The sequence below is a fragment of the Miniopterus natalensis genome, chromosome 1 (assembly GCF_054644295.1).
Source record: "Miniopterus natalensis isolate mMinNat1 chromosome 1, mMinNat1.hap1, whole genome shotgun sequence".
Classification (NCBI taxonomy): domain Eukaryota; kingdom Metazoa; phylum Chordata; class Mammalia; order Chiroptera; family Miniopteridae; genus Miniopterus; species Miniopterus natalensis.
The window spans coordinates 151483448-151627626 of record NC_142081.1 but is presented as its reverse complement, the minus strand read 5'-3'; the positions used below and the strand labels follow the sequence as shown (position 1 = coordinate 151627626).

The 144179-nt window shown below is 37.1% G+C and overlaps 1 protein-coding gene and 1 pseudogene across 1 annotated transcript; both read right to left on the bottom strand.

Annotated features, from left to right (window-relative positions):
- Positions 1 to 20662: 20662 nt before the first annotated feature.
- On the bottom strand, positions 20663 to 20778 carry LOC148094440 (U2 spliceosomal RNA; annotated as a pseudogene).
- A 16932-nt stretch (positions 20779 to 37710) lies between these two features.
- SNCA (synuclein alpha) lies at positions 37711 to 133431 on the bottom strand. The gene is made up of 5 exons (XM_087816183.1): positions 133308 to 133431; positions 124339 to 124380; positions 120437 to 120579; positions 40516 to 40599; positions 37711 to 38288 (listed from the first exon to the last, which is right to left on the bottom strand). Exons 1-5 carry the CDS (start codon positions 133426 to 133428, stop codon positions 38256 to 38258), a joined length of 423 nt encoding a protein of 140 aa, XP_087672309.1. The 5' UTR covers positions 133429 to 133431; the 3' UTR covers positions 37711 to 38255.
- Positions 133432 to 144179: the final 10748 nt, after the last annotated feature.

The following is a 144179-nucleotide window of genomic DNA, read 5'->3' as shown; positions in this document are numbered from 1 at the left end:
GATGAAAATGAGTAAAAGGTTATCCCAATTGCCAGCAATTCTTCAACAGGAAATGTGGTAGAGCTTGCTCTTCTGGAAGCAGGAAGGAGAGGAAGGGATTTTCTATGAATCCAGGTCCTGGAGGCTAAAGATATGGAAAAGTCTGTAGCTGAAAGAATATCAGTGTTGGGCATGAGGTGCTTGTGACATTGAAGACAAGCCGGGAGAGAGCAATAATGTCGCTGAATCTCTGGGATGCTCCTTGCCTCCCTCTCTCCCCATGATGACCATCCTAGACTTAAGGTCATGTCTAATTTCCAGCATCACAAAGAAGTAAGACTGAATCTTTGGACTTTAGAAGAGCAGGACCCTCTCAATGAGGCAGCAGGAAAGGAATGTTTCTGAGAACAGCATGTGGATGTCACAGATCATTCAACTTCCCCATCACCATCCATGTGCATGGAAAAATGGATGTTTGTGTAGAAGAGGAAAATGAAAAAGACTGCACCTGTGAAATGCTCTAACACAGGGGGTTCAGGGCTTGAGTGGCATGGGGTGACCACAGCTTAATGTAACTCTCGGGGGAGAGGCATTTCCATCCTCACTCTAAACACTGAGAAACTACTGCCAGACCAGAAGTGGTAGTTTACACCTCACTCTACTACTGTGGTTAATTGGTCAACCATCTTTTCCTCACAGCTGCACAACAGGAACACGGCCTTGAAACACAGAAATAAGCAAGAAATCCCCTCCAGACAAAGGGCTGGTCACATTACCTGCTGTTCTGTGAGCAGGATGATGCTAACCAAGGGAAAATACGTTAGGCAAAGAAAGTGCTGGATTCTGTTATTTATCAGGAAATTGTAGACAAGATGGATAAGACATCATTATTGTTGATTGGCACTTCAGAGTCATTTAGTTTTTATATATCAAAATCAACAGTTTACATCCAAGCTGGTGGCAGAAACAAATTAGTTATAGTCAGTTATAGTCACTACCTTTCTCTAGCATATCTTTCTATTCAAATACTATAGAAACCTGACTAGAATAGTAGCTTGCAAATATTTCTTGCCTTGAACTTAAAATAAGAAATATACCTCATGTATTGAAGCAGGAAACAATCCATATATATGAAATGAAAAGAAAAACTTCACAAAGCAATATTTTCCTTGATCACATGCAGTGTACTTTAATATTTTCTCTTGTTTTGTTTTTTAAAAATATTTGTTAAATAGATTGAAACAGTCCATCAAAGAGAAACTAAAACTGGCTGGATGTGCTTTGACTAAAGGAATGAACATGTACTGGTGCTACGGAATCACCCCATTTTCAAGGTGCTCTAAAGCACCTTTATAATACACTGTTTTAGGATTTGTTTGGGACAATTTTAATTACACTTAAAATAAAATTAATATTTTCTTTCTTTAAACATCCAATGTCTAGCCCATCTCTACCCTTTTATATATTTTATATTTATATATTTCTTCAAATTTTACTAACTCTGGTTCTATAATAAAGTCTCAGGCTTCATTAATGCCCTATTTTATCTATGTATCTAGACTTGATCTCAAAGAAGTGAGGTGTTCATCTAAAGTTTATTTATTTTCCAACAGACATATTTTTTAGAGAAGTTTTAGGTCCCTTGCCCTCACATGTGAGATGTGTGAGGCTACTGCTGAATAACAGACCATAATAATTGATTCAAATTTTTAATACATATAGGCCTATTCAGAATGTTCGTTTTGTGTGTGTGTGTGTTCACAGTATTCACAGATGTGTCTTTTAAGGAATAGACGATTTCATCTAGGTTATCAAATTTGTTCGGCATAGAGTTGTTCATAGTATTCCTTTAATATCCTTTTAATATTCATAGGATCTGCAGTGATGGTTCCTCTTTCAACTCTGATATTGGTAGCTTGTGTTCTTTTTCTTTTTTTTCTTAGTTAGCCCATCTAGAAGCTTATCAATTTAACTGATCTTTTCAAAGAACCAGCTTTTGGTTTCACTGAGTTTCTCTATTAATTTCATGTTTTCAATGTCATTGATTCCTGCTATAATTTTTATTATTTCTTTTCTTCTGCCTACTTTAAATTGAATTTGTTCCTCTTTTTCTAGTTTTCTAAGATGGAAACTTAGGTGATTGATTCTTTTATCTTTCTTCTTTTCTAATATATGCATTAAATGCTATACATTTTCTAATCACTGATTTTGCTGCTAGGGTTTTGATTGGGAATGCATTCAATCTACAGATGGAGTTGGGAAGAATGAACATCTTGACAATAGAGTCTTCCTATCCATAAACAAAAAATATCCCTCCATGTATTTAGTTCTAAGTTGGTGTGTTTTTTTCTGTCAACACTTTAAATATTTTAGTCTCTTCTTGCTTGCATAGTTTCTAGGAAGTGTAATATTATTCCTGTCTCTGCTCCCTTATGTGTAGGATGCTTTTTCTTTATTTCTTCTGTTTTTTTCAGGATTTTTTCTTTACCTTTGACCTGACGTTTCAGAATAATATGCCTAAGTGTATCATTTAGCTCTTTTTTCTTTTGCATTAATCCTGCATGGTATTTTCTAAGCTTCCTACATCTGTGGTTTGGTATTTCATATTAATTTGGGGAATTCTCAGTCATCATTGTTTAAATAATTCTTCTGTTATTTCCTTTCTTCTCTGTCTGGTATTCCCATTACACATAAGTTACTCCCTTTTTAGTTGTTTCAGAATTATTTGATAGTCTGTTCTTTTTTTAAAGTATTCTTTTTTCTTTTTGTTTTTCAGTTTTGGATTTTTCTATTGAGATATCCTTAACCTCAGGGATTCTCTCCTTAGGCATATTTAGTCTACTAATAATCCCATAAAAGACACTCTTCATTTTTGTTATGGTGCTTTTGATCTCTAGCATTTCTTATTGGTTTTTTCTTAGACTATTCACCTCTCTGTTTTTATTGCCTCTCTTGTCCTGTATGCTGTCTATTTCATCCATTAGAGCCCTTAGTATATTAATCATAGTTGTTTTAAATTTCCGGTCAGGTAATTTCAACCAACCTGCCATATCTGAGTCTGGTTCTGCTTTCTCTGTCTCTTTCACCTGTGTTTTTGCCTTTTAGTATTCCTTGTATTTTTTATTGATAGATTGCCATTGATATGAGTGAAAGGAAGTGTTGTAAAAAGGCCTTTGCCAGTGTGGTTGTAAGGTGTGGGGAGACAGGAAGCATTTTAAGTCAATAGTCTGTGACCCAGAAGAGTGTCATCACCAGAAGCCAACCATGGGCATCCTGATCTCAGACTTCCGTTCTCCTGAATAAGACAGATTGGTTTGATGTTTACCAATCGAAGTTTCATTCTCTGATTTAACTTCTTAATTTAAACTATATTGATTTAAAAGGCAAAAGTCCAATTTAGCATCTTATAAAATTAGACAGGCATATGTGAGAGATGACATTATGGTTTTATGAGAAAAGTTTTTGTACTTTACACATTAATATAAAGGTGGTATTAAGTGTCTAAGGTTAACAACCCCTGATAAGACCTAAGCTGAGGTGACCTTCATCTCAGAAAGATAACTTCTAGAGAGCTAGAAGTTAGGGTGATTCAACTGAGTGAATCTATAATTGTGCTTAGAAAAAAGGCATTTGTTTCATAACACTTGGCTTTGCAATAATTTTTCTCCAATTTTAGATTATTTTTTTTAAACCAGGTTTCTAAAGAAGTAAAAGTGACATACAGAATGGTAAGTCACAAAGTCAAGGATAAGTCCATTTCTGAAAATTAGGTATGCTTTGAAAAAAGACTCTAAGGCAGAGTGAATGAGCAAGCCTCCAAGTTTATATTGGTTTAGTCAACTCTTAGCTGAACTTTAAAAGTTGAGGCAGTAAAGACAAAGATTCTGCATCTTCTTTCATTAAGCTTAAGGCTTTTTTTTTTTTTTTTTTTTTGGTAAGTGTTGACCAGCATAATAGGCAATAAGAACTAAGAGAGCTTGTAGAAAACTTACAGGATAAATCATTTTTACACTAGAAATAGAAAATACTAGGTAGATAGAGGAGATGTGGGCAGACTTGAAACAAGGGATAAATTAATGGGCTGCATTTGTGGTGGTTAGGCTTGCACAACTGATTAAGAGATTACTTTAAAGTTGTATTATTTTAAATATAATTTACTGTCTATATGAATGTAATAACTTCCCTTCCCCTTTTGGAATTTTTTTCAAGAAATTAATTTCACATTTCAATTCAATTGCTGTCAATTGTACTTTTTGATAACAGATAGACTACAGGGTGCCCAAATTTGGGGCAGGGCATTTATTATACATAGATATTTATATGTATGTATATCTGTACTGTATTTTATTTTTTGTAGTTTAGTAATCAATTTTGCTATTTTATATTACAAAGTGAGTTTTCACCTTGGTAGAGAAAGTCAATTGTCTTTTACGCCAAGATTGGTCAGGTAACAGAGTCCAAGGATACGTATGTGGGAGTCAGTAGGTAGGGCTTTCTTGGAACTTTTTAAAGGGATCTGATATAGCTGGTTTGTTAAAATGGAATTATAATCAGATAAATAATTTTATCATCAGAAATTAATTAAATAAGGCTATAAGGTTCTCCTTATGGAAAAAAGGTCAGCATTTAAAATGAAAATCTAACAATAAATAAACAAGAAACAGAAAAGAGCCAGGGGGCAAAATGCCAAGTGTTGAATTTGTAGGCATTTACTGAGGCAGAGGATGATCCATTAGACTTGAGGAAGTATGTAGTAAACAGTTTTCCACACAGAAATTCTTTCAGATGAAGATTGTTAATTCTATTTTCCAAATCTTATTTCATTATTTCATTTTGTGTGCTTTATACTAGCTCTTCTTGCTGAGTTTTGAATTCTCACAGTCCATTTGTTCTTGAATGTTTCAGGAGAGTATCTCCTACCCTCCCAAAGCTGTAGCCACAGAAGCAAATATATTCCAGTTACATGCCTACTCAGTATTGCCAAAATAGCTGCTCTTAGCTCTAGTGTTTGATTTATGAATTCTTTCTTCAGTTTGGGTGGGAAATTGTGTCTAAGAATGTTAGTCGCCTATTTCACAAAAGAGGTAAGTCAATCAAGTGAAAGTTAGAAACCAAAGCAATAGAGTAGTGTAATGATGATTGTGTAGAGTTTTTCTGCTGGCGTCTTAAGCAGCTTTGGCAATGCAGTTTATTTCTGATAGGAACCGTGCTCCAAGGGGTTGGACTCCCTGTGCTGCTACTTGGTGCCCTGGTGTCAGCCACCTGCATCTAGTATTGTGCCCTAGTGAGGAGAATCTGGAGGGAACTAACAAGTCAGTACTTTAATCTATTGAACCCAAAAGAGAACTGCCGCTTTTGCAGTTAAAACCCACACTGTAATTTAAGATGAAATCAATAACTTTTTTTTTTCATTTGTCAGCAAGAAAGACGCTAACTAACAATTGCCTTATAACAATCCCAAAATATAGTGGCTTAAAACAAATATTCGTTTAGCTCACGTGTCTACAAATTAGCAATGTGGACTGGGCTCAGCTGGGCGATTTTCTGGGTTAATCACATGTGAATGGTCTGCTGCTGGCTTGGCTGGGGGCTGGTGGGTTCAGGATTGCCTCAGCTGGGACAGCTCTTCTCTTCACGTGGCCTTCTCTCATTCCTCGGCTAGCCTGGCCTGTTCTCATGATGATGGCAGAGTTCTGAAAGGCAGTGTTGTTACATGCAAGGCCTCTTGAGATCTAGGTTTGGAAATGGCACAGTGTCTCTCCTTTCACATTTTCTGCACAGGCCACCTCAGATACAGACATACCTTGGATATATTGCAGTTTCAGTTCCAGACCACCACAATAAAGCAAGTATTGCAATTAAATAGTCATAATCTTTTCGCTGGCAGAAGGTCTTGCCTTCAATTTGTAAAAAAACCCCACAACATCTGTGAAGCGCAATAAAGTGAAACTCAATAAAACTAGGTATGCCTATACAGAGATAGGGAAAGGGTCTCCACCCTTTAACAGGAGGAGCTGAAAATCACATGAAAAGGGCATGGACACAGAAAAGAGTGAGGATTGTGGTCACTTTTGCTAACTACCACATTTGCTGTTGGCCAGGAAGATTGCACGTCAATACTGGAAAAACTGATCTTGGTTGAGGGGAGCAACTTAGCTAATATCGCCTTCAGGTAAGAAACTATGTGGTGTGGGGCAGATACGAGGCAGAAAAGTACTACTTACTTGTTGACTTTTGATTTGTCATCAGATTTTACTTTTAAATCACAGGTTGTTTTGTTTGTTGCCGTTTTATTGAGGGAAAATAATATTTCTGAAATGTAGAGCATGCAACTCTATGCTTGTCAGCATTTAATAAAAATTTTCTTTAAAAGAGAAAAAGATGAGAGATATAGAGACAATCAAGAGTGTTCTACTAGATTAGCTTCATGTTGAAGATCTGTCAAGTCTGTGATTGATTCAGACAGCACTTGATTTTGGTGTAATAATGAAATTGTTGCTTTAGTCTACTGCATTCTCTCTACTGCATTCTCCTCTATTATTTTGTTCAAGCAGGATACTGTGCTGAACTGAACCATGAAATAAATTATATTGAACAACATTAATAACAATAATGTTCCGAAGTGTCTTTATTTTTATTTGTTTGTTAAATTCTTTTTACAGTTATAACTTTGATAATATAATGTTTTTATGAAATATAAAATCATACAAGACAACACAGATGAGTCAAATTAGCATAGTTTAATATAATCAAGCAATCAACAACATCAGTAAAAGCAGTGGGTACTACATAGGCCTCCCAGTTCCATTCTTTTATAATGCAGTATTTAACTGTTCTCACATATTGTTATGATGCCCAAGGGTCATCCTTTAGCCTGAAAACATGACATTTGAGCATGACCTGAAGTAGGTATAGGAGTTGGCCAAGGTGATAGCAGGGGAAGAGAAACTCAGCATCTGGAAAGATCAAATTAGGCAGGTTATTGGCGTCCTTTGGAACAGCAGGCTGATCGCTGTAGCTGAAGAAAATTTTGTTACAGGAAAAAGGAGAGATTAGATCAAAGAGGGAAGGGGAGGCAATCATGTAGATGTTTTAGGCTGCTATAATGAGTTTGACTTTTACTCTGAGATATGGGAAGACAATTATAGGATTTTGAGCAAAAGACCGAAATGGTTTGTTTCATTTATAAAAGGATCACTTTGCCTGCTCTATTGGAACAGAACATGAGTATGCTGGGAGTCATAGTGAATAAACAGCTGTATCATGGAAGCTGGGGGACAAATTAGGAATTGTGCTCTTTTCTCCCCAATTCATTCCCTCTCCTTTCTCTAATCAAATCTATATCTTAGAGATCTAATCCTTGCAAAGCATATTTTCCAGGATCCTTTGCTAACATGTTTCAAGCTGAGTTTGATTGAGGAGATACCCTGTTTTGAAGGAAAAGGCACAGAAAAAGGAGAATGAGGGTATCTCTCCCTCTCCCATTTGCTTTGGGTTGTGCCTCTAGTGGCTGCTGCACATGCTCCGTGGCCAATCCCTGCTGGGCAGATCACTCTGTTTGCCACTTTGGTTGAGTGACCTTCGCTCTTAGGTTCCAGAAATACTACCTCTAGGGGTAGGGTAGCAGCTCCCTGTAGTCACTAATGTCTGGATTATTGTGACTCTTCTGTTTGTTCTTTCAGATGAACATTTTTGGGGGTAACTAATTGGTCTCTATTAATTACCCAGAGTAGATTCTGTCATTCCACTGCACCTTGACTAATAGAGTGAACTATTACAATAGTCTAGACTAAAGGTATAGTGGCTTAGAACAGGTTGGTAGCAGTGGTAGTGATGAGAAGTCATTAGATTCAAGAAATATTTTGTAGATAGAGTTAACAAGATTTATACAGATTCTGTGATTGTTGCTAGAGAAACAAGGAGTCAGAAATGACTAGTGTTTTCCATGTGAAATTAAAAACAGTATAATTTCCATTAACTAAGGTGATACATAGGTGAAGAGAACAGTGAAGGAAATCTGGTATTCATTTTTGGATATGATATGTTTGAGATGTTTATTCCACACCTCATTGGAGATGTCAAATCTTGTTGTATATTTATACTTATATATCTGGTGTTCAGAAGGGGGATCAAAACTGGAGATATACATTTGGAAATCAACAGTTGTATAGTTTCCCTTTAAAGTTGTTAGATTAGAAAAGATCACCCAGAAAATGAGCACATATAAAAAAAGAGAAAGCTATGAAATGTGAATGAAAGTTCTACTTACCAAGCCTTCAATTGTTTAATCTTATAAGTCAGTGCTGTCCAATACAACTTCCTGAAATGATGACAATGTTCTATATCTGCACTATCTGATAGAGTAGCTGGATTAGTTTTATATTTCTACTGTAACAAATTATCTCAAACTTGGTGACTTAAATAATACAAATTTAATATCTTGGAGTTCTGTAGGTCAGAAGTCCAACATGGTCTCACTAGGCTAAAATCAAAATGTCAGCAGAGTTATATTTCTTTCTGGAACTTGTAAAGGAGGATCCACCTCTTGTAGCTTCCAAAGGCCATCTACATTCCTCCCCTTGGCTACCTTTCTGCAATTTCAAAGACAGTAAGGCTTGTTGAGTTCTCACATCTCTTTACTCTGCTCATCTTTTACTTCTTCAACTTCTAATGACCCTTTTGATTACATTGACCCACCTGAGTAATTTATCCCTATAGATTCTTTTCCTATCTCAGTGTCCTTAATCTTAATCACATTTGCAAGACTCCTTTTGCTTTTTCAGGTAACACATTCACAGGTCCTATGGATTAATTAGGGTGTGGACATAACTTTGTGGGGTCATTAGCCATCCCAGCAGCATGGCCACTATCACCATATGGCAAATGAGCACTTGAAACGTGGCTAGTGCAGCTGAGAAAGAGATTTTCTTAATTTAGTTTGTTAATTTAAATTTAAATACTCACATGTGGATAGTAGCTGCCTTCTTGCATTAAACAAATCTGGAGGAACAGGACAGTGAATAGAATAGGGAAGTAGTATAATCACAGACCAGCATTAAGAGCCCAGGTATGACTTAGAGTCATGAATTTTAGGTAAGAGTAGCATGGTTGTATTTTTATAGGCCTTGTTTAGCTAGTAATGGCAGCCATATACTTGCCTTGAGGATATTTTATCAGAAAAAGATAACTACAAACCAAAGAAGATGAAAATTTTGGATTCAAGATACAGTGATGAACAAAGGTGCCAGAAAAATGTTCTCTCAACTCTAAATAATTATTGAGGCTGCAACTTCAAAATATAATTCTTAAAGGAGGATTCATAAAACAGAAGACCCATGATATAATAAACAATTATAATAACTACTCAAAATTCAAATTATAAATGACATTCAAAAACATAAACAAAGGAAATGCAACACAAGATGGCAGCAAAAAGCTTAAGCATTGATTAGATAAATTCCCCTATCTCACATAAGAACGTAAGACAAAGAACAGAACTAGCTGTTTTTAAGAACCACACTTAAAAGACACACAAAAGTAAAAAATGAGCAAAGAAATAAGAAGCCAGACAATACACAGAGTTGAGTGGAAGTGGGGGCCCGCCTTCTCAGTAGAGTTTTGGATTCACAATAGTTGTGGGGCTCAAAAAATCCTGTATCAAAATTAGCCAAAGAATATATATGCATACCCCACAGACAACAGTGTGGTGATGGCCAGAGGGAAGGGAGGGGGGGCTGGGTGGAGGTGGGGAAAGGGGGAGAAAATGGGAGTATCTGTAGTGTCAACAATAAAAATAATTAATTACAAAAAATAGAGAAAGTGGACCCCAATTAATAGTTTCCCAAGATGTCTGCAGAAGCAAACACAAATTTATTATTATTTAGTTTTATTTTTGTGGTGAGGGGCAATATGTCTTACTGCTACCCATTGGTCTTCTAAAATAAAGCCTATAAATTATGTCTTTCTCATGCACCCAGAAATTGCATTTTTTTTTCCCCTTTCAAGAAAAAAAGCCTACAGAAAGACAGTAGAATATGATAGTAGCAACGATATTAACCAAATTAATTATCTGTTTATAATAAAGAAAATGACCACCAAACATTTGCAAAAACTCAATGGCATGTAGCCAAATTACAAATTTTAGTAAAAGGTCTATATGTCTAAACACCTAGATAGTTTTGAGGGTGTGTTGCAAATATATATATAATTTTGCTAATAACAACAACAAAAATAAAAAATGTCAGGTAAAAACTAAAATATGCACAAAGAATGGTCCTGATATTGAGCAGAGTAAAATGTGACCCGATCTTGAGTTGTCAAAAGAATTTAAGAATAGAGAATCCATTTGAACTTGATGTTTCCACGGTCACAGTGGTCATGATATTAGATTCATTGAGAAGGAAAGGTAAATTCTAGTACACGATTTGGCTCAGGAGTGAACAAAGGCATAATAATAAAATTACAGTTTGTTGTTTTTGAACATTTTGGTTAAACTTTTGACTAAGCACAGATGAATTAAAAGTAATGTTACTGTCCTTTTGAAATAATGAAAGTATCTATGTAGAAGTTTGAGAAGAAAATGAAATGGTAGGGTCAATCATACTTTTCCATTGCACAGTGGGTAGTTTAGGTCCTTGTCTAAAGTTATTGTTATAAGAAAGAATGGCTTAGGAATTTTATTTAAAGTTACTAAGGTAACCACAGAGGAGTTAAAAATAAAATGTCATGTGTAAAAAATGAGACAGGCAAGAAGAGAGAGTAATGTGATCAAATCCTGATCTTTCAAAGGGAGGAGACAATAGATAATGTCAAAAATTATTAGTTAAAAAAGAAATAATTATTTTATTCAGCGTTAGGGAGATATCTGCCAGAATAGCACAAAATAGAATTGGAAAAAGTAGTTGCTTCTGGGAAATGTAATTATGGATGTTATAATATTTTATACTGTCAAAATCCGCTTATGAGAAAGAGATATAAAGAGAACAATATTTTATTTGTAAGTTGTAGTCTCAGAGAATGTTGAGAAACCAATGTATCCAGAGAATAATAGCTATTATTTGAAAAGATAGCTTTCTTGAAAGTAAAAGATGTCATAGGCTTCTAAATTTTTTTTTTCCAGTTTTTATTTTCTCTTTTAAACTAAGAGTTTTTTAGAAAAGTGCTGATTTCAAATTAGGTAGGTTTATTTTATTACATTTTTGTCATTCCCTATTAAACTAGAATTTTATTGTGCTCAGAAAATGTAATGAATTGAAATTCTACTTTTGTGAATTTTTAGAAATTTTCTTTGTAGAAAATTGTAGAGAGTTTTGTAATACCCATGAGATTTTAAAAAGAATGAAAGTTATCCTTTTTATCAGGTAGAATGATTTCTGAAACCTAGCTTTATTATAATGCTATATAATAGTTTAATACTATTATTTTAGGCTATGTATAATTATTATTCTAGGCTATGTACAACTATTTCTGAGAGTGGTATGTTAATGCATTGACCCTTGTGGCTTTGTCTATTTCTCCCTGTATATCATTATATTTCAAAGACATGAGCACTTGGTTGTTGCTTTGCAGAGCAAACAAAACTGCCAACAAAACAAAAAGGCAACCAACCCAAGGGAAGAGATATTTGCAAACAGCTCTGACAAGAGGCTAATATCCAAAATATATAAAGAACTCATACAACTCAACACCAAACAAATAATCCAATTTTAAAAACTGTGCAGACTACCTGAAGAGATACTTCTCCCAAGGAGACATACAAATGGCTAACAGATACATGAAAAGATGCTCAACTTCACTAGCTATTAGGGAAATGCAAATCAAAACTACAATGAGATAGCACCTCACACCTGTTAGAATGGTTAATATCAACAAGACAGTGGAGGTTCCTCAAAAAGTTAAGAATAGAGTTACCATATGGCTCAGCAACCCCTCTTCTGGTTAACTACCTGAAAATTTTGAAAACATTCATTCAAAAAGATACACTCACTCCTATGTTCATTGCAGCATTATTCATGGTGGCCAAGACATGGAAGCAACCAAAGTGTCCTTTGATAGATGACTGGATAAAGATGTGGTACGTAAATACAATGAAATACTACTCAGCCATGAGAAAAGGTAAAATGTTGCCATTTACAACAACGTGGGTGGATCTTAAGAATATCATGCTAAGCAAAGAAGCCAGACAAAGTCAAAAACCATATATTTCACTCATCTGTGGGATATAAAACCGAAAGCAATGAATGAACAAACAAGAAAAACAAGCAAACATAAATTCAGAGACATAGACAACCATATGGTGGTTACCAGAGGGAAGGGGATGGGAGTAGTAAAGGATGAAAGGGGTCAAATATATGGTGACAAAAGAGGATTTGACTTTGGGTGGTGGGCTCACAATGCAACATATAGATGATGTGTCATCGAATTATATACTTGAAACCTATGTAATTTTATTAACCATACCCAAATAAAATTTCAAAAAAGGCAATTTAATTGATTCTGAGGGTTCAGAGGAAACCTCTATGAGGAAGTAACATTTAACCTGAGAACTAAAAGATGAAAGGATAGGTTTTCTGCTCAGAAAGAAACCTTGTGACCTGGGGAATGGTATCATCTGAATATTTGCCCATTCACTTACCACAATGTCCTGCTGTACCTGAGTCCTTCACTGGGGTCACCAGCTAGAGCACTTACACGTGGCCTCTCCTTGTGGCCTGGGCTTCCTCACAACATGGTGACTGGGTTTTAAGGATGATAAAGAGGGAGAGGAAGTTAATATATGATAAAATCTACTTGTAAATCTGCATACTTTTCACTTAATTCCTAGAGGTCTAAATATAATTGATGTTTTACACATAGCTAAAAAGTAAATGAAGATTAACATATGAAAGAATACATATATGTGATTAATATTCCTTTTTTTTTTTTTTTTTTTTACTGAAAAGAATATCTAGAATTCTTAACTTAGGTTTTGCATCTATGGTACCAAAATGTAATTACAGCTTTTTACAACTTGGCTATAAGCATTCAAGGTGGCAGCTGAAATGTGCTCTATTTCATGGGTTTAAACTATGAGAGTTCACTATCTTCCACTTTTTGCCACTCTGAACAAAATGTATTTGCCTTCTAAATGAATTGGCTCCATTCATGTTTACCAATATAATCTTTTTTCTTTTTTGGTTACCACTATCTTGCCACTTTTCTTACTCCTGGTTGAACAAGCATAATATTATGACTACAACAAATATATTCAGCTGTCTTAACAGAGAGATTCTCAAAGAAAAATAGGACAAAGCAACGTGAAAGGAGAGACAGAACAACATAGTCAGTGGTTGGGCATACCGGCTCTGAAGCCAACCATCTGAGTTTGAAATCAAGTTCCACAATTTACCATTTGTGTGATTTATTTACTTAACCTCTTTGTACCTTGCTTTCCTGTCTGTGATATAGGTTAGTAACAGGACCAAACAGATCAAGTTAAGTATAAAACAAGATAAAGCTTATAGAACACCAGCTCAGTGCTTGCCATAAGCCCTCAGGAAATATTAGCTCTTATGCCATAATTATTTTTATTAATTAAAAAAATGGCACTCAGTTTGTCTTTTCAGTGAGGATAAGCACATAGGGACATGGGATATGTGAGTGCTACCCTATGGTGGATTCTTAGGATCTAGGATTCTAGTACAACAGGCTTCAGGTTGACCTGGGAAAAAACCTTAGTATCCTGGGGAGCACAGCATGAGTTCAAATGAAATTGGCCTCTCTGTGTACCTTAACCTCTCAGGCTTCCCCAAGAACCTGACTGGGTTAGCTTTATTATCATCGACAATGGCCTCTGCATTTTCACCTAGACACAGTTACTTTAGCTCTGTCTAACTAGTTGGGGTTTGTTTGCTTTTGCCACACTGGCTCGACAGAATCATTTGTGCTTAAGGAGGAACTGTGTGCCAGGCAGGCTTCTAGTTTCATAAATTCTCTCTGAAGATAGGCATATTTGGGCAAAAATAATACACAGCTGAGTTCCTATCCATCACAAGAAGATAAAGAGCCCTCCTTCCACTGTCCTTGTCACCATGGTCAGTCACTGGCCATTTAAAAGTTACCACACTCTATTGTGGTCAGCATCCTATCCTACTGATGGCAAAGTCCTGAGTTGACTGTATTAGTCCATGTTCTCCAGAGAAACAGAATGAGCGGATATATAGAAATACCTGAAGAGGAGACTTATAAGAATTTGGCTATGTAGTTATGGAGGCTGAGCAGTCCCACAGTCTGCTGCCTACGAGCTGAAGGACCAGGAAAACCAATAGTGCAGTTCAGCCTGGGCTGAGAACCAGGGTATCCCACAGTGTAACTCCCAGTTCTGTCCAAGGCTGGAGGCCTGAGAACTAGGAGGCCACTCGTATAAGTCCTGGGGTTTGAAGGCCCACCAACCTCACACCCGAGTGCCGGAGAAGATGGATCTCCCCGCTCAAGAAGAGGGGGTAAGAATTTGCCCTTCCTTTGCCTTTTTATTCTGTTCAGGCCCTCAGGGCTTGAATAATTTTTTGCCCACTTTGGTGAGGGTGGATTTATTTACTCAGCCTAGTCTCTCCCAGAACCACCTCCAGCAATAATGTTTTTACCAGCTAGCTGGGCATCCCTTAGCTCAGTCAAATTCACACACAAAATTAACCATCACACTGACCAAAAGGCCTGTTATTCACCAAGATGCACATATCTTCGGGACCCCAGGTCAACCTGCCTCATATCCTTATTTTATTCAGCCATTCCTCAAATGTAGACTCTTGGACTAAGTGGGGTTTTGTCTTATTCTCACATCAAAACCACTGTATATTTCTGTTTTCTGACCCATCCTCTCTTCTATTCTTCCTAAACTGTCTTGAGTCCACTGTCTCGTTACTAAAGGACTCCAGAGATCTCAAAACTCTTTACAAAATATTTTCTACACCTAGGGTTTAAATGAAAACCTGTTTTCTTTAGAAGACCTTGCTTCACCTTTTCTGGAAACAAAGCTGCATACTCTCTTCTTATCAGGCTGCAAGGGAGGCAGCCTCGGCAATCTCTCTGCTCTTCACTGTCACTTTCAGCCTCTTACTAGTCTTCTGCCTTCTTGTAAAAAATGTCATGCTCCTCCATGGCGCTTGTCAAGCAGCCCTAGAATCTTCATCTCTGTTAGGACTAAGGAACAACTCAGAATTTAGCCTTTAAATGGTGTTTCATTCTCTACTGTAGATGACATGGTCTTGCTCCAGAACCCCTGGGACTTAACGCTGTGAAGTTCCTACTGGGGATTGCCAGAAACCCCACACTTTTTTTTTTTCCCATCACAAATGCTGGGTCACATTTAAAGTTTAAAACTGTGAAGAATCTGAGACATTACTTTACGTGCAAATAAACAAATTATTTGGCTTTTAAAAAATCGTTATTGTTGAAAGTATTACAGATGTTCCCTCCCCCCATTAAAAAATATATATATATCTCTGTATATCTATCTACCTATCTACCTACCTATCTACTATCTATGCATCTTTTAACTGAAACTGCAGATCCGATGAGAGAACAACTTATTCACAGAGCATCTTAGCAGTAGCCTAACTCCTCTTGAGGCAACACGAGGGCCAAACATCACTTGTGCATGCAGAGGTTACGCTGTAAAAGAGGAACGCTGAAATTATAACAGCTAGAGCTTATACAGCAGTGAACACATCTGCTCTCTCCTCTCCAGAGAGAAACCTTTGCTCTGGAATATAAACAAATTTTCTCCAGAGAGAAGAAGGAAAAACCTCTAGCTTCCCCCCCTCTCCACTGTTTTGGAATATAAACAAATGGCTCCAGGGGAGATCTATCTGCAGGGTGGTTATTCAGTCATTCTTTACTCAGAAAGCCTGGATCTTGCAGAAATGTGAAGATAGTAGTAGTTTCATAAAACTATGGCCCAAGTGATAGAACTACTTTCACAGCAGCCTGGACCTGCTGCAGGGTACTTTCCTATCCTGGATCCCACTCAAATTTGGCAGCTTTTCATGCCATCCATTAAAGGTCAGAGCACTATTTCCACCAGCAGTATATTCTGCCACAGACCCAAAGATACTTCCTTTATACCCAAGTCCTCTTAGGTGTGAGATGCAATAATTTTGTAGGGGACATTTCAGCATGGACCAGACCATTGGGGCCCTCAAAACTTGACCAATGTAGTGGTTCCTGATTCTTCATAAAGTTTATCTCCCTGTGGAGTTCATGCATTTAACCAAAATCTCTAACATATTTATGACTTCTTGCTCATCTGACTTCATTAACATGATGTTATCCATAGAGTGTATAAATGCATTCTGTAAATATTCAGCTAGTCCAGATCTCTTAAGATATATTATGAAGGATGGTAGGGGAGTTAACATTGCCCTTGGGCAACCCATAAAAGTATTCTGCTGTCTGTTCCAAATGACTGCAACTTTTTAAAATTCTCCTTCTTAATAGGAATAGAAATGAAAACATTTGTTAGATCAATGGGCACACACGATGTATCTGAGCCCATGTTACTTATCTTCATACAGCAAACAGAACTCACTTGCATGATTAGTGAATTAATTTGGGATACAGTGGGAACCATCACTGTTGTATCCTTTAAGTCTCTAAACCTGGCACTAATCTCTGTCATTCCCTCCAAGAGGCAATATTGGTTTTGATTTACTAACTTGCCCAGTATGGGGTGGATGGGATGGTGACAGTTTCAGAGGCTTCCATGTGGCCCTCCTCCATTGTAATACAATCTGCTACTCAGGAGACGAACTTCATTGGGAGTTCTCAGAACAACCAAATATATCTGTACCATGTACATTCAGGGCCCGATACCAGAGATATGACCACTGGGTAGTTCTGGGCACCCAGAGAGCACATTGTAAGCCAATCTAGGACAGTATTACATTAATATACACAGTACTTCACATTCCCGAGCATCAGGCTAACTCAGATCCTGTGTCCAACATTCTTTGAAATATTTTTGTATTCCCCTCTTCTGAGTGTATGGTTACTTGAGTAAGTGGCTATAAGTCCCTTTGAGGAGAGACTGTGGAGATCATTTTTCTAAATACTTGTCCATTTTCATGGTCTTGCAGGGCCTTTCCTCTTGAAGACTTCAGCCAATGTTTCAGATCTGCAAAATAGCTCAGGTCTGGAATATGGGCAAACAATTGAAACATTTTATTGGGCCTGATGCCCTCAGCCTGTTTTCTTGGTTTCTTTTGATTATATGAAATTAGTAATACCCTTGCTGGTTACGCATCTAGGTTACCTAGTGAAACTATGTTTTATTAACCATTTCTGCGGTGCCCTGTTGTTCAAGCCCCCCATCTACCACTCCAATCTTGCAGCTCGTAGGGTTCATGGTAGTAACATGATATTGAGTTTATTGTAACTTCTGACAGTTAAGTGCCAACAGTTGGCCTCAATTATTTTGGGACTCTTTCGTTTCCAATTCTATTATTGAGCCCAGTTGTAACAGAATCTCCTACTGTTTCCCCTCACAGAGAAAACTCACCACTGAGTTGTTCCTTTGTTTCTAAATGATGCTGGTGACCCTCTCACATTCTGGAGCATAATTTATCACTTTGGCAGAAGTGTCCTCCAACTCCATCCATGTTACATCATCACTTGGTAGATTTTCTAACTTTACAGAGATACCCATTCTAGTATGCCTACCTCCACTACTACAGCAGTTATTCCATTTCTGTTTTACTTACTATGGGTCAATCCTCTATTCAAACTTCTAAATGCCATCCAAATTAGATTTAGAACCATCTAATTAGCATATTAAGAATTAGTACATTAGCATCATCTTCTGATGTCCTTGCCAGATTATTAGATCCTATATTATGGGAGAAAACCCCCATGTCAATCAGGTCTTCATTATCCAGCCTTCTGTTACATTCACCCACCCACCAACTCCATAGTCTAGCACCCTCAGAATTCAGTCCCATACATTTCCAGGCTCCTGCTGTCTAAATCATACAGCTCTTTTGAGATATAGCACATTTCTTTTCTTCCAGCTCCAGCACCTCACTGGCTATGCTCTGCTGTGACTTAATGCTACTTCTTGGCCTGATGGCTAGGAGAAGATTAGAGCTAGTTTCTACAGTTTTACAGGAATACAATCTAGAGGCCGCAGCCCTATATTCAGGAAAGGAAAAAGTGGGACCTTTTGATTCCTCCTCTAACAGAGAGGTATGGAATCTTCCTGTCAATCCAGAGGCTTCAATGGGATCTGAGTCTTCAATACTATTTTCTAACCACATGGCCCTATCCCATGTCCCGGAGTCCCAATGCTATCCATCCAGAGCCTTGACTTGATGTAGTTGAGATTTCAACCTTTTTTAGAGGTCTGCTACTGGCCCAGATCCTCTGCTTTTTTTTGTACTGCACTGTAAAATTAAGAGTTAGTTTATATGCAGCCTAGAAGAATCTCTGGCTTACATTTTGCCTTTGATTTGTAAAATTACCCTCAGCCTTTCAGTGTCTTTCTCCAGTGCATCTATTATACTCAGCAAGAGCCATCTGACTCCATTGTCTTTAAAATTATTGCTTCCACTGAACCTTCCAAAAGCCTAATATGTCGTATCAGCCTGTGCAGTTCCCTTTTCTGGTGTTTCATCCATTTCAACTGGAGAAAGTTTAATAATGATCACTTGCATCAAAGTACATCCTACCTTTTAGTTTGATGCTTTTCTTTCCTCCTAAGCAAAATCCAAAATGAAGTGGAAGCCCCTACTTTAGTGTCTGGTGTAGCATCATTAGTTGATTTATTAAACATGTAAATATTAGATTTCTTTTAGGGCCTATGTGATGATTTTCACTAAGTCCAATAATTTATTTCTTTGTAATAGAATAAAAATAGAACAAGGCTAATTTTAATTGCTTATATATTGGAATCAAGTTCTGTATACTGGAATGGGTCTGGTTCACAACAAGAAATAGATTGCAGCGAAGCCAGTGGTTACCACTGATCTGAAACTGGCCTCGTTAGGTCAACCTGATGCGTTAGAGTCTGATCTAGACAGTTCTAAACCCTAGCTTTAGCTCAAGCTTGTTGGAAGTAGACCCTAGGATTCTTGACGGAGTCCTCTTTGCATATAGTGAAATAAGCTATAGTCACACATAGTTCTAGGTTCATTTTAGAATCCACTGCATCAGTGTTAGTTGTATCAATCATACTACTTACATGGAGAATTTATCACCACACACACACACACACACACACACACACACACACACACACACACACTTCCTATTAAAATTGAATTGATGTGACTCACAATAGATACCAGCAAAATTCTGGTAATGTTGCCTTAACCTGTGTAACGTAATAGAATCCGTTTTCTCAGCTTCCCTTATCTGTACTCACCGAACCTCTGCCTTTCATTCTCAGTGCAGTTTCTTTCAAGGCAACATAGCATGCTATCCCAGAGGGGATACCATTCTAGTTAGTTTGAGTCCTTGAGGGTGAAGGTCAAGGGCTTCAAGTTTAATTGATTTTCTTCCAAAGAAAGAAAGGACAGAAAAGATGGAGCCTTGTGGAAAATCCCTGGTGTTCCCAAGCATGTCACTTGCCAGTGTGGAAAACAGCAAGGCTTTCATCTCTCACAGACATCCATGCTTGTTTCCTGTCTTCCGTCCACTGCTGGTATCTGGCCCTGAATCTGACACGCTGCTGAATGTACAAAGGAATCCGTTGTATTTTTTGTCATTTCTGTTCTTGTTTGAGCCCCACTGATGTTGCTGCAGCTCAGCAGTCACCTGCCAGACAATGAGAGCCTGTCTGTTCATCTTGCAATTTCCTGCTTTCCAGTCTCCACTCCCATGATCCAACAAAAAGAATTCATTAAATGAGTTAAGTGCTTGGTTATTATCAGAGGCAGAAAAACAAATTTAGCCATTTTTGACCACAGAGATCATTCACAACGGCCACTGAAGTCAGTTCTTCCCTCACAGTGATCATAAAGAACTATCTACAATGTCTATTGCTCGGTTCATAATGCCACCATAGAATAGGCAGAAGAGTAATTATCATTTGCGGTGTTTAATATCAAGGGCAGATTATGTAATTATTTGAAGAACTCACTCTTTTGTTCTTTGCTTATTTATGTGCCACTTCTATAGTCAGTGAATTCCTTGATAAGTTCTGAATGTTAAAGCAAGTAAGGCTGAGACAAGATTATTAACTTTCCTGGAGGGCAAGTTAAGAAAAACTTTACCAGCTTCATGAAGTATGGTCAGTAACAGAGTAAAATCCTTTGATCTAGGAGTAGTCAGAAGCTCTAAGGTCTTGTAATACGCAAAAGGAAACCCTGGCTTATTCCTAAAAAGGTATCAGACCCATATATTCCTGACATATGCATTAGTCTGTAGGAAAGTTAATTTATTCTTTTATCATACCATTAAGTTTTTAACTTTATAAAATTTAACAGTTGAATGATGACATTTCGCATCAAGACTGCAAAAGCACAAAGAAGGGAAAAAAGAAACATTAAAGCCTATAAGGTGAAGTTTGCCTCCCCACCCCAGTGTTTACTTATATAAATAAAATTGAATGCATTCTCTAATATTTTTCTCTTGTGTACTACAAAGGAAGACTGAGCACATATTTAAGTTATGTTGCTGAACTGAGAAATAACCTGCCCCTAAACAAATATTCTTTTATTTCCCCCCCAAACCCATTTAATATATTGTTCTCACATAGAGAACATACCAGATATTAAACTGATAAGAACAGATACTATACTCGATCTTAGCCAAAAGGCAAGAAGCAATAACAACAACAACAACAAATATTCTTAAAGTTAGAATCATCAACTTTGATAATCATTAAAATTTAATTTGGGAAACTATCACACTTCCTTTTTGGCTGTAGACAGTGAAATAGCTCTTGGGTTGGTGACAACCATTCACTCTCCAGATATTGCCTCTGATTCAGAAGAGAGGTGGGGGTTTCTCCATCAGATGGCTGTGCCATCTGCCCCACTTGCTCTACTGTGGCTGACTGAGCCAGAGGTGAACAGCTCTAAGCAGTGGCCATCACATAATCCTAGGAATTTAAGAAGTTGAACTGAAAGGGTGCAGAGGCTGGGAGCTTCTGGTAGTTGAGTTTTATTGATGGCAGCACCCCTGAGGCCTGTGAACTCCGGTAGCTGAAACCTGCTGTGATACTTGCTTTACCTGAGAGCCAGTTGCTCAGCTCTAGCTAAGCTTCTCTGAGATGTGCCAGTATCTTCCTAAAAGTATGCTTATTTGTTTAATCTAACACCAGCTGGTATCTGTTCTTGTGACCCAGTGAAATTCAACTAATATATTAAAGTCTGTTTCTATCATACATATACATTTTTCCATTGTAAATATTAATGTCATTTTACATATCTCCTGCCTACTATTAATGTATGACAAATAATTTTTTCTGAAACTTGTACTCAAATTAGAATGTTTGCATTAACCACAATGAAACAAAATATCAAGACTATCCATACTAGAAAATCCACATTTAATATTGTAGTTTACTGAAATAACATTGTTGATAGTATTAATTTAACTATGCAGAAGATATTCAGTCAAAATCTAATTAATTTAAATAAATTCAGTTATTATATTTTTGGAACAACTATATCCTTAGCTCATTTCTACTGTTCAGTATACTACATTAATTTTGGATAATTCAATGTTCTAATGACAGCAGTGTAAAAGATCATTGTTAAAGGAGACTGTATAGTAAAACTCAGCTCAGCATTTTAAATATTGTTACATATCTAACACAGAGCTTTTTAACAATATAGATTCTCTAAGAATATTCATAGTTCTTTTTTATATGTACAAACTCTTGCCATTTTACAAATAAGGAGTAATAGCTTCCAGAGCAACCTTTAGATGGTATCAAAATAGCATTTTACAAACCAGGAATTAAGTGATTCCCTATCTCATTTATTACACTTGTAAAAAGCCACTTATCAAAAAAAATTCATCTTATTGTTGATGGATAAAGTAGCAGCTATTTTTGTCCTTTGCTCCCTTGAGAGATTGTTGGCTTCTTCTGATCTTGAAACAGATCTTCCCAAATGCATATATTCAGCCTCATGCTATCATGGGTACTCCATAAATATTGTTGAATGAAAACTTATCTCTCTGGGAGGCTAATGAAGAACAGATGCAGGCAAAAACAAGACAGTGCAGCTAGGGGAGACCAAGGAAGCTAGAAAACATTAGTGTGAGCTGAGGGAATAAAAGAGAAATAATCATTTGTTAGCTTAAATGGAGTCCTTGGATATAATTGAACAGCTGATAAAGTAGGTAGGAAGGAGAAGATGACCTGCAATCTTATTTTCTCTGTGTAAGTTACAGCCGTGATTCTTGTAGAAATAAAATGTTTCTGATTCATTCATAAAGAACATCTATCCTATATCCCTTTATGACATTAGAAGCAGTTACATAAGCTGTTTGAGTCTTAGGAAGTATGACAATGGAGATCTACGATCGTGCAAGTTTAATTAGAAAAGTGTTTGATTCTTTCTTTTTGGTTTTGCTTGTTTGTTTTGACATAGATTTAGAATGGATTAAATTTCAAATCCTGGTAATCCTACATATAAAATATAGCTCTTGGCTATACTTATTACATTTTCCACAATTTCATCAGTAACTGTATCCTGGAGCTTGCAGGTAAAACATCTTTTTTTCTTCTTCCCTTTTACTGTTCTGATCTCTATTTTTTTCTGTATACCTGCTGACTAGAGAGGGAGGAAGTAGTAAGGATGCTGGGACAACAGAGCCAAGCAATATATATTTTTTCCCAAAGGTAATTTGCCCAGATGATTAAAAAAAAAGAATTATTCATCCAAACGAGACCCACCAGTTAACTTACCTAGTTGTATAAACCTGTGGTTATTGCTCATTGGAAAATAACATGGTGTCAAAGGCTCAGTCACTGTGTTGCTCACTATAAATTAATTGATTTGAGTTGAATTATAAAATTCTCCTTTGTTATCTATCACTGAATGTCTACCCAGGAAGTTCAGTCTTAAATTATCATTTCTCCCAGTATTTTCCATAAAATATTGGAGCTGCAGTTGGGCAATACTCCTAGATAAAGTTTTCCTGGATAGGCGAGTTTTTGAAGCTCTGCCTTTTACATCACACTCTTGGAGATGAACAACATTCATTAAAATGTTAGTGACTCTGAAAAATACTGTAGTATATAAGTTTCATTTATCCATTAAATACTTTTATATTTATTTAATTCCCTAGGAACTAGTGTTTTATAGAATGGATTTTCTGGAAATAAGGTTTTAATTAGTGATTCTGATTATCTCTAGAAATTATATATTTTTCTTTCATCTTTTCACCTGTTCTGAGTCATATGCATTTTAAAAGTGGATGAAGACTATACATGTTTTTTAGTTTAGTTTTGTTTTTAAATATATCTTTATTGATTTCAGAGAGAGGAAAGGAGAGGGAGAGAGAGAGAAACATCCATGATGAGAGAGTCATTGATCGGCTGCCTCCTGCATGCCCCCTGCCAGGGATCGAGCCCGCAACCCGGGCATGTGCCCTGACCGGGAGCCGAACCCCGATCTCCCAGACCCTAGGCCAATGCTCAACCGCTGAGCCGCGCCTGGCCAGGCCTATACATGTTTTTGGCTAGGAAAAGTTATATAGACATTAATTTTTACATACATTGTTAAAAATTGCATATTATTTAAGAGTGATACTTAAAATCCATCACTGGCAGCATGTTAAGGACACCTGCACCTTTTGGCTTACTCAAAATTAAACTTTCTTTTTGGTGCTGCTACCATGGGGAATACTCCTCTGTTCATAACTTCACTTTTGCAGAGTTTTACTACCGTCTCTTACAGAATGTAATATGTGCCTTTTGCCTTTGTTGTGATTCTTTTGACCCACCTGTAAGTGGAAAGATAATAAATATTATCAGAGAACCAAGAACAAGATAGCCAAGATCGGTATCCCCCCTCTTATGTATTTTAAAATACAAAATTAGAATACAAAATTTTAAATGCGTTTCTTTAGTGGATAAAGTTCAAAGACATATTAAAATTTTCTCTGTTTATATTACCAATGTTTGGAAACATAATATTGTCAGTTCAGCCTGTAAACTCATTTCTGTTCTGTGCTGTAGCCAAAAGCATAAAAAATACATACTGTATTTAGCTGAACTGCAGCCTACTTCAAATATATGTCTAAGGATGGTGTGTACATAGTCTTTCTATTATTTTCCTTTTATCTCTATGTACTTTAGGATAGTATAAGTAAACAAATAGATTTTGCTTTATAATTTAAACTACTTTGTCTAAGTACTTCTTACTGAATAAAAAAGCACTTTTGGAAATTATCAAATTCTCTCCAACATAATGTGCAGGAAGGTCTTTCTGCATTGGTAATAAAGTTGGAATCTTTATTTAAAATATTTTCCTCCAGTTTCTTTTTGCCCTTTTTACCCCTTTCCTTTTTCTAATATTCACCATAATAATATAAGGAATTACTGCACTTTCAACCCAAACAGACATATTTATTTGGACTGCATATTTATTTAAATCATACTTATATCATTTTAATTTTATTACACTTTATTCTTAAATTTCTGACTTTTTGGAAACCATGAAGATGAGAAAATGGAAATGAAGAATTAATCAATGTTAATGGTAATTTAATTATAGCAGAGTTCATTTAATTTTACAGTAAAGTATATAAATACCATTATTTCCAATTTACATTTAATACTTAGAGAGACTAAGATATTCCCTGGGGTCACATGGCTGAGATGTGGGAGAGGTAAGACTTGAATCCAGGGATCCTGATTTTGGAAATAATACAGTTTTGGGTTTTTTTTAATGATTTCAAAATAAGACAAGTATTTAGAATGAGGTTGTCAGAATAAATAAGATTTTGCCTTTAGAGAAGGATATTGCTGAGGTTAATAGCATAGGGACCACTGAGTTAGTTTGCACGGTGACAAGGATCTGTTTCCTCTTTTTACTGTGGTGTCTAACTCTTTCCTCTGTTTTCCTGTGCTTATTGTTGCTGTCCTAGGATCTAGATTCATGGCATGTTATATATAAAACACTCATGATTTTTCAATGCATTACACACACACACACACACACACACTTTTATATCTTTTCTAAGGTATTTCCATTCCCTCACCTCAGTTGTGAAAGTCCTAAGTGGTTGGCCTAGTTTAGAATCTTGTCTCTTGTATATTTGCCGAGTTCACACTTGCCTGCTTCTCCATCTGCTACAATTTTAGATCAGTAAAACCTTGAAATATGTGGAAAATGTCAACCACACTCCCCAAAAAAGTGCTATTTTCTTTCTAACTGATGGTGTCCTGAGATGACTGAGGTTTTTGCTTTTACTTAAAGATTAATACTAATTTTTCCCCCCCAATGACCTAGAATTTATTTAAAGGATCAAGACAATTTGGTCATGGTTTAAAGAACAGAGAAATAACATTTCAAAAGTAAATGTCATTCTACTTGATGGTAGGTTATCTATGCTATATTTATAAGATATTAATTATACACCTGAATGACATAAGTTTTAGTCATGTTTCCCTATTTAGCCAGTGTACAAATGAGTTTCATTTCACCTCAATTTTAAAATATCTGGTAGAAGATATTTTATGTTTAGGAATAACGTCTAATAGCTTGATTCAATCATTCAGGTATATATTCTGAGCAAAATTCTACCTGGAACTGCACTCTGAGGGCCCAAAATATGTTCAGTAAGGAACTTGGTAAAATTATATTTGTGCAGGTATATGGGTCATCCTTAACTTAAATATTCTTTTTTGTGTATGCTTAAAATTTAGGCAGGGAATTTATGTCTCTTTTCTTGTACACTTATATGTAAATGTATTGTTCTTTTCTTAGCTTACTTAAAATCACAACTTTTTCCCCCTCACAAGCAATACGAAAGGCGTGGCAGTAAGAGTGAATATAGTGGCTCACAGGAGCAGACATTACTGAATCTTCAGTCTGTTGTGCAGAATTGTCAACATTTTTAGCAATATATGCTTTCAGCGTATGTTGGATTTTAGTGTTAATATTTTTTTATTCCTTCTAGAGAGATTTACTGGAATATTGCCATGAGGTAGGGTGGAATTCACCTGTAATAGTTTTTGTAACAATAAAGTACTATTGATTCGCCCAGCCATCGTGGCTCAGCGGTTGAGCATCAACCTATGATCCAGGAGATTGCGGCTTGATTCCGGGTCAGGGCATAGGCCTCCAGTGGGGGCATGCAGGAGGCACCTGATCAATGACTCTCTCATCCTTGATGTTTCTCTCTCTCTCTCTCTCCTTTTCCCTTCCTCTCTCTGAAATCAATAAAGATATATACATATTTTTTTTAAAGATAGATATATATTTTTCAGATATGATCTGAAATCAATAAAGATATATATATATATATATATATATATATATATATATATATATATATTTTTTTTTTTTTTTTTTTTTTTAAAGTATTATTGGTTGAAAGCTTAATTCTTTCCAAAATGTCAAGACCATGCAATCTTGGGTGTTTGCTTGTTTCTAAACTGAAGGCATTGGACAGTTACAAAGATGGGTGATTTCTGATCCTCAGCCAGTCTGCAGCTCTGTGATCACACGGGGGCAGGGCTGCTTTACCCCTGGAAGGGCTCATGGGAGAGGAAGTTGGAGTCAATCTTCTGGGAGAGCTGTCAGCACTAATGGTTTGCTAGACTCTGAGGTATGGAACTGCTGAGATTGATTTTTCTTCCTACATCTACGTTAGATCCTACACCGTGACCTGGTCTCACAACTAAATTTTTTGTACCATTTGACAATTTCAACTCTTTTGAACTGTTCTCTCTTCGCTGTCACTTGGGGAATATCACCACAGCAATCCCCCTCACAGCTCCTGTCTGAACTTAATAGGGTGAAGGCGTCCACCAAAAAGAAAACTAACTAGATAACCACATAAATTTAATTATGTGCCTAGGAATTTGAACTTTTTCTAATATGTGCTTGAGGATTTTCAGAAAGCACAATGCCCATCCCTCAGTTTCCTGGAATTCATACATAAGGGGGTTTTGATGTTTCCCTGAAAGAAAACAAAGAGTGAACAAAAGCATGCATTGTATCTCAGAGACCATGAGGCCCAAATAGCATTTTTAATATTTCTGCTTCACCTTGGCCTAAGATTTTCATGATATCATGTTGTTCTGAACAAAATTCTCAACACAATCCTTAAAAACTTTGAATTTCTCAAAGTATCAAGAATATGGTAAGAACTTTGCTTCTTATTTTGCCAAAGGCCTCTGAGTCCAGGCTGACATTTCAGGCTGCCTACTTGAAATGGTGATGAGGCATTTTAAATAGAGTTTACTGTTAATCTCTTCAGAACTCTGGTCCTTTGGTCTGTGGCCTGACCTTGACCTTGCCAGTTCACCAAAGGCTCCAGAACCCCACTGCTGCCCCCTGGCTTGAGGCAGGGCTATGATGCCGCCTGCTGTCAGACTTCCCTGATACTGCTGAATAAAGAGTGCTTTTTCCTATGGTCTTAGTGCTGCATTTTACCTACATGCTTCTGGCTACTTCTTAATGGGCATTTAGTGTGCTGTCTGTCATTTGTTGGATGGTTTTCTCTGTTGCCTATATATTTAGACTTCTTCCCAGTATTTCCTTCTTTCCATAGATGAGGAAATTTCACAATGTTTTGCCTTCCATTATATGCTGTACTACTATACTAGTATCCTAGCCTTCTATGCCTAAATGTTATGAGATACCTTCCTTATTTGTACAGACTACTCCATTGGGCCTTTTCCTTAAGGGAAAGTAGTGCTTCTATTTCTGTCACTGGGTAGGCAGCACTTGGGACGTTGGCTCACTGCTTCTAGAAACCTAGAAAAGATGACAAACTAAAACACCTATCCCTGTCTGTTTGGGCCAAAATGTGGGCCTGCATTAATGGAGAAGACAGTGTACTTTGTCTAGTCTTCCATCCTTAGGATGGCCTGGGACTTCTGTTTCTTCCTCAGCGAAGAGCCTAGCTAAGAATATGTCTTTGATTATAGGAAGTTATGGTTTGTAAGACTTCCATTGACTGTGTTATGTTTTTAAAAAAGTTGTTTGAGCCCTGGCCGGCATGGCTCAGTTGGCTGAGCATCATTCCAGCACTGAGAGGTCCCTAGTTCGATTCCCAGTCAGGGCACATGCCTGTGTTTCGGCTCAGTTCCCAGTAGTAAGTAGATATTTCTCTCATAAATGTTTCTTTCTCTCTCCCTCTCCCTTCCTCTCTCTCTTAAAAATCAATAACAACAATTAAAAAATAACATAAAGGAGTTTTTTGATTAGTTTCTACCAGACACAAAAATAAGAAAGATTAGAATGGCTCTTCTGCTCCTCTGCAAAATAATAATAATAAAAATAATCACAAACAAGAACAATGGCAAGATATCTTTTTCCTTCAGACATTGAAAAGTATATCCTATTCATGTTACCCATTCAGATTTGGCTTCTAAAAAATGTACATCCAGATGTAGGGTTTAAATGTATCATTCCACACATATTCTCAGTAGAGTTACTTTTTCATTCTCTACAAATGATTTCTCACTTTAAAAGTTTCAGCTTTATTTTATAGTCCAGTGTGATTTTTGGTTTATTTGTTTGGTGGTTTGCTTGTTTGTTGTAAATCAGGTCTGAATTTTGGGGTGTAAGTTGGATATAAATAAAAAAATGCATTCAGAAGTCAGAAACACACAGACATTAAGTGTTAAATATTAGAACATCAACACCTTCATATTTGAGGCAGTTAAACATTCAAGGTTACAAGATCGGTCTGTCTTAGGCTTTTAACGAGTGTGGGGGAGAGTAGAAATGGACAGATTTGTTGGTAAAGAAACTGTTCAAGGAAGTCAGGTCAGTTACAAGCTGTCAATATGAGTTATCATCTATAAAAAGGTGCCTATTATGTGGAAATTGTTGTTATTCTAGAAAGAATTGCTTTTAGCAAACTTTCTAGTACATCCAAGAATTGTTGGCATGAAAACTGTGACTAAAAGCTGTCTGATGGCCTGGAACTAGGTCTGATAGTGAAAACAACGACAGTGTGTAGAATTTAAATGTCTATTCTCAGCATGGGTAGTGACAAAACAGCTAGATCAAAAATTCTTACTATTAATTTGAATGGCTGCTCCTAGACATGACTGAGTTGTGCTGGACTCCTTTTCCGAATGGCACCACGTGCCCACCAATATTCCATCTCCAGACATTGCTGTGATAATCAACGCTCAGCATCAGTTATTAACAACATATAATTTACAGTTGCTCCAAATCATGTATTGTCTTTGGATTTAGACAAGATGAAGAAAATTGAGGAAAAGGTCTTTATCTTATCTTCACCCTTTTGCTCATCCCTCTTAAGCAAACGACTTAGCCAAAGGCTTGGTGCAAGCCGCCAAGGGTGCCTGCCCATGACTGATTGCCAGGGAACTTTGCCAAGAAGTTTTGCCAGATTTCTCATCGTTCAACGTGCACTCCATCTTCAGCAGCGGGAGTCAGTCCTGCTGAATTACAAATACTTGGCAGCCTCTCAAGACGTATCCTGACCATGTATATAAAGATTTGGACAAGGTTTTATGTGACAAATGATATGTTCTAGATGCCCATGGGTCTGGATTTAGTTTTTGGTTATTTTCACTACAGAGCTGATCTTTGTTAGGAAAAGTGTTGAATAATAATTTTATGCTACTCTAGGCTGTTTCTAACAGTCCAGAAGGTAAAAGGGTGAATCTGTATTGTCCTCCTCCTGCTTGACTTTCAATGCCTACTGCGCAGGATGATCAGATAGAGCAGAACCATGGCAAGTGTCTTATCAGCTCATTCACTCTTTCTTGGCAATGATTTCCAGGGACTCTCCAAACATATAAAGGGAAAAGAAACAGCATTTTCCCTTGAACCATTTTAATTGCTGATATTTCTGTTGTCTCTAGTATAATGCAGAAGTTGTCAGGTAAAATATTTCCTTCTTTTAGATCAAAATGAGATTTACCAAATGGCAGGAATATGGGGGAAGACAGTGGGAAATTAATGGATATTCAAGTAGCTGGTTTTTCTCCCCTTCTGGTTGATAATAATCTGTTTCAGACCAGTGAGTTTTACTTCTATTATGTATTTCCTTTTTCTCTAGTGGCCAGAACCAAATTCAGTGTATAAATAGAAATATCAGAGATGTCTCACTTGGATGCAGGTACATGACTTGATGAGTATAGCTAAGGCTAAAAAAGATAGTGTTTATGGATTTGATGCACATTCATCTCAATAAATTACACTGTTACATTTTTTTGGTATGTGATATTATAGTAATATCTATATTGGTTATTAAACCATTAAAATGCTCACATAGATATTAGTAAATAGCCTTTGCTTAAGTCTCCAAAGTGTCACTATCATTACCCTGATTTTGAATACAGTTATATATATATGTATGTGTGTGTATATGTATATAAATGTATGTGTATATATATAATATTTGAGATATAATTGATGTACATTATATTAGTTTTAGGTATACAACATAATGATTTGTTATTTGTATATACTGAAAAATGATTACCACAATAAATCTGCTTAACATGATCTACTCTTTCAACAACTTTCAAATATGCAATACAGTATTATTAACTGTAGTAACCATGTTGTACATTACATCCCCAGGACTTATTTTATAACTAGTAGTTGGTACCTTTTGATCCCCTTTACCCATTTTGACCACCTCCCATTCCCCACCTCTGACAACCACTTATCTATTCTATGCACTTATGAGTTCCATTGTTTTTTTAGATTTCACGTAAGTGATATACAGTATTTGTCTTTCTCTGTCTGATTTATTTCATTTAGCATAATATCCTCAAGGTCCACCCATGTTGTAGTAAATGGCAAGGTTCCTTTATTAAGACTAGTATTCCATTGTGCCTCTGTATGTGTGTGTGTGTGTGTGTGTGTGTGTGTGTGTGTGTGTGTGCATGTATGTGTAACATTTTCTTATCAATTCATCCATTGATGGGTACTTAGATTGTTTCCAATGTATTGGCTATTGTAAATAATGCTGCAACAAACACGGGGGTGCATATAGTACTTCAAGTTAGTGTTCTTATCTTATTTTAATAAATACCCAGCCCGGCCGGGGTGGCTCAGCGGTTGAGCATCGACCTAGGATCCAGGCAATTGGGGTTCGATTCCCGGTCAGGGCACATGCCCCGGTTGTGGGCTCGATCAATGACTCTCTCATCATTGATGTTTCTATTTCCCTCTCTCCCTCTCCTTTCCTCTCTCTGAAATCAATAAAGATATATTTTAAATAAATAAATAAATAAATAAATAAATAAATAAATAAATAAATACCCAAAAGCAAAATTTCTTGATCATATGGTAGTTATTTTTAATGTTTTGAGGGACCTTCACACTGTTTTCCATAGGGCTACAACAATTTACATTCCCAGCTTACATTTCCAAGGTTCCCTTTTCTCCACATCCTTGCCAACAGTTGTTATTTCTTGTCTTTTTTATAATAGCCATTCTAACAGGTGTGAGGTGATGTCTCATTGTGGTTTTGATTTGCATTTCTCTGACGATTACTGATGCTGAGCATTTTTTCATTTGTCTGTTGGCTATCAATTAGTATGTCCTCTTGGGACAAGCATCTATTCAGATCCTCTGTCCATTTTCAATTTTTTTTTTTTTTTTTTTGCTGTCTAATTGTATGAGCTCTTTATATATTTTGGATATTAACCTCTTATCAGATAAAGAATCTGCAAATATTTTCTCCCATTCAGTAGGTTACTTTTCTATTTTGTTGATGGTTTCCCTTTGCTCTCAAGTTTTTATTTTATTTTTTTAGAAACTTTTTACTTTACAAGTCTTTTTATTTTTTCTTTTGTTGTTCAGAGCCAAAAAAAATTATTACAAAGATTATTGTCATCGAGTTTAATGCTCATTTTCTTCTAAGAGCTTTATGTTTTCAGGTCTTACATTCAAGTCTTTTATCTATTTTGAGTCAATTCCTGTGTATAGTACAAGATAGTTGTCCAGTTTCATTCTTTTGCATGTGGCTGTCCAGTTTTTCCAACACCATTTATTGAAGAGACTGTTTTTTCTCCATTTTAAATTCTGGTTTCTCTGTCATAAATTAATTGACCATATATATGTGGGTTTATTTATGGACTGTCTGCTGTTTCATGGATCTATGTGTGTTTTTGTGCCCATGTCATACTGTTTTGATTACTATAGCTTTGTAATATAATTTGAAATCAGGGATTATGATGCCTCCAGCTTTGTCCTTCTTTCTCAAGGATGCTTTGGATATTAGTATTGTTTTATATTAAGAGAAGATATAAATGAATACTTCTAAACATTGTAATGTTTGTTATTTCTTATTTATTTTTACAGATACAGTGTGATCTATGACTACTACTACCATTACTAGTACTACTACTACAGTAACATCTTTGATTCCTTACTATGGGCCAGGTATAGTCCTAAATATTATACTTATATTAACTCATTTAATCCATACAAAAATGCAGTGAGGTACTATTATTATCACCTGCATTTTTACAGACAAGAAAACAGAGGCACTGTGAGATCAAAATAAAAATAGTAGTAAATGACACAATTGGGAGTCAAGCCTGCATAGTCTAGTTTTAGAATTCAGGATCCTCACTACTACTGCTGCCAGCCTAATTAAGCAAGCATCCCTGACTACTGTAGGTAAAGAGTATTGTATTCTCTTTTAAGATACACATATAAACTTGCTACTATATTTATTTAGGTTCGACTTTACTGGAGCCCAGCTTAGCTTTGACCTTTGCAGACTGGGTAAGCTTTCATCTTACTGTGAGTTATAAGGCAACCTGGTATTTAGTTTACCTGCAAAAGGCAGTTAGGAAGCCCTAGAGGGACCTAATTAAAATGCAGCACATTTCCAAGGCACCATATCTTGCTGTGTTGCCATAGAAACGATGGGAATTTCTGGTCACTGACCTTTAAGGGAATCTGAGGATACATTTTCATAAGGTTCATAAGAGAAGCTATCCGAGTACAATAATCTATAGTTGCAGGACAAACTTTGGAAATCTCCTATGCAGTCCTACCTAACTTTAGAAATATATCAGTAAAATTACTAAAAGCTCAAACTCAGATTTTTCAAAGGATTTTTTGAAAATGCTTCCAATATACCACCTGTGCTACTGGATTTTTAAAAATCAAAAATACTACTGTAGCAGCAAAAAACATGAAAGGAAATCTTAGATAATTATACAGTAGATATTAGAACTAAAATTATATTTTGAAGTAGATTGTGTTATATCTGTTCTATTGCATTTGGATTCTTCAAATCCAAACTTATGAAAGGATTAAAATATAACATTACTATATCCAAAAAATACACCTAGAAAATCAGAGCTTATTAAAAAATGTTAAGGTATTAACATTATTTAAAATATAGTTAGTTAATTTATGCCTTTTCTGGTGTATTCATTTATAAATTCAGTCATTAAATTATTAAGTTAATGAAAATCATAGTTAAAATTTATTTAACATATATATTATATATATATAATATATATATATATTATATATATATACCACTTGACAGGAGCCTAGTACCCATCATTCAACAGAAAAAATGACAAAATCTGCCTTACTATAGACTGCTGTTATTATATTAACATTTTTATCTTCTGAAAATAAATAAGTCCTATGGTCAGTATATGTACAGTTTAGTCATAAGGAAATATTAATCAATGGAATCAATGGAAATATTTCTTATTTCTCCTAGAATAGGAAATATATCTTTATATATATGAGAATCACTTATTCCAGAATAGTCATCTGAAGAAAAATAGAAATATACTAATAATTATATGTAGACAAGTGAGTCTACTACCCTTTTCCTAGACTTATGGAAGATTCTCTTACATATTTGTGTGTCCTCACTCTGAGAGACAATGTCACCTCAGGACTGAGAGCACAGGCTCTGTCCCTATGTTGATTGGGACTGTTGGCCCTGCCACTTACTAGCTGTGTGACTATGAGAAAGCTACTTAGCCTGTAGGTGCCTCAGTTTGCTCATGTATAAAATGCGGACTGTACAGCATAGGGAATAGAGTCAGTAATATTGTAATAACTATGTATGGTGCCAGGTGAAAATATGGGGGGACCACTTTGTAAAGTATATGATTGTCTAACACCTGAAACTAATACAAATTAATATTGTAAACTGTAACTGAAAAATAAAAATTTAAAAAGTCAGTGTTTAAAATACACTGCAATGTATATCTTTACAACTATTTAATCTTAGAAAACGTTTGGTTATCAATCTAACAATGCGTGTGAGAGGCAGAGGATGGTAGAAGGATGCACATATTTCTAAAATTGTTTCGGGGGTACTTGAGCAAACATTTTTGGCAACACCCACTGTGGGATTTGGAAGCTCAAGTGGCAGAGTCGAACCTCCCCCCCTCCAACTGCACTGTGCAGTCCAGTAGCCACAGGCTACATGTGCCTCCTGGGCACCCGAAATCTGGTTAGTTAGTCTGAATAAGATATAAACCCTATACATGTAAACTAAATACTGGGTTTCAAACCTTAGTACTAAAAAAAAATTAAAATACGTCAGCAGTAATTTTTGTATTGATTACATGTAAAAATAATATTTTTGATATATTGAGTTAAATAAAAGGGGTTATTAAAATTAAAAAAGGAAATGAGAATAATAGCACTTTTTAGGGTTATTTTGAGAATAATGAGTTGATATTGATAAATCAGACCAATATTTGATACACATTTTTAAAAAAACATCTCCAATTCCAGGGACAGAGCAAACAGGGAAACACAATCCCTGTTACATTTCTGTCCAAGGCAGAAAGAACACAGTGGGATGGAGTCAGCCCAGAAAAAACAGACCGGCGTCCGCGTGTGGACAGAGGTGTCTGTCAAGCTGGCAGTTAGGAAATGCTTTCTTCCTCCTCAGTGTAGGTGCAGACAGTGCTCTCTCAGAGTTAATGGTCACCCTTGAGGGGGTGTGTGTGTGTGTGTGTGTGGGTGTGTGTGTGTGTGTGTGTGTGTGTGTGTGTGTGTGTGTTTTTAATCTAATAGCTACCTACTGGATGAGCCGGAAGGATGAAGAAGCAACTCGCACGCCACGCTGGGGGGAGATTTTGAAAAAGATCCAAGTTGCAGCGCCAAACCAGGCACTAGGTCCCTGTGCTGCCGATTTTGCGCCAAAGCCCACCCTGACCTGTTCTGCTAGCGCCCTCCCTGAGTCAGCTGAGGCTGAATAACTCAGATTTGGGGGAAGGAAGTCTCAGAATAAACCTGGGACTAGGCCGCCCCTCGGGGCGCTTGTCAGGTTAATGTCTCAGCAGCGGATGTGAGCCGAGCTTCCCGAAGAGGCTCGCGCCTGACACAACCTTTCGCTTAGGCGACGGGCACAGAACCAGTCCTGGTGAACACCTTCCCATGGAATTTCTAGGCACACATTAGGACTAGAATGCTTTTTGTGCCAAGATATTTTAACTTCCCATGTTGTTTTCCTAACTAGGAACACTCGTGAATGAATGTACATGAAACGAGAGCCTTTCCGGTTCTCTCCAGGCTGAGGCTACACAGGCAGCTTAAGGCTGGTGGTCGCCTCTTTCCAATTAGGCAAAAATAGGAAGTTTCTACCGCGGGCGCTCTTATTTACAGCCATGACAAGCACTCCTCCTTCCTTCCTTGCCAGTGCCCAACCTACATCCAATTACTCACAGTTACGTATAATCTGCCTAGAACTTTAGAATATTTTTTCATAAAATTAGACTTTCTGCTAGTGAGTTTTTATTCCCATGCTCCCACCCCCTCCTCTTGGGCAGCCATCAGCTTGTTCTCTGTATCTATGAGTCTGTTTCAGTCTTGTTTTTATTATTATTTTTGATTGTACATATGAGAACATATGTTATTTATATTTCTCTGACTTATTTCACTTACATGGGCTTAGAGGGTATTATGCTGTGTTGTCACAAATGACAAGATGTCTTTCATTTTTGTGTCTGAGTAACATTTCGTTGTATAAATGTACCCCATCTTCTTTATCCATTTGCCTATCAATGGACACTTAAGTTGCTCCCATATCTTGGCTATTAGTAGTAACACTGCAAGGAACATAGGGGTGCATATGTATTTTCAAATTAGTGGTTTTGTTTTTTTCAGATAAATACCCAAAAGTGTTATTACTGGATTATATGGCAGCTGTATTTTTAATTTTTTGAGTAATCTTCATACTGTTCTCCATAGGGCCGCACTAATTTATCATCTCACCAACAGTGTGCAGTTCCCTTTGCTCCACATCTCACCAGCCTGTTGCTTGTTGATTTATTGATGACAGCCATTCTGCAGGTATGAGGTGATACTTCATTGTGGTTTTGTGTTTCTCTGATGATTAGTGATGCTGAGCATCTTTTCATATATCTGTTGGTCGTCTGTATGTCCTCTTGGGAGAAAAGCCTATTCAGGTCCTCTACCTATTTTGTAATTGGAATTTTTTTGGAGGGAGCAGTTAAATCACATGAGTTCTTTATATATTTTGCATATTAACTTTTATTGAATTTATCATTTAAAAGTATCTTCACCCATTCAGTAGGCTGTCTTTTCGTTTTGTTGATGGTTTTCTTTGCTGTGCAAAATCTTTTTAGTCTTACATAATCCCATTTGTTTATTTTTTCTTTTGTTTTCCTTGCTCAAGGAGATATATCCAAGAGGCTATTGCTAAGAGCAATGTCAAAGTTTACTACCTATGTTCTCTTCTAGGAGTTTTATGATTTCTGATAAAACATTTACATTTTTAATCGATTTTGAGCTTATTTTTGTATATGGTATAAGAAAGTGATCCAGTTTTATATTTTTTTGCATGTATCTGTCTAGTTTTGCCAACATCACCTATTGAAGAGACTGCCTTTTTCCTATTGTATATTCTTTCTTCCTTTGTCATAGATTAATTATAGCAAGGGTTTCTCTGTGGGCTCTATTCTATTCCATTGATCTAACTACTTTTAAAAGTGAGCATGCCATTTTTCTCCTGAAAAATTAAAATGAACAACCAAATAAGTTTTTAGTTAATTTATATACTGTTTTCACTGTCAAGTTTACTGTCAGCGCCCATGAGGACTTCATGGATCTTTCCTACATAGAAAAATATTTCCTAAAGAAATATTCTGGAATTCAAGAATTTAGTAGAATTGAAAGGGTTCTAAGAGATTTTTATAAATCTGGAGAATTAACATTTCTTAAGGTAGTTCCCAGAGATCTTTATTTTTTTTTTTTTTAAAAAAAAGGGTTAAACAAAATTAGGTTGCTTCCCTCAGAGCCTTTAATGTGTCTTATGAATATCTAAAGGAGATGTAGTAAAAATCCAATTTTACACTCATCCTTCCATGGAACCACTTTTTCAGACTAGTCTGTTAAGGCACCTGTGCACGTCAGGACATGCTTTGGGCTGCTTCAGGTAATTTTCAGAGTAAAGGGTTAGTGGTCCATCCCAGCTGTTCAACTCCTCTAAAATTTCCCCAGATCTTTCAAATGGCTGTCGACAACTACATATTTAAGTTAATTGTGTCAGTTCTCATTTCATGTTGTTTACAAGCATGATTTTATTAAAGTGAGATGGGATAAAAAAATAAGATTTTTTTAATTGGATAACATTTTATTTCAATTTTCACCATTTATATATAAACACAAATTAATAAAACACACCACAAAACAGTAACATTTTAGTTAATATGTATAGGTGCATAGTTTCATGCTCACATGTTTTTAAGTTTCACAATACATCATTATTCTTAGACAGAATCATTAAAAGACACCTAAAAATCTTATAATATATGATAATAAGTCACAACTTCTCAACAAAAGCAACAGAAAAATAGTGAAGATTTAGGAATAAGTGGTAGTCACTTAGGTGTTTTTAATATGTTTTAACATTTTATATTTGAAGCCACAATATCCACACAGCACACAAGGACCTGCTATCATATATTCACTTCAGTGAGAGGGAAGCACCGAAATGCTGAGTGGGGGCAGGTACAGATACTCAATCACTGCTGATGGAAGACTCCAAAATACGCTGTAAAAACTTTGGGGAAATGACTGGGCATGTTGGAACGGAGCACTTGTACAGGATGGAACATCTGTCAGCAGACCTCGAGACACTGGGAGCAAAGATATTTCTTAGGCTTCAGGTTCGTAGTCTTGATACCCTCCCTAATATTAGGAAAATCAGAAAGACAACAGGCAGAGTTAGTGTAAGTGATCAGTACTCAAGGACTTAGGGGGAATGATATAGGAAATGGCTTGCCACTTTGAGTAAAGGTCATATTCATAGCAGTTCTGGAACTATTCTGCTACACACAATATAATTGTTGACATTTTTGTCTTCCCATAAAATAGAAAAGTGAATCATGCTGGTGGTCAGGGTATCTGAACTATACTTGTGCATGTTCCATTGAATGAGCATATGACCTCACCCTGCAGGACAAATTAGCTGGCCTATCTGGCTCTCAGTTTCCTAAAGTGTAAAATGTGAGAATCAAATCAAGTGGCCTATAATGCTTCTCTCAAGGCTAAAATGCTCTAATTCTTAGAAGGAAACTAAGACATTTAAAGGCAAATTATGTTTTCTCTCCTTTTACTCTCCCATTTGAAATTCCATCTCATCCATGGCTTCATTTATTACTTCTATTCCAAAGAACGCTCTCCCAAACCAGCCCAGCTATGCAGTATATGGATAACATCCACAATAAAAATATTAATGGTCTTAACTAAAATGGTCAGATTAGTCCATCTAAAGAACAACTCTAATGGTATCAGGATTCTGCTCAAAATCAAACAATCACACCTTCAATACTCAAGCACAAATTTAAATGAAAAGGTTGTTCTGCAATCTGTCTTTGACCGTCGCTGAAGCTGTAATCTGTCACTATTCTCCGTGTTCCCTAAGTGTGACTCATATTTAAGTACTCACTGTTCCTCAGACACAGCTTTACGCATTCTCAGGCTTGTATGCCTTCACTTCTGATATTCCCTTGTGCTAGAATGTCCTCTCTTCAGTTTGGCCCATCATATGTCCCACCTCCTGCCAGATCAACATCACCTCCTCTATAGAACTTCTCCCAATTGATTTCAACAGACCCTTTAAACTGTTAGACCTTTTTTGTTTAGCTTGTATATGTTTGCTTCTGTGATACCTGGTACAAAGAAGACAAATCAATAATGTTTGTTAAAAGGAATCATGATAAACAAATGAAGGAATGAATATGTATTTGTTTTTAGCAAACCTACTGGAGTGTGTATACTTCTGTGTCCTGGTGCTATCAAGTGCTCTTATTTGTATTTCTGTAGTGTTTAGCATTGTTCCATGCATAAAAAGACCCCAAAATATTGGTGAAATCTAATTAGGCAGAGAGGCAATGGAATCTCAATTTCTGTAAATGGGATTACTATCAATAGGCCTTTTAATGATGACTTGAAGAATAATGTATAACATAACTACGACACACTTAAATTCAATTTTTAGTGAAACAATCAGACATTTTCTTTTTTTACATCTGGTTTCAGTATCAGGGTAATATTTTCCTCATAGAATTAGTTGGGGCATGCCCCTCTTCTATCTTTTGAAAGAAGATTTTATTAGTATTAATTGTAATTAATTGGTGTTACTGTAATTATTCTTTAAAAGTTTAGCAGAATTCACAGTGAAGCCATCTGGTGCTGGGATCTTCTTTGTGGGTAGGTTTTTAATAATAATTCAGTCTCTTTGTTATACATCTTTTCAGATTCTCTGTTTTCTTCTGAGTCAGTTTCACTCATCTGAAACTATTTTATAATTTCACTTGTGATACACTTTCTATTAAAGAAACTTATTTTCCAATTAAATACAATTAATCAAATTATGCTTTTTAAAATGCTATACTGAATCATATCAGTTGTTGCTAATCATTTATCATTTTTTTTACTGTATAATTTTTTGGTTAACTCTTTTACTATGCAAAGATCCCACTGAAAATATATGACAAGTAATAATTTCTTTTGGCATTTAGTTGATTTCTCTAGCTTTCCATTTTGAAATTTACTTTAGAATGCAGGACTTCTAATAAAATAATTCTCCAAAGCAAGTTGGCAAACTTTTTCTGTAAAGGGCCAGTTAGTAGATATTTTAGGGTGTGGGCCACATATGGTTTTCGTTGTTGCTGCTTTTATTTCTTAACAACCCTTCACAAGTGTAAAAACCATTTTTATCCTGCAAGTTGTCCTCATAAAACATATCCTGGATTTGGCCGACTTGTTCATCTAGACTAGAGAGTAAGTGGTTCTCACTAAGGAGAAACGTAAGAGAAATCTGAGACTGACAGATTTGGGTACTGCTTATTATAAAGACCTCACTTAAACTCCTAAACTTTACTTTTGGAGTTTTATGCATATAAACTTTTACCTCAGAAGGCATTTCATAAGTCTCAGTGTCAGGATCCCCAGGCGTATCTTCCAGAATCCCTTCCTGTGCAGTTCCTTCTTCACCCTAGTATTTAAATGGAAGCACAAAAAGAATATGATAAGGTACCACTTTTCCATTTTTAAAGTCACAAACATTTTTCAAAACATCTTATATACATTAAAATAAAAGTACATTAATCTTTTATTAATAAATTATCATTAACAGTTGTAAAGATCTTGAGTTACATGAAGTGGAGACAGCTTACAGGTCTAAGGGACAGACTACCTCGGGCACATCTTCCTGGGGAAGCCTGGTCTCAAAAGGGTTTAGTGATTTACTCTGTCAAATTGTCACAGGTGACTTCAGACATTGTGCTCTTAACCACTATCCTGAGAGTTTTGGCATTCAAAACTGTTTTCTTTAATTGAATTAAATTTAATTGAATTGAATCTATAGATTTCAGTAACTGAGAAAAAAAAGACATTCTCTTGTGTCCCTGATTATGCTTGGTCTGTGCCGTTAAGACCCAGTGAAGAGTCTATCCCTCCACTCTATGTTATCAGGTCCTCTAACCCTAGGAGTCCATTTTCCTGCCCCTGGTTAGCAGCCCCGCATCAGGGAAATTTTGCTCCCAGGCTCTGTACAGGGGAAAGGACACAAGGCGAGGATCATCAGAGTAAAACCACCTGCACTGTCTGCAGAAACTTACGTTTTACTGGCCTCTAAGGCTGTCACCTTTCCAGTCCTGATCCACAGACTCAACAGAGAATTACCAAGAGGCATTCATAATTCAAAATTGGTTTACTTTGGCAGATCCCTACTCCCCTGGCTAGAAGTCAGTGCAATCAGGCTATGATCAGGACTTTCTCATTAGTTCTTGAAAATATTGCAGAATCTGCTGCTAAAGCAGTAGCTTCCCAACAAAAATCCCTGGACTCTCTGGAAAAGTTGTTCTAGATAATAGGATAGCCCCTCATTATCTTTCAGCTGAAAGAAAGAGGTGTCTTCGCTGTGGTCAACACCACTGGCTGCCTTTAGATGAACACTTCTGGGAAAGTTGAGACTCAGCTACATAAAGTCACAGAAAAAGCCCATTGGCCTGAGAAAGTGCCTCCTTCACTGGAGTCTTTCTCTGTCTTTGATTCTCATTAGTTTGGCTCCCGGGAACCATGGCTCCAACATGCACTCCACACATTGAGAACGATCCTGCTTATAATAACCAGAGCAGTCTCTCCGAGGCACTGTATTTTCTCAAAGCCTTCAAACTCATGTTTGCAGCTGCGAACTGCCAAGCAGTGATCTCACTAAGAACAGAACATAAGGTGCAAAGAGAATGACCAGCTTAAGGAATGTGAACCTGAATTCATGATCTCAAAATACCACACAGATTTAAAAAATACAAGAACTCCAAAACAGTAACAGAGTAGTGCCAATGCCTTAAATCTTTGATCAGATCTCTCATTTAGGCTGAGAGGCTGTCAAAAGAGGGAAATTCTTAAAAGAAAGAAAAGGGAGAGGGAGAGGGGAGAGGGGAGAGGGTTTTTTGTTTTTTTTTTAACAAATATAGATCAATACTCTGTGTAACAAAACTATTTTTGGACAACTAAATAACTTTTATTTTATTATATATTTAATGTAACTCACAATGGAGATAAAAATTGCTTCCCCAAACCACCTTCTTATCCAAAGCCTACAATCGTCTGTGGTCCTTGTTAAAAATGCATCCTGGGGTCCTATGAATGTGTGACATGTTCCTTGGGAAACACTGCCCAGTATCACCTTATGTTTGTAAACGCTGTGGCATCATTTGGTACAGAATATAGTAACGCACTTGCTGTCGGTATGAATAGGTTAAAGACATTTTTTTAAAAGTCTCCCATTTTGAAGTTGGTAAGGGACTCTTACCAAATGGTCAGGGTCCTAAAGACTCTGAGACACAATACATGGTGATATTTGTAATAGCGGGGTTTCATTCACTACCAGGCATCTAGGCCTTAGACCTTCACAGCGGCAGAAGCGCTCTCTTCCCCATGGCTTTCACACTGAGATATTTTGCGTGGAACCGCTATTTTGCTGCATTGTGGAACAATGAACATCAACCCAAAAGAACACAAGAGCTAAAACCATGGGGGTGGAGCAGAGAGACAGTAACACTAAAAATAAATGAAGAAGCTAAACAAAGAACTCTAACTTAAGAGGGGGGAAAGGTTCCATATAGCACTCGTCTTAAGGAATCCAGCATTTCTGACATGAAATCAAGCACAGAACGCCTGTTAAGTGAAAATAGTACAGACTTTCCAAAAATGTCCAGAACCCTTTTTAAGATGGAGAGTGTGTGATGGGTGTAGATCATGTGTCACACTAAGAGCAGTAGCCTTTATTTTACTGAATACTAAGAAATGAAGTAGGCGGGTATGAGAATCTTGTTTAAAGTAAGGCAGGGATGGGTGGGTGGGGAGAGACTAACCTAAGAACTTATATGCATATGTGCAAACCCATGGACACGGACAATAGTGGGGAAGGCCTGGGGGGGTGCAGGGTGGAAGGGATCAATGGGAGAAGAAAGGGGACATTTGTAATACTTTCAACAATAAAGTTAAATTTAAGAAAAGAAAGTGCCCGGCCAGGTGTGGCTCAGCAATTTAGCATCAACCTAGGACACAGGAGGTTGTGGTTCAATTCCCGGTCAGGGCACATGCCCGGGTTGCGGGCTCGATCCCTAGTAGGGGCCGTGCAGGAGGCAGCTGATCAGTGACTCTCTCATCATTAATGTTTCTATCTCTCTCCTCTCCCTTCCTCTCTCTGAAATCAATAAAAAAGAAAGAATGAAAAAAATAAAAGGTTGAATATTTAAAACAGCTAAGTAATTTTATAAAGAAATTAAAATTTTTAAAAAACTTGGGGCAAGTACTTAATCTTTAAAACCAAAACAACATAGGTAGTTAAGAAATGCCACTATATTTTAAGTCTTAGTGTTATATGTAGATATAAATATATATAAAGATAGTAATGTAATGACTACATTTACTGTTAATATATCATAAAGAGTGTTTAAATGCATCCTAGTAATTAACTGCTATGAAGTGAAAAACCATGAAAATTGGCATGTTCTGCTATAACCAACACCCAAAGAATAATCATCATACTAAAGAGGCATTGAATAACCCCCCACCTCATTTTCCAGTTATGTATGGTTTAATTAAAATTTAATTTTCATTGTTGAGTGAAATGCAATTATGGTTTAGATGTAGGGCAGAATTAAAGCAACCAATGGAATTGGTCCACTCACTGCTTTGTACCTTTAGAAATGCATCAAATATGGCAGACCCAGCATTACTGGGTAGGGGACTTGTGGTTGGTGTCCACTGAACTAATGTGTTCCTTCTGAACCAATAATGTAGACAAGGGGCAAAGAGTTGCAACCTCTAATTGTGTAGTGAAATAGATGTAAAAGAGAATGGGGAAGGAGAAGGGCAAGGCATCAGCAGGAATTAAAGAGTGATAAGCCTGGTATAGTCACAGAGACAAGTCTGTAATTACGGTATATTGAGTGTTTTTGCACTGCTATTTCAGTGTAGCAATATTTAAGATTATGTTAACTTTCAACCAAACATTTCAAGTTTTGATAATGTAGTGTCTTCTGTGCTTTAGCTATCCTATTCATAATTTTCTACCAACACTGACTACTCACTTGTACAAGACATGCTCTAAGATGAGAGAAAACACGTACACACACACACACACACACTTATTACACTAGCCCACTGATTATCTCTGGGGCTACCTCCTGCGACTATCTTGAATCTCCTAATTAAGATGTTAACTATACCATATGATTTTCATCATAAATTACATATGCAACCACAAGCAAAACCTACCAACAAGGCTGACGGAAGAAGAATATGGCTCCTGGTCACACGCTGGGCTTTCTCATTGGTAAAGTGACCTACTCCCTTCATCAGCTGTGTCATATATCTATTCAGATTGTGTCTCAGCAAGTTTACAAATTACTATGTCATCAACCATCCGGATCACTTGAGAACAGTCAAATTGATGAACATAGCAAGTCATACAATAAGCAGATGACACTATATACATAGTTCATACATACAAGGAAAGCTTCTTGGAATAAAAATGCAAATCTATTTTAATTAAATGCTTTTAGAGAAACCAGTCTTACATAGCTATTCATGTTCTACTTAGGATAATCTATTAGCATATTAGTTACTTTCTTCCCTTTTGCCTTTCTAACTATTTCTTTGGTCTTGGCCATTGGGGGGGGATGGGGGAGAGAGAGAGAGAGAGAGAGAGAGAGGAAAACAGAGAGAGGGAGAGGGGAGGGGGGAGAGAAAGGGAGGGTAAAATAAAAACTAGTTTGACTGTTTTTGGAGAAAAGAGTAAAGCTAATACATTAATTCTATTTGGGGGTTATTTTTGTATGCTATTTATCAGTATCATTTATGAACCCAGTTTTAAATACATTCGACAATAAATTACAAAATAATTGGTCTATAAGTCAGAAGTCAGTGTGAAATCATTTTTTTTTTAGAAGAAATGTTCATTATAAAGCGAAGAGGTAGTATTCTATCTTAAATCTTCCTTCTCCTTGGTAAGTATAACCAGCAGCTCAGTGTCTGCAATATTTATGACAGTGCCATGCAATCAGATGACTCACCTAATTAGAGTTCACAGCACAAAAACATTGTCAACTTCCCCCCGCTTACTTGGATACAGACCTAGTTGCAAATGCTAATACACAATGAGGAGTCTGGAAATAAACTATTTTCAGTTTCACATCTAAAGATTAATGCCCCTCCTCCATTAATAAAAATTATACATGTTCACTATTATACATGTTCACTATTATATCTGCTTCTTATTTTAAATATGTATAGATAGGATTCTTGAAGACCAGCCCCTTGGGTAGTGATTGAGTAAGACATCAAAGTGAGGTGGGTCAACCTGAGAAAGATCCACTCTTGTGTTGAGTTCAGAAGCAGCTAGTCCTGTCATCTTTGCAAATGCACTGGTATATGGAGGTGAGCCTTAAAACTAGAACCAGTGGGGAATGTAGGCTTCGACAAAGAGGAATAAGGAGGCTGCTTCTATATTTTAGGGAACCTAGGGAATGCTAAAAGCCTCCTGGAAAGAGGAAATCTGCTGTCAAGATCTTAGTGAGTCAGGATCCAGGTGTTTGCTTTCAAAAATAGTTGGGAAATTGGTCTTAATATCTGACGGGGGGAGAGAGGGATATCTCAGGCAAAACACAGTACTTTAAAGGTGAATGGCACTTACAGGGCGGTGAAGCAGAGTGAAGACAATAGCTTCAAGACCACTGGCTATAAAATCCAAGTGAAATTTCTCTAAGAGCAAGATAAAGATGTGTTCTCCATCTCAGAGAGTAAAGACTAGGAAAGGCTATGAGAGCCAGAGCAGGAGCACGGTACAGTCAGGGGCATGTGATAACCTGAGGTTCCAGGAGTCTTCTTACCACCGGGAAGAGTCAAGTGTGAAGGGCTTTCAAGATCTGGATCTCAGCCTCCAAGCTGGACTATCGTTGCTTAGCATCCATGACAGACAGGAGGCGAGAAAGGGGTGATGTCCCACAGTAACCAATTTCAATAGTTGCTGCAATTATTCTACTCTGTAAATTCTTTCATCTTTAAGCTTTGTCACACAAGTTGTGGCTGTTACTTTCTTTGGATTGCTTAGAAAAGTTTCCTCTGAAAACTTATTATGAATAGTGCATTATAACAGGAATTGTAGAAGGCATGGTCCCTTCACCTCAAGCAACCTCAAATCTGGATAAATGAAAAAGAGATACATAGAAACTGGTATAACACAAGGTAGTAAATGTGATACAGGGCCTAAGGACGGTAAAAGTAAAATGTTCAGAATGGAGTGGGATGACTTCTGGCTTAAGAACCATCATTAGAACTGGGTCTGAATGATTTTGTGATGACTGGGAATATCAGGGAGAGGACACGTTATGGACAAAAACAGTGTCAGGGAAATTATTTTGTCTGGCTAGAGAATAGGGAAATGCCCTGATGTTCAATGTGGGGTTTGAACATTTAAGAATTGTTCTGTGTTATCAAGTGAAAAAGTGATATGGTACAAATTTTGTTTTAGGAAGAATATTCTGGAAATGATGTGCACAACATTTGGAAGGAAGGGAAGCAGAGATGAATGGATTGTGTAGACAATCAGTCCCAGACAGAGGTGATGAGGTGACTAGAAGAATGAGAGTGGAAATGGAGCAAAGGAATTGGTATTTTAAGATACTGTAAAAGATGAATGGACAGAATATAGCATCTGTTGTTTAAGAACTGTGATAAGTCTAAGATTTTATACTTGCAAACTAAAAAGTTAGCCTGCCAAAGACACAAGAGTCTTGGGTCAGAGACAGATGACTTTATTACTCATAATGATAGCAGTAGCCACAGTATCATCATTTTATTGAGCTGATTCCACAGGCCCGAATTCCCACAGGTAAGTTTAGGTGACACCTACACAGCCAGTGAGTTAGTTGCCTTATAGAAGAAGAATCTAGGGCTTAGGGATCCTGAATCTTTTGTAACAGGTTGTAAACATGTCTTTCCTTTGCTCCAGAGACACTATCTCTAACCAAGGCTTTAAGCACACCTGCCCTTTACTTTAGAGGAAGAAACTATTTGTCTTCCAAGGCTGTTCACTATACAAAAATCTTTGAAATACAGTCTCAACCAAAAGGCAGTTAGTGCCTTGCTTGCAAAATGTGCAGAGATGTGAGAGCCTTGGTCTCCCAACACTGCTTGAATGTGGGCAGAGAACACAGGATGGGTTTACAACAATTAGGTTTTGAGTTTGACTTATTAGGAAGAAGAAAGCTGTTATTTGCAATAGAGAAAAATAGGACAAAGTAGATTTTAGGGACAAAGTCATTTTTAAAGAAATATATCTTTATTGATTTCACAGAGAAGGAGGGAGAGGGAGAAGGAGAGAGAGAAACAGAAACATCAATGATGAGCGCCCCGTACTGGGGATCGAGCCCGCAACCGGCACGTGCCCTGACCGGGAATCAAACCTCGATCTCCTGGATCCTAGGTCCGATGCCCAACCGCTGAGCCATGCCTGCCGGGTACAGTCATTTTTTATGTTGAGCCTGAGGTGCCCCATAAATATGTTGAAAATATGAGATGATAGATGAGACTTCAGAATTATAGATATGTTTTGAATATTTACTCCATAGAGGTATTTGAGGGAGTCATCAGAGTTCACAAAACTAAGAGAAAAGAGGCAAGTGAAGAAAAACAATATGGCATCACACGAACAGCCTTTTCAGTTAGGAGGCAAGGCAGGGAAAAGAGGGAAAAGCAAAGGCGGAGTAAGGGGTGGAAGATGAAAGACAGGAAGCAATAATCTTTCAGAAGCTATATGAAAAAGGCCTTTCATTAATGGCTGATATACTACCGGCAGTTTCCAGAACTGGAAAAAGAAAATGAGGAAGAGAGCCACACATGTTCACTTTCAGCACTAAGTATTTTACGCACGGGGGATACATATATGTTTAATAAATGTTTAAGCTTGTTGAATAGTCCAGAAAAAGATGGAGGAAGAAGTCAGATTTCAGGGGATAAAGGAATAAAAGCAAGACCACTGATGGCTATGATGGTGACATTCTGATAAGTTGTGAGTAGAGAAAGTTATTAATTTTGAGGGTGATGGAATTTGGGATGAGTATAGGCTTTTCGTTCGGGGCCTTTCGTTTGCTTTGCTTTCTTTTTAAAGAAATGAGACTTCTTAATGATGTCAGTGCAAGCAGAGTTTCATGATACAAGGCGGAGAAGGGCTGGCTGGTAGAGCAAGATCTCAAATGAGGGGCTAAGCCATGGAATCAAGCTTGCAGGTGATGTCTACATACGGAGAGGTGGGTGTGTTAACATGCACATACATCTCTAGGTGGAGAGAGGGGACAGAAAGGAGTCTGCAGCAGTCTCTATTTTCAAAGTAAAATAGGTAATGAGATTATAAAGATGAAGGTTTTTGGAGTGGGAAAGGCAGGGGAGAAAACATTTATTGAGTAATTTTGTAGGTAGCTAATCATCCCTTTATATTGATGAGAAACATGAATGTCAGAGGTTGCATTTTTGCTAGTCACAAAGACGGTGAATAGTCAAACTGGGTTCAAATAATATCAGTGTTATGCTAAAGATAAGTTTTTAATTGCTCCAGTAGGGTTGTGGTCTTAAGGGAAGTGGAAAAGTTTTATAATGGACACTCTGAAAAATAAGATAAAATATCAATTAGAAAGAAAGAAAACAACTGCTGAGAAGCAATGAGTGCCAAGTGGAATCTGGGTACCATCAATTTTTAATTGAACCAACCAGCCCAGTATCCTGATTTTAGTTTTAGCAGACAAAGGATTTAGCTTAAGTTTCACATGGAGTGAGTTCATTGTGAATGGTTTTATAGCAACAATGTAATAGTGCTCAATAGATAAAGAAGAAAAAAACACACCTCTGCCTCAGAGAGCCCTACTGTCAGTTTTTCCTCTAGGGCGACTCTAGGCCTCTAGCTAGTTTGTAAGCGAGTAATTTAGGTGGCCCAGCTGTGTTACATTAAAAGCTAACTTTAAAGCATATATACATATTACCATATTTTTATAGAAAAGCTACCTTCTATTCAATCAAACTCCTAAGTCAGAGGAACCTAAAATGAGGGTAAGCAAAACAAGTAAAAGTTTATATAGAAGGAGGGTGCAAAACATATTTATTCAGAATAATTGAATAAATTTATATCAAATTGTTTTTAATTAATAACAAAGATCAAATTTCAATTGTTTATCTCATTTTAAAATGCATTATGCACAGTCTCCTTTATTCATGTCAATCTTATGTCAAAGTTACTTTTTTCTTGTTTGCAAGCACTTGGAATTTTAAGTCCAGGGAACTATTTGGTCTTCTCTAGCCCTAACTTTTCCACTGCTCTCATTTTTTTTGAGCTGTGGCTTTCCTATCCCATTCTTCATATCTCAAACCATAATTTGGTGTGAGGTACCCATGCATCCCATCTCTATGGAAACCAAGATGTAGGCAGCACAAAGATGATTTTATTAGAAAGTCCACTAGAGCAGAAGAGCTCGTGCACACAATTTACTATCCTAGCAGACTCAGCAAATTTAACCTGGGGAACAGCAGCTGACTCTGTTGAATTTTCCTAGGCAAATGGAATATTTGAAAACCACTGAAAGTTCCAAACAAAGCAAAACAAAACAAAAGGCAGGTGGTAGAATTGTGTTGGTGTTCTCATGGGTTTATGCCCAGAAAATTACAGGATGAAGCGTCTCTATGACTGTTATTTCAGCATAATAATTCCTGCCCAGATTTGACAACCCAATTATTTTATAATTATGTATCATCATCATCGTAGCATAATTATTGCAAAGTAAAAATAACTATTGCTTCTTACAAAATTAAAAAGAAATCTCTGTGTAGAGAGATAAAAGTGGTTCTTGCCCATCATTGCCTTTCTCCCTGGGACAAGAGACGTCGGCACATCAAAGGAATTCATAGAGTCCTTGGAGCAAGTATGAAAACCACAATGATCTACTAAATAAATGTTTCCATCAAAAGAAAAATATAAACATGTTAGTTCAGGAAAAGGGCAGCATGCTATAAGAGAGTATCACTAGTTACAAAATGTGAAGCCACTTTCAATCTACTGATAAATTATAATTTGTTAATTACCTACATTTCATCTGCATACCTATAAAACTAGACTTTCAAAACACATATTCCCACCAGCTACACACAGGTGTTGTAAAACAAGTATTCAGTGAGTACCTAAATGTAAAAGTGTAGACCTTTAGTTTTATTTTCTTCACACACTCGCACAACATGTATTGAATAAGTGAATAAATTAATGAACAAGTTTGACACGGGTTAGTTTTAATCATATTCAGAACAGAAATCATTTCCATAAATGACTTAAAGATAAACCTGCATATTCATTAACCCTAAATCTCTCTCTAACTGATGTCCCAATTTCACTATTAGCTATTCAGCCTTGGGTGTTAAGTTCTGCTCTCTCCTCTGGTCCTCTCTTAAATGTCACAGCTATTTCTGGCAGGTAAGACAACTGTTGTGGTTAGTGTGAACACACACCACCATGGAGCGCAAGGCACCGGAGAGGAGGGCTGCCAAAATAGGGAAATAACTCAGAATAAAGGATAGGGAGTTGAAAATATAACATCTATGCACTTGTCTATTTATGATCTTATATATATATCAGTCACTTAAGAAATATAAGGTGTTTAGAAAATATAGTATTGTCTCTGGCTATAGTTAACACTGTGGCCACTTAATATAAAGCAGTGTCCCTGTTGGGTATCAGGGAGGACTATTTTGAGCTCAGTCTCTAAGGACTAAGGATGGTTTATATACTCGATCTTGAGGCACTCCGAGGAGGTACAGTTTATCATTTTCAGAAAACATGGACATTATTCAAGTAAAAGAGAGTTAATGGAAGATTTTTTAAGATTTAGAAAGATCATGAGGGCAAGCTGGCTTTTAACAAAAACAAAATTTTTTATTCAGTTTTATACCTGTTTCTGGTTGACTGAATTTATAAAGTCCAGAAACTCACCAAAAGACTTAAGCTTCTTTTTATTGCAATGGGAGAAAAATGAATGTTATTTGGACTATCAATTATGAAATTAAGCAAACAGGAAGTTTTGCTAAAGGGGGGGTTTGAATATTCATGAACTTGAATATTCATGAATTTGATGGTTCAGAGTTTTCTCCAGTGTTTCCTCTGGCAAGACCGCTAATTAATGATCATTTTTACAAATGGAACATATCCTTGTCAGATACTTTTTCTTTGCCAAGAATTAACACGTCTTATTTCAAATATGTTTTATTATTATTCCACTTCACATTTCTCTTGTTTCTACCCACAAATTTCTTGATTTTTTTTCATTCAATCCTCTTATTCTCATTATGGTATTTCTAAAAGCCTGGGTGAGTACATTGAAACCCTCCAACTGTGACTCAGTAATGTTTTCATTTCTAGGGATCCGTCTGACATTAGGCTGACTTTGTGAACCATAAACATCAACACAAAAGAAAGGTTTTTAAATTAATTTGTCCAAATCAAAATGAGAGGTCAAATTTTGCAGCGTGTTTTGTGTCTGGGAAATCTTCCTGCGGTAATTATCTGAAGCTCTTGGCCGGGTAATTATTAAGGGACTCTTGCAATTGTCTCTTCTCTCTACATAGATCACCACGTTAATTATGAAGCGATCAACTGGAGACGGGCTGCTGTCTGCATCTTTAAGCAGTTCTAGTTCTTCATTGTCAGAAGAGAAAAAAGTGCATGAAGAGTGAGGCTGCTTCTTAGCCAAGTTTTCTGATATACAGATATCCTCAAATAGGTCTCTGGAATGTGCCTTAATCTTATTTCTGAACATTTTTAAAACGGAGATCATTAAAAACTTAGCACATATTTTATAACCTGCAATGTACTTATCCAATTTCAACTGAGCTAGTGAAGAAATATGAATCAGGTGCTTGCAATAAAGATGCTAAAGTTATATTTATACTGTGTGACAGTCAAAGGTGTGAAAGCTTAGTGAGACAAGCAGCAACCCGATAATGGATTAGCCTGAGAGCCCTACAGTCTGCCTAGAGGCGCCTTCCCGGGTTATGTGGTGATGGGAGGGAACCAAGCTCCTGGCTACAGGAACGCCGAACGCAGACCAACATTGTGTGTGTTAAAGTAAATTAAACAGAAGCAAGCAAGCTACGTGGTAAGAACTGCTTGAGTTTTCTCACCATTTCCTTGATTACCATTTCTAATCTCACATGCCCACTAGAAGAGAAGGATTTACGAGGATCCTAACAAGTCAGAGTCACAGGATGACCCAAGGCCTTCATCATCCCTCCACCCTTAGATCCCAGAACAGTGCACACACCTACTCAGTGCTTTGTAAATGCTCATCGAATGACTGCAACTTGTTATGAGTTCTTCCATCAGAGCTAATCTCTTTCCTATGTGCTCCCTAAACACCCCGTGGATCTAGCTGAGCATAAACCACCACGTTTTGGGATCACTGGTGTAGGTGAATGTCCTTTACTGGGTTGTGAGTTTTTAACAGGAGGGGTGACATACCCATCTTTATCTTCTACAGTTCTTTGCCAGGTACCTAGCATAATGCCAAGTTAAAAAAACAACACAAATGTATACAAGACACCAGGGGGAAAAACAGAAAATCAAAAGTTACTAAAACATTGACTTGATTAAGTTGTTTCGAAATAGGAATCCCTCAGTGATTTAAAGCAGAAATTAAGATTCAGAACCAAGTAAAAAGAAATACTGTTGCCCCATAAAGATATCACATTTTGTTATATAATAGGTAAAAATGTCTGATATTAAAATGTTATACCACATTTTAAGTTTTGCTTATTTATATGCCTTTTCTGTATAGCTAATTATAGAGCATTAAGACCAATATGCATGGGCATCACCTGAGGTCCTCACTGTAACGTAGATTCCCAGGCTTGGTCCCTTAACTGCTTATTCAGAATCTTTGGGGGTGAACCAACAGGAATTTGAATTTAAAAAATAAGTTAATTGGGTGATTCGTAGAGATTAAAAGTGATTATTATTTCTCTTATTTGCTATTGTGAAATTTTACATATGCATTGGCTGGTCTTGTTTTTCTGATAAAACAAAACACTTTTCTCTGGGAAATATAAAAAGGTAATCAGCTTCCCAGGCCACACATTCTAGAAAAGCCCTGATCCCTGTGACTTTATCATCCAAGGCAGGCACAGTGATCTCCACCCCCAGCCCTTATTTCCTTTCAAAAGAAGCTCCTAAATCCCATGATACTTGTCCCATGTGCGATTCCTGCTGTTACCTATGGGACTCTCACAGCAGGTTAGAAATCTGGATAAAGAAGGAATGCACAGAACTTAAAGTACTTAATTAAAGAGAGCGATCTTTCAGAATTACAGAAATATGAGTATAAACAATACTTAAACTGAGTGTGTCTTGACTATAAAGTGAAACCACAATCTACACAATGGTAGCTAATATCTTTTGAAGATTTACTACTTTTTAGATACTCACTAGGGGCTTTACCGTAACCTTAGAAGGTAGGTACTAGGGTAAGGTCAACTCTACAGACATAACTAATGTACCCAAACTCTCTCGCTTGCGGGACGTGGAAGCAGGAACCCTGGCTCCAGAAGCTATGCTCTGAACTCGCAGGCGCTGTGGCCTCCTAAAGCGCCTTGAGCGTGTGGGGCCTGTGCAGGCAGCTGGAAATGCCGGCCAGTGTCCATTTTCATGGCTGGAGTTCCAGGTAAATGAGAAAATATTTCTACCTTCTAAAAACATTAAAAAATTTTAGTGGAGTTCCTTAATAGTCTGTATCCCTGTGTTTTTCAGGAGTACATTTAGTAACAGTTATGTGGGAACTTTTATAACTGCATGATTCAAACACAAGCACAAGAAATTTTGAAGAAACACTTTTTCCTTCTAAAATCTATTCATAAGTCTCTAGTTCCCTCTGGGTTTGGTTTTAAATCTTGCCACATTTCCCAGAAACTGGTATCTTCTAACTGACATCCATTAAAGGGTTTTAAAAGAAGAAAAATAATGAATGCAATGCAAGAAATTGTTATAATTCTGTTTCTTCTCCCATTCTCTCTCTCTCTAGGGCATCCCACCTTCTCCAAAATCAATTAATAACAGTCTCTCAGTATGTTTTGTTTGGTTAATGTATATTATATATAAATATATGTATAAATACACACATATGTATATATAGGGTGTCCAAAAAATGTATACACACACTTTGAATAATTATAAAGGCAATGTTTATTAAAATACATTTCATTTTCAAAATTGAGCTATCAGCTGTTAGGGGGTGTATACATTTTTTGGGACACCCTGCATATAATAGACTAGAGTGCTTTCTTGGAGGTAGTTTTGGGGGCCTATGTGATGTCTCCATTGTCATCAATTAAAATTTTGGTAACACCATCTCTTGCTCATGACAAAAATTAAAAACTTGGCAATAAAGAGGATTACCACATGTTACTTTTAACAGACTCACCCAATAGTTATTAAATTATCTAGGATAAAATATTTTTTAATGTTTTATTGATTGATTTACTTCAGAGAGAAAGGAAGGGAGATAAAGGGAGGAAGAAAAGGAGACAGAGAGAGAGAGCAAGCGAGCGAGAGATTTGTTGTCGCACTGACTTACTTAGTTTTGCACTCGTGGTCGGTTCTTGTGCATGCCCTGGCTGGGGATCAAACCTGCAATCTTGGCCTATCGGGAAGGTTAGCCAGTGGAGCTACCCAGCCAGGGCTGAGTTAGATATTTTTTTGATTAGAGCCCAAACAGCTTGAAGTAGTATGTTGACTTGTAAGACTTTTGTCCCATGTTAGAGGTAATGCCAAAGGTTACAGGTTATTGGCCAGTGGAATGTTAACCAGTTTTGTATCTATTAGCCAGTTAATTTCAGAATTCCTTTATTCACTGCTCCTACAAATCTTTATTCCTCAAATTCTCCTTTGAACCAGTCTTACCAGCTTTCTGATTCACATATTAATTAATTTGGTGAATAAAAGCATTTGACCTGTATTCATTTTACTTTTGTGTGAAAGCCATAAGTATTTATTTTTGAAAACTATTTAACACACTGCAGAAAGACCAATTGCTAGGTTCAGCTGAAGCATTGTTGAATTGTATTTCCTCTTTTAGTTTTAACACTCTATACAATTTTAGATTATTTCAAAACCCAGAAAATGCCTTCGGTTCATGTTTCTAGTCTTCCTAAGTAGTATAACCTGTTACCTAAATTCAGGAAGTAAACTGCCTTGAAAACTTTCTTAAAAGTAAATACATTAAAAAGTAAGAACTCTTTTCCATCTCTCTTAGCCATACTTAATATAATGATGCTTAAATAGGACATTCAACAAGATTAGGTGGATTTTTTTAAAACACACATCCCATGGGGTGTTGCTATTAAGTATTTTTATAAATTATATTGTCTCTTCATTTCCCTTCTAATTTGGAATGTATTACATACTTTGGTGGTTTCAGGGAAAGTATGTCTCTGAACACAAGCATCTTTTCTGAAGAGTACGGGATAGCATGCCAAAATATGAACAATAAGCAGCCCCAAAGGACAAAAGCCAGGGGATCTAAAGCAATGAGGGAGTCTGACCACTGAGGAAGCCCTGGGGAAGTGGCTGCTCCATTTCCTTTTTCAAAAGATTTTCATGTAGAGCATCTGTCTGCTCTCCTATGGAGATGAGCTTAACTCCCCAGACAACCACTCACTCTCTCGCTCCTCTCCCCAGTCTACAAGCCCAAAGAGATTAATTAACAATTGTTCCAGGAAAAAACACAGATAACAGCATCTGATATTAGACGAGTCCTTTGTGAATAAATATAAAACCGATGGAAGGGGAGGGAGATATTCTGAGAGAGGAAAAAAATTGGACTTTACTGCTTAAAGTCAAAAGAAATGGGTATATGTGGTAATAGTATGAACAAAACACTTTTAAAAAGTAATGAACAAAACTATGAAATGTACTCAATTATCTACTGTTATTTGTGGAAATGATCTGTTATCTTAAGAAGCTTATACAAAATGAAAATTACACCTAAAACATCTACTATTCTAGTAAGCTCTGGGGATCTGAGGACCTTCGACAAAGGGATGTGCTGCTACAGGCAGACACATGAAGGCACAAATAGAAGATCTTTTTTTACATGTAGTGTGAATCATTTTATATAACAGTTATAAATATACTTTGTTTTTTCAAAACAAAATTCAGTCAGATTTAAAATCTCTTTACTCTGGGATGGATACGGTAATTTAAATACAAAATATCTTACCCTGGCTGGTGTGGCTTAGTGGTTGGAGAAGAGCACATACATTGGTTGTGCTCTTGGAAATAAATACAAAATATCTTTCTTTCTTTTTTTTTTTTTTGCAGAAATCATGAAAGCAAATACTTTTGAGAATTTGGTTGAATGCTAATTTCTGAGTGATGATTCTGGGAGCTATCAAGGCCGACCAATTACAATCTTCCTATTACAGAGTTCTTTTCTTCCAAGAAACTCAAAGTGTTTCATGGACATTTCCTAGCAATTTCTTCTCATAGCATTCTAGGAAAATGAAAAATATGCATTCATTATCTCAAAAGGTATTGAGATGTTTCCCATTAGTGAGTTGCATTCATGCAATAAAGACTGCATGTAGTAGTATTCCCCAATAAACCTTGATATTGATAAGCTCATGCATATTCATTTATATTAAAATTTAAAATAATAAATGGTTTTACATTGAGAAAACGGATACAGACACATTTTGTGACCAAACTCATCACCATGGTTCTACTGTCACTCTTTTATTTTGCAGGGGAGGGGGCTTTGTGATTGTTTCTTACATATTTTTGGTTACTAATCACAAATAACATAAATAGGACAATGTTAATAATTCTTATCATATAAAATTTCAATGCCTTCCTAAAGCTTACACATAAAATGTAAACTTCTCACTATAATTTATAATCTGGGACAGTTTGTCTGCATCTGCGGCCTCGTCTCTCCCTTTCTCTCACACTCACTATGGCCTCTGTCATGCCATCAAAACACCAGATTCTCCCACCCTGAGCACCTTCACATGTGATCTTGTCCTGCCCCTGGATGCCTCTGCTCTGCATTCCAATCACCCTGTTCCCCAACTTCCCTCTCTCGTCACAAGGCTGGCCCCTTCCCACCCTTCTGATCTCAACTTAAATTTGACCTTCCTGTATAAACTTCCATATACTGACAGTCTCACCAAATCTGAATGGCTAATGGGTTTTTGTTCTTATTACATACTCACTATGCAACTATTTTATATGCATTGCTTGGAAATAAAATGAGAGGGAGGTGGTCTCAGGAGAATGAAGTACTGGTGTAAAGGTGTGAGAGGGAAGATAGTATCTGTTCTCCATGGTGGCTCTAGGATCTTAAGGTAGGGAGGGGGAGGGAGGGAGGGAGGGGGGGAGGGAGGGAGGGAGAGGGAGGGAGGGAGGGGGGGAGGGAGGGAGAGAGAGAGAACTGCAACACAACCTGAAGGCACAGTTTTGATTGAGGTAACTGAAGTAACTCAGGGCACAAGAAGGTCACTGGCAAGGGTGGAAGTGGCATGATTCCTCCCTTAGTAATTTGAGAGTAGCGGATTTCAAAAAGAAAGCAGATGAAAGCGAGCAGACTTGTTCCTGAGCACATGTGAGATGCCTGTGGCGACTGCAATACATCACTGGGGAGGCGAGGGGAGGCTTAGGCCCTGCAGATGGAGCTCTGCAGTGGAAGGCAATCATGCTCATGCTCGGGCTGGCAGGTGTGAAGATACTCAGGTTAAGCAATGACCCCTGGGATGGTTACCGGCAGTGATTATCAGACGTTACAGATGCATCTCTATATTAGACCAGAGAACAGCATCCAGGAATTATCAAAAGCCATGAATCCATCCCAGGGTCTTGTCATGCACCTAGGTAGTGCTTTTCTCTGTCCTTGTAGCTACTTAATGGATACTGGCAAGCTGTCAAGTAGACAAAGAAGTGAGGATGAATGTTGTTCCCCAAACTTAAGGTGAGTCATCAGTCAGACTTGGTATCATCAGGGAACTGAATCTTGTTTTCTAACTAGCTTTATTTCAGCACAGCCATTAAATCTAGCTATAATTAGTCTCTAACTCCAATGACGCAATACACTGAAGCATTTCATTTGACTCTCAAGAGTGAGAAATTGCAACTGGATTGACAATACTAATGTGCTCTCACTTGCATGCATACGATGCTGTTAGTACATGTGCTTTCAGTATCTGTTTTCCCCTTGTGATATTGATGGATTAACACAAACCATCTTCTCTCTCTCCTAGTCCTCTATGGATCTTAGGATGCATTTGAGAGGCAAGTGAATATGGTCAAGTTTGTGGCTAGTGATTAATTTTTTTCCAGAATGAAACAAATTAGCTATATGGAAATTGAACAGAGTATGGGAACAATGCTGTTGTTGTTTTAAATATATCTGCCTACTTGAAACAACACCTCAGTCAATGAAGAAACTGTAATTGTTCCTAACTGACAGTACAGGTTATTTTTAACTGAGACATAACAGGCGTATTTCCATTTTAATCACTAGGATCACTATCTAAAACAGATTGGTAAACATTTACTTTTTAATATGGAGACAAGTTAAAGAAAGTAATATTTTATATTCAAATCACATTTAACATGTTTTATAACAATAGTAAATGTTTTTAGACTTTAAAAATCTATTTGATATTTGTGGATATTCCTGCAGATGACCAAGATTTTCATTTCTCCAAGGATTTTTATTAACCCACAGAATCAAAATATCAAGACTTGGTAAGGTTTCCTTAAGTGCTAATTTAACATCTAAGTTCTTATTAATCAACTTGTAAAGGTGAGACTCAAAGGAAGCAGCAGCATCTGTGGACAGCTCTGTTTCCAGATTCCAGCATTCCCAAATTAAAACATTTATAGCCCTGAGAGTGAGTCAGACCAGCGTGTGAACTCCTATTGTGGCCATATTGCACAGCAGTAGGGGATTTAGAGCAGTAAGGCTCACTCATCCATGTCATCATGCTAAAAATTATTCAGTGGAACCAAGAAGTCACCTTTTTATTTTGAAAATAAAAAGACACAGATCTGCACAAATGAAAAAGAAATTAAGTTGGAAGATTCTGAATGCTTGTTTTCAGTATAATTATCATGAAATGTAAATAGGAAATAATCTCAGCATATACTTGTCAACATTATACTTTCATTTCATCAGTGCTACTAAGTAAGGCTAATATATGAATTAACCTCCACAAAGTATACTCTATCTACATGGCCACATTATTAGCATGGGAAAAGTGTGAGCACTTTTCATAATTTTAGATTATTTAATACATTAATAGAAAAGTAAATATTACTTTACCAATAGTTTGAAATCTTAACTATAAATATGACCTTAAGGCATACAATCTAAATTTGTCCTGAAAATAACAGCTTTAAAAGAATTTAAGCTTAAATATTCTCCTAAGTGCTTAAGATAGAATATAGTTCTTCCAATCACCTGGCACAAGGGTATAGAAAAGAAGCAAATATATAGAGTTTAGGGAAAATTGAAAGATGGCTTTTGCCATATATTTCTTATATTTCCAAAAGTAAATGGTAGATAGGTGTCTATGGAGCCTGTAAAATTGCTAAAGTAAATATTTGGACATAAATGTGGAATGCAGGGTTTGCTACTCTATTTTTAATTGAATATTTTCAAAGGCAAGTGAAAAACAACTATATTTTTAAAGTACTCAACTCTAAATGCGTATTATAAGAAACCTAGATGTATAAGAATAATACATTTTAAGAGCCCTAGATGACATGCAATATAAAAATATATATATTTACAAATGATGCATTTTTTTGTTTTGTTTTAAGTATAGTTGTCTGGAATTTTGAATACCCTCCCCCCTTTGACTATTTTATCTTGACATTCAGCAAATGGGTAAGCAAAAACTTAAGAGGAATAATCATTAAATAAATCAGTATCTGATACCCTAAACAACAGTAACGTGGGACAGGAGTTTTATGCATTATTTGTACTTATAAACTGTCTAATGTTCTAATAATTAATAGTTTATTCAAATAATTGTGGCTGTCATCCTTAGAGGCTACTAGCAATTCAAAATAGTGAATTACACCAAATAAAGGGTGTTTTTGTATATGCCAGTGATTTTCAACTGGCGTACAGAATTTTTAAAACATGTAATACCTGACTATTTAGTCAGGGGCACTGATGGGCTGTATATGGCTCGTGAAATCATTTGGTCTGGCCCTGCCAAGGCAACCACAGGCAGGACTCGAAATTCAATAAATGTAGGTGCTTTTTTCATAGCTAAGTTTTAAGTTGATAATTTTGTGTGGCCCATGAATGAAACTACAAATATCCAAATGGCCTTTGGCAGAAAAAAGGTTCCCCACTCCTGCCTTAGATAGTCAAATAAAAAAATGGTAACAGCCAATATAACAATAGCTGTCTTGGTATGAATGAATCAAAATTATACCTATTTTTTTGTCAGATCAGCAATTTTAATTTTTTTTTTTAAATATATCTTTATTGATCTCAGAGAGAGGAAAGGAGAGGGAGAGAGAGATAAAAACATCAATGAGGAGAGAGTCATTGATCAAGCCCACAACCAAGCATGTGCCCTGACCGGGAATTGAACCCCGATCACCTGGATCCTAGGTGAGCCACTGAGCCACGCCCGGCCGGGCAGATCAGCAATTTTAGTAATTAGTTTATGCGTGCCATGAGATAAAAAGGTTGCAAATCACTGGTATAGACATTTGTTCCTTTTGCTAGTCATTTATCTTACAAATATCTTTTAGGCACCATTTACACAGATGACCAAAACTATAAATTCTGTGTATATAATAACGATAGCCAGGTAGTCATTCAATAAATTCAGATGTATAACACCAGAAAAAATACTTTTATCTTGAGACTAAGGCCCTCTGGACTGGAAAAAAAGTTGGCCATCTGTATCCACAGGTCTGCATCCATGGAATCACCCAACAGCAGATAAGACATATTCATAAAGATTGCAATTCTAAACTTCTGTGCTGACGATGTGCGTTGCTTATCTTTTAAAAATGTACATATGTGAAAAATCTTATCTCTTTGTAATGTCAGATAAATCATCCTCACTTCTATTTCTTGGGTATCAGTTGTTCAAGATGTGAGCAAGGCAAAGACTCAGTGAAACAGTACCTCTTATACATTATAAATAATTTGGCAATGTGTAGGTAGATGGATGCTAAGCCTAGCTGAACCTCTAATTAAGAAAATTAAATTAAACATAGTGGATAATTCACTGCTGCACTTACGTTAAAAATGCAAAGAATCCAAATAACTAATAAAAAACAATTAAATATGAAAAAAGTATTCAGAAAGAAAAAAAAGTTATGTTGTTGCTGATGTGGGTTACATCTGCATTGAGCATGAGAATTTTTCTTTTTGTCATTATGCCCTAAATAATAAAATATAACAACTATTTACATACAGCATTTGCATTGTATTGAATACTACAAGTAATCTAGAAATGATTTAAAGTACATAGAAGGGTGTGTGCACAGGCTATATATGCAAATACTAAGCCATTTTCTATAAGGGTCTGTGGGTTTTGGTACCCGCTGGGGTCCTGGAACCAACCTCCCATAGATACCGAGGCACAACTGTATTTCTTGTTGAAACTGTTTCAGTCCATAGTCCTTAAATACTTCACACACATTCACACTGATGGTTTGGTTTATTACTTCTCTTCACCCCTAATCTCTTAAACACAAATATACACACGTGCAGCAATATCTCTACACAGGACATTTTTGAAGGAATGAGAAAGATTAAAATACAGATGTTTATTTTGGAAATGCAGAAATGGTTTGTAAAAATTATATGACTATAAAGAATACATGCATAATGCAATATATCAGGAAAGAAAAATGCTATCTTTGAGTGAAAACATGTGTTTTGAGAGGTTGGCATATACTGTTCTGTCACTTTTTAAGATGTGCTTGACTCACAACTGGCAGTTGGCTTGAAACAGCCTTTAAAACAATGTGGTGGTGTGTGTTTTTTATTTGAACATTGTTTAATTCAATCAACAGCTGTAAAAATTCATGTAAATATAAAAATAATTTTTTAAAGAGGAGATCTATAGCATATATTACCACCAAATTTGATCTAAGAATCTGAATTATCTTTTCTTTTTCTTTTTTTTAAATTCATCAAACAATGTTTTAATGCAATGAATCATGACAGGGAATTTGTTGGAGCTGACCATGGTACTTACAGTAAAGCAGGCTTACGAGAGAAAAGGAAGATTTGAAATTTAGGTATTAGAGTAACTATCACAGCAAACCCCCTGAACAGTTGAGTTCAAAATTGAGTTGGTCAATTCTATTACCAAATACTACAAAACATGAAATAAAAATAAAGTAGATAATATAAAAATTACAATAAAACTTATTTTATAAAACTGCTAATTTTCTAATATATGCACAGTTTTTAGTGTCTTTGCAACTGTAAACTCTGCCAATGTGACAAGCAGAAGATGAGCAGATGGCCTGTGATATTATCAATGTCACAGTCAGAAATCAAAGTCTTCTTTTCACTTTATAAACTGATGGGGAAGAAAGTGTACGTGTGTGTGTGTGTAATGAGGAGCTAGAAGAGATTAACTTGTAAGCCATTATCTGATGCAAAAACACACATTTACTGAGTCACCTATGAAGAGGTGGTTTGACAGTAGCTAAACATTTGTATAAATCTTCAGGGACCCAGATTCTCTCAAGTGTCACAGAACATTCATCTTAACTGCCAGCACTCCCATTTAAAAAGATCTCATTTGGCAAATGGCTGTGGTGTTTTGAGTTCTATGCAGTGGCAGGTTTGTTTTCCATCTGATTAATATCTGAGAACTATAAAATGACCTTCAGTTAGAACCGCTTTTAAGTTTTGTCTATGTGAGTCCTACCATGGAGGATGGTGTTTGGCTATACTTTAAGAATGATCTTGAAAACATTCAGAGAGGATGATGAAAGAGATGTCTGGGAAGCCGTGGAAAATAACCACTGGTCAATGCCATTGAGAAAGAACATTATCCAGCCACGAGAATTCAAGTGGATTCAGCTTCAGTGGACAACGCATGAAAGAGATTTGTGGTGAACAGCAGTGACACTCCAGTGCACAGTCCGAGCTTCTCAATCCCTTCCCGTCATCTAATCTGTGTGACTCGTCTTTTTATGATACAGTATGTTGCAGAATTTAGATATAGGTTACACATTTCTCTAACTGTGCTTGTGTACTCGCAAACCAGTGGGCAAAGACTTCACCAGGCTACATCAGCATCTCCGCCTACAAGTCAACATCGTGAACTGTGGAGTAATTTACACTGAGAACGGCTCCCTCCTTTAAGGGCCCTGGAAATAAATAATGCTGAATTCACCGGGACACTATATATTCTCATACAGTAAGAAAACTTTATCAGTAATCCTTCTTTTGAGGAATCCATTTAGAAACATTTATAGAAAAAAAGCAGGTCATTTACTTCAGCATTCGTTTTATGAGAAAGACAAAGGTTATGTCCACACAGAGGGAACAATCTAAATTACAGTCACATTTATTCATGCTTCCAGACCTCTGACCAAAATCATTCTTTAAAAAAAAATTTTTTTAAATGCTTTCATTTATGATAGAGACCTTCTCTTCGATTAACAAGGTATTTCTATAATATCACTTTCTTAATTTATAGTTGGACACATTTCCCATTTCATTTATCCTTTTAACCCTACTTAATTGCTAATGTTTTGGGAAAGTTATATTTACTGTCCTAAGTAAAACATGTAAATAATAATCTATTTGCATTAGGCAGAAAATATTTGAGATTTTATGCAAAGAAAAATAGTGGTTTGCCAAAAACCACAAACTCTTTAAACTTGACTTTGATCTGTGCCAGCTTCAGGAGAGAGTTAAGAAGAGGGCTATTTGCCTGGCTGGCGTGGCTCAGCGGTTGAGCATCGACCTATGATCCTGGAGATCTCGGTTCAATTCCCGGTCAGGGCACATGCCAGGGTTGCGGGCTCGATCCCTAGTCAGGGGTGTGCAGGAGGCAGCCGATCAATGACTCTCATCACTGATGTTTCTCTCTCTCTCCCCCTCCCTTCATCTCTCTGAAATCAATAAAATATTTAAAAAGAAAAAAGGGTTGTTTGAAGTGAAGAGGGGGCAGATGAACGAGTCAGCAGGTTGTCTGGTGGGTTAGTCTTCCTAGGGACACTTTACCTAGAAGTTTTTCCTTTCCTCATAAAGCCATAATAACTGACAGACACCATGAACATGGGTGGGCACAGCCTGTAAGTACCCTAAGGCCCAGTTGGTATGAGTTATATGAAGAGAGGACGAGAAGTGCTACCTGAACAGTATGGTCGCAGTGGCTGGGAATGAGAGTGGAAAGTAGACCAGATGTGGGTCTAGATATGGTTTGCAGCAAAAGGACAAGTTTTAGAGGCACTCCTAAAATGACATTTACTATTTAGGAACTGGGTCAAGAAAGCCTGTAATTACATGTCTACTATATTTACAATGTGCTCATTCATCAGAGAACTTGTCCAAGAAAATAGATGACAGTGGATAAAAAATAAGTTCCATTCCTTTCTCAACCCCAAAGTATATAAAACTTGGCATGAGATATTTTCCAGCTAAAAAGCAGTTATATAGTCTAACATCAGCTTTAATTTCTCAAGCATCCATTTTTATTTTATTTTTTTGCTACAATAAAGTGACAAAGCCAATTATATTTCATGAACATCTGTTACATTTTATTTTTTGTTTTTTTCTAGTTAGATGAACAGGCCTTTGTACCTAGGTGCTCTAGGAAATCCCAAAGCTCAGAAAATCACTAATGAGAATGGAAGGAATCAACCATCATGAAATGTGAAGCATGCAGCTATGAGGCAACATTGCTCAGGGACCATGGAACAGTCATCAGTGTAGCTAAGAGCCATTCATTGAGCTTTTTTGGATCTTGAGTTTCACATCCTATATCTGAAATATCTATTTTTAATAAAAGTGGTAACTTTATACTTTGCAAAAAAATAATAAGTCCTCAAATATCATTTAAATAAATTAACCCTTGGTCTTTCTTCAGACCCTTTCTCTTCTGTTTCTTCTTAGTATATTCAATAATATTTCAAGGATAAGCCTACATACAGTGCAAACTTTAGACTATGATACCACATACATTGTAGGAACTCAACAAATATTTGTTGAATATATAAAGAAGTAAAATTTGACTGGGAAATTATAGTGTTGAATTTAAAATGGGTTTAGAGTTAATCTATAAGTTAGCTGAATTATGGAGGGTTAACATTGATATTTTCACTATTAAAATTCTATTATTCATTAAGGTAAGATGGTGCTGAAGAGTCATATACTTGATAGATGTATTATCTATAGCTTCTAATATACTCAGAGGACATGAGTTTTCATAATGTAACTTTTTAAATTTTTTTATTGATTTTTAGACAGAGGAAAGGCGGGGAGAGAAAGAGAGAGAGACAGTGAGAAACATAGATGTGAAACATTGACCAGTTGCCTCCCACCCACGCGCCGACTGGGGATCAAACTCAAAATCTGGGTATGTGCCCTGGCTGGGAATGGAAGCCGCCACCCCTTGGTGTATAGAACGATGCTCCAACCAACCGAGCCACACTGGCCAGGGCTGTAACGTAATTTTTTAAATGTAAGTTCTATATTATTTAAAGCTGTAACACTTTTGATGAGTTTTTTAAGAAACTTCAGAACAATACAGGGTGGGGCAAAAGTAGGTTTACAGTTGTTCATATAGCAAATATTACAATAATTAATAAATAATAATACAAGAATAAACTATGTGTTTCATGTAACTCACGACTATAAACCACTTTTGCCCCACCCTCTATTTGCTTTCCATAGGAAAAGCCTATTAATGTACAACATAACCAAATTTAATACAGTATAAATCATATGTGCTACTCTTGCATGAAACCTGTAAGAGTGGTTATAATTATAAAAATCAGCAGACCCAAACAAATGACTGTCTTTTAATACAGCTTATAGGTACCCAAGGAAATTCAACCTTAAAATTCCCACTATGTAAAATCAAATGGAAAATGATAAAAGGACCAAAGCTTTGGCTACTAGCATACTGCTGCCTAACTACAAACTAATTTATTTTAATAGCTATGCTGGAACCAGCATGTCATCTCTTTAACCTTCACTAAAGATTATTTATATGCACCTTACCCTTCAGCACTATCTCAAACAAGAATACCTTGAGGAAAAAGGAAATGCAAGTATATGAAAGTTCTCACTTATTTTTAATCCCAACAGACATCATTTCATTGCTATTCAATTTCTGTATAAATTCATGCAGCATATGAACATTTCCCATGGCTTAGTTTTGCTGACAATCAAATTGCACAAATCATTTTTGGGCTATGTAGTATCCAGAGACATTGTACTGTTAATTGGCATCATTAAGTAACATTTTGAAATGATGAATTTAAATGTACTAGCTGAATGTTTGTTTGGACATTGATAAATCATGTACTTGATCTCTAAAGAGATGGAATTTCATCTTTTAATAGGCTTTATTCTGACGTTATTGGTCACAAGTTTGGAACCCATTTTTTAAAAAATCTGCAAACTATTTTTCCTGCTGGAAACTTAAGCTATAATTTTAATAGTTAAAAGATGATTTGAAATGCAATGCTACCCATGACTGCCTCTTTTCTTGCGGGTTTGTTATAGATTCTTTTTAGGGATAAGAATTCTGTGGAAACCAGATGCTACAATTGCCCTAATTCTTAAGCCCCAACTTTCTCATATCCATTTTGGCAAAGGAGGCCAAAAAAACCTGAGTAGGCTTTTGATCTGCCTTTCCCCTACACTAGTTCCCGCAGCCTTCTTTTATTCTTCCATTACTATCTTTACTCATCCTGTATCCAATTCTTTCCAGGTCATTCTATTAGCCCCTATTTTATAGGTATATATCCATATATCAGAATATATTAAACATGGATGTAAAGTCAATAATCTTCCATTTATAATATATAACCACCACTGAATTTGTAATTGTTATACTAGACACTTATTTAACCCTTAGCAGTGCACTATGCTAAACACTTTATTTAAGCCCTATGAAGTTAGGGGTAATTTTTATCCTCAACTCACACAAGAAGAAATTGAGGCATATCTTGCCCGAGGTCTCACAGCCAGTAAATGGTCTGACAGCAAAGGTTAAGCTGTCAAACACTATACGCTAAGGCTTCCTGTGTTATCTCTAGAATCCTTTCATTCATTACATAGTCTTCACATTTGTGATCTTCAGCTTTAAATTTATTTATCATGCAGTCACGGCTCCAGGTTTCCATTTTATTGAAAATCAATTTCTATGTGTTAATAAGAAGTTTGGACTTTATTTTGCATAGGATGAGAAGTCATTGAAGGGTTATAGCGGGGGATATGCAGAACTGAGCAGCTCTTACTGAAGACTAAGGGAAAGAGGAGGAGGCCCTGAACTACATTAATGTGATAAGGTTGGGAGGAGGGACAGAATCATAAAATATGTGGAAAGTGAAACTTGTAGGCCCTTGTGACTGACTGGGGGGAGGGGAGGGGGGAGGCGGGCTGCTGACCGCTGCATCTCCAACACTTAGCACCGTCACTGTAACTGCCCGGGAGAGGCGGTCTGCTTCTGGCCCTGTTCTCAGTCCCACTCAGCCTGAGCTAAGCCCTCTCTGTGGCTGCTTCCCCAAGCAACAGAGCTCCCTTTTCCCAGTCACCCAACACATCTGGATCATAGAAATAAGAGAGAAAATGATGAAATCTGAGGTTACTGGGCTGTGACTGAACAGGTGGGCTGAGTGTTTGCCAGTGCACTGGTATATATCTCAGTCATTGACAAACTTGTTTCGAATAATGTTCTTTACAACAAAAACCTGGTCAAAAATATGTTTGACCTATTTAAATGGTTCCTTATATTTCCAAGTAAAACTCCACTTTGCACTGAAGCAGCATTCAGAGAACCATGGATGCTGACCCAATTTAGATGACTAATTATCGTGGCTATGCTTCCATAACTTAACGGGTCCATTGCTCAGCACCCTCCCCCCCCCACACAATACTATATTTAATTAAAATCATACAATATGCATGAGGCTACTTGCAAAAATAAAATAGGTGTCATAACTCTTTACCTCTACTAGTTCAGCAGAAAAGCTAATTTTAAAATGTATCTTCCTTAGATTTACTTCTGGAATCCTGTCACAAGCCATGCTTCATACCGGACAGGTTAGCCCAGGTGAGGAGGGCTCTGGAGTCACATAAGGCTCACCTAGGCTAATGCTCAAGGAGGTGAGACAAACTGGTTTTGATGAAAAGACAAAAATATTTTCATTTTTTTACCTCATCTGTTTATAGCTTGAGAAGTGTAGGGAACAGAAGAAGACACTATAAGGAAAGGCAGGTCAAGCAGGGACGAGCACAGAGGGTGGCGCACAGCAGGTGCTTCATGAATAGCTGGCAAGTGAAGACTGAGAGCCAGGGGAGAAGCACTTAGGACTTTTATGCAAGTGACACACAGTTGACTTGGCAAGGTGCTGATCCAAGATGTGGCTTTGACTCTGGTTCCTGGCTTTGAGTATTTTATACCTAGGAAGTGCAGGTGTATGTCATAAAACCCACTATAATACAGAATTCCCTAGACTTAAAAATATATATGGAAGTTATAAGAACTTTGACTGGTTAGAGGGGGCGATTGCTTTCATTTGGCTAGGCACCTGGGCTGGATCAGACTCAACCTCTTCACCAGCGAAGCTTCTTTATCTCACGATGAAGGCAAAAAGCCTGACACCCCGAGGTAGGAACTCAGATCTGCTCTCTCACTGGTAGCTGGAGTTGAGCTGTCTTGTCCTAGAAGCACATGCCAAGACTCCAAAAAGCTCTCTTAAACAGACAGTCATTTTTCCATTTCTGTCACTTAGATGGGTTTTAGGGCCATAACTTCGATAATTCCACTCTCCGTTTCCAGAGAGGTAATAAAATCCAGCATTCACTGAGTGCTCTGTGGTGCTTTTCTAAACACATTCCAGCTTGTTTATTTGAGAGTATTCCTACTGTCCTCCGTTTGAGAGACTGAGGAGAGAGGCACAGTGACTTGGCCCAGATGGTGTAGGCACTAAATGGGACAGCAGAGTCTAATGCTGGCAATCCAACCTGGAGACTGGTGTTTTAATGTTTACTGTGTGTCTCCTAAGAAATCTGAGCAAATGAAAAGTACACCATGTCCTATTAACAAAAAACAAGCAGAATAAATCTCAGGAAAAATATCGAATATTGGACGGTGTTTAAGTAATTATAAAACATAATTGGTTTAAACAAAGAGGTCTTCTTATGAAGTTTTCACGAAGAATTTTCAGTGTCTTTTGGTTTTGGTTTTTCCAAGTCTGAGACTGAATGGCTTTTGTTCACTGGAATATTTCACATGCTTTCTCCTCTATTGTAGGTATGTTTATTTCTATTTAAACACCACAGCCCTATGGGTATCTGCACATTAAGTTTAAGTTTTGGTTATGTTCCACCACTGTGAAGCAGCCCAGGAAGCAGATGTATCTAGAACCACACCCTTGCATATCTATAATCAGTCCTTGTCACATAAGGTGGAAAATGCCATGCTCATTAATCTATGAACTAAGATAAAACTGTCATTTGAAGATAAAGCTTAGTAAGTGGATACATTGGTGATACAAAGTTTGCCTTTAAATGACTGGATTAGAAATAAATTTGAGAGCTAAGATAAGGAACATAGTGTTTAAACGCATTGGCTTTGGAGCCCAACATGTCTATGTATTCTAATTACTAGGTCTTTGATCAAAGGCAAGTTATTTAACTTCTAAAAATACCTACACCCTAGCTTATTGTGAAGATTAAATGAGATGACGCATGTAAAGGCCATAACTCAGTGTCTAGAACATATTCAATACTCCATATATGGCAGTGATTGTAATGATTAGCTTCCAAATTATAGTAAACTCAGTAGTTTAAAATACTGTGGGTTTGCCCAAGCTGGTTTGGCTCAGTGGTTAGAGTATCAGCCCGTGGACTGAAGGGTCCCTGGTTTTATTCCAGCCAAGGGCAGGTATCCTGGTCGCAGGTTCGACCCCCGGCCCCAGTAGGGGCAAGTGCAGGAGGCAATCAATCGACGTGTCTCTCTCGCATCAATGTTTCTCTCTCTCTCTCCCCCACTTCCACTCTCTCTGAAAAGCAGTGGAAAAAAATATCTTCGGGTGATGATTAAACAACAACAAAAAATACTATGGGTTTTAGCCCTACCAGTTTGGCTCAGTGGTTAAGCGTCAACCTATAAACCAGGAGATCCCACTTTGATTCCCGATCAAGGCACATGCCTGGGCTGTGGGCTAGATCCCCAGTAAGGGGGTGTGAAGGAGGCAGCCAATCGACAATTCTCCTCATTGATGTTTCTCTCTCTCCCTCTCCTTCCTCTCTGAAATAAAAAAAAACATATTAAAAAATAATCAAAATAAAATATTGTGGGTTTTTTTTTCATTCAATGATCCACAAGTTTCCATATATTTTTTGGTTTCTAATATTGGGGTAAATTTTTTAAATTAACATATATATTTTCTTCTCTGCCTATCTCTTCAAGCTCTTCCAAAAATATTATTAAATCTGTAGTATATCTTATTATTATGTGTTAGATTCAGGTGCCTATGGAAATAGTATTATGCTGTATGTTTGGTTCGATGGGAGAAATCTAAGCCAACTAACCAAGAGATGAAGAGCTATTACTGGTTGCTCTGAAGATTTACCTCCAAAGCTACACTTTATCTTGTTACGTCTTCTTTAACAACACCAATTCTGTCCCTTGTACATTTTTTATTCAGCTCTTCAGCAAACATCTCCCTGTGACCAGACAGTGAGAAATATTGGAGATTTCTAGGAGAATAAGATGCTATTGCTGACCTACCTAGGATCTCAAAGTTGAGTAGGGACAATACACACATGAAGACATCCTTACAGCATAGCTGTTGTCTGTAGCAACAGACGGGGATCCAAGGAATGAAAATAATATGGAGGAGGGAGGAATTCACTTGAGGAATTTCTGTTGCTTGGTTGAGTATAAAGTGTCTAGCCACTGGCAGACGACAACTTTATAATTTTGCAAGTCATGTGACCCCCTTGGTCCTGAAGATATTGATGGCCTTTCTCACTCTAATGTGGTAATGTTGTGAATTCTTTACAGGAAAGGGGTTCTGCTCCCAATCACAAATGCCCGGCTCCTAGACTCTCCAGGAGCCACAAATGAGCATGTGGAGGAAGGACCTGCTGATCTAAGAACATCCTCAGGGTCAGGGAAGAAGGTGGCCAAGCAGTGGTTGTACTCAGGAGCCCTGTTACCCCTCTGCTGGCAAACATAGAGCCAAAGTGCAAACATTTTACTTAAATAACTTGGATTCTTGCCCACGTGGGTAAGAATCATGACATTTGAAGTGTTTACAGAACTAAATTTTTTTGGCTAGATATTCCTCTCACAAAAACCTGAGGAAACAAAAAATGAGCATGGAGCTATTTTGAAAGCAATGAGAATTTATTGTAATTCTTTGTAGATATCTTCTTTTACGTTATCATTACTTCTCTGTGAGTTGCCATTAGGTATCTAAATTATATTCAAGATGCTTACAATTGATTAAGCAAGAGCAGATTTGAAAGTACAGGATGAAGGAAATTATTTTAAGTACAGAAGATTCTTCTCCTCCTTGAAAAACTGGTATTCTGTTTTATTTTAGTCTGAAACACGCATTTTTGTCCTGACCACTATTTCCACAGGATAAGATTGGGGGTGAATGCTGGGTGGAGGGGGTCAATGGGGGAAAAAAGGGGACATCTGTAATACTTTCAACAATAAAGATAAATTTAAAAAAGAGATTGATGTCACAAATATTTTAATATTTGCTGAGAACTTTCACTATCCAAAATATTAGGTAGTGAGATTAGGAAAGAAATAAGGTAAACAAATAGCTGGTTACAAAACTGACTTTATAAAGTCTCTCAATCTATTGAAAATATACCTGATATTTACATGAAGAAACAATTGTTTTACAAAGTTATCGATCTAAAAGAATAAAAATGTTTAGCAATAAATACATATCTATAAAATGGTAAAAATGGAGAGGTTAGCGATCTTTAGCCCTTCCCTTCTACTTTACATATCTATATTTTGTTGTGTATTGTCAAATCTTCTCTGCCTTAATCAATTGTAAGCCTCAACTCCAAGTTCAGAGGCACAGGAACTCATCTTCAAGATTAAAGATTTGTTTTTATCTGGGTGGAGTTCCAGAGTTGCCTTGGTAACAGCTACTAGCACCAAACTGAGTGTTAACAACAGAACATTTTTTAAAGGCAGACGCTAAAGTAGAGCACTAAAGGAAAATAATATTTTCAGTCCCTTTTTCCCACATCTATTTTACAAGATCTGTAGTACTTTTAAGAAATTTTCAAGTGTTTAAAATATATATTTCAAGTTTATAAAATATATATATATATATATTGCTTCTTATTGAAGTGATCATCTTGAAAATTATGAAATGTAAAGAAAACCTGAATGGTAAATGACTATAAAAGCAAAGGACCCTTATTCTGAAAAATAAGAGGGGTTACATGTAATTGTGATGCTGCTTCTCACTTCCTACTCTTTGAGAACAGAATTCTGCAGCCAGAACCTGAAGATTTTGGGTGTTTGGTTTGGAGTCATTTTGCAAGGTAAGCCTGGTGTGTGATACTAAGCAAATTGACAGACAATATGGCATTTGGTTCCAAAGACATGTTTGAGATTAGTTACTTCTTCCCTCAGCAACAGGCTACCAGCCAAATAATCTTTAAACAAATCTCAGAGCCCAATTTTTCTTCAGCTACTGAGATTCTATTCCATGTTGCTATCGAGAGTAAAATACTGACATTTGTGAAATTCCAAGGCAAACTAAATCCATACAATTTCTGTCTCTACATTAAAAATAAAAAGACAGAGGTAAGAAAGTGTAATATTTTCTACCCACTTAATTGGTTTCTTCAACCTTAAAGTCCAGGTGAATAAAGTATTGTTGTTTGTTTAACCCTACACTTGGTGGAAGACAGAGCATAAACATTTTAAGCAAAAAAACTTCTAGAACAGTGAATCACTTAAAATTGAAATCTTAGATTTTCCTTAGAGTATTTTTTACACATTAAATGGAAGTTGAATTTTATTTCTAAAAGATGCAGGACAAATGAATAAAAAACACTTTGCCTCTTTCATACACTTAATACTGATATTCAATTATTTTAACACTATGTAAAAGTTGTTTTTTCCCCAAATGACAATTAAGCATTTTCCTTTAATGCATAATTAGTAAAGTTTAAGAGTTATGGAGTATGTGCCATCTCATGGTGTAACTATGTAGCTGAATTTCTTTCACCTTTGTTTTTTCCTTACGTATGAAACAGCTGTTCCACACCTTAGCTGATTTTGATTAGAAGTTAGAATCTAGAGCCATCTTTAACTTAGTCTCTACTAAAATTTCAATAATAAATATGGCCTAAAGTTCAAAAGATGTAGCATTTATTGGCCTATAAAAGTTGTATTGCATTTTCATTGAATAAAATATATATTTCCTTTCAAGTTTTGTCTTCTGTTCTTATTTCATAACCTACTTCTGAATCCACGAACACCTACATAAGTAGATATACGGAGACCATTAGACAGACTTTCCATGTGTTATGTTCTTCCAGTTTCCTTTTTAATTATTAGAATTACATTGTAAATTATTAGAATTCATTCTGTTTTCACAAGTCTTCAAGTAATACTCATATTTCTTATGAGATAAAAAGGGTATTCACATAGTTGAAAGAATTATGTTTTAAAAGAAACAATAAATTTTAAATTCCTAGTTTGGTAACAAAATCCTTAAGATCTTTTCTAATTTCTTTTAGTATTGTGCCCACTTAATTTTTTCATGATTTTTAAATTTATTATATTAGTTACCTATGGCTGCTAAAACAATTCGCAAAATGTAGTGGCTAAACCAATAGGAGCATATTATCTTATAGTTCTAGAAGTCAAAAGTTTGAACGGGTCGCAAGAGGCTAATATGAAGGTGTAGGCAGGGCTGCACTTCTTTCTGGAGATTCTAGGGGAAAAACAATTTCTGCGCCTGTCCAGCTTCCTAATTGTGCCCACATTCCCTGGCGTATGACCCTTTCCATCTTGGAGAGCCAGGGATGACCGGTTGAGTCTTTCTTAAGCAGAGGCACTAGAACAGTGACCCTCCTGTGTCCCTCTCTCACTTATAAGGACCCTTGTGATTACACTGGCCCCACCTGGGAAATCCTGGGTACCCTCCCCCCTCCAATCCAGGTAACTAGCAACCTTGCTTTCATCTGTACCTCATTTCCCATTTCCATAACGTAACATATTCACGGGTTCCGGGGATTTGGATGTGGGCATCTTTAAGGGGTGGGAGAGGAGAAGTGGGAGTGGGGGGACTTATCCCACCACATTAATATATCATTCTAAAACAAAACCAAAATCTAGCCCTGGCCAAGTCGCTCAGTTGGTTGGAGTATCGGCCCATACACTAAAGGGTTGTGGGTTCAATTTCCAGTCAGGGCATATGAGAGGAAACCGATCAGTTTCTCTCTCTCTAAAATCAATAAAAAACATATCCTCTGTTGAGGATTTAAAAAAATACAAACAAGAACCAAAAACAGAACAAATAATTCTGATTTTTAAATAACTTTTTTTCAATATTATGTCTTCCATTTCATTCAGAAATTTAGACATTAAAATTAACATAACGCTAATTTAGTAAAAATGTACCAGTACTAACAGGAAAACATCCAAACTAATCCTAATATTTCAATAATACCAAATAATGGTGACATTTGTATTACATCCTACACTGGCTTATTATAGTTTTTTATCCATTAGTAGCAGGCTTATAGCTGACCATCTTTTCCTAATTCCAGGTCTCTCCTACAGTCATCGGAAAGAATCCACTATGACACAAATAAAAAAGTCATCTCAGCATTTCTCTGAATAAATGATTGATTTTTATCAAATTTGATGGCATTTTCTTCTTTGTGCCACTACACAGTGGCCATGCAGATTTCATGTTCAAAAATGTATTTAAAATTTTTCAGGGAGAATTACTTAGAATGGCAATAGTAAACAGTAAAGCACATAATAATAGTAATATTAATGAGAAAGAGAAACACTTTCCAACTAGTACAAATATGAGTCTAGATATGGACATGTGCAAAAAATAGCACACTGCCAGCAAAGAACCAGGTCTCCGCCCCCCTGGAAATTTGTTTCATGCTTTAACATTTTTTCCTAATATTTAAATGTTTGCACATTTATAAACATATAAGGGTCTGTTTGTTTCATCAGAGAGACAAGTCTGAGCGCCCAGCCTCTTCTGGTAGAAGTGTTCATAGAGTTCACCCACATTCAGAAGGAGGGGAGCAAACCAAAGTGAATGACTTTCTGTTCATCCTGCTCCTTTTATACCCAGCCCGCTAAGTCCTCTTCATTACACATGGTAAGCAGCATCCTGCTTTGGATCACGGTGATACTTCTTTTGTATCTGAATCATTAAACATCAAAGTGGTCTTCTTGCCTTTAGTTTTACTGCACGCAAGTCAGACCTCAATATTGGTGGAAAAGTGCCTCTAAAATACAAATCTTAAGACCCTTCAGAAGCTTTTCATCCCTGTGGGATGAGGTTAACTCTCTCCAGAATGAGATCTAGTCCCATCTAATTTCTCACCTCAACTCCTCTCTCACAAGCATGCCCTGTGTGACTCAGACAGAGACATCTTGCCCCTTCCTGAATTTGACTTGAGCTCTTTGCCCCAAGCTTCTGCACATGCTACCCACTTGTCCAGCATGCTTTTGCTCACCTGGACACAGGAAGGACTAGAGGGCAGATTAAAAGGGACATCGGCAGTGCCACTGCTCACGGTCCCCTGCCAATGCCTCAGGTTCCAGCCTGTGCCGGATGCACAGTTTCTTACGGGCTCTGATTCACTGTGTACCAGCGTCTCGCTTTAAAAATGCTGTGTCCTTCATGCTTTCTGCCCAGGGGCTTCTCCAGTGCCAAAGACAGGCCGGGACCCCTGCAGAGCTGCAGGAGCTCGTAGTATCCTCTGGTGGCTCTCCATGAATGGGAGGCACGAACTGATGGACGCTTGTTTCTTCCTCTCGTCATTCGGGGAGGTAATTCAGCCGGGGAAGCTGTCCGTGTGCTTCTTCAGAAGCGGCCCCCAATAACCGACCTCTGGCTTGGCCTTTTCTCCTTCCCTGCCGCACTCTCTCCTGGCCCCTGGGGTCACCCAAAGAGACCGCCTGCCCCCTCCGCTCTCCTCCGGGCTCCGCTGTCAGGGCGCCCCCATCAAGGCGAAGACAAGGCCCGGCTCTCGTTCAACCACACCCTGCTCCTGTGAACCAGGGCCCGCGACCTACTTCACTCCTACTACAGACCTTGTCACAGAAATTTCTTCACTGTGATAAGGTTCTCTGGTTCATCTTTGAATCGCTAGTGTTAGTACAGTCCCTGACAAACTACAGATGTTCAGGAAATGTTTAATGATTAAGTGAACTCATAATTCTCATTTATTATGGACCTTCTCTTAAGCTGTGAGCTTCAGAAAATGGACCCGTGAAAAGCACTTGTAAGTGTTATAGCACCTAGTACTGAGTGACAGTTCAAAAATATTTGTGTAATAAAAATAAATGAAGAAATCTACCTCACCAAAAGAATAGACATAGCCAAGCTCTGAATTAAGGAATATTTCCCCAATGTAAATACTGACAGGTTATGAAAGAGAAAGAGAAGCAGGATGGACACCTTTCCTCAGGCTTCAGATCTACAGATATTAGTCTGGGGAGGGGGAAGTGTGGCCTGAAGAAAAGGGAACTGAAAGCAAGTGCCACTTTCTTTCACCCCCCCGGATAGTCAGCATTGCAAAGTCGTCCCAAGATGGCCCTGCCTGGACTAGGGGCCAGTACCCTGACCATTTCCAATTTTATTCCTCAAGATCCAGAGCTGTAAGTATCTAGTGCTTCCCAAGTTTTCTTCTTTGTCTTTTAAAGTTGCAGGAAAACATTACAAGAGAACACAGATGTTTTACTGGATCGTACATAGTTCGGCATCTCTCTGACCCTCTGGCGGCTACCACCAGCCTCAATTGTTATTCTTAGTCTCTTTATACAATATTCCCTAAGCCACCAATAAAAGATTTGAAATTTGTAATAATCAACCCAGAGTCTTCTGACATTTATCACTGTTCTATAGGTTTGAAAATGAAGTTTATACTTGTGTGATTGCACATAAAATATAAATAAAATTTTTACTTGGAGGTAAAATGTACGCATACTCTTACAACTGTATTAGCAATAACCTCAAACTAATAGTATTTATTCACATGTAAATGTAGATTGCAGGATGGTGGTTAAAGGTGCACAGAAGTATGCCTGAGCAAGGTTTGGAGAAAAGATCAGCAGTAGTGCTATAAAAATGTGAAATTATATAAAAAGCATCATTAGAAGTAGCTAGCAGACAAAGGTGAAGCATTTTTGTAATTCTATCAGTTAATAAAGTGATCTGAAATACTTTACATAACAATTTTTAAAAACATTATCTAATTCTAAAAATATGTATTATAACATTTCTTTTTTTTTTATGGTGAAAATACTTTAGCCAGCTGTAAATTTTTGAGATTAGGAAAATAATTTGTTTACTTGAAGTATTATTTATGATGATCTATGGTTATAGCAAAAGTTTATTAAAACATGGGTAAAAGTTCTACCCACACTTAGTCACGGAATTAGAGAAAAAGGGCAATAAACTTTTCATATAGGATTCTGGGGTTCAGTAGAAGTCACGTGTTTTGCTGGCCTGGGGCTGCTTGGAGTTCGGAGGCAATGGGGTTAGCCGAGCTCCTTAATCAAATCAGGCATATGAAAGAGGCTATGAAGTGAAGATTTATATTTTCAGGCCACAGTTGAAGAGGAAAGTTGCAGGCATTTTGCTTTGTTCAAAAGATTAGACCTGATTAGCTCGCATACTCCAATTTTTATTCACGCCTTAAAAACAGAGCCACACTTAGTCAGTCTTCACACCTCCCTCGCCCCTCTCACACCTAAATTGTTACCCTTTTTCCCGTTCTCACATTCCCAGTCTGGTTCAGACCTTCAGTGATCTCTCACCTATACTTGTGCTTACATTTCTTAATTGGAATTTCAATCTCTACTATCCTCTCTTAATTCTAAGTATACCATTAGAATTTTTCTTCGTAAAATCCAAATGTGATTTCACCACGCCCCTGTTGAAAAATTGTCAGTGTATCCACACTGCTGTTGGCTAGAGTTCAAATTCACGTGGCCCAGCGTGGTGTTGACAACATAAAGGTGCTCTCAGTGACAGCTGAGGGGCTAGACAAGCAGATCAATGTAAAACAGCTGGGCTAGTGCAATGACAGGCGTGCACAGGTGCCACGGAGCAGAGGAAGGGGAAGGGTATGTGAGAAGCAGGCTGGGAGAGGGTGACGGGAGGCTTCCTGGAGGAGGCGACGCCAGCAGGAGTCCTGAAGTTCAGGGAAGCGCTGGCTAAGAGAAGGCACAGGAAAGAGCAGCACCAGGCGCCAAGGTAAGAAAAGCCTGGGTAGAAGCTGCTGGGATTCAAACGACACTTCTGTGACACTTTCTACAGTCTTCTGTCCAGGTTCAATTCTTCATTCTCAGTGTTCCCTATCACTTTGCTCCTAATTCCATCCCTGTACCTATCCCACTGGGTTATAATTCCTTAAGACGTCACAACCTCTGCTCCTCTCTGTATCTCCAACCCATAGTGTGACCACACGAACGTCCTGTGAATGCATGGACTGGGTCACATTGGAGGGTTAAGTGGGTCTGAACATTTTATGACTTTCTATTGTGGAATCACAAAGAAACTGAGAGACAAAAAGCCCCAGGTGTTAAGAAGCTCGTGCTCAGAAACTATCTTTGTGAACTATATTAAATCTTAAAAACTGTGTTTAAAAATTAGAGGGAGCCCAGCCAGGTGTGGCTCAGTGGATGAGCGTGGACCTAGGATCCAGGAGATCGCAGTTTGATTCTTGGTCAGGGCACATGCCCGGGCTGCGGGCTCGATCCCCAGTCAGGAGGCAGCCGATCAATGACTCTCTCATCATTGATGTTTCTATCTCTCTCTCCCCCTCTCCCTTCCTCTCTCGGAAATCAATAAAGATATATTTTTAAAAATAAAATAAAAATAAAAATTAGAAGCAAAAAGACTAAAATCAAAAAATATTCCCAACAATTTAATATCTGGGGCCTCAAACTACTATGAGACTATAATCAAAACCAACAAAATACCCAACAGCATTTCTCTGAAATTGCTCTAACTGCTGGAACACTGACTTCCCACGAGGCTCAGCCACCTCCATATTCCAAAACCAGCCTAAATTAAGCAGCTTAAAATGCTCTAGACACTTAAGCAGCTTAAAATGCCATGTAAGATATCACTGTAATGGGTCTTTTTCCTATTTCTCTCTCCATAATATGTCCTTAATTTACTTCTCTCTGGTAATCAAGATGGGAAACCCAATAGATATCAAGTCCCCTTCCTATTAGGTTCATTGGGGAAGTGCCTGGGAACTGATCACTGGGAGTCGGGTGTCTTCTTTTTTCCTATATCTCCCTTAATATTTATCTGTTTATAGGCTAATGGTAGCAGCCTGGCTCATAGACTCATGTATTTGCCATCTGTGTCCCACAGCACACATACAAACCCCTGGATGAAAAACAAGGCCCTGTCCTGAGAGGGATGTGGTTAAGCCTATATTGCAGAGATGTGGTTCCTCTGCCCGAGGTGCCTGAATGTTTAAAACTAGGATCTTGCTTTGAATCCTGCTTCTCAATGCCCAAGTACTTGTATTCACCTAGGTTAGGTCCACACCGTGTTCCTGTGGAAAGTGAAACCTGCTCCTTTATGGTCACACAGGATGCTTTTCTATATTATCATGGTTCTCCCTTTCTGCCTCACAGATGCCTACTGGGGTGTGTGCGTGTGCATGCGTGTGTGTGTGTGTGTTTTCTTAACTGGATTCCCGAGTAAGACCTTCCATGGATCCCAACTCACATGTTTTGCCATGTTTTGGCAAACCCTCAGTGTAGACCTCTGGTGCCACTGGGTTTTCTGACCTAGGTTATATACCAGCGATGCTGTTCATTTTCCTGCCTATTATGAACTGTCTATCCCTTATCCAAACTCAAATACAAAGATAACAATTGTTAAAGCTGATAAAAATTCTAGAGAGTCTTCTGAGTGCAAACAACATTTGTGGTCAATGTCTCAGAACCAATACAAATGTTTCACATACTATTTATAATGGTGGCCTTAAGAAACACTATACCAGTCAATCATTTTGTAAAAGTCCATGAATTAGTGATATGCAAATCATTTTTCAAAAGTCTTTCTAAATCTGTTGCATAAAATAGGGGAGTACTATTTTAAATTATTATGTGTGGGCCATTGTTAGGATAATTTTTTTACCTTAAAGACACTGTCCTTTAAGTATGTGACTGCCAGTTAGAATATATAATCACTCCAAAATACTGAGATTTCAGATGACTCTATTATAGCCTTCAAATTGTCATCCCTACCTCTTAATTTCTCTTCTTTTCAAAGCATTTTTTGCACTACCATCAGATTAATTTATTTGAAAGCTTCAATTTTATCACATTATTTCTCATTAAAAGTTTTCAAGAATCTCATCAACCTCATTATTGTATGACTAGTTCTCAGACAACAAACCCTTTACTATAATATTTATTATTCTCCAAAATTATTATCTATAACACTCATATTTTATTACTGTGTTGATTTAAATCTATTATTTTATTAAATTATTAAAATATGAATTATATTATTAAGTGATTTGTTTTATTAACTCATCTCCCCTTATTAATTATATTATAAAACTTTAAGGCTAGGTAAGTAGAGGACCAAAAAATGATTGCTGAATTATATTTTTTTTATAGAGAGAGCCTCACATATAGGGCTTCACGGATGCCCTTTTTTAATACAAAATTCGCAAGTCAGTTGATTGACTGACCAGCTGGTTGTAGTTTGTAACAAGGTTTGTGTAAATAATGTAGAAAAAGTGTGAAAAAAACAACTGGAAATCATGTGGTTTCCTAGTTTGAACTCTGCTGACAAAGTCAAAGCCTTTATAGGCCCATAGCTTCACACCACGCTCTTTCACACGCGGGGAGAGCACCCCTAAGCCTGGGCGGTGGCATTCCAACACAAGCTGTGGTCACAGACAGGTAGATATCAGCACCATTCAACACCATTCATGGAAAAAGCAAATTACACGTCCCAATGAATAAAGCATCCTGACTGCAGCTCACATTTAATATTAAACAAGAGGCCTTCCTCTTACATTTTCAGTTAAATTACTCTATACAGTAAGACAACGGTGCAGTATTTTACCTAACACAGTGGCACCCAACTTTCCTTTAGGATTATATACTGATCTTATTTTTTTAAATCCTTTATACCCTGTTTCTAAACAAGGACATAAAAGGAAAATGCTTCCTAATATTTATTTTATAAACAATTCTCAAAGCACATATTGCTAAGTATTAACTTTTGCTTTTTTCTTCCAGATACATGTGGAAAAATAATAATATAGACAGTGTTACTTTTACAGTTTTTTTTGTCTTTAAATATGTGAAATCACTTCAGTAATGTGAGAATGAGTATGATCTAGAAAAAAACAAATTCTTTATATTTGAGAACAGATGGTTAATAGTCATGACAGCAAAAAAAATATATCCAAGGTTGGTGACCTATATACTGAACTTGTTTAATTTTTGAAATCTATTGCCAACTGAAAATGTCCTGTAGTTGAATCAACACTTACAAACCTGTTTTAAAAAAATTCTTTATACCTTTAGAACAGTTCTCTTGCCACTGATCTCTCTGGAGCACCACTGGGACCCCTTGTGGTAATTCCTTGGTTAATACAAGTATCCGTATGGAGTGGGTTGTTTCTACATGCATGGTCAAACATGTCATACTAACTCCTTAAATACAAATTTTACTAAAATTATTTTATTCATTAGAATTCCAAGGCTAATTCTAACACTGGCTTTTATCAATGGTTAAATTATTATTTATTTCTAACCAACGGCTACTGGAAGAATCAAATAAGACAAAAAAATTATGTTTATTCCAGTTGTCAACAGGATGTTAAGAAAAATCTTGAGAATGGTAGTTCCAGATCCCAATCATTTGATACATTCCAACAGGAAAGAGAAAAGACAAACAGATTGGGTCTACAATAAATTTCCAAGGTCAAACTTCTACTATTTAAAAATTGTCTTTACAGAGGTGACTTGAGAAAATACACATTTCTTCCTATGTTTTTTTTTTTGAAGTCATAAGTTTTTTATTTTTTTAAATTTATCTTTATTGTTGAAAGTATTACAAATACTTTTCCCCCCACTAATCCCTTCCACCCTTTACCCCTCCTCCAGGCCTTCACCCCACTACTGTCTGTGTCCATGGGTTATGCATATATACATATAATTCTTATGTTAATCTCTCCCCACCCATGCCTTCCCTCTGAGATCCCTCAGTCTGTTCCATGTTTCTATGTCTCTGGATCTATTATGTTCTTCAGTTTATTTGATTCATTAGATTCCACATATGAGTAAAATCATGTGACACTTTCCTTTCTCTGACTGGCTTATTTCACTCAGCATAATACTCTCCACTCTCCAGGACCCACCATGATGCCTCAAAGAGTAAGAGATCCTTCGTTTTTATAGCTGCATAGTATCCATGGTGTAAATGTCCAAAAAGATGTTTGATATGATTTCAATCTTCTTGAACTTGTAGATATTTGTTTTGTGTCCTAGCATGTGGTCTATCTTTGAGAACGTCCCATGTGCACTTGAGGAGTATGCCTATTCTGCAGCTTTGGAATGGAATGTTCTGTTACATGTATTTTTGACGGATCATACACTCTTACTGGGACTAGGTGATCTCAAATCATTAACTATAACTGTTGTTCTTGTCAAGTTAATGGGTCAATGTCAATCAAGTCAAATTTTGCTTTCATACCCAATTTTAGCATTATTTTATAGATATGGCTTTTGAATGATGGAAATATATATTCTATTTTTGTGGTCCAAATTTAAGTGTAGTTAAGGTTACATTATGGAAAAAACTTTTCATCACTTTTCATTCACATATGGGATAAAAATAAGATTTAAACATTTCATTACTGTATCTCCAGTTTCAATACATGCCTTTACCAAAATTTTTAAATGTTCCTTTGAAGAATAAAAGCATAATATTTGCATTAAATCTTTTTTAAAAAATTTATCTTTAGCATGGCCGGCATGGCTCAGTGGTTCAGCATCAACCTATGAACCAGTTTGATTCCTGGTCGGGGCACATGCCCGGGTTTCAGGCTCGATCCCCAGCAGGGGGCGTGCAGGAGGCAGCTGATCAATGACTCTCATCATTGGTGTTTCTATCCCTGTCTCCCTTTCCCTTCCTCTCTCTGAAATCAATAAAAACATATTTTTAAAAAATTATCTTCATTGTTGAAAGTATTACAGATGTCCCCTTTTTTCTCCCATTGATCCCCTCCATCCCACTCCCACCTTCTCCCCAGACCTTCACTGCACTATTGTCAGTCCATTTGCCATTAAATCTTAAAAGTCTAACATGTAAGTGGATACTTAGGAAATCATATACTTAACTGTGGGTTTATGAACTGTATGGAGAGGCCTATAATTATAATGATAGGCTTTTTGCCAGAATGAATGTCCTAAGGCAGCTTTTTCTTCTCTTATTTTTTAAAAATACTGACTTGCAGAATGGATGGGAAGGAGAACAATAAAAACTACTTACAGTATTTATATGAGACCTGTATCTATTTTCAATATCTGTATTTGAAACACTTTAAACTATAATTTGACATATGTATTAAAATTTATGGTCTGTGGCTTATAGTAATCTTTGGGTCATTTTTCTGAGTTAATTTTGTAAGTGTAGAAACACACAGGGTGAATAATGTATGCAGCAGAAATAACTTTAAACAATAAGAAACCTGAAGTACAATGAAGAGTCCAGGGTCAGAGCTAGACAAGATTAAAGTAAATATACTTTAAAATAGGAAGAAAAAGAAAAGAGTTTGCTCTGGCTCTTCCCACTATTCCTCTATGACAAAATGACAGCATCTGAATCCAAGGGCAACTCAATAGGAGTCAGTAATTACAGCTGAAGGAATGGATGGATAGGGGGAGAGGTTAATGGATGGATGGGTGCTTGTGACTGGGGACCCTTTGCTATCTTGCATAAGCAGTTAAAATCTCTTAGACAAATGCCATGTGATGTGCTTCCTTCACCTGTGAATAAACGGACTTAAACACAGACACTAGGATAAGGTGAGGCTATAACAATCAGATTGTTAAGATAAGGAGAAGGAAAAAAGCTTGATAGTTTCTTGTTGAAGAAAATTTTTGTATATTTGATAATATGTGATATTTTTACTAACAGAGAAATTCCTGCCTTGGAGAGAGACATTTATATTGGCTGTCATCACTGTAAGCTGTCTTCCAAATAAGGAGGGAGGCATTTATATATATATTTTTTAAGTGCCTTCTATGATGAGTTGGGAAGGGGCGCAGAGGAGTGGTATTTTCATTGCTTAAAAATATGAAACAGATCAAGGAAAGAACAGAGTCTTCAATATTTTCGAAATATAAAAGGCTTAGTAATGAGATGACCATAGCATTTAGAATTGGTGATCAGTCTACTTGACTATTACACTTAAAAACCCAACCATTTTCCTTTTTAAGTAACATATTTTATATGAAATATCTGAATAATCGTTTAAATCGCTATGCATAAATTCATCTTAACTCATTTTTAGAAATATGGAATGAAGCTATCAACCAATATTTATCAAGCAATGCTTACTCTTCTGAGATAAGTGTGGAAAGAGGAGGTGAATCTAGCAACATAAAAGAGACTGATCCCACAAATCACACAGGTTTAGAGCTGGGGTGGGAAAATGTGATTGTGGGTAAAGAAACAAGCTGTTCTTCAGAAGCAAGAACGCTGAATTCTCTGGTTTTCACCTTCCAGTCCCCACTATGCCCCTAGCATCAATCAATCACATCCAGAAGGTGGTATAAAATGACAAATTATACTTTGGGCAGGATGCCAGAGATTTTCAGATGGTTTATCCCTTTTTCTTCTTTAAAACTTACCATATGAGCTAGATTTATTTTGACATGTCCATGAAAAACAAGTCAGATTTTTCTTGCAATTGGCCCTTCTTAGAGATAAAATGTTTCTGGAGATGTTTCATATAAGTCCATTTGTTCATTTTATTGTTTTTAATCTTGTTCATAAATCTGTCCTCTAAAGAACTTCAAAATTTCACCATGTTCTAATATTACTGTAAAAATATATCCAATATGTTCATAGAAAGGCAGTAGTTAATATGTTTACTAATAGGAATGTCTTATTCATGAATCTTAAAAAATGTTAGAGGGAAACCAATATAACCTGAAATTGAAATTAAAGGTCATTCAATAAAATTTACCATTTTGTTTATCAAAAATTAATGATAGTAATAAAAATGTGCAGGTACGCCTCAACTCACAATGGGTTGCATCCTGGTAAGCCCATTATAAGTTTAAAATATCGTAAGTTGAAAATGCATTTAATAAACTTAAGCTACCAAATATAATAGCTTAGCCTAACCTATCTTAAATGGACTCAGAACACTTACACTAGCCTACAGTTGGGAAAAATCATTTAACACAAGCCTATTTTATAATAAAGTGTTGAATTTTTCATGTAATTTATTATGCATATTGCTTCTGCGCCACCATAATGCTGAAAAATTATAAACTGAACTGTCATGAGTCGGGAATCATCTGTACAGGGTTTTACCATTTGCAAAGCATTTTCACTTGTGTTTCTATCTGATTCTCACCGTAACCCTGTTAGATGGGTAACAGTACCTTCTTCTTATACATAAGACTCAAGGAGGCTAAATGATATGAATAAAGTCACAGCCCTCTTAACTTATGTGATACTAATTAAAACTCTTAAATTATTTCTATAAGATCAGCTACCTCCATCAATTTCAAAAGATATATACAGTTTTAAGACTGTAAAATTCTATTCTATTTAGTGACCTCATATGTGTTTGTTCAGGAAATTATTGCAAGAGCAAAAGAGATGGATAAATTAAAAAATATTTACAAAATATAATACATTTATTACACATAATTAGGAGCTTTCAATATTTTTAGCAGCATACGTACATATCCTCAATAATTACTTCTCCAATCTTCCCTAAGGAATTGATGAAGTATAAACAAAGATTTAAATCTAAGGACATCCATCAAAACATTATTCATAATACATAAAATTACAAATAAACTGTGCTGTTTTACATAAACTGAGCAATTGATAAACAACTGAGACCTATAGAGGTCAAATGATTTAATCACAGGCACAGCAGTAGTTATGGATACATTTGGGATTCAAATCCATGTTATCTGCTTCTAGATACAGAATTCCCTCTACCACAACGTTCTTTATATCACACTCTAAATGCAGGATGATGGTCTGCCCAGTTGTTAGTTGGATATGGGTACGGGTTTATGTGTAATTGTGATTAAAATTATCATTCTGTTAATTTTTAAAAGGGGAGCATAAACAGGTTGTAGCAGAGCCAAATAGCAGGGTTTTATGCTGCCACATGTACTAAATACTGGATAATAAACTTCAAATTAAATATATTTTCAAGGTATAGAAGAAATTTATCTCAACGTAATAAAGGCCGCACATGACAAGCCCAAAGCTAACATCATGCTCAATGGTGTAATGTGGAGTCTTTTCCTCTAAGATCAGGAAAAAGATAAGTCTGCCAATCCTCATCACTTCCATTCAACATAGTACTAGAAGGTCTATCTAAAGCAGTTAGGCAAGGGGAAAACAAGGGGTGCATCCAAATTGGAAAGAAGAGAAATTATCTCTGCAGATGATATAATCTTACATATAGAAAACCATGTTAGAACTAATAAATGAATTTGTAAAGTGGAAGGATGCAAGATCAACATATAAAAATCAGTGGTGTTTCTATACACTAATAGTAAGCAAGCCAAAAAAAAAAAAAAAAAAAAAATTAACAAAACTATCCCATGTAAACTAGCAACAAAAGGAATAAAATACTTAGGAATAAATTTAACCAAGAATGTGATATGTACATTGAAAACTACAAGACCCTTATAATAGAAATTGAGGAGACATAAATGAAAGATAGAGTATTGTCAAAATGTCCATACTACCCAAAGAAACCTACAGATTCAATACAATCCCTATCAAAATTCCAAAGGCATTTTTCAAAGAAACAGAAAAAAATAATCCTAAAACTATTATAGAACCACAAAAGACCTCAAATAGCCAAAACAACCTTTAGAAAAAAACAAAGTTGGAGAAATAACACTATATTGATTTCAACCTATATTACAAAGCTATAGTGATCAAACAGCATGGTACTGGGCTGAAAAAAAAGGAAATGGAACAGTACAAAGAGCTAAGAAATAGGCCCACACATATATGATCAAATAATCTTTTTTTTTTAATGTTTTTATTGATTTCAGAGAGAGAAAGAAACATCAATGATGAGAGAATCATTGATCAGCTGCCTCCTGCATGCCCCCTATGGGCATGTGCCCTGACCAGGAATTGAACCAAGATCTCCTGGATCATAGGTCAATACTCAACCACTGAGCCTCACCAGCTTGGCTGATCAAATAATCTTTGGCAAAGGCTTCAACAGCACACAATGGGGAAAGGATAGTCTCTTCAATAAACGGTGCTGTGAAAACTGCACCCACACACAAAAAGATAAAACTGAACCCCTATGTGATAACACAAAAAAATTTACTTGAAATGGATTAAAGGCTAAATGTAATATTTGAAACTGTAAAACTTTTAGAAGAAAATATAGGGGAAATTCCTTGACATTTGTCTTGGCAATGATTTTTGTTTTAGGACATGACACCAAAAGCACAGGGAACAAAAACAAAAATAAACAAGTGGAATTACATCAAATGAAAAAGCTTCTGTAAAGCAAAGAAATTAATTAACAATCTAAAAGGCAACATACAGATTAAGAGAAAATATTTGTGAACCATATATCCACTATGGGGTTAATATCCAAAATATATTAGGAACTTATACAACTCAATAGCAAAAAATAAAAATAAATACTCAATTAAAAATTGGTCAAGGACCTGGGTAGACATTTTCCCCCCAAAAAAGACATTCACATGGCCAACAGCTTTTTGAAAAAGTAATCACTATCACTAATCATCAGAGAAATGCAAATTGGAACCACAAATGTCATCTCAAACCTGTTAGGGCGGTTATTATCAAAAAGTGTTGGCAAGGGTGTGAAGAAAGGAGAACCCTCGTACACTATTGATGAGAATGCAGACTGGTGCAGCCACCATGGAAAACAGTATGGAGCTTTCTCAAAAAACTAAAAATAGAACTGCCATATGATCCAGCAATCCTGCTTCTGTATATAATTGGATGTGTAATAAGAAGATAGCATTATCTATTTAGCAGGGTTATTTTGGGAATCAAATGGAAACATATGTGAAAGTGCTCCACAAGCAATAAAATACTGCACGGATGGTTCCCAACTTAAGAAAGTGTTTGACTTACAGGTTTTTTTAACTTTATGATGGTGTGAAAGTGATATGCATAAGTTACAGGAGATATCTGAAGGAAATAAAATCATTATCTTAAAGACATGTCTGTACCTCTGTGTTCTTCGCAGCATTATGCAGAATAGTTAAGGATGGATAAAATCTAAGTGACTGTTGATGGATGAATGAATAAAGAATATGTACATGTGTATGTGCGCACACACACACCATAGAATACTGTTCCTCAAGGAGGAAGGAAATTCTGCCATTTGTGCCAACATGAATGATACTGGAGGACAATATGTTAAGTGAAATAAACCAGACAAAGATAAATACTGTATGATCTCACTTAAAGGTGAAACTTAACGTCTAAAAAAGTTGAACTCATAGAACTAGAGAGTGGAATGGTGGTTTCCACGGGTTGGGGAGGAAGGGAAAATAGATGTTGATCAACAGGTAGAAACTTTCAGTTATAAGATGAGTAAGTTCTGGACATGTAATATACAGAATGACGATTATAGTTAATAATACTGTATTTTTTGTTGTTAGAAATTACTACAGATGTCCCCTTTTCTCCCCAGAGAGCCATTCCAGCCCGCCCCCGCCCCCTCCCCAGTCCCTCCCCACTCCATTGTCCGTGTCCTTGGGTTGTGCATATGTGCACATAAGTTCTTTAATCTCTCCCCTTCCACCCACCCACCCCCTCCCCTCCATCCCTCTAACATTCGTCAGTCGGATCTATGCTTCCATGTCATTTAACCATTTCTGTCTATCAGTTTATTAAGTTCTTTAGATTCCACGTATAAGCGAGATCCTGTGATGTTTGCCTTTCTCTGCCAATAACACTGTATTATTGCTTTATTGTATACTTGTGTTCTTATCACATGTATAAGAAAAAAGAAAATGGTAACTATGTGAGGTGATGAATGTGTGAATTAATTTGATTGTAGTAATCACTTCATAATATATATGTATATTAAATTGGCACATTATACACCAACCTAAATATATACAATTTTGATCTCTGAATTTTATCTCAATAAAGCTGGAAAATACAAATATATTTTCATGGTCTTTACCTCCATCATCAGTCATAATGTAGTATGATACTCTGGTAGGAACAAAGAACTTAATGTAGAACTACTCATTCATATCACAACTAAATGACTAAGTTACAAGGGCCTTAAAATTAAGTTTATTAAAAGGTTAGGAATAAGCCAAAGACAATATTTCACTTGATTTTATAAATACACTTTACTTACCAAAATAATACTTTGGATTCCTTTATGATAATCCAAGAGGAATGACCGAGGAAAGATAACTTAGAGATAGTAAGTAAAAGAAAATTCTGAGCTAACATCCATAGAAGCTCCCAAAGTTCTTCTGGCATTCGATGCTAAGAGTGAAGTTTTTCCAAGAAGACAAGTTCAAGCTTGTACATGAGATGGATATTAAATACTTGAAAAAATCCCAGTAGGGAAAAGTCTATTTATAATGCATAAAGATTTATTTATAAAGATGATAATTCAGCCAAGGTGTCTGATCTCCAAAATAAACTCTCTAATAAAAATCTAAGGAGCATTTGGATAAGAGTAGATAAGAAAACCTACAAGGCAGATGGGTTCTCCACATTTTGGCCATGTCTGCACACTTAGACAGATAAATCTTAATGCCTAGTTCAGTTCAAGACAGTCAACATGATTATCTAGTAGTAAAAAAACCAAGTAGCATGTATGTTACTAGCATGTTCTATTCTTGTCATGGTTATAAAAGCACAGTCTCTACCCCCTGAATGTTAGCAGATATAAAAATGTTTAAACATGGGAAAGTAAAACTAAAAAAAAAATAATAAGACTGTTTTAAATTATCATTATTAATCCCAAAGGCAAAACATCTTCTGCCTCTTCCTGACATAATAACATTCAAAGACGATTTTTAACCATCCCACAGAAATTTATTGCTAAAACTGTACCCGTGAATATTCATTTTACCTAAGTGACACAGGCCCTATGTGGGTATGATTATTTTACAGACATTCATCTTTCTGAGCTCACTGACAGAAGTGACTATGTCTGCTTATAAAATTTTGATAGCTCTATAACTTAGCTCAGTTCCAACCAAAGAAAAGGTGTTCAACATGTTTGCTGCAGGGAAGAGGTTCTCCTCCTACTTGGCATCTGTCCGCACACAATGCTTACTAGTAGGTTGTACCAGTTTGCCAGCTGTCCCCCAAAAGCTGATTCCCCTTCCTTAACAGGGCAGGTAGCTATATGCTACACTTTCCCATCCACCTTGAATTAATTATCGCTAATAGCCAATGGAGGCGGAGAGGAAATAACATCTGTACTTGACGTGGGTGGACATGTACCTGTAGAGAAAGATGACACGAGATGGGAGGAGTCTAGGTCCCTCAATAGCCCTACAGAGGAAACTCACCTACCAGCCCAAAATACCAACCATGGACTCATGTGACTAAGAAATAAACTTACTAAATTTAAGTATTTTTATACAAATTTATCCTATGGGATTTAATATACAAGTGTCACAATGAATTAATTTGTTAATTTATTATCTTTGTTGTTTGATTTTTTTTGAAAAATCAATTTGAAAAAATTTATTTTTATTCAGTGTGACAAATATTATAACCACACTGGCTGCCTCATTCATTGTGCCTGCCTCCCCTCCTTGCCCGCCCCCCCCCCACTTTTTTGGCTGCTGAGACACTGGAGATGATTTCTGATGGCAACCCTTCCCTCAGGCTCGTCCAGACATCAGGGACCCATGTTTGCATGTCTCCATTCCAAGAGAAGAGGGAAATGAAAAATGAGAAGGAAAATGGGAAGAGCAAGGGAAGATGGATGAATTAATTCATTTCTAATACAATGCTACATGAAAGAAAATGCCAGCAAGTAACATTTTTCCAAGTCACTAGTAAAAACATCCCTCAGAGACTACCTAATGTGGATATTTATATTTCACTTAACATTCTGTCTGAATTGAAAAGAATAGCTGAGGGGGCTGAGAAATCAGAGCTGGCTGCCTAGACTTATAAGTCTCTTTGATGACCAGCATCATGAACTGCAGGCAAAGCTGAATTCTTCACTCAGATTGAAATCTAAATTTCTTGTTCCCTGGGTTGTAAAATAACTTCCTAGGCTGAGAGAGTCTAAAGGCTGTCTGAACACTCAACATTATTTTCAAATGTTCAGCAGCATAACTCAGATTACCAACAAGGCCTTATTTATGTACACTTAACGCTTTTATCTCTTTATTTCCTTTATCATAAACCAAAACACTGATAGCTTCTAAAATATGTGTCAGTCAACAAGATTTCTTTTGTCAAAACAAAGCTTTTCTCTGCAGTATAGCTACAGGAGAAAATAGGTTTATAAGAAGTGTGGGGTGCACATGCAAAAACATTTTGTCTCATAGATGTTTCAGTTAATGCTTCATTTCTACGTAGGAGGTATAACATTCCTGCTCAAAATACATTCCTTTCCTTGAATATTCACAACAGATGCCAAAAATTCTCACAAGTGAAAAAAGGCAGAGGTGATTAACAATATCTTATTTAATAATACTTTAGATTTTCAACATCTATTCATTATATTAAATAATATTACAAAAATCTTGATTAATATACTTTGATAAATTAACAGAAAAGTAAAAGTTGCTTCAATATATACAATACTACTGCTAAACTGGGCTAAAAAGAACCAATACAAAAAACAAAGTATGATTTACGATTATTACAGGAAGAGAACATTGTTACCTGGAGCACTGTCTCCTCAATTATAGATGTGTTTCCTCGAAAAATGTGTTTGTAAGTCATTTACTGAAACACAGGCCTTATTTTGCCACACGAATCACATTAAGGATGATTTTAGTTCCCAAGGCAAGTCCAGAACAGTCTCTCTTTTCATTATGTCGCAAAACTATAACATGGTATTATCACTGCTACATATCTAACCAAGAGACATTAAGGCCACTCTCAAGACCCAGGTTTCCCCGCGAGTTCTACCTGTGCTGGTCCTTCTGTTCCTTAGCAGGGAGGTTTGCTCGTTCTCAACAGTAAGATAAGAAGCCTCGAGGTCCTAGGCAGGGGAGAGGGGATCCTGGGTAAAAAGTGGGGAGTCACTACAGAAAGGGACTGAGCAGCCGTGGGCTGAGCCCTTGGTCCAGCTCTTGGGAGACAGTGAATGCTGCCTAAATCCGTGTCCTAGGTGTCCAGCAGCAGTTGGTGCGGGGGCGGGGGGAGCACGTCTTTGGCTACAAGCGATGTTGTAAGAGGTATAAGCAATGGCTAAGGACGATGGAAGGGAGAAAGACGATTCCAGCAGCACCCTGTGTAACTGACTGCAGACCTCAGGGAAAAGGGGAGGCACGCCTGCTGTGTATACACAAACACAGACGCGCGCGCACACACACATCAGGTATTAATTTAATATACTAAATGGAGAAGTGCAAGCTAGTTCAAAATAATAGTTACTATACAAGAGCCTCATGCAGTATTTTACAGCATGCTCTCCGACATTAGTGAGAATGATGTGTGTTTATACATATTTAACTAATGTTTTGCAATATAATTGCTATTAAAGAATTTGAGCTATGTAATAGTTGTGGTCTCGTCTCACCTATCTCAGGGGATACACTGACATAATTGAGATAGCTCAGCAAGTCATATGGAAAAATCCCTTATAAGGTAAAGGTCAAAGATTAAGTAGGAGAGTCACTGAATGAATTTGTTTTTCTTAAGAGGAGTTACTGCACAGGTCAAAACCAAAGTCACTCGTATAAATGTTTCTCACCCTGTCTTCCGGGTGTGGGGAGAACAAGTCATTGATTTCCTTTGGTGGCTTTTTGCTCGTCTCAGAAGAATACATTAATAATTCTGCAACAGCTGTGACTTAGTAGTGTGACAAAAATGAAGAATGTGTTTCTCTGTCCACAGAGAAAACACAATATAAACCTCCTTTCCTTGCCACCCTCCCCCATCATCACCACTTAGCCCGGTGAAGGGTTTTTAACCCCAGCTACTTTGAAAGTTAATGATATACTGTTGCCTAGAAATCATACTGATTAAAAATGTCCAGTTCCTTGAAAATACACCTACTCTAAATTGACTGCTTGTATATATTATATGGCAGTGGTTCCTACAGGTAAAAGGGTCTTGCAAACAAGCAGTTTTGGAATTTCATTTGGAAAAATGAAAAGGGCTTTCCAACTTCAGGAAACCAAATCTTTCCAACTTGTACTAAGACTATCAGGACGTTTTCTCTCCTCTGGATGACTGGTATTGTGGACACTTTTGAAGAGAAATAGACATAAAAATCTAAATATTACCTATGTCTATTTCTAGAATGCTTATTTTTTAATATTTTGTTTTTAAAATGAGTTTTCCTAACATCCCATATATTTAGAATATTTGTAATACACAACTAAATTTCAACTTTGAAGAAAAAGAAATTTATACAAATTTACAGCTGGAAAACCCCTTAGAGATCCTAAAACACACATCCTCGTATTAACTAATAGAAACGGGGTACATGAGTCTGAGGGACTTGCCTAAGAATAAGCTGGTAGGAGAGCTGGGTTCCTAGGCCCATCCTGTTCAGTTTCTCCCGGTGAAATCTAGTAAAGCAATGGATAGCAAATTCCTTTATAACAGCCCAAGGTCGGCCATTCTGTGCACTCTCCCCCATATTAATACAGTCTCTTTGGTTTACTTCTGGTATGGTTCATTACTCCCATAGTTAATTCTCTGGTCATGACTGTGACTAGTATACAAAGTGTGTCAATCTAGTCTCCTAATGTTTCCATCATCTCTTTTTTCTTATATATACAGCACTCGGAGTTTAATCTATCCTTTAGCTTGCTTGCATTTTACTTTTAAAAGCCTACTATGGGTCTCTTATTCCACTCTCTTTTGAATTAGATTTTACCCAATAAAACACTTAGTTTTCCTTATTTGATAGCTGTTATCTACCTGTATACACTGTATTATAATATCTATTTCAGCAAAGAAATCTTCTCTTTACAGGTAAACCACTTATTTTAGTGCTTATATTTCGATAATGATGATAACATTATAACATGTCAAACATGTCCTCAGTGCTTTAAATCCCTTATCTTCTTTAGCACTGACAACAATCCCTTAGGTATTGTCACACTTATATTTTATTACTTTACAATATAAATATTTGATGTAGTATTATTCTATTGCTGCTATAATGAGTTACCACAAATTTAGTGGCTTAAAACCACACAAATTCATTAGATTAGAGTTCTGCAGGTCAAACCTCTAACAGGAGTTTCACTGGGTTAAAATCAAGCTATCGGAAAGACTGTTCATTTCTGGAGGCTCTAGGGGAGAATCTATGTCTTGCCTTTTCTTCTTAAGGCCGCTCACAGCTGTTACTATGAGCCAGAAACCTATATATTACACTTTTTATGCTTATTGTTTGTCTAACCTCTGTGAGAACATTAATTATTTGAGGGCAGGAACTTTCATTTGTTCTGTTCACAGGTATATCCCAGTGTCTCAGAACAATGTCTGACACATAACAGGCACTCAGTCAACATGGGTTAAGGAATAAATGAGCCTTTTTTTCCTCTTCTGTCACCTAGTAACTGTGTTAGCTGTGGGAAGATAGCCATTTTAAGCCTCAATTTCCACACATGTAAACTGGAGGTGTTAAAACCAACATGTTGTTTTGAAGATTAACTGAGGTTATATTTGTAAATACCCAGTAGCATAGTGCCTGACCCACAGCGTGAAAAAATGATATTATCGGTTATTACTATTAATAAAAAGTATTCTATTTTCTTTATAGCCCCTACAGCACCTCTGTATCTCTCATCCCTAGAATAGTGACTGGTACATAGTAGGAGCTGAAGAAATGTTTGTTGAACTAAGTTGCATGTAGAAAAAGAACCTTAAGGGCCTTTTATTCTGCCACTTAAGGCTATGCCCACTATTTTGATGGCTCTGTCATGTTCTTAAAGATTCAGTTGCAGAATTCAATATGGGAGGTAGAATGGTGGTTGAGTTGGTGATGGGGATGGAAGAAGCTTGGAACTCCCCCTGTTGTAAAAGTTCTTAGTGTTTGGTTTTATTTGACCCTATTAGAACCTGATAAAAGCCATGAACACTTCCCTGAGGTTACACATCCCTACCTATTCACAGCATTTTGCAGAGATATCCAGGGACCCACCGAGGATCTGAAGACTATCTATTGATCTAAGAAATGTTCACAAGTCTCAGATTAAGGACCTTAGGACAGGCCCTTTCCTAGAGGTTATAGTGTGTGACTAATACAAGAGTATATTGTGTAGCAGGAATATGCAACAGTGAGAGAAAGTAGTTGGAAGTTATCACAGACCAGGTGAGCTATTTTGAAGTCCTGAGTGGACACTGGTGATGGAGTAAGAAAGAAGACTTAAGCAAGGCCAAGCCAGTAGGGTGGGTGTTTTGGAGAGTGAGGGAGAATAAATTACCCTTGACTTTAATATTTGTATCCTCTGTAGACCCGTATTTCGTGTATGTTTGTATGCATATATATACATATATATTTTTTATTTTTACTTAAATGAAGAGTAGTAAAAATAATAGTTATGAGAAGAATTTGTGAAGAAAGAAATAGAAGTTCCAAAGCACTTTAATGTACTTTTCCTCCATTTATTTCCCACATCCTAAAAATGGAGCTATTTTAGTTTTCATCACATTATAACCTAGGACACATTCCCCACATGATTATCATTTGGGGATTCCTTGGCCTATAAAGAGTGGACTTAACAACTGTTAAAAAGTCCATAATGCATGTTCCCATGGAACTGCTTCAATTACCACTGCAATACAGTGTTATAATTAGAAACACCGCCAAGCCATGCAAAGGACATAATATTCCTTCTTCTATTGTCAGGGTGCCAGAAAGAACCCTGAGTTAACTAATCTTCAGCTAGAGATAAAAAGCAGCTGCTCACTTCACATGAAGTACTTCCTATTTAGAGTCTCTTCAGATGGAGGACTGATACCTAAAATTGGTTCAAATATATATGGAAGGATAGAACAAAAAAAATTAAGTCATGTCCTGTAATATTCCAAGAGAAGAAAAAGAAAACCCACCAGGAAAAAAGCAAAGTCCAATTTGGAAGCCTTTGTGGGGTAGGTATCCCAATGAAACTAATTTACAGTAGAACATACATTTCTAGAGTGAGATCTGCCCCTATTAAAGGTGGAGAGAATTCAAATAGTTCCTGGGCCTTATTTGTCATGCAAGGATACTGAAAGTTTTAATTTTTTTCTATTATTTTGCACCTTATGGAAAAAATATAGCAAGATTATAGAAAGAAAACTTTTAAGAATTTATCTCCAGCCCAGCCGAGCATGGCTCAGTGGGTGAGCATCAACCTAGGATCCAGGAGATCTCTGTTCGATTCCCGGTCAGGGCACATGCCCGTGTTGCGGGCTCGATCCCCAGTCGGGGGCGTGCAGGAGGCAGCCACTGAATGACAACTCTCTCATCATTGATGTTTCCATCTCTTTCTCTCTCTCTCTCCCTTCCTCTTTCTGAAATCAATAAAGATATATTTTTTTAAAAAAGAAGTATCTCCAATTTTTCTAATATTTATGTAATTCAGCATTATTTATCTTACATAATAAAAAGATTATAACTTGCTCTTTATTAAAAACTATACAAAGCAAAAGAGAAGTAAACAACTAAATAGCAGTTGATTTTTTCATTTGGAGCTCTTCTTTGTTCAAGGAATTTGTAAAATGCCTCAGCATTTTTAAAAATGAGAAAGACAATCCTTGCTTTCAGGAAGTTCCTTGTAAAATTTTGGAGATAATTTAGTAAACAAAGTTACTATGTATTAAAAGGCATAATATTCATGAAACAATATTAATGAAAAGATATGCTAAGGGGGCACCAACCAACCAGAGGGCAAAACATGGGCCAATAGGGGCGAGAGATGAGGTGGGAGAGAGCCTGAGCTGGCTCATGGAGGGGCTTGTGTCCTGAAACTGAAGGAGAGCTGCCCGTGGGTGTTAAGCTGGGGGCAACTATGACAATTATGAGCCCTGGATTTGGATGGCAGCAGGGAGAGGAAAAGAGACACTAGATGGAGATAACTGCAATTGTCCACCTAAGAGATTCTGAAATTCAGAGATGAATACAGATATATGGAATATAGAATGTGAAACTGGTGGCTGACTACAAATCAGGGAGGTGGGTGAGGCAGAGGAAGAGGTGAAGGTGACTGAAAACTCATTACAGGAGAAGATCAATCCATCCTATGAGCAGTGATGGAAAAGCACTCCTGCATCACCGACACAACTTCATTCCCCGTGTTCTGAAAGTTAAACGTGTCATCGAGCAAAGAGAACCTTCGCATTTTATTTCTCCAGACCCCTTAATAGATCTTCGGTATTTTATTCACCTGGACAAATAGGAGAGCCCCTTCAAAGACCCAAAATTTTATACTAGGATAACTTAGGACAAGGCCCATCTTCCCTCCTTTGCTCAATGTCACAGGTTTTGTCTTCAAAGTACCTTCTCCTATGCTGATCACAAGACAACTTTTGGAGGGGAGGTCGTCTTAAGCTTATTCTCATATATCAAGGGAAGTCTGTAATTTTAAACACTTTTTTAAAAATATAGCTTTACTGATTTCAGAGAGGAAGGGAGATGGCGAGAAAGAAATCGAAACATCAATGAGAAAGTCATCAATCGGCTGCCTCTCCTGCACGCCCCCACCGCAGATGGAGCCCACAACCCGGGCACGTGCCCTGACCGGGAATCGAACTGTGATCTCCTGGATCACAGGTCGATGCCCAACTGCTGAGCCACACCAGCTGGGCAAAGTCTGTAATTTTAAAAAGTCAACTATGCAGAGGTATAATCTGCCTACAAAAATGCGCCCTCACTGTTCATGTATATTTCTAGAGCTTTGGTGAATTAAAAAATCCATATATTCACCACTATACTCATGAAATAATATATTTTTATTATCTCCCCAAAATTTGCTTCATGCCTTTTTCTTGTTAAGCCCCTCTGCAAGCTCAGCCCTGTCCTGGGTGGTAGCCATGAAGGTACACCACTTGGATCTCTATTCAAAAGCCAATTAGCTGCAAGAATTGCTGTCAGTTACCTGCTGCCGCAGCTATAGGATCCACTGGGTTTATGAACTCAGGACAGCCTACAGTCGGTAACTGAGAACAGCAATATAACTAGGGCCTGAACATTTTTGCTTCGTGCATTTCTCTGTAACAAGCAATCTCATACCAGAGCTCCCTGTTGGAAGCCAAGACTTCCTCAGAGCTGCGCTGCAGCCTGAGACACTTCCTACTTATTTCACACTACATATCAGTTCAGGCTAGCTACACTGCAAGTGCTTACTAGTAACATAAATCTTGTGCCTATCACATGGGGCAATGCAGGTGTAGAGCTCAGCATAAAACATGTATTTAATATCTATCATATGCAAGGAATTGTACTAGGGAACCCAAGAGGAAAAAATATTATAATCCAATCCTAAAGTAACTACAATGAAGCTGTAAATAGGAAAGATTTTGTACTGAAAAGATAATTAACACGAGCAGCCATCTCTGACAAGTTCAACAGGAGTAGTACAGGCAACAGGTGCTGTAACAATTGTGGTAGGGCTTTTTGTGATCTTGGAAAAAAGTGAGTGTCTTAAGATTTTCGAGATTTAAGAATGGGTTTTAGGCAAAGAATATATATACATATACAAAGGTAGAAAAATCCTGATTTGTTCTGATAACAATGGATAAGCCGGCATTGGAGACATTATATGACAGATATTGAATTTCCTGGTGTTCAAAGGTCAGCCAACTCATAAATGTACAAATAAACAAATGACAAAAGATACAATATAGACACTAAGATATATAGTGTAGACAGTTTAATGACATAAATGTTGGTTCCTAATAAATGAGAAGTCAGTTAAATATGTTTGAATGGAAAGCAAGGTATGAAGTGGTACATATGGTAGCTGAAAGTTCACTGGAGGAAAAGGTTAAGCCACAGATAGGAGAACTGCAAGCCTACGGCACTGAAGTGGGCAGGAGTTGAGAGTCCGTCCCAAACACAATGGAAGAGATGGGAAAGAGTCTGGGAGAATGATGAGAATAAGAATCTAGAATCATTTTATGGCTAAACATGGGAAAGAGGGGATTGTAATACATTGAAGATCAACATTGTGGGTCCTGGAAAAATTCCATTGTCAGTGGTGATCCCTCATATGGAAAGGGTCCTTGCTGGGGGGAAACATTAAGTTCAACTTTAGACCTGTTGAAATCAAAGTATGACACCTAAGTAAAAACGTTCAGTGTATAAAGAGAAATACGAGAGTGTATCCTAGGTATGAGATCCCACCAGAAATGTACAAAGGGATTAGTAATCATGAAAATATATGATATTATTGAGAAAAAAGAGCAAAACTCAGAGACTAAGCCAGAAACCTATACAGCAGATTAAAGGCTTAAAATAAGTCGTAAAGATATGAGGAAAAGTTTTTGTAGAGAATGCTCTTGTGAATAAACTAGAAATGAATAAGAGAATTAAGTATCAACTAGATAGAAAGGCTATGCATATTGGTGTGTGCAAACATATAAAGCTGCATAAATGTCAAGTTTATTGCCTTATGTGGCTATATTCCTATGTGCACTACAGCCTTTAACAGTACATAAATGAAAACAATGGAGGATTGCCCAAGTAGTCATGAAATCTTTTATTTTATTAGATTCTTGTCCATGTTTTGCATAACACGACGGGCAGTCAACTGAGTATAGCCTGTGCCCTTTATTAATAAATCTTTATATAAATCCCACAAGGATTTCTCTAAAAGGAAACCTGGTCTGCTAAATATTATGCACCCTGAGTTCAATTTTATTAAATTCCATAAGACACTACCACACATATTTTTGAGACTTCTGTATTTCCAGAGCTATTTCTTCTCATGTCTGCTATTTCATGCTTTATTTGTAGAGTATGCTGTTTTTCTCCTTTTCCCCTTCAGAAACTCTCTCCACCCTATTCTCTTGCTCTATACTCTGGGAAGATGACTTGTATGGATTACATCAGAGTTTCTCAACCTTGGCGCTAAAGACATTTTGAACTAATACTTCTTTGTCATGGGAGGATGTCATGGGCATTGCAGGATATTTAGCAAAATCCCTGGCCCCCATCCTCTGGATGCCAGCAGCACTCCCTCTCCTCTCCCCCAGAGTTGTCACAGCAAAAAGTTTTCATGGGGATCAAAATCACCCATTTGAGAACCACTGGGCTACATCAATGTACTCCATTTCCTTTCAGTTACCATATGTGTTGGCCAGCGGAGCACCAGGAAGGTAAAATGGGGAGTTAGGAAAATAAGATTAGGTCACTTTTCCCCCATCTATTTACTTCTCTGCCAGGTCAGTGCAGACAGGCTGTTACTCCATAGATCCCAGCTCCTGTCAGGGAGCCACCTTCACACAGCGCTTGCTTTTTCGTGTATAGACTCACTTTCTCTCTCCTCCTTCCACATACACCCTTGTCCTGAGAATCTGCCCCTGTTCCCTTAGGCCTAGTGGCTGCAATGGTGCCTACTGTTACTACTGTAGTACATAGTTTCTTCTGTTTTTCCTAACTCTATGCCAACTTTCATAATTAGTGACTTAGAAGTCTCTGCAAATTACCTAATTTATGTACACCATCTGTTTCCTGCAGGAATTATCATTAATACAGGGTAAGTACATATCAAAATATTTACAGAAATGCAAAATACCTAATAGTTATTGAGGTGTTTTCTCCATATCAGCCCCAATCATTGTGATGTTTTATAATAGAGCCTTATAATAATTACTGATTGATATCTATATTGCTTTTTATATTTGATTTGATAGATGAAAGCCAGTTATGGGTAAAAAGATCATCAAAAACACTTCTTTGTTCTTATTACCCTCATGTAAAATGGGGATATGAATTTATAAGCAAGGGTGGCAATTCAGTGGAACTGTAAAACAGCACTATTCCAAGGGAGAAGTAATGAGATCATGAAGAAATAAGACTTTCACTATTAAATGGCTGCACCTTGTAAATGAGCAGGGAGGCATAAATAGATGTTTGTTCATTAGTTTAGTCATGCAGTCGCTCATTGAGTCAACACATTCTTGGGGCCTGTTGTTTTTGTTTCGGAAGACACTGTGCTAGATTCTGTGGAGGTCAAAAAGGTGATTAAGATGTAGCCTTTCTCCTCAGAAGAATTTATACTCTCCTGAGGTGAAGAAAAACAAGTAAGACTATAGGTGAAAATGACATTTGTACATTGAAGCACCATGACGACAAAGAGAGTATCCTCCGTGCCTAGAGAGGGCCACATCAGAGGCTCACAATAAGTATTAGTAGAATGTGTCATTAAATGAAATCTGGAGGTAGGAAAATAAACCACGAGGCCTCCCGGTGCTGTGTGGGAGCTATAAGCACAGCATGTGTCCCCCAGGTTCTAACTGCATTCCCAGAGGATCTGATGGACATCAATCTTCCGTGATTAAATGGACATTTACTTCTCTATTCTGGCTTACTTTAGAAGAAGCACATTAATTAAGGATTATTCTCAAATTCAAATAATTTCCCATAAATCGCATATTTGCATGCGAGTCTTATCAAAGTGAAATACATGCAAGACAGGTGAAATGGTGGGAAGTAAGATTCCTACTGTACTGAGGCTGTATCTAATCTGAGCTTTACGTTGTTTTAAATGGCCTTTATTTTTTAGAGAAGCCTTAGGTTTACAGAAAATACAGAGTTCCCTAATACTCCCCCTACAATTTCCTCTATTATTAACATCTTGCAGAAGTGTGATACATTTGTTAAAATCGATGAACCGATATTGACCTGCTATAGTTTAGAGTCCACTGCGTGTGTTGTCAGTTCTGTAAGTTTTAACTAACGTGTAGTGTCATGTATCCACTATGACAGTGTCATGAAGAACCGTTTCACTGACCTCAACATGCTCTGTGCCTCCTCTTCATCCCTTTCATCCCTCTGTCCTTTCCGCGAACTCCTGGTAACCCACAGGCCTTTTTACTGTCTCCACAGTTTTGCCTTTTCCAGAATGTCATATAGTTTAAATCCTATAGTATGTAGCCTTTTCAGACTAGCTAATTACACTTAGAAATATGCGTTTAAAGTACCTCCATGTGTTTTGCAGCTTGATAGCTCATTTACTTTTATTACCAAATAATTTTGTATTGTCTGGAAGCACCACGGTTTATCCATTTACCTACTGAAAAACACCTTGGTTTCTCCCAAGTTTGGGAAATTATACATAAAGCTTCTATAAACATCTGTGTGCATGTAAACTTTCCAGTCTTTTGGGTAAATATCGAGGAGTGAGATTGCTAGATTGCACTGTAAAACTATGTTTAATGTTACAAGGGACTGCACACCGTCTTCCAAAGTGCCTGCACCAGTCTGTGTTCCCACCGGCAACGAATGAGAGTTCCTACTGCCTCACACCCTCACCAGCACTAGGTGCTGTTCACGTCTTGGATTCTCATAGTGTGGAGTGGGCTTTATAGTTCGCTAGCTATTTTATGGTCAGGCAAGTGGCCAAGAAAAGATCAGAGGACCAGAGATTCTGCTTTTATGTTGAAGTGAGGAGGAAATGTGTTGAAATTACAAAAAGGCTGTATGCTAAATATAAAGACTTTTCTAGCAGTTAAGCTGTTTAGCTAATGAATAACTGAAAAGACTGATTTGCAACATACACAGAATATAAATCTTTCCTTGCCCATTCTTGCATTGATATCAATATTTTACTTGGTGAATATTTAAGTACCAGTGACTGTCAGTACCTGTTGTTAGCAATATTGAATAGCAAGACATTTTCTTCTGATATGTACAAGCATATAGATGAGAATTATGTAATGAAACATTTGAAACTTTCTTGGAATATGTAGTAGTCTCTAGGATATAGTAGGGCAAGCACTGAACTTAGAATCAGGGGCCTTCAGTTTGTTCCATCTGAGTCACTCACTATACATGTGACCTTAGTTCATTGGATTTCTTGGAGCCTTGAAAATGTGTTTGTAAAATGAAAAATATATTAGTTTTTTCTGCCCATCTTACTGTGAAGCTGTTGTAACAACAAATGACAACAACAAGCATTTAAAAACTATGCTGTGTATTTGACACTATGCCAACAATTTGAAAATCATAAAGTACTATGTAAAATATGGGGTATATCAGCTATGGCCTGACCCCAAATTATCCCACAGTTTGGCAGGGAAGCACACACTAACCACAGTACACCTGGATCACTATTGTAGATGGGATGTGACGAATGTCCTTTGGAATACCAAGGAAGAAGAGGAGGGGACTATCACTATTAAGCTCTTTGTGCCAGGCTCCGAGCCCACATGCATCACATGTGAACTCCACCACACCTCTGAGATATGAATTCTACTATCCCCTTTATATACAGATGATGTAACTGTATAATGAACCAATCTGTTCAGTCACACAGCTAATGAATACAGTGTAGTTCCATTTTTCATGGAAAGTTAGAGGAGGCTACATTATGTATCCTTATATAACTGTAGGGGCCATTTCTAGAACTCAAGCTGTGCCACATACAATAGGTTACTCCACAGCTCATTGACAGTGAGAAAATGTGGAATCTCTTTAAATACATGGAGATCCTTAAGAGGAAGATTCCTATTTACTCAAAAATCAGTTTTAGACATTGGTCTGGTGCTCATGTCGCTTGTTTTGTGGTTTTTTTCCCCTTATATCAACTGAAAAGATAACAGAAAAAATAAGACACACAAAACCTCGTTCTATTCGTGACCTTCAGTACCAAATAAGACTGAGAAAAATATCACATTTGTGGCAGATTTAGTATCCTCTTTGTCTTATTTTCATGGTTGCCTAGAATTTTAAAACCTTGGAATGATTCCAGCTTGATAAGGAGAAAATATATTGAACTAAGTGTCTAGAGTCTAAAACAGATCTGGGAAAACTACTCCTTTAGCTTTACTGAGATTTGTAAGAATAACTCTTAAAGAGATGCTATGTTCCTTTTTCCTATGATCTAAGAATATTTTTTATTCATTCTTGCATCCTAGAATATATCACAGCATATGATGCTGCACAGAAATTTATTAAATATTAGGTTAGTGTTAGATGTAAAAGGAGGTAGTGATGTAAACAGGACCTCATATAATATTTGTGGGCTCGCTATGTTCTGTATGTGCCTATAAGGTTACTTTTTAAATAATGTTGCTGTTAAAATTATTACTGGTTGCTATCTAGTGGATCACCTTCAACCTTCATTCAAAATACAATGTTTTAAAAAAATGACAGCCCGGCCAGGTGTGGCTCATTGGTTGAGTGTCAATACAGGAATCAAGCGGTTATGGATAGATTCCTGCTCACAGCACATGCCCAGGCTCTGGGCTCAATCCCCTGTACGGGCATGCAGGAGGCAGCCAATCGATGATGTTTCTCTCTCATCGATGTTTCTATCTCTCTATCCCTCTCCCTTCCTTTCTCTCCAGAAATCAATAAAAAAAATTTTAAATGACAACTTAAAATATAAATGCATATCTAACTTAAATCACATAAAGAATCTGAACTGGACAGATAAAAGATGACAAGTGTTAATACCTATGCAATAATAAGTCCTAAAATAACAGGTACTGATTCTCATCTTGTGTGAAATGCACCTGAATAAAACAAACGATGGCATTCTCAGAAACAATGCATGTTAGAAAAGTTAGTATCAGCTGAGTACATTATAACCTTATCATGCCAACTTCTCTCTCAGTGAGATATACAGAAAACAATGTATCTCTAACAGGAAAACTTCAATGCTGTGTTAACTGGTGATTGCATTTAAAATATTTTAAAACACATTCCGTAAAGTAATAAACTCTAAAAAAACAAATCTTCTTCAATACTGTGAAAAGGAAGCATACAGAAAACAAAGTAAGAAAGGAATATTTAGAATTGAGAGAGAAGTTCATAAGAACTAGCATGAAAAGCAGGTTGAAAATCAATCTGAAAAATGAAGACTATTGGTATATAATTAAAGAAAAAGGGGGCTAAGTTTGTGAAAAGCACAAATAAAAAGTGCCCTTTGATAGAGGACTGGGTTAAGAAGATGCAATACATATACATTATGGAACACTACTCAGCCATAAGAAAAGATGAAATGCTGCCATTTGCAACAACATGGACAGACCTTGAGACTATTATGCTAAGCGAAATAAGTCAGTCAGAAAAATATAAGAACCATAGGATTTTACTGATATGTGGGATATAAAACTGAAACTCAGAGGCACAGACAATGGTATTGTGGTTAACAGAGGGAAGGGGGTTGGGAGAGATGGTAAAGGGTAAAGGGGGCCAAATATATGGTGACAGAAGATGATTTAACTTTGGGTGGTGGGCACACAATGCAATATACGGATCATGTATCATAGAAATGTGCACTTGAACCCTATATAATCTTATTAACCAATACCATGCCAATAAATTTAATTTAAAAAGAAAATAAGGAGAAAAAAATTTCAAAAGCATTTTTAACAAAATTTTAAAATCGATTTTAAAAGAAAGATTAATCTCCATGACAGTAAAAGACATGTGTTTAGCTGGTCTGGGTTCAGTTAAAAGTCTGAGTAGAGAACAACTGAAATGAAAGTTTGGGACTGAAATAATTCCACACAAAATACAATGAGTAAATCAAACAAAATTTGGCATGCTGATTTACATAAACAATTTTCCAACATTTTTAATGTGATGGGGAGTATCAATTCCAAGCAAATATTCACACCGGGCAAGAAAAAGTGAATACAATCAGCATCCCTGTAGCTGCCATTACTTCTTCCTTTGTGAGGCAGAATGAATGGGGCCCCAGTGGCCTGCTTGAGGGCTCTTCCAATTTTACTCTATTAATTAGAAGAGGTCTGAGACTAGGGAATGAAAAGAGCTGTGGCCCTCAAGTCATCTTGCTCACACAATTTTCACTGCCGTCTAGATCTGAGAGGTATATTTTAGATTAAGAAAGAGCAAAGATAGGCCTAATTTTCATTGAATGGGAAGCTAGTCGTAATTTTGCTGTAAGTTATCTACTGATTCCCTCCTACAGAGGAGGAATTGTTAAACCAAAATGGTTTCAACCAGATCAACATTACAGTAGGCAGAATGTATCTGTTGCTTTGAATGGATCTTCGTTTGTTGTTAAGATCTGTTGTACCCCAAAATAGCTCCTGAGATCAGAATTTTTTAGATACAGCAGCAGAGTCTGTGGATAAAAGCTACAAAGCCTTCTTGAATTTCGATCAATATTTAGAGATGACTGCTCTGCCTCACAAAAGCTAACTAGTCTTTAATGTTTTTCTCTGCTTCTAATGAAATCTTTATTGCTGCAGTATTCCAGAGGAAATAAATAAAGGAGCCTGGTATCTCAGCCAGTACCTCCCAGAGGCCCACACAGCTGATGAGGCCTGGCAGTAACAAATGCCACACCATGCCTCAGTCCGCAGCCTCTCTCTCCCTCTCATCTTCTTGCAACTGAACACTGTTACATTCCTTGCTGAGAAAACACACATTTCATAGCTGTCATCCTTGCATAAAAGGCAGAAGAATGGGGGAATTCCTTTGTCAATCTGCCTAAACATTTCATTGTATTATTAATATATAAATTAATGAGAAAGCACTGAGCATGCATTTGGATATAAAACAAGAGAAGTTATTTTAGAAGGCATTACTTTCAAAGGAAAACACATGGTGGAGAGTCAAGAGCAAAGGATCATCCTTTTCAAGAGCAACTGGAAGCTTCCTGTCTTGATATTCCTAATCTTCTTTCTGGCATTTTATGCTCACCAACTGCCTAATATTGGATGCATGTGGTTCTGCCCATCTGTCCAATAGTCAATATAATTTATGTGGTTTACTAGGAAAATATTTCATGGAATAGAACTAATGTATAGTGATAAGCAGTGTCATGACACACAACATTTATATCATGAGTGAAACAGTTGTTTTGTTCTTAAAGAGAAAGTTAATTTCATGTGTCCACATACAATCAAATACATTTTTATAAAAATGTGGAAGCCCTATCCAGTTTGGTTCAGTGGTTAGAGCATCGGCCTGCAGACTGAAGGGTCCCAGGTTTGATTCCGGCCAAGGGCATGTACCTCAGTTGCAGGCTCAATCCCTGGCCCGGGTAGGGCATGTGAGGGAGGCAACTAATTGACGTGTCTCTCTCACTTCGATGTCTCTCTCTTTCTGTCTCTCTCTTTCTTTCCTGTCCACTCTCTCTGAAAAGCAGTGAAAAAAATATACTTGGGTGAGGATTTTTTTAAAAGTGTAGAAAAGCAATAACTATTATAATACGTATGAAAGATGTAAGTAATTTTATTAGAATAGGTTCATATTCTACAATATACTAAGTTACTAATGTGCAACAAAAGCACATGGAAATCTGGGAATGAATGATATCTTTGCCATTTTATAGTATACTGCATGCAGTTTGTCTTCCAAAATTAAGCAGAGGTTCTAGGCAATCCATTTTTTTGTTTTTAAAGAAGACTATATCATTTATCTTTGCTTTCAGAAAAAGGAAACAGTCTACAATGAAATGAATATAATTTATTTTTCTGCACTTACTGAGTATCAGAAATGTGCTCAGCAGCCCTGAAGAACATCAGGAGGCCAGCATAGCTGGAGGGCAGTGTACAAGGAGAAGAGGGAAAGGACACAAGAACTCAGTGAGGGCTAGATATTGCAGGGCCTTTACATCAAAAGAAGAATTTGTATTTCATTCTGTGTGTAATAGGATGCCATTGCATGGTTGAGGGCAGGGGAGGAATGATTCAGGTTATGTCTTACAAGAATTAGTCTGCCTGGCTGAGAAGAGGCTAACTGGGATGTATGTGTGGAGGCAGGGAGACCAGTTAAGGAGCCAGGGAAGGAGTCTTGGTGAGAAATGATGAAGGCCTGGCTTAAGGTGGTAGCCGTGGAGAAGAGAGATATGGTAAGATCAATGGTGCAATCCTTGTTATGTTTCAAAAAACTTAGGTCTTAGGTCCAAAAATATAACTTATTTTAAAACATGACACTAGGCACTTGGGATGATCAGACTCCCTAGCTTCTTTTAAAAAGAACTAGTACATCAGAGGTTATAGGGAAGTCTAAAGAATATAACAGCAGCCCCAGTCCCAGTACAAAGTCTTTGTTTATATGCAAAATAAACTATACACTGTGGATAGGATTATCTAATTTCAGTAAAATTAACATGACTACAGTAAAAAGTCTACCAAAAAAGTGTATTTTTACAGCTTACTATATATTATCATATATGTTAACAAAAACATTGAAAGGTTATTTCTAAGCACAGAAATTTTGGCACACTGTGGATAAAGCATATTACAACAAGAAAGGCCAAGTTTTGAAGATACATGAATATAAGAGGATGGCAGATTTTTTAGAGTCCAAAAGATTTATAATTAGATTTTGCAAAGTCATATTGTAAGTTTTTCAATGATTTGATACACTTGCCAAAAATGAGAAAGCAAATAAATTATTCATTTGGGCATTACAACCCATTACTCCTGAAAAATCTTGGTAAAATTTATCTTAAAATTTGGATTTGGTACATAGTATTACTAGATAGCAAAAGAGAAAATTGATGAAATGGTAGTATTTTAATTTGGTTTGATAATTGGGATCAAGAGTAATAAATGAAAGAAGTATACTCTAACCACATTTTTTTGAGAAATAATAAGAGACTATGAGTGCTATGAGATACCTCACTCAGAGACAGTCTTTCTTGAAACTTGGAAGAGAAGGTGACTGGGGAAGAAATCTTTAAGCAAGTTCTTTAACATTAACACACTAACACATACTGATCATGATTAACAGCCAGCTATCAGACCCTAGAGTGCAAGAATTTGGTCTTATAATATCAATGTTTCTGATGATGCCTAGCAGAGTATTTTACACATAGTAAAGTTTAACAAATGTGGGTCACATAAATGAATTGATAAATAGGTGAATGGATAAATAGCAAATACTATAACTATACCTGTACTTTTAAGTACCTATGAAGCAAAGATAATTTTTTTGAATCAGTTGAATAAATGTGAGTGGGAAGTGGGACACCAAGAAGAAAAAATAGCATCTTCAAGTGCTAATTATGCTTAAAGCAGCAGAATGCTTAGTCACCTAAATGTCGAATAGTGTGAAATATTATAAATACTATTTATTAGGTTTTGTTATAAATATATACTTATTAAAGAAAATTTTATAAAATATAAGTAAGCAAAGGGAGATGATAAAATGTGATCCATGACCCAGAAATAGTCACTTGGTTGCAGTGTGTCCTCAAGGAAAAGGAGAAAGGGCTTTCGGTAGTTGTTATGAGGCCTGGGGAGCACTACTGGCACTTAATAAGTAAGGCCTGGGGCTGGGAAACATCCTACAGTGAGACAGTCCCCCAAAGCAAAGAATTATTCAGGCAGAAATGCAAAGAGAGCTTGAGAAAAACCCTAGAGCCTGGTGCACTTACTTCGGATCTTTATATGTACATATGTACGGATGTTTTAAAAATAAAAATAGGTGCCCGGCCGGGCGTGGCTCAGCAGTTGAGCATCGACCTAGGATCCAGGCGATTGGGGTTCGATTCCGGGTCAGGGCACATGCCCGGGTTGCAGGCTGCAGCTGATCAATGACTCTCATCATTGATGTTTCGCTCTCTCTCTATCCCTCTCCTTTCCTCTCTCTGAAATCAATAAAGACATTTTTAAAAATAAAAATAAAAATAGGTTATGCTATACAAACTGTTTATATTGCTTTGTAATCTGTTCTTTTCATTTAAGGTAGTGAGAGCATCCTTCCACTCCATTAATTCTTCTTCTACACCAACATTTTAATGGCTGCTCAGCATTTTAATGGCTGCTCACCACTGTATGGCTCAACCATAGTACATTTAACTAAGTCCCGATTGTCAAACTTCTAGTATTTATTTTCTATTTTCTATTATAATCAATGCCGGATTGAACATCCTTATCTTTAAATATATGCTTATTTAAACTTAGAAGTAAAATTATTAAGTCAAAGGATATGCATAATTTCAATATAGATTTTCACTATGTCTGCAATAACAGTATCAATTTACTCTCCAGCCACAATATTAGTGAGTGAGTGGACATCTCGTAACATAAAATTGCTGAAATGTGAAACTCTGGGTAATAGCTGATCCCTTCCCTACCCCACATGTAAGTAGAAGGTGCAATGATTGCTGGGAAATAAGCTCACAGTTGAGACAAAAAACCTAAATTCTTAGCCAGACACTTTCATTATTTTTCCACCAGTAAAGTATAAAAAGAAAGAAGGAAAAGAGGCTTTTAGGCAAAGAGATTTAAAGGAAAGCATTAGTGGAGAACTGTCTCCGTGGAACAGGTGGTAGCTCCTGAGGCTGGAGATGTCTGTGAGCAGGGCAGGCTCGCGTCCCGTTTCCCGGTGGGCTGCTGCTTGAGGAGCAGGACCTGCTGCTTTTCCCAGTGTCAGCGAAGCGTGAGCAAACCGCCACCCAGTCACAGGGGGCTGCCATACCACGCTGGAGAATTTAGCTCGCTCCCCTACGTACCCTGGCTCCTCAGAACTGAGGCTGGAGTGGCAGGGATTCCCAGGTTTCTCATGAGCCCAGATCAGGCCTTGGAAAAAAGAGTAGGCCGGGGCCAGCCAGCAGAAACATGGAAAACAAAGGCAGTGAATGACAGGAGCGGTGGTTAGCCCAGACCCGAGGTGAGGAGGGGACCAGCCAAGCACGTTTAGACCGTGTAACATACCCCATCGGAGAGTCACCCCAGCACATTAGAGGCTACGCGTAATGAAACCCCCATCGAGAACACAGATGCTCTTGTTCACAGATCCCTCTTCCTTTAACCCTTGCAGACATGCGAAAGTGAACTGGAGGAGAGGAAACTCTGAGTTCCTATTGAGCTCTGGCAACAAATAAATCTTGAATTTGATTGGATATTTACACAAGTCTTTTACACTGGAGATAACTAAAATAAGATTAAATACAAGGTCTTAAAGATTATAAACTAGGCCTTGGTGCTTATCATGAAGGTGTCAAATTCAGATGACCTTGGAGTTGTTCCTTCTCTGGAACTGTTCCCGTTCTAGAAAGTTCTGGCATGGAAAATCAGCTTGAGGAAAAACCCTCTGCCCTCCTTCAGATTAAGGACTTTCCTGCCTTTGGGTTTATGATAAAGGAGCCAAGAAGATGCCTTGGCCAATTTTCACAATTGCAAACTGCTTAGACCTACCCCTGTCTAGGTCAGAAGGGAGCTTTATGGGATTTGGCACAAAGGCCTCCTATGACTGAAGAGGGTAGTTTCTTCAGCCGTGCCCCAAGGGATCTTACAGAAAATGGCTGTAGAAGAATAGGATATGGAATGCTGGGTCCTGATAATCTCTCTAAATATCTCTAATTCAGGACCTAAAAACCAGCCATTATTAAGAAAAGGAGGAAAAGAATAGATGGGTCAGTTTCAGTTAGCCCAGGTTATGTCAAACCCGTGTTTCTCTGAACACCCAGAAGTATTCTCCCAGGGCTTGGCATCAAAAAGGCATTAGGCAAATAGTACCTATAAGCCTAACATATTAAGGCTCTCAGATTTTTTTCAGTTTAAAAGAGAAACTTTTTTAACTTTATCCATATTTCCCCAGATCATTTCTTTCTAATTACAACATGTATGTAATATTCAATGGAACCACATTACTTTGGGAAAATCCAAGGACAAGTAGTAGTGTGACTTCGTTTTATTTAGTTAAATAAAGTGGAACGTTTAGCAAATAGCTTTTCACTCTCTGTGTTATATAATTTACTTACTAAAAATCATCAGACTATCAACAGATATGGAAAAGACTTTTTACAATCATTTATCTAACACAACTCTTAGAGAAAAGTGAGGCTCTTCTTAGCAAAATATTTTAACTGTATAATGCATTACAGCTGATTGTTTATCTTTTGTCCGCATTATTTCATTTAATTGGCACTGTGACTCTGCAGTGGCTGGCCAGTTACAGATGAGAGGCTTTGGTGTAGAAAGGTTAAATGAGTTGCCAGAGGTCTGGCAATGTGTAACTGAACAAATTAAACTAAAATTCAAGCCATTAAACACAGACTAGAAACATCTGAACTCATTTAGTCCAACACTTTTATTTCACAGATGAGGACATCTGTGCTCAGAGAGGTGAGATGACATCATCCAGGACAGGGAGAGAACAACTTGGAGGTGATTGGAGGTGATTTGCTATTATGAATTGTCAGCTGATACCATTCCCTTGTAAGCAGATAGTTAAAATCTATTTGATTTCCTTAAATTAAAAGTTCACATTATTCTTCACTATCCATGATGCTGCAACTGAACTTATTCTTGTGAATTGAATTCCAAATAGATTCATCATACTGTGTTAGTATGAAGAACACAAAAGAAAGGTGAGACAGTGGCCACCTCTAATCAGGAAGATAAACTACATATTCCTTCTTTTTATTCTTTCACTTATTCTTTTAATTATTTATTCAGCAAACATAATTTATGGTTCAGTGTTCTTTGCATTAATATATTCTATAGTCTTAATAAGAATTAAATACTATTTTGGGGATATTTATAAATATCTGTTAGTGACTCTAGAATCACCTGATAGAGAGGTATTTAAATTGTAACTTAAATATTCAAATATTCAGTAAAGATTTAATAAAGTCCTTATAAAAGAATTACTTTATATTTGGGGTGACAAACTACTCATTTTCCCCTCATAGAACAATTAGTTGATGAGATGGATCATCCAACTCCAGTTCCCATAATTATGTATTTGCATGCAAAATACAATTGGCATCTCATTTACCTATTTATATTTCTTTGAATTCAAGTGAACATATTTCTGTACTAGATTTTTGTATATTTTTAATACTTGAGAACCACAGAATCCCTTTTTCTATTTTTTCTTGATAAAGCAAATGCACCATCAACTATCTCCTTGAAAAATAAATAAATAAATAAAACCTAATTTTTGAAGCAGGAAAAAAATCAACTTATTTCTTTCTATTTAGGAACAAACAAGTTGATTATCATTGAAGTTTGGGGTAAAACTATTGTACGTTATAACATACATAAGCACATTTTATTACCTTTATGACTGTAACCTAAATATTAATGGTATTTTTCCAGGTTTTCCATTGAACTACAGTGTGAAAATATGACTCAGGTGGTAATAGAGGTTAAAAAAAAAGAGCCACCTAAGTTTGAATTATCCTACATATAATAGCACCTGATTAATAAAACACTATAAAAATATCACATCCTCTTTATATGTGAAGGGATGTTTTATCAATAGATGTTAGCACGTGCACAATGAAGATGGGTTCATAAAATTATGATCATTGCTCTCACATGGCATTCAGCAGAATTTTAATCCAAGTTAAGCATATATGAAGTAATAAACCAACTGCACAAATATGATTTAAAGCTGTTGGTGTGCCTTGAAGCTGTTTTATCATACTCTTGCTATAACGCATTCCTCTAACAAACACAACTATCACCACAATCAGTTCTTGGAAGACTGAAATTGGATTTGTAGTCATGTATAAATGGAATGGTTGTAATACTTTAAGATTATTAACCACTGGTCTGAGGACTTGGTGGAAGTGTTTCATTTTTGTGTATGTCTAAACAGCTAAAATATTATGGCACTTATTTCTATGTGTATGAGGTATTTCATAGCATACTGACAAAAACAAAATTTGAAGTGTATTATGTATTGAAAAATAAGTCTCTCTCATTTCTAACAAAAACCATTTTTTCCTATGATGGGTATATACTTGCTACAAAACATACATGTTCTCAAAGACAAAAGATGTTTCCTTTCCCCAGGGGTAAATATGTCAGTCGTCACCCCCAAACTGCACATTTCTTGAAGGCAGGAGCCATCCATGAGTCATTCACTTCTGCATTCCCCACAGTGCGAAGCTGAGAGTCCAGCATATATAAAGTACCAATTAATGATTGAATGCTACTGAATTTAAAATAAAACATAACCATAAGCCTATGTTCCTTACCTCTTTATATATAATTAAAGTGTACTTTCCTATTTACAACCTTGCAGGATTAAGGGTCATTAGGAACCATGACTCATCCATCCCCAGCCCAGTTAACATATTATTAGATACAAAGAAAGTCCATCATAATGGATGTGTTTCTCAGTGGAGACAGTATAGCTACATTAGTAGACTAGACGCTCCCATGAGTATAAAATATTGATTTTTCCATATCGCATGTCAAAATGTTACTGATTTTATATATATTTTGAAATAAATTATGTCAATTAAGTTTTCTTCTTTAATTACCACATTGTGCTTTAATCAGAGATTACAATGCTATTAATAGTATATGCTGTTCCCACTAGGAATATAAATCGGGCATTTCATGGTGCCATAAATCTTTTAGTTTACATATAAATATAACTAAGTCATGTTGGTTATCTTCTGAGATCAAGCACAAAGGCAAGACTCAAACTTTTAATTATTTGGGACACTATATCAATCATTATTAAGTATTTAAGGAGAAAGTTTACTGTAAAATAAAGCATTTCACTAATCTTGACATCTCTAATTACCTTCTTATGAACGATGTTAAGATTACTCCTATGATCTGTGCATGCTTCTTCAAAGAAATCTGAAAGGTTGTCTGTGACCTTTGGCTTATTTGTGTAGTCAACATATAATGACTTAGCTGATGGCAACATCCATCATCTGATTAATCATTTAATAAAAGGGCCCAAAATGCTCAAGTGTTTAAAAATACATTTCCATCAAGCTAAACATGATAGCTCTAGTAAGTCAAAGGAATCAAGCAGAAGGATGCTTAAATGTTGTAGATCACAATGTCAAACCTGACATTTTCTGCCCCGCTTTCTTTTATTCATCAAGCACACACTTGGTTAGCTATTCTCTTGTGAATTATGGCAGAATTACAGAGTATGCAGACATCTATCCATCTGAAATCAACATTTTTCTGTGCTGGGGATACTAAAAATCTTTTATAATCTGACCTAATTTCCACATTGGCACAGTTCAGAAAACTTCATTCTGATTCTGAAGAAAAACTGGAGAAAACGGACGAACTGGGATATTTCAAGTACCCGAGGCTATAAATATTTTCTTGCATGAAACCTATTACTCTCTTTGTAGATGGGTCGGCACCTAAACAGAATGTGATAATGAAGCTGGCTGCTGTACTATTTGTCAGGTAGCGAGTGGTTTTGTAGTTTATTCAAGACTTTCACTCTCTGTGAGCCCAGAAAATTACAAAACAACAAACTTCAGGGATATGAGGACCCAACACTTCCAGGGCATTCCAGGCAGAATGAAAGAAACACTCATTTGTTCAGCAAGGATTTGAGCAGAACCACATGCAAAACACTGTTGGGGAGTTGAGATGGAGCAAATGTTGTAGTGATGAGTTGTAGAGTTTGAACACAGTGGCACTATGGAACAAATCTTATTGGAATTACTTTCTATATATAATATTACTGGAAGTAGCAAATCACTTGTTCTCAACAGACAGGGAAACAAATTTTCTCTGTATAATATCACTGTTTATTTGAGCTTAAAACCTGAATACCTCTGCAGCAATGCATTTGTGGTCTGTTTCTACTATGCCAATCAAATGAATGAGCTTCAGAAAATGAACTGTTTGGTTGATAACCACTTGTGTGCTCACAGGTAAAAATACAGATCAGAAGATGTATTATTCTGATGTATTAAATAAAGAAGCTAATAATATTTGACAAAACAAATTCTCAAAATTCAAGCCATCTTATTTGTCCTTTAATCTGATAGTTTATAATTAGAAATTATTACTAAGAATGGCTTCCTTTATATGATCAAATTCACAAAAGCGCTTAGGTTTCTGTGGTCATGTCTCTCTGTTAACATCAAAAGGAGACAGAATACACCAAATTTAGCGTGTCACAAAGAGATAAGTTTAGGGAGGGAAAAGATAGAGGGTGGGGGGTGGGAGAGAAATAAAAATGAGCTTACTAGAGCTCTTGGTTTAAATACAAACAGACCAAGAAAAACGGGAAGGAAGGAAGGAAAGAGGGAAGGAAACAAGGGAGGGAGGGAGGGAGGAAGGAAGGAAGGCCACCATTCTTGCGATGGCCAGCCATGATGTGGCCACAGCGCACAGCACTCCTCTAGCTTCTTCCTCCTCATTTCCTCTGGCTCCAGCCACAGCCCCCTTTGATTTGCCATGGTCCCCTCAAACCACATGAGATTTCCTCATGTTTCTGCTTTTGCCTGAATGCTTCTCCTTCAACTCCTGCTTGTTTACTGTTTGCCAGTCACTTTTTTAGATCATTGCCTCCTCAGGGAAGCCTTGGGGATGCTCCCTCTTACCCTGACCCCACACTAGCTGGTGAAGTCACCTTTCGGATATTCTCGGCAGTCTGAGCTCCATCGCATTTATCACAGTTAATGATTACACACTTACTGTCTGATGATTATTATTGATCTTCATCACCAGACTATAAGCTAAATGAAGAGAAAATCAGGGTCTGGTTTTCTCATTATTTTAACCTCAATATCTAGCAAAGTTTCTGGCACACAGTGAATAAGCATTATTTCTTAAATGAAGACTGAGTTTCTCAGTGGGGTCAGTAACAAATGGTTACAGCAACAATAAATTGCTTATTTCCATTCACCAGAATCACTCTGATCAGAATTTGAATAAAATTAAGTTATTACATATTTTCTAATAAACAAATTTAACCATTTTATTTAAACTCCCTAGATTGTTTGACATCCCATAGATGTGACCACAATGAAAGAAGTTTATTGGTATCTTCTTTCAGTTACAGAAATTCAGAACTTTACTGCTAAATTGGGCTTCAACACAATTTTCTACTATAGTTTCCTCATTAGATGAGAAAGTCTTAAGAGATCTGCAAAAGGTCATCCAACCAGTTAGTGACAGAGCAGGGATGGAAATTAGCCATTTTAACTCCCAGTTCAATGTTTTTTTTCCTACAACTATGCTGCAATTTCTAGGTTTTATGGCTTTGTTTTCATATTAGAAATTTGTAAGAACCTATAAGTAGCCATAAGAGAAATATCTCCAAATGGTTAATTTTGTCACAGCATTTAGATTTCTGCTTTAAAAATATTAAAATAAATAGCATTATTTTAGAAGGGCAAAACATAAGCCCAATTTTGTAAGAAATAAAGTACTTTCGTGCCTTATTTGCAATTCACATTGTATGCTTTAAATGGGGGGAGGGGAGATTACATGTTTCACTGGTTTCTTAATATTCTAAAGCAAAGAATTTCTCCAGTTAAATCTGGTTAGCATAAGTCAGTTTATAAAAACCCAAAGGAAGCTAGGTTTTGAGGAAGTGGCTGGGGCAGAGACATAATGGCTGGGAAAATACCACTGCTATCCAGCGTGTTACAGTTGGCTATGTGACACTGGACTAACTTTCCCCTGGAGATTTCACTTTCCTCACCTGTGTAATCAGGGGATGGGTCTAAATCACAGGCTCTATCTGTTGACAGGCCTCCATGATCCCACTAAGCCTTTTGGTGTATGTGTGTACGCTTTTGGAAGGAAGAGGGTCCACAGCTTCATTTAGATTGGCAGAGAGTCTGGGACACAAAACAGGTTAATTTTCTCTGTACTAATATCTGAAGTCTCCCCTAGCCTTTAAAATGTAATAAAGCTATAAATGTAATTATGATCTCAGACAGAAAAGAGTGATTACTATAGTTATTAGCACAAATAATATAATTATATGAAAAGCATATCCTTCACAAAGGACTACTCCCATTATCAACCATACATTTAAGCGTTAGCCGAAGAACTTCACTAAAAGCCCAGTCCAGATTTTCCATAGTTAGCATCTATTGTCCCAGACAATGGAACTCCATGTGGTAAAATCTAAATATATCACCGGTTTTTAGTCTTGTCTTTTTATTATCAATGTTTTCATGATCCATCAAGGTAGGCTGGCTACACAGGATTACATGGAGTGGAGGAATGCAGAACAGTTTGCCAGCAAATAAAGCTACTTTCTTGCAGTTTTCAGAGTATCTATTCCAAAACTAATTTGATAATAACTTTTGGTTGGTTGAATAGCCACAGTTACTATACTATCTCTATAACTATTAATGACACAGAAATGAAAGTCACTCTGCGTATTTACTTATCTCCTTCTTTCCTTTCTTCCTTAATATAATAAATATTCATTATTTGTCTACTACATGTCAGGCATGTTTTTGGACACTTGTAAAATATCAGTGAGCAAAAGATATTCAACCCTCATGGTGCTTATATTTTAGGAGAGGAGAAATAAAATAAACAACATACATAAAAAATAACTTATTTACTATTTTAAAGGTGATAATGCTCTGGCAAAAAAGGGAGAAAAAGTAGGGAGATTAGGACTACAAGAGGTGAGAAGCATTGTGCCAATTTTAAACAGGTGCAGGCAGGCTTCATTGAGAAGTTGTCATTTAACAAAGACTGGAGGAGATGAAGGAGTTCGCCAAGTATATGATCTTAGGGAAGATCTTTTACAGACAGAGGGAAAAACCAGGGCAAGGGCATGCTTGATTTGTTCAAGGGATAGCAAAGAGGCCACAGAGGCTGGGAAAAAGCAAAAACCATTCTGCTGCTGGGGTCATGAAATCTATTAAGTTTTATCTTCCAGTTGACACCTTGTTTTCTATTACCTACCTGGTTAAAATGAGTCATGGTACCTTTTATGTAACTGTACTAGAGTCATAGCTGCATGAAAGATGCAAAGTCAAATTTCTTCTGAGAATTTTAAAACCACCCCAAAACCATGATTTCTGGTTATGCACTTTAAGAACCTCAGTTCCCACAGAAATGTATTTGGCAATAAACTGTTACATGGTATTTAAACATGCCATTTAATAGAGGATGATGTCATTAGAAAGAAATCAAGTAAATGATCCTCATTCTGAAAATTTTGAAATTGTGCACAATGTGATTTGTTACATTCCAATAAGAGAAATTCCAAGGTTCATAGCCAACATGAAAACACCCATTCTTTCTGAAATGTCACTGTTCCTTTGACATTTATTACATTGTTCATTTCATGAACTTTCTCCCAGAAAGTGAAACAATCATGATTATTGTACAATCTTCATGGCATTTATCTGGGTTAGCACCTCAAAGAAAATACCCTATAAAGGTTGTACTTTTTATAATGGGGAGGGGCAGTCAGCCCTCCCCAAGTAAGCATCTTATTACCGCCTAGAGCCTTGCATGGAAATGCACTGTGAGCTCACAAGCTTACAAATATAACATAAAATGTATGCAGCCATACCTTGCTCAACTGGTCCTTTCTGCCAAAGCCAGTAGCAGCTGCAATGTTCCCTGCACCCTCCACTGTCCTCTGCGCAACTGCTGTCACCCCTGTCACCACCGCCTCTCCAACATTTGTCACTTGCTCTTTGGTCTTCTCAGCCACTGGGATAAATCAAGGGCAACAACAGATTAAGAGATGATGGAAGGACAGCAACTTAAAATAATTATACTTCCACTAGCTGTCAAGTTCTAAAGACCTATATTTACACATACCATAGACACCTGAGGAGTCAGAAGAAATAAAAGCTATAGAGATTTCAAAGTGAGCGTGGACCCAAATATTGAATTTTTGTTAAGATATTTTGTTTTAATCACTAAAAGATTCTTCAAGTTTAATGATCACAATTTTAGAGCCATGAGTCATTGAGTTTGGTTTACATTTTATTAAGGAAAGTTTGCAGAAAGCTTGTGTGCAGGTGCAGTTATAGTTGTATCAGACTCAGCATGAAATTTTTTTTTTCAGTTTCAGTGCCAATTCTTTTGTTTGTTTGTTAATCCTCTCCTGAGGATATTTTTTCCATTGATTTTTAGAGAGAGTGGAAGGGGCAGAGGAAGTGGGGGAGAGAAAGAGAGAGAGGCACATCTCCCCCTGACACATCAATTAGTCGCCTCCCATACACTCCCCAACCGGTCCGGGGATCAAACCTGCAACCCAGATATGTGCTCTTGACTGGGAATTGGCCAAGGGACCCTCCAGTGCAAGGGCAATGCTCTAACTACTGAGCACACTGGCCGGGGCTCAGTGCCAATTCTTTTATCTCACTCAAGATCTTCATTTTCACTATGCTTTCTACATGTTACATGTAACATGCTCATACATGTTACTACCAGAAATAAACAGTGGAGTAGGGGATGGTTATGAGGGACCTTTCACCCTTCCATAAAACTTGAGGTAGTTGAGACAGAAGGGTTTTGAATATGATTAATTTTCAATAATTGTAATGGGAACAAAAGTGCCAGGCATTAAGAAAACTGTGGAAAAGAAGAGGTTTGCTGAACACACTTAAAATTTCTTTCCACAAAACAAAAAAAATTGGATATGGTTCTTCAGTAGATCTTTAAAAATAAGTTAAAATTTTAGAAAACAGTATCAATAGTTTAAAATTGGATTCAGAAGCAGAGGTTCCATCTTACATCAAAAAATTCTCCAAGACACTATCCGATATAATTTCTGAACTAATCTTTCCATGTTCCCTCCATACATTTTACCAAATAAAGCAAGCACAAATAAAAATGTTTGTTTTGATTAAATAAAGAGTTCTACGAAAGAGTGGCAAAAGACAAGAGAATCTGCTCTTTTAATAATTTCAAAGATAACGGAGAAATGAAACCACCCCTCTTCATCTAAACCTGATAACACTGATGCTCATGAAACCAAGGCCTTGCATCTCTTATCTCTAGTGATGTAATGTTTGCCCACAAACTCATTTTCTTTTTGTCTGTTTTCCCACGGCTCAGGAATTTCGGGTTTGGCATGATATTTTTTTCTCAGGCTACCTCCTAAGCAAATGGAGACACATTTTTGTTGTTATGCTTTGTGCTTGTATGCGTTCTCTCCAGGTAAGTCCCAGTCTGAGGAACCCAAGGGGTTACACCATGTCAGCCGTCCAGTGTTACGTGCCAGTCATATGATTATTGTACAGATTTCATGTCACCAGCTGGGAGAGGCAATGATTAAACAGTGTGGACATAGCAAGTGGGTTTCAAATAGACTTTGTAGGCCGTGGAAGCTGAGGTGGTCTATAAGGATAGAGTCTTCCCCTGGTCCTAGGCACTGGGGGAGGGAGGTGAAGTGGCCCTAAGGCCTAAAACCAGGAAGAGCACACAGCTGGTGTGGCTGGATATTTGCCTTTTACCACTTCTGGGACATGGCTGATGCCTCCTGAGGAGTAATGCCTATTCACAATGCAAAGTTCAATTTAAATGCTAGTGAAAAGGCAGTGACTGCAACTTCACATTTTTAAACATTTCTAGAATGTTGATCCATTAAAAATAGTGAATTATGTGCTTCAGGTTGTCATTTTTTCCCCAAGAACTTGAATAGAAAATTTTGCTTGATAATGAACATTTTTTTGTTACAATAATCACAAAGATCTAGAAAATCGTTGTGAATTTTGATCTTTTTATAGGCTCCGAATTTTTTTGCCAGCCATGAAAATTTATTTTTACAATATCTAATTATTTATAGATGTATAAACCTTAATCTATTTTAATGCATATAAACTACACAGTAAAATGCATTTTGTACTTTATTATACTTTCATTAGGTTTTATCATTGCAAGAATAAGTAAATTAGTTACGTTACAAAATGACAGAGTACACATGTAACAATAGATATGTTTAAAAGATTTCCGTAGGACTTGATTTATCTAGTGGATTTGCCCATTAACCTTGACCCCCATTTTCCCCTGTTCAGGCCTTTTACACAGTTTCTCTGTTCATCGACATTTCGAGCAAAGAGGAAAAATGAAAGGAAAAAAAACGCACTTGAATTAGTACATTTTGCATCTAATGTTTTTTTCATTAAGGGAAAAATCTTATAACAGGATCAAAAAGACACTTTCCACCCAACCAACTGAGAGTATAAAATTTTAAGTCACTTATGTTTTCCTGCAAATGTGCCAGTCTTTCCCATTTCGGTTCATACAGCTCCATCTGGCGAGTAGCCTTCATCCTTCTCAGATAGCCCCCCCCCCCGTTTACTCAGCAAACTCAAGCTGGTGTTAAAACCCACCTCAAATATCAAATTTCCTAAAACCTCTCCTCTGAACAAGTGCCCTTGTTCCTACTCCTGTGATCCCATAAATTTTAAATATATCTCTACTATTCATTTCCCAGTATGTCTATCTACCTCCACCAGTGTATTTTGAGTTCATTAAAATCTGAGATCCTGTTTTATTGTTCTTTATATTTCACAATAGATACTCAATAAATAATTTTGAATGCATTAAAAAGAATTTTCTGTATATCTGTGATTAATATATTAATGCCAATAATTAGATTTATATTTGACTTTAACTAACTTAACAATAAAATTCCAGGAAAAAAATGTGGCACTAACATTTAGAATAGATATAGTAAATTTAACCTGTGACATTAAGCAAAATTATAAAATTAAGATCTAGTTTTAAATTGGTATAAAAATTAAAAATTTGAGAAAAATAAATTTATATGATAAGGCAATTTAGTAAGAAACTTTAAATTAGAACATGTTGAAAATTAAGTGTATTCAATATCATGTAGTAATTTTCAGTTAATAAGAATCAAAGACTTCAGAAAATCTCCAATAATAGGGAGTTCTTTACACCATACATTCAGGAGGGGAAAATGAATAAGCTTATATCATAATTTATTTTTTGATCTTTAAAGTACCTTCAAAGACATCATTCAGATGTCCAGATTAAGTACAATATCATATTTTCCTATAATGTGATACATGAAGTTGACAACTGAAATAATAATGTCCTGAGATAAAAAAAAGACAGAGTTTTCTAAATTTTATCTTGAGATAATCTAACTGAAATAATTTATTTTCCTTGGATACTACAGGTAGAAAATTCCTGGCCTAACTAAGTCAGAATACTCAAATTCTATACTACTTTATAAATTTAACATAGTTGGTCAATTCAAAGTCATCATTCTTGACAATTAAATATATTGTTTTATTATTTATAATAAATATTACTTATCTAAAAAATATTTAATAAAGAATTAGGATTAAACAGAGCTGGTGTTTCCTTAGACTGCTTGTCTGCAGACACAGTGGTTGTTTACAATTACATTCTGGATGATTAGTGCCCGGCTACACAGTGTACAAGGTATTTTCCACATTGTCCGCAGATATAGACCAAGGAGCTTACCTGTTGTCACACCATGAACTACTCCTTCCTTGGTTTTGGAGCCTATAAAAACAAACAAATTCAAAACATAAGTCTCAAATTGGACTCACATGGCTAATAGCTCATTTTAAATACAACTAATCAAAACAAAATTTAAATCTGTAGAAGCCCATATACAAAGATATCCTGGGGCAAAAAACCCAAACCAAGGAAATTCAGCTATCACTAGAAGTAAAAGGAAGACAAGCTAACAGGAGGTTCTCTCTCGGTTTTCAGCACACATGATGATTTTTTACCCCTTGTGTTCCACTTCATAGGTCGACTTATGAGGGGAAAAAGAAAGGTTAGACAACACTGGATCTGGGTGGGAAGATGATTTTGGATTCAGAATTGTGGAAGCTTTACTCAAGTACAGTACAACAGAGATTAGTTAACCCATGAAACACAAATAGAAGGGGGAGGGAAAGAAGGAATCAACATTTGTTGTAAAAGTCACTTTATATCACCTTATTTGATATTTGTAACATCCATCTCTTATAGGTGTATTATACTCATTTTATATATGAAGAAATTACAAATAAAAGTTAAATGGCTTGTCTAAGTTGCACAGGTAATAACTGGTTACAAGCACATTCAAAGTAAGGTCTTAATGACTCTAAATTCATGCTCTTAACACTATTCCAAGTAAACCTTTTGAAGGCATAGAGTGTTTTATCATTCAAGTATTACTATCACAAGTTTCAAGATGGGGAAAGATAGGAACTTCCCCTAAATTTTGACTAGCTTTTATATAAATGATGCATTAATATTTCTCATTAAAATTAAGTTCGTTAACAATTTTATTTATAAGCTCTCTAACATTATAGTTTTCATTGTAATTCATACCAGTTTTTAAATAAAATGTTTTTTGAGAAAAATAACAATGGATTGGAGGTTCACTTGAAAACTACACAATAGTGAAATAATACAATTTTATCAGACACAGAAGAATATAAAGAAATAAAGACAAAATCTGTGAAATGATTTAAACCTATATTTGGACATTAAGATGGTTACCAATCTTTCATTTAAAAATGCACTGTTTTGCAAACCCTTACTAAGTATGCTAGAAATAACACATTTAGAATCAAAGGAAAAAAGTGTAAGGGAGCCTCAGTTTCCTCATCAATAAAATTCATACATAAGGTTAATTAAACAATCTCTAAGAATCTGGTTCTTAAACTGGTCAGTACAGTAGAATTAATTAGATGGGAGAGAGGTAAAAATGCTGACTATTGAGTCAGCGACTCAAGTATTCAGTAAATATCAGATACAGACATTTGCATTTTTAATAACCCTCATGATCTAATACGGATAATTCATAGATCATATCTGAGAAATACTGGTCTGAGGCAGTTTCTAGCCCCAAATTTACTTAAAATTTAGAAATACATATCTATGATTTAAATAATATGATGATTGACAAGATTTAAATAAATTTACAGGATCATACTGAAAATGTTCATCAAATATATTTATGAAAATAGATAAGTATGGCATTAAGTAAAATTTGCATGCATCATATTTAAATTTACATTTTACAAAACAGTCAAGGAAAGTTTCTACATTTAATAAAATTATTTAAATATATTAAAGAACTTCCAATTTGTGAATATTTAAGACCTCCAATAAAAATAAAACATAAAGGAGCATTTGCGATCTTGCTCCCCAGGATATGTCATCAATTTTGGCTCAAATAAACTCATAAAAATTCTCAAAACATATAAACTATAGTTTGTACTTACGAACATAAGCTCTGGATTCAGATTTTCTGGATTTAAATCTCTTCACCACATACTAATCAAATATATATCATTTGGTCAACTTGAAGGTCAAAGGAACGATACATATAAAGTTTAAAACAGTCTTTAGTACATAGTAAAGACTTTTAAATAGAACTATTATTCTTTGCATGTATTTGTAAAGGGATTTGCAGTTTAAAACAAATGAAAAATCACCTAATTATAAATTTATATAAATAAAATTGTGCAGGCCAGCCAGGCGTGGCTCAGCAGTTGAGCGTCGACCTGGGATCCAGGCGATCGTGGTTCAATTCCCGGTCAGGGCACATGCCCGGGTTCCGGGCTCGATCAGTGACTCTCTAATCATTGATGTTTCTCTCTCTCTCCCTCTCCTTTCCTCTCTCTGAAATCAATAAAGATATATTTTTTAAAAAAGATAAATAAAAATAAATAAATAAATAAATAAATAAATAAATAAATAAAATTGTGCAGATGTTAAATATGTTAAAGAATATAGGATAGTATTTTTTATATATATATTATATTATGTATATATTATACCCACACACATATATATATAGAATGTGTGTGTGTTTTGCAGGTAATGCTTACTTTGAACAATACTATGGGATAAAAAATGACGGTTCACAAGCTGAGTTGAAGTTGTGTAACATGCTCTTAATAATCAAAGATGAAAATTACAATTAATCAGTGGTTAAAAATTACCATTGTTCCATGACCTCTAACATTTTTTGTCAAAACATTACAAACTCTCTTAATCATTTATAAATGTACAGCGGAATAAAAAATTAGTAAAGCTAATATTTGCTTAGTATAGTGTAATTTAATACACTGAGAATTAAAGTGTTTTATTTCTTTGTAAAAAACTTAACAAGTAGTCTCAACACTGCTTGTATTCTTGTTCTCATTGCATAACTTCCTACATAGAGTGAACATCTTTTCTAAGCCTTAGAAAATCTGTAATTTTGTAAATTTGGATCAGTTTCCAAAATGTTACCCTTTGTACTTTTAATGTCATGATATGCCTCTGACTGTTCTTTTCAAGTCAAGTGTTTCTGTGGCATCACTTCCCCTGGGGCATGCTCACCTTATTCATCAGGGCCGCTTTTATGTGTATGTTGATACTGTCAGCTTCAATAAGTCTCTCTGGCTGCACACCTAGAGCCTCCTGAACTGTAGCAATCTCGATATTCCCACAGCAAGCTATTTCATGCATAAATAAATTTATGTTTGAATCTAATTTTACTGCCAGCATTTTTCGCTCGTCTTTGCTGCACTTTCATCACGTAGGGCCAATTTCTTCTTTCAATTACGCATTTTCATAAAATATTATATGGATTTTTCACTGGCACCAGCAATAAAACTATGGGCTTTGCTGTCTGTATGAACCAAATAGCAGATGTGCAGTGACCAATCACCAAAAGACTTTGAAAGAAGCAATGTGATGTGGCCATGTGTCATAATGGGTTTCTGTTATTTATATAGTGATCTGTGGGCTGAAGAGCTAAGAGCAGTTTGTACTTTATGCAATCAGTCACAGTTTATGTGTTATGGTAACAGAAATTTGAACTGTGTTATTAGGGATTGGTGTTACTGAATTAACTGTGGTGACTGAATCCGTGTATCCTGGAACTATGTTAGGTAAAAACAGCCTGTATTTGAGAAAATATTTCTTATCACTACCTACCTGTCACTCTTGCAACCCATATTTTAAAAATGCCTAGTAAAAAGAAATGTTTAACAGTTGGTCTGTAGTCTTTCCTCTCTTACTCTGTAGTACCTGAGAATGTGGCCTTTGGCTAAGTCATGGAATGCATCCTACATCAAAGATAAATGAGAATCTTGATAAGATTGCTTCTTATCAAACAAACAACCTGTTGTTTACTGTTAATTAATTATTAGTATATAATTAATAATTAAACTTTGATGAGGAACCTGTAATTTAAAAGATATTGCTACAAAACAGGTGCCAAGTGGCTATATGATTATAAAAATATAAAAGCTGAAGGAACACAAGTACTAATAGTTTCCCTGAGCTGAGGTGGCCCACATGCATCCCATCTTCTCCCTCAGAACTTCACAAAACTGCAGAGTAAAAAAGTTTGGAAGTAGTGCCTGGTGGCTGCAAGGACTCAACTACCGTTGTTCATGTTGTGTTGACTTTCTCAACTTGGTGCAGGTGAAGCATGCTGTAAGAGTTTGATATCGATCCATATTCACAATACTTTTGAAGATTATTTCCTTCCTTTACTGGTAGTTCTTCAATTAATCAAAGACAGCTTTCAAAACTATAATACTATAAAGGAAAAATATTACTTTTCTCATGAGGTTTATGAAAACAGTGTACCAAACTCGTTCAGCCGCAGTTAAATTAGAAAATTTTCTTTAGTCACTTCCAATTTCTCAAACTAGTTATTGATAATAGATTTTGTAATGAAGGATAAAAATATAAAAGAAAATACGTTGACTAAGTAAGTATTCTGTTGAAAAATTTGTTTGATAATGACCATGGCTCCTATATATAAAAATGTACTTTATAAAAATCCTCAGCAAAATATTAGTGAATCAAATCCAACAACATATAAAAAAAAATTAAACACCATGACCTAGTGTTTAATTCCAAGTATGCAAGGCTGGTTCAACATTTGAAAATTAAAGTAATTCATCACATCCATAGGCTAAAAAGATAAATCACATAATCATATCAACAGATGCAAAAAAGAACTTGACAAAATTCAAAATTTGTGATAAATATGATAAAATTCATGACAAAACTTCCAGTAAACTAGAAATAGAGGGTAACTTCCTCAACCTAATAAAGAATAGTTACAAAAAACCTACAGGTAACATTATATTTCATGGTGAGACACTAGAAACTTTCCTACTAAGAATAGGAACAAGGCAAGGAAACCCTTCTCTCGACAATCCTTTTCAACATCATACTGGAAGTCCTAGCTAATGCAGTAAGACAAAAAAATAAAATAAAAAGAATATAGATTGGGAAAAAAGAGAAAAACTATCTTCATTCACAGATAACATGATAGTCTATGTAGGAAATCCAAAAGAATAATAAAAAAATAACTCCCGGAATTAATAATTGATTTTAGCAAGGTTGCAGGATATGAGGTTAATAAGCACAAATCGATTACTTTCCTATATACCAGCAACGAACAAGAGGAATTTCACATTAACAACACAATTCCATTTACATTAGTACCAAAAAAATAAATAAAATTCTTGGGTATAAAATTTAACAGAATAGATCTAGATAAATTCTGATTAACAAAATCAAACTAAATAAATATATAGTCTGTGATCATCAACAGGAAGAATCAATATTGTCCAGATATCAGTTCTTCCCAACTTGATCTATAGTTCAATTTGGTCTCGATCAAAATCCCAACAAGTTATTTTGTGGATATTGAAAAATAGATTATAAAGTTTATGTGGAAAGACAAAAGGCCTAGAAGAGCCAATACAGTATTGAAGTATAAAAACAGTTAGAGAAGTAACACTACCTGGCTTCAAGACTTACTATAAAGCTAGAGTAATATTGGCAAAAGAATAAATAGACCAATGAAACAGAGAGCCCCAAAATAGAACCACATAAATTTAGCCAACTGATTCTGACAAAGGATTGAAAGCAATACTATGGAACAAAGATAATCCTTTCAACAAATGGTGCTGGAACAATTGGAAGTCTACATGCAAAAAAACAAAACAAAACAAAACAAAGAATCTAGACAGACTTTACACCCTTCACAAAAACAAACAACAACAAAATACCTCAAAAGGTATTACAGTCCTAAATGTAAGATGCGAAACTATAAAACTCCAAGAATATAACACAGGAGAAAAACCTCCATGACCATGGGTATGGCAATGACTTTTCGATGCAACACCAAAGACATGATCCATAAAGAAAGAATCCATTAACTAGACTTCATTAAAATGTCTTCCCTGGGAAAGAAAACATTAAGAGAATGAGAAAACAAACTATAGGCTACAAGAAAATGTTTGAAAAAGATGCATCTGAAAAAGGACCATTATCCAAAATATGAAAGAACTCTTAAAACTCAACAATAAAAAATAAAAAATAAAAAAACAGGCAGAAAATCTGAACAGAGACTTCACCAAAGAAAATAGATGGAAAATAATTTTATGAAAAGATTCTCCACATCATATTTCATCAGGGAAATGCAAACAAAAAGAGCAGTGAGTTACCAGTATACACTTATCAGAATGGCCAAAATCAAACACTAAAGGCTGGTGAGAATGGGAAGCAACAGGAACTCTCATTCATTGCTTGCGGGAAAGCATAGTGGCTGAGGCCCTTTGGAAGAGAGTTTGGAGGCTCCTTACAAAACTAAGCATATTCTACCTATATGATCCAGCAGTCATGCTCCTTGGTGTTTACCCAAAGGAACTAAAAATGTATGTTCACACAAAACCCTGCACATGGATTTTTAGAGCAGCTTTATTCATAATTGCCCAAACTTGAAAGCAACCAAGATGTCCTTCAGTTTGAATGGGTAAATTGTGGTACATTCAGACAATAGACTATTATTCAGTGCTAGACAGAAATGACTGATGAGGCATTCAAAGACACAGAAGAAACTTAAATGCATATTACTAAGTGAAACAAGCCAATTTGAACAGGCTACATACTATATGATTTCAAATATATGACATTCTAGAAAAGGCAAAATTATGGAGACAGTAAAAAGATTGGTGGTTGCCAATGGCTGGGGGAGGGGATAAACAGAACAGGATTTTTAGGACATTGAAACTATGCTGTATGATAGTATAATGATACATGTTATTATACATTTGTCCAAGCCTATATAATGTACAACACCCAGAATGAACCCTAAGGTAAAGTATGGACTCTGATAATGCTCTGTCAATGTAGGTTCATTAGTTGTAACAAATGTAACTCTGGTGAGGGATGTTGATTGGGGGGAGGCTACACATGTGTGGGGTGAGGAAACCTCTGTACCTTTCTTCAATTTTTCTGTGAACCTAAAACCGCTCTAAATAATAAAGTGTTTAACTTTTTTAAAAGTATGCTTTGTTACTCATATGCTCTGTTTTATCATGACATTCTCACAAAAACTCTGCAAGGTAGCTGCATTTGTCTAAATTATATTTTTACAAATGAGGGAAGTGATACTGAGAAATGTTAAGTAACTTCCCCAGTGTCCTAGAGGTAATAAGTGGTGTAGCCTGGACTAGAACTTAGGTTTGTCTAACATAAAGTTCATGTCCTCTCTTCTTTACCAGGAATCAGCAAACTACAGCCTACAAGCTATGATAACTCACCACCTGTTTTGGTAAGAATGAAGTCTTATTGGAACATAGTCACAGTAATCGCTGTCTGTGGCTCATTCACATGACAACACCAGAGCTGAGCAATTAAGACAGAGATATTATGGCCCTAAAACACTTATTATCTACCCTTTTACAGAAAAAAGTTTGCCAACTACTGCACTCTACCACTGTTTCTTCTCATGGTCACCTCTCATCCTAAACCCTGTGTTTGAGTTTAACTTTTAATTAGACATCAGAACATAACTAATAAATAATTTATAGAACATCCTATATGTTAAATACCATAACAGACAGTAAAGATGAGTTTTTAATGTGACATATAAACAAATTACAATTTTATATAACAATCTCAGAGTGAAAAACAAAATTAATCACTGAAAATAAAATTTTATTTACCCAACTCATAATTAACAATGAAAACAAAAGTTTTCCAGGTAAGGAAAATCTGTTTATTACCCAGAAAAGAGCAAATGTACCAATTTAATATTCAACAGTTTCTAAACTCACTACAAACTAATCAAGTAAATGTTATCATTATTTTAAAAAACCTTTAAAGTTACTAAGTTATAAAGTAATTAAAATCGAAGAATATTTGTAAGCATATACAACTTGGAAAACTGAGGACAAATATAAAGATACTGATTATCTTCACATCACTGATTCAGTATTCCAAATTCCATCTAAAAAGATGTAATTTACACTTCACAAGAAAGAGCTTGAAATTAATATCAGTTTTTTCTCTTGTAACACTTTAATTCCATGATTTTCTGAAAATATGTTCTAAGATCAAGGAAGTAATTAAACTGAAGATTTGTGTTAAGAACAACCAATATAAAAGAGTCTATGAACAGTGAGGGGAAAAAATAATATCAGAAGCTTTCATAAAAGTCATTCTAATAACTTTTCTGCAGCCCATCTATGTTGGAGACACATAGCACTCCACCACTCAATATGCCCTGCTCCGCCTTTCTGCTCATCCTGTGGCCACTGCTGCTACAGGGGCCACCAGAGAATGTGGAGGAGCTCAGAGGAGCAGAGGAGAAAGGGTGGTGCATGAGTGTGTGTGTGCGTGTGTGCGTGTGTGCGTGTGTGTGTGTCTGTAGATGAGTGTGTATATATGTGTGTGTCTACTCCTCCAAAGAATCTCAAGTCTGTAAAATAACACCCCACCTAACACAGATTAAGATAAGAAAACGAGAGTCAAGGTCTTCATAAACACTCCAAGGTGGGAATTTAGGGAAAGGTAGGAAGGATAAGCACAATCTCATTGCTTGTTCTGTGTATCGTTTGGTAAATTAACTATATAAATGTCTGAGATATTAGTAGCAAGCCTGAAGCACTTCCTTGTGGTCTCAAGGAATCACTCCACCAAAGGCTGTCCTGTCCTTTCCTTTTCAGGTCTCTTTTTAGGTATCCCAGGGCCATATCGAAGTTTTATTTTTTTAAAAGAATACTCTAAAATAAGCAAATATTATTCATGATGACAAAAGAAACCAAAGGCCCATGAATGATTTTGATTCTTAAAAATATTCTTGATTATATTTTAAAAGATTGATTTTTTTTTAAAATCCTCCTAAATAGTCATTTATGCACATAAACTTTTTTTTAAAGAAACAAAAAAGTCCTCAGTATTACTGCAAAATTCAGTAATCTGGAAAAAACAGATTACATTCACTTTTTACTATTAACTCAAATATACACATTCACCTACCCATACATAACTCTGACTCAATCCATCCTTTTGACAAGTGATGACGCAAAAATGAATCAAGGGAGAAAAATCAGCATTAAGAGCATCAATCATCCTAACTTATCAGTCATAAACAAATATCAAAATGACACTCCGGGCTTACCTACCTACATAGAGAACACCCTCTTTTGTCTTTCCTGCTGCTTCTGCCACACCCTGTTTGGTTTTTTCAGCAGCAGCCACGACTCCCTCCTTGGCCCTTGAAAGTCCTTTCATGAATACATCCATGGCTGATGAATTCCTTTACACCACACTGGAAAACAAAAAATACACTTTGAAGGAGAACTTTGAGGTAAAACAAAAAACTAGAAGCACCCTGAAAGATCAGTAAAACTCCCAAAAGTGTGAGGCTCTTTTAAATGCACCCTTATTTCAACCATTGGGCAAAAGAAGCCTTTTTTTAGCTTTTGCATTAAAAATTGAGCATTCCCCCATCCATCTTGGCTAGTACAAGTCTCGCCGCCTAAACATGGATTAGGATGAATCATCACAGCTGTTCTCACTGCATTTCCCAAGTGGAGTTGCATGAAAAGATGGACCCCCTCTTTCAACTTCCCAGGGTCCAAAAGGTGACAGTATAAATTAGAAGTACGTTTGGAAGACAGATCACAGGAAAAGAAAAAAGAAAGGGAGCTGGAGGCACGGGGTCAGGGACACTCGGAAAATGAATCCCAGAAGAGGGCTTATAGGTAGGTCAGGAAGAGGGAACAGAAGACAACTACTCACCCTGGGTGTGGCTGAACCTCAGGCCAACTGGGAGCCCACCCCCGCCCCAGCTCTAATCCACGCCACCATCCGCCCCCGCCCTCAGCTATCTGCCCCGAGCAGGCTCCGGTTCAAACCCGCCGGCGGCGGGGAGACGCGCGCCGCCACCCGAGGGGGCGTTCTCCGCGCGCGCAAGCCCGCTCCCCACCCGCTCCCGCACCTGTTAACCCCTTACCACCTGTTGCCTTGCCCTCTCCGCGCGTCCACGTAATTATCTGCCAGGCACAGCTTGTTTACTTTACGGAGAGAACTGCGAGGGAGGGCTGGGCATTTAAGGAAAGAGGGAAAGTTGGATGCTCGCTCCCCCTCCAGCATCCCAGCTTTTCCCGAAGGAAAGGCTTGTCTCGGGGAAGCCTGGCTTCTCAAGCCTTTGCGAGGGAAACCTCGGAAGCGGAGAAAAGCCTGGTCAACTTCCTTTCCTCACGCTCACCAAAGGGATGAGCACCCGACTCCAAGGGACACTTGACACAGCGGGTCCTCCCGCAGCAGCAGCCCGCCCGCCGGGCGTCCACGACGCCTCCTCTCCCCCTGGGTGTTCTGCGGGATTTACGAAGCGGCCCGTTTAGAACCACAGGTGCTTACCTCTCTCTGCTCCGCAGATGTCGGGTCTCCCTTTCCCTCTTAATAAAATATATTTAAACAATTCCCAAATCTTATTCAAATGGAAAGAGGAACGAGTAGGAGCGCACGAGGAGGGCGGAGGCGGCGCCAGGAGAGGAAGGGTCCCCGGGGGGGCGCTGCAGTCCGCACCGCCCAGCGACGAGAGGCTGCGGAGGCCGGAGGCGAACCCACGAGCCCGTCGTCGAATCGCCACTCCCTGTCCCCAGCACGAGAGGATCCCAGAGAAAGAGACACGGGGTCGGCAGGGAAGGCGGGAGGAAGCGAAGGATGCTGAAGGCGAGGCTCGGTGCCCGGGCCTGCCCTACCGCCGCACGCACCTCACCCGCGCCGCCGCGCTCCGTCGCTAGCCCCCTTTCTCGGTCCCCTTCTGGTCGTCGGGATCTTCCTCCTCCTCTTCCTCCCTCTCTTTCCCTTCCTTCCCCTGCCCCTCCGCTCGCCGCCCCGGCGGCTGATTTGTCAGCGCCTCTCCCCGCCCCTCGCCCCGCGCAAGCTGCTCTCGGCGCCGCGTGCGCTTCACGCCTCTTCTCGGGTGGGGGTGGGGGTGCGGTGGGGGTGGAGGTGCGGGGAGTGCGGTGGGGGTGGAGGTAGGGGGGGTGCGGTGGGGGTGGGGTGGGGGTGAGGTTGGGGTGGGAGAACGTACCTCAACTCCAAGCGCTCGCCCGGTCCTGGGAGGAGGAAAGGCGGGGGTGTCTTGCGCTTCACCTCAAGTTCAGGGTCGAGGGGACTCCCGTGGCGTTTGGAGCGGTCAGAGTCGGGTTGACATCTTTCCCATCCCCCCCCTCCCCTGTCTCTGCCTTCCCTTCTGGCTCCTCACCGGGACCCCCACGTCAGAGCCAGCCGAGGGGGTTGGGGGGGGTGTCTGGGATCAACCACCAAAGCCAGAGCCAGTCTCTTGGGGAGCAGCTGGAGGAGGCGGGCGGCTCGGAAAGGTGCGCCCCTCGGCACCGCCGGGAGCACGCTTCCCTCGGATCGCTGAAATCGGATTCACGGTCGCAGGACACGGCCTCACGGAGGCTTTTGCTTCCCTAGCCTCCGGGTTCGGGTTTGCTCTTAACCTTGGAAGGGGTCCCGCGGGAGGGGAGGTGACTCGCGGGAAGAGTTACAGGTTGAGGCGGCGGGAGGAGGCTGCGCCCTCCCCACCGCACTCTCACCACTCTCCTTCCCACCAATCGGGGCCCGCCAGCCCCAGGTTCTCCCGGCAGCTCAGCGACGGGTTAATGGCCCCCAGCCGTCGGAACCCAGCGGTGCCGAGGCGTTTCGTTCTCGGAATGGAATTGACTTTCCCCACTCAGGGCGCCGGCAAGGAGAGGACAAGTCCGGCGTGGCTTTACCCCCTGCACCGTCACATCCAATTTATTATCCGGCCGCCTCTCACCTCGCCGGCTCCTGCTGTGGGCGGCCCCGGGAGCTGGCCCCCCCACCCCCCAGACTCGGGCGAGCGCGGGGTTCGAGACAAGCACCCGGCTGCTTAACTCGCGGCGCAGGCTCCTCCCTCCCACTGGATGCCTCCGCTTTCCTTTGCCTGCGAGGGTGATTTTAGCGCTGGAAGGAAAGAGTCTTTGCAGTGTTTTTATTTTGTTTAGGGGGAGGGGCGGGGGGTTCCTTGTTCTGACCCTTGCTCTCACTTGGGTCTGAAATTTGAGTAATATGTAATTTAAATCTACAAGACAACCCGTTTGAAACCAAAAGGGACAGGAAACAAGGACCCGCACGCTTGAACAGTTCCTGCTGTTACTGGCCTGCCCCTTCTAAAAGTATCCTTTCCAAGACACTCATGTTTGGTTTCATTGGGGTCAGAGGAAGAAGGTTAAACTTGAAAGTTGGTTTATTGCCTGGCTTTGAACAAGTTATGTTTGTCCTTCTGCTCAGTTTTCTCTTGTAACGAGGTGAACCCAGATGATGCCTCTCTTTTCAACTTCTTATTACGGAAAGGGTTAAAACACATGCAATAGTAGAGAGAACAGACTCCCCTGTGAGTGTCTCCCAACTTCCAACATGGTTCAGTGTACGTTTCATCTTTATGCCCAATCCACTCCCAATTTTTATCACTACTCCCTCTCCAATTTTTACTAAATTCCAAGAATTACATATATCTTTTTCATCTGGAAATATTTCAGCATACATCCATAAAAATAATAATTTTAGATGGTCTTTTTAAAAAAACAAACAACACTGAAGTATAATCTACATACAGTGAAATGCTGAGATCTTAAGTAGTTCCTTTAAACCAGTTTTGAAAACCACATGCATTACTGTAACCCACATCATTTTGAAGACATAGAGCATTTTCATCACCAGAGAAGGTTCCCTCGTATCCTTGTACATAGTTTAGAGTTTCAAAAATAGAATCAGAGTATGAACTTTTTTTTATCTGTTTGCTGTCTTTCACTCAGCATAATATGTGTGAAGCTCACCGTGTTGTTGCATGTAAGGTATCAGTAATTTGTTTCTTTTTATTGCTCTTGTCTCTTTTTATTACTGCCAATAATAAATGGTTCCCACTGTGACCCATCACAACTAGGTACCTTGATAGACTTTTATGACAATTATTTAATATATCATTTCATATGACATATATAGGGTGTCCCAAAAAAAATGTATACGCAATTTAACAGCATATAACTCACTTAATTTTCACTCCTTTCCAGGTTTAACTGATTTGAAATAATGGGTGACGCCAAACTAAGCTTTGAACTTTACCTTAAAGTGCCACTAGACAGACTTTTTTTATGGGGATACATACAAGATAAAGTTTACGGTACAACACTGGGAACAGTCAATGAATTGAGGGCACACAAGTACCAACCGAAATGATTCTTGATCTTTGTGATTTCATTGCTTCATGTTGTCAGCAGTGACTGGATTAGAACAGTCATCAGTTTGAAAACAGGTATTGACAAAAAATAAAAATTATTCATTTCTGTAGATCCTTTTAAATTTTGAAAATGAGCTGTATGTTAAAAAACAGTGACTTTATACATTCAAAGTGTGTATACATTTTGGGGGAACACCCTGTATTTATAGTTTAACAGGGACCTCCTTGAGATCCAGGCCTTTAAATCAAAGAGGGCAATACAATAGATTATTTAGGCTCCACTCACTGAAGACCAAGGAAAGAATTATTTTGATCAGTTGTTACTTTTTTGTGCTTGTTATAGGATGGCATGATCCACACCGTTAAATGGTGCTTCATGCTTGGCAAAGGACTAATGTACTGTATCATTTAATCATAACAAGTGGGTAAGTTAAGTTTTATCATGTACCTTTTATAGACAGGGAATTTGAGGCGCAAAGAATTTGAGTAACAGGCCTAGACTGTCTCTCTCTTAAGTGGCAGAGGAGAGAATCTAGCAAGAACTGTCCCAGGAGGCATATTTGCCTCTGGAATTGGCAGTTATTCTCTGAAACTTTACAGATTGGGTATAATATAGGAAAGGAGAGAAAGGTGAGACCTTACTATGTTAGAAATGGCCTTTGAATTTGGGTAGGGCAATGGAAATCAAGGATAATATTATGAAACAATGCATTCATATTTGAAATTGCCTTTTCAATCTTGGTCATTTAAGTAGGGGGAGATGATTTCTCACCACCCACCTCAAAGGAAGAAAAAGAAAAACTGTAAAACAATTTTTCATCATTTTAAGTTACAATTACAATCCCATGTTTTATTCTCCTTTTCACCCCTGAAAGTGCCTTGCACACAGTAGGCATTCAATAAGCTTTTAAAATTACTGATGCTATTAATAGTGACACTGCTTATGTTCTACCTGTAGTCTCTTAGCTCTGTATTCTTAAGGAGGCAGAACTACTCAAGAACAAAGAAGGGAACTGAAAATTAATGAACTTTTTCATCATTGATTAAAAGCATGGCCACGAGTAAATTCTTAACTCTCTAAGTATAACTTTAAAATTTAATCTCATTGACTGTTTCTGTTTGTTGATTTATTTTGTTTTTTAAATTTCACAAATAAGTGAAATCATATGGTCTTTGTCTGTCTGATTTATTTCACTTAGCACATTACCCTCTAGGTCCATCCCCATTGTTGTAAATGGTAAGATTTCATTCTTTTTTATGGCCGAGTAATATTTAACTGTATATATGTACCACCTCTTCTTTAACCAATCATCTATTGATAGACACTTAGGTTGCTTCCACATCTTGGTTGTTGTAAATAATGCTGCAATGTACATAGGGATTCATATATCTTTTCAAATTAGTGTTTTGGAATTTTTTTAAATAAATACCCAGAAGTGGAATTGCTAGGTCATAAGGTAGTTCTATTTTTAATTTTTGGAGAAACATCCATACTGTTTTTCAAAGTGTCTTCACCAACTGTGCATGAAGGTTCCCTTTTCTCCACACCCTCATCAACACTTGTGTGTTGACTTATTGATGGTAGCCATTCTAATTTTCTCGTTTATAAAATGGGGATACTATTCTACTTGTGTGTGATTGTTATAAAAAATAAATAATATGGTTTTAGTGAATAAACAATATATTTTTAGCAAAGAACAAGCACAGTGGGATCTCTCAATACATGTAGTTATTATTATTATCTAGCCCCCATGTTTTAGGGTGTCCTAGAAAATACTTTCCTCATTGCAGTAGTTTTTAACCACATTCCCAGCCCTTCGCAACCTCCCATCCCACCCCGAACTGATGCCGCTTCATCAATAATTTTGGCTTCCTATGGTAGGTAAAAAATTTCCAACCAGGGATGGAATTTGTGAGGAGATAGAGTGGGGATATTCAAGAAGCACTGATAGGGGTCACTAATGTAAAATATGCAAAAGATTCCTTTTTCTCTCTAATGTGTGGATTTCAGCAACATGACTCACCGCAGCTTACATCAGTAGCCTCAAGAAATATAGGGACAGTGATAGAATTAGCATTCTATTTATATTAACAGTTTTACATTCTTGGAACCTAGGCTCTTTAAAGGGGCATTGGCAGACCTCTTTATGAATTCTGTTTATTTGCCAAGGTAGAAAAATAAAATGATGTAACAAAGGGTGTTCCAAGTTTGCCAGACTTGTCCTGACAGCAGCTCTGAAAGACTTCAGATCGAATATCCAATTCAGAGATAAACCCAGCCTCTAATGTTCCAGGCTAGTGAAGAATGGACAGACTGATAAAACAGTGACAGGTCTAATTCTACTTTTAATTGCATTTGTGTTCAGAAAGACAGAAAAATAAATTGATAAAAAATCATTTCAGGGGAATTTATAATGTTATGTGTAATATTTTGAACTAAAATTTTAATGCCTTTGTAAATAGAGAAATCATGACAATTTAATAACATGAGCATGTTTTATATAATATCAAAATTATCCAGGCATCTAATATATTTCCGTCTATAGATAATTTTAGAGCATGAAGTTGCATTTAAGAAATTATCTTCAACACTATTTAGAAAGCATATTATTAATGTTGGAAAGCTTGTTATGCCATCTTATTATTAAGAGATTAAGAAAAGGAAATTATTCAGAGAAGAAATTACTCCTTAATGGTTAGTTAATAAATACTTTAATATTGAAACATATCCCTGTTAATAAATACAAATTCATCATGTCATTTTCCTATAAAATGCTATATTGTATCATGTAGACAATATCTATTTTTAATTTATTTTTAAATTTTATAACAATCTATTGAGTTCAATTTCTCTTTAATTATCTTCACAAGAATGGGACAAGAGCTTGCCTATATATTCAGTCTAATTATTCTTCATAAATATTTAAATATTGAGTTCCCCTTAAATTAACTTCTCTATGATAAACCATTATCTTTCCTTAAGTTTCTCTGATTCTTTTTTCAGTCTACTCCTATTTAAACTCCAGTTAAATTTTCTGTTGGACTAAAAGATGTTTTGAGTTTTTTGATCAGGATAAAGAGAAACTACAAGTAATCAGGTTAACCACAAAGGATTTTTTTTTTATAGTAGTGGCTATTAAGCCTTTGAGAATGGTCAAAAAAAGTTGTAAATTTATATTTTATATTATCAATATTTAAAGTTCAGAAATAGATGTAGTTGAATATGCGGATCTCCAATTTCTGTGGGAAATTTACTTAATGTCTTACAAATATGTCTTTAAATACATTTATAACAAAGAAAAAGTAGTGTTTAAATGTCTTCACATAATGTGATCAAAAAAAACCAAACTAATTCATATAGAAAATCAATGATGTTACTCAAATTGTGCTGCTAATTTTTCAAATAAGGAACTATGCATATAAATTCTTTGGTTAAGCTCTCCCCACCCACCCACCCCCACCTTCCCTCTGAGATTCATCAGACTGTTCAATGATTCTATGTCACTGAATCTGTCTTGTTCATCAGTTTACTATGTTCTTTAGATTCCACATATAAGTGAGATCACGTGATGTTTGTCTTTCTCTGACTGGCTTATTTTGCTTAGCATAATATTCTTCAGGTCCATCCATGCTGTCCCAAATGGTACGAGATCCTTCTTCTTTACAGCTGCGTTGTATCCCTTGGTGTAAATGTCCCACAGCTTTTTGATCCACTCATCTACTGATGGGCACTTGAGATGTTTCTACATCTTAGCTATTGTAAATTGTGCTGCTATGAACATAGGGGTGCATTTATTCTTTCTGATTGGTGTTTCAGGATTTTTAGGATATATTCCTAGAAGTGGGAACACTGGGTCAAAAGGCAGGTCAATTTTTAATCATTTGAGGAACCTCCATACTGCTTTCCATAGTGGCTGCCCCAGTCTGCATTCCACCAGCAGTGTACCAGGGTTCCCCTTTCTCCACACCCTCGCCAGCACATGTCGTTTGTTGATTTGTTGATGGCAGCCATCCCTACAGGTGTGAAGTGATACCTCATTGTGGTTTTAATTTGCATCTCTCTGATGATTATCGACGAGCATTTTCTCATATATCTCTTGGCCATCTGTATGTCCACTATGAAGATGTGTCTATTCAGGTCCTTTGCCCATTTTTTAATTGGGATGTTTGTCTTCCTCTTGTTGAGTTGTATGAGTTCTTTGCATATTTTGGAAATTATCCCCTTATCAGATTCATCCTTGGCAAATATGTTCTCCCATACCATGAGGTTCCTTTGTATTTCAAGGATGATTTCTTTTGTTGTGCAGAAACTTTTTAGTTTGATGTAGTCCCATTTGTTTATTTTTTTCCTTTATTTCTCTTGCCCTATGAGATGTATTGGTGAAAATTCCACTATGTGAGATGTCTGTGACTTTACTGCCTATGTTTTCTACCAGGATTTTTATGGTTTTGTCACTTACATTTATATATGTACCTACAAGATCATTAAGATACAGGCAAAAGACTATAATACACACATAAACCTATAATACAGATGAAAGAAGAGTAGTGAAAGGATTTGCTAAGTCTTTTCAAATGTAAGACAGCCCTGTGTTCACTGGCTTAGTTTTTCTCTGTGTGAGTATCAGCAATCAATTAAATGAGAATTCAATCTCCTTAATCATCTTGGATTATGGTCTTAACCTCTAGGGAACTTTTAAAGTGTAAAAAGAACACTCAGTCAGACAGGACTGGCCAAAATAATAAATATTAATCTCCTTTATTTTTGTTACACAAATAGTACATGCTAATTTTTAAAAAGTAAGTAAATACATATAAGAAAAAGGAAAAAACACAAATATAGGCATAACTAGGACATACTGCAAGTTTAATTCCAGGAACTGGAATAAAGCAAGTACAGGCATACCTCAGAGATATTGCAGGTTTAATTCCAGACCATAGCAATAAATCAAGCATTATAATAAAGTGAGTCGTAATCTATTTGCTGCTGGCGGGTATTACCTTCATTTTGTGAAAAATACAACACCTATGAAGCACAGTAAAGTGGGGTGAAATAAAACAAGATACTCCTGTAAAATATCAGTATGCCCAGCAACATGTGATAGCCTATTGACTCTCTTATTAAAAATTACTTTTCTAAAAGACAATTTAAAAATATATATCAAAATCATTCACTACGCCCATACCTTTTGACTAAGCAATTTCACATCTAGAAATATATCTTAAGAAAATGTTATATATTCAAATAAATGTATTTTTGCTAGTTTATGCAATTTGAAGAATGCTCCTGAATGTGCCATAAAATGTTTTTATCAATGCATGCAAAACTTTCTGATTAAGTACTTATCTATGGCCACTTATTCCTTATGTGATATGTGACACAACTAGTAAATGACAAGGCATGTTTTTTCCATACTCTTTCTCCATAAACAACACACAATACAACTGTAAATACCTACAGTTGACCTTTTCTCCACTTTCTCTCTGCTCTTTCAGAAATAGAGATTAGAGACAACACGATGGGACTGTAGGTAACTGCAGTACCCAACACTTCCCACAACCACATCAAAATTACAACTAAAATACAGAGAAATCATCATTCAGAACCACCTGAAATGTAGCTGAACAAAAGTCCTACAATTAGGAAATTGAAGAAGCATCGAGATTGGGAGGAGGGGTGGAATCTGGGGGGGTGGAATCTGGGAAGAATCTGGATGGAATCATAGGATCACAGCTGCAGTCCCACACCCAGGTGCAATGGTTTAAAACCAGGAGGGATATCTCAGTGGTGGAGGTTTCCCGGAGGAGAGAGGGGTCCCAGCCCACATCAGGCCCCCCAGCCCAGGGTTCCAGTGCTGGGGGAAGAAATCCCCACAACTTTGGGCTGTAAAAGCCAGAAGAGATTGTGGCTGAATGACACAGAGGCTACTGGAGTCCTTGGTGTTCCTCTTAAGGGGCCAGTGCACAGACTTATTCAGATGCACACACTCTCTGAGCGCCAGCTCTGGGGCAGCAGCTGGAAAGGAAACTGGGACATTCAGAGAGCAACTAACTTGCCTAGAATCAGGCCAAGAGTTGCTGGGGCAGCTTTCTCCCAGAAAGAAGAGCTGGTAGAGGCCATTCTTCCTCTGATGAACCCTCCCTCCACAGAGCCAGCAGGTGCCTTTTCTGAATCTTCATCAACCCCAACTCACACATTTCTCCCCACTCTAGTGAATCCCTAAGACCCCTCCCCTCCCTACTTGAAAGCTCATCCAAGCCATTTCCAGTGCCTTTTCTGTGCAAGTGGCCTCTCTAGCTTCATGCTTTGGACTTTCCTAAAATCTTTCAAACAACCAGCAGCTGGTCTCAGTGTGGCCCATACCTCTCAATAAGTGGCCCCATGCCTGGCCCTAGTGGCAGCCTGCCTTGGTTCATAGCTTGGCCTCTCCTGGGCACTTCCAAGTCCAACACAAGCAGAAGCGACCTATATATTGCTGTATAGCTCATGCTGGGTGGCCTTGGGCAAGGCATAGGCAGAGGCTGACTTTGGACCTCCCAGGAGGCCCCAGAGACAGTGCACCCAGTGGTCAGCTTCGACTACGCTGGATTACAACCCTGCCACATCCATGAGTGACACACTCAAGGGGCAGACTCAGTGAACACCAAAGCCCCACTGAAGTAAATCCTGCTCCACAGGGGTTTCTTCAGCACAGCTACCCTTCAGCTGTAGTTGTAGCTGGTCCTCACAGCCAATTGGCCTGGGTGTCAATTCCTCCCAGTGATGCCAACAGCAACC

Excerpts from the sequence above, each read along its gene's own strand:
- SNCA (XM_087816183.1), bottom strand. The coding sequence starts at position 133,428 with ATGGATGTATTCATGAAAGGACTTTCAAGGGCCAAGGAGGGAGTCGTG. Across the intron at positions 40,600-120,436 it reads GAAAGGACCAGTTGAGCAAG|GGTGAAGAAGGAACTGCACA; the intron begins GTATGGCTGCAT and ends TTTAAATACTAG. Across the intron at positions 38,289-40,515 it reads CTTATGAAATGCCTTCTGAG|GGAGGGTATCAAGACTACGA; the intron begins GTAAAAGTTTAT and ends TCCTAATATTAG.